Source organism: Enhydra lutris, unplaced genomic scaffold (assembly GCF_002288905.1).
Source record: "Enhydra lutris kenyoni isolate GAN:26980312 unplaced genomic scaffold, ASM228890v2 scaffoldscaffold110, whole genome shotgun sequence".
Lineage (NCBI taxonomy): Eukaryota > Metazoa > Chordata > Mammalia > Carnivora > Mustelidae > Enhydra > Enhydra lutris.
In genome coordinates this window covers 940,515-1,076,602 of record NW_019154194.1, presented here as the reverse complement: position 1 = coordinate 1,076,602, position 136,088 = coordinate 940,515, and the positions used below count along the sequence as shown (strand labels likewise).

Sequence of the window (136,088 nt, the reverse complement as noted above, 5' to 3'; positions counted from 1 at the left end):
CCCTAAACCTGACTCTCAAGACGCCCTTACCAGTCATACGTGGTCAGGGTCCACCTATGGGACACCAAGCAGAAAGACTGCCCTGATTTTTCCCCTTTCCCCTAGCCCCCTCTGCCTCCCTTTACCTCGCCAATGCTGCCTCTCTGTGAGGTTGTTTCACCGGACAGGAGAGGTCGCTCCCACCTAACCCATATCCCTTTCTCCTCTTCTGACATCTATAACTGGAAGGCCCAACACAAATCCTTTTCTGTCCACCCTCAGGATTTAACTGGTCTCTTGGAGACTGTCTTTCTTACCCACCAGCCCACCTGGGTGGATATTCAACAACTCCATATGGCTCTCTTTAACGCTGAAGAGAGGGATCACATCATTCAACAGACCCATAAGGAGATAATTGAGAAACTTGGTGGGGACCTCGATCCCCAGCGGATGGAGGACTACTACCCAAGGGAACCCCCTGACTGGGGACCAAAGTCCAATGAAGGCAAGGAGAGCCTACACTTCTACCACCAGGCCCTACTAGGAGGTCTCTGTGCAGCTGCAAGGAGACCCATAAATTTATCTAAAATTAGTACGGTGACTCAAGGTAAGAATGAGTCTCCAGGAGCTTTCCTAGAAAGGCTTATTGAAGCCTATAAAATGTATAGACCGACCGATCCCAAGGTACCCAAAAATCAGAGGGCAGTGAATCTTGCTTTTGCCAGTCAGTCAGTCCCATATATAAGGAGGAAGCTTCAGAAAATTGAAGGATTTGAAGGTAAGAATCTGACTGAGTTAGTGGGAATAGCAGAAAAGGTGTTTAACAACAGGGATGCGCAAGAGAATGAAAAACAGACCAAAAAACTGGTTAAGGTTTTGGCATTACATGAGGCGGGAATGAGACAGGGGGAAAGAGGTCAATGGAAAAGGGAAAGGCAGGTAGGGGGCGATAAATGGAAGGAAAAGCCCAAGTACAGAGGAGGCAGGCTGGAAGACTTAGATTCAGATCAGTGCTCTTACTGTAAGGAAAAAGGACATTGGGCCAGGGAGTGCCCCGAAAGGAAGATGGCCATGCTAGCTACCAAAGACTGAAGGGGCCGTGGTTCGGAGCCCCTCCCCAAACCTCAGGTAAAAATTAAAGTGGAGGGGAAATCAATTCATTTTTTGGTGGACACAGGAGCCCAATTTTCATCATTACTTAAACCTATGGGAAAACTATCTGGAGAGGAAGTCTGGGTACAAGGAGCAAATGGCACAGAGAGACATAAATGGACAACAGAGAGGACTTTAGATTTGGCCTCGGGAGTGGTTAAACACTGATTTCTGGTCCTCCCTAATGCCCTGTATAACTTGATGGGAAGAGATCTCCACAAGTTACAGGCTGGCATTCGGTTCCCAGAAGGAAACATGACTGTAACCTTAGGACAACCCACCAGTGCAGGTGCTTATGGCAGCAGTAGATGAATACCTCCTTTACGAGCCAGTCTCAAAACCAGAGGAGACAAGGTGGGGGGAGCCTTCTCCAAACCCTACAGGTAGAGTTTCCTGAAGTCTGGGCATAACGGAAGCCCCCTGGCTTGGCCAAGGGACAGCCTCCAGTGGTGGTACAATTAAAAGTGATGGCTACGGCTGTCATGTCCAGCAGTACTCCATCCCTCAGGAAGCAAAGGAAGGGATCAGAAAACACATTAACCACCTCCGAGGAGACGGGATCCTAGTTCCTTGCAAATCTCCATGGAACACACCTTGGCTGCCCATCAAAAAGGCCGAGACTGGGGAGTGCCGACCCGTTCAGGACTTGTGGGAAGTTAATAAATGGGTTGAAGATATCCACCCAATGGTGTCTAAACCCTATACTCTACTCTCCCTCCTGGGACCCAGAAGAATTGTGTATACCATCATAGATCTCAAGAATGCATTTTTCTGCATATCCTTAGCAAAGGAATCTCAGCCTCTTTTTGCTTTGAGTGGTCTGACCCACAGGAAGTATTCCAAGGCCAGCTCACCTGGACAAGACTTGCCCAAGGATTCAAGAATTCACCCACTATCTTTGACGAGACCCTACACGAGGATTTGTGTGAGTACAGAACCTCCAGTACAGGATTCACTCTGTTACAGTATGTTGATGACTTGCTGATAGCCGCAGAGGACCATGATTCATGCTTGCGGGGGACAAGAGCTCTCTTACAGACTCTGCAGGAAAAAGGGTATTGGGTGTCAGCAAGGAAAGCACAGCTCTGTCAGAGCCACACCACTTATCTAGGCTTTGATCTCCACAAGGGAGTGCGTTCACTGAGTCCAGGAAACAGGTGATCACCCAATACTCCCGCCCCACCACGTCCCGACAAGTGAGGGAGATTCTTGGGACGGTGGGCTACCGTAGGCTGTGGATACCTCGGTTTGCGGAGATTGCCCAACCTCTCTACGAACTGGCAAAAGGGGGGCTCACTGTGACAGAGTGGACAGCTGAGGCAGAAGGAGCATTTTGGGAATTACAAACAGCCTTACTGAGTGCCCCAACATTGGCCATCCCAGATGTTACAAGCCCTTCCACTTGTATGTGGATAAAAAAGAAGGGGTGGCAAAAGGAGTTTTGACTCAGACTCTGGGGCCTTGGCAAAGGCCAGTAGACTAACTTAGCAAGAAACTAGATCCAGTAGTGGCCGGGTTCCCCCTTGCCTTCACATAATTGCTGCCACGGCCCTCCTGGTAAAGGATGCAAGTAAACTGACTTTGGGTCAAAATCTCATCTTGACCACCACCCACACTATCGAGGGCCTTCTCCGGACTCCACCAGACCAATGGATGACGAACGCCCAAGTGACAGGGTATCAGGCCCTCCTCAACGAGCCAAGAGTGACCTCCCGGCCCCCGGTGGTGCTAAATCCAGACATGCTGCTGCCAGAGGAGCTGGCTGACCATCCACACGATTGTGGGGAGGTCCTAACCCAAGTCACAGGAGTAAGGTCGGACCTCAGAGATATTCCCCTTCTGGATGCAGAGATGAATCTGTTCACAGACAGGAGTAGCTACAAGGTCGATGAAAAGAGGTATGTGGGGGCTGCGGTGCTTTCCCCTGAGCAGGAACTCTGGACGGCAGCCCTGCCACATGGAACATCGGTGCAAAAAACAGAGCTGATTGCACTCACCAAGGCACTGCAGAGAGCCAAAGGTAAAACCGCCAACATCTATATGGACAGCAGGTATGCCTTTGCTACTCTCCATATACATGGGGCTATTTATAAAGAAAGGGGCTTATTAACAGCAGAAGGAAAAGGAATTAAAAACAGAGGAGAAATATTGGCTCTCCTCCAGGCTATTTGGGACCCGAAAGAGGTGGCCGTTATGCATTGCCAGGACACCAGAAGGGGACTGATCTGATTTCAAAAGGAAACCAATTAGCAGATCGAGCCACAAAGCAAGCAGCCCGAGAAACAGCGCAAGAGCTGGTTACACTCCTGGCTCCAGCCCCACCAGAAAAACCGAACTATTCCAAAGAAGATTTAAAGTATTTACAAAAATGGGTTAAATTGGACTATGAAGGGGACTGGGCTAAGACTAAAACAGGAAAGTTAATTCTTCCTCGAAGATTAGGTAAGAAGTTAGTAGACCAGATACATCAGGGTACTCATTTGGGGACAGGCAAACTCAAGGAACTTATAGGCAAACAGGTCCAGGTTTCTAAATTAGGGTGTATGGTTCAGGATATAGTTGATAGATGTGCTCAATGCCAGGCAGTTAATGTGGGAGGAACTAGAATGGGAAGAGAGAAAAGAGAAAGAGGTAAGGAACCAGGAGTTTATTGGGAAATAGATTTTACAGAAATGAAACCCGGAAAATAAGGGCACAAATATATGTTAGTTTTTTTAGATACCTTTTCAGGCTGGGTAGAGGCTTTTCCCGCCAAACATGAGACAGCAGGAGTGGTAGCCAAAAAGCTATTAGAAGAAATAATTCCTAGGTTTGGGCTGCCTCTTGTGATCAGGTCAGACAACGGCCCTGCATATGTGAGTTCAGTCGCACAGGCATTGGCCAAGGTCATGGCCACTAATTTGAAACTACATTGTGCCTACCGGCCCCAGAGTTCCAGGCAAGTAGAGAGAATGAACTGGACTCTTAAAGAGACCTTGACAAAGCTAATTCTGGAGACTGGTGGTGGGTGGGTGTATCTCCTTCCTTTCACCCTCCTCAGGGCGCAATGTACACCCTACTTAAACAAGGTGATTCCATTTGAAATAATGTTCAGGAGACAAACCCCGCTCTGCCCTCAGCTACAAGAGGTGGCCCTAGCAGAAATGACTGATCAGTCTGTATTCCAGTCACTGAAGGCATTACAGTCTGTCTTAAAAAGAACCCTCACAGGGATCCAAACTGCCCACACTGAGACAGAGGCGGAGGTGGAACCACATCCTTACCAACCTGGGGACTTGGTTTGGATACATCACCACCAAGTGGGAAACTTTGGAGCCTCGCTGGAAGGGACCGTTTACTGTCATCCTGACTACCCCCACGACTATAAAAGAAGAAGGCATCAGGGCCTGGATTCATGTGGGTCATGTCAAACGAGCTGAGGACAAAGATGTCCCCCAAAGATGGCAGCCACAGCCAATGGACCCTGCTGACCATGGACTAAAGTTAAGACTCAAAAGACTATGAGTTTATTGTTGCTCCTATTGTTACCTGATAGTGTATTATTGCTCCTACCGTTACCTGTTTATATAAAGTATAGGTGGGAAATTAGATGAACAAAATTAGGAAAAATGGAAAAGTTTATACAAAACGGTAAATGGCTAACTCATCAGCCAACTGTGCACTAGTGTCATATGTACAAAAGAACACTAGAGCGATAAAATGTTAGACTTACATGCTCAATATAACCCCTTACAACAGAAGAACATAGAACTGGCTGAAAAGTCAAGGATTTGACTGATCTCCAAAGAAAAGGGGGAATGTAAGGGACTGGTTGGCCAGAGGGAGTCATTTTGTGTTTATATAGTGAACTTAGATTGACCCCACCCCTCCCAGAGGGACTTAATTGCAAAGCCTAGACACAAGGGCGGGTCAGGCCAGGTGAAGACATCTAATCAGTGGGGCGCACAAATATCTACTAGGGTAAAATGAAATTCAATTGGCCACCCGTGTGTTACCTAGCAGTTCTTTCTGTGTGTGGCAGACCTAGCATGACTGTGCAGTTTTCTCTGTGTATTGCAATCTCATTGGCCACCTGTGTATAGGCCAGCTAAACTACCTCTATAAAAGTTAGTCTATGAGGCTGGGAGGGGTCGCCTCTTTCCAACAGACAGCCCTGACCGGTCAGTTTGATTCTCGATGTTTGGCACGAAAAAGCTTTGCTTGACCTTCGCTTTTTATCACTCTCAATCCTTTGATTATGGACCCGAACATTAATTATCTGACTCTTGGTTGCAGCCGAGGTCATGATTTCATGGATGGTGGGATGGAACGTCCTTGTCCTGCTGTGTGCTCTGTGGGGAGTCTCCACGAAGATTCTCTCACTCTGCCCCTCCCCCAAGTCGTGCGCACCCCCCAACCCTGTCTTTCCAACGAACCAACAAAGTTCAGAATGGAAGCACTAGCCGTGTCTCCCAACGAGTTGACTTTCTCAGGACTAAGACACAAGTCTGGATTCAGGCGACGGGAAATCCCCACTGGCTACACCAGAGAGTTGGTCAGCCAGACGCTTCCATTCATCATTTAGAAAGAAGAGGAAACCCTTCTGGCCTTAGATATTTCTCCGCCCTTCAAGCCAGTGACCAGAGATAGCAGTCGTTCAGGGGAAGCATTTGTGGATGACTCTCAGTGGAAGCTCCTGTGTTTGCAACTGGGCCTTCGGTCACTATTCCCCGAATATGTTCTGAAAAAGGCCTCACCAGGACCTGCAGAATACTCTGCCCACCATCGCCACCTGGTCTTCAGAACGGCGGCATCAGAGGGAGGCAAAGAATAGAGCCCGCTGACCACCCATTCCAGTCCTTCCTCCATGCAGCCAAGCAGCATGGTGTCCCAAGCAGGAGCCCCAGATTCCTTGGCAATACCTGACCCTGACTGCTCTCGCTGAGCACAGGACCACAAGGGAAACTTGCCACCGACCAAGGAGTGCTGGCTGTGTGAATGACAGCTCCATATCCCAGGAATGGAAGCCACTGGAAGGTTCGAAATTCAGCAAGCTTGGGAGAAGAGCTACAGGAGGGCCCATGTGGTCCATTCCAATGGGAATGAAATCAATCTGACAATTGTATTAACTCTTTCCCTTTTCTATGGAAATGTGACCAGGTGTCTCTGAGAACTTCCAGCCCAGCATCTACTGCCATATGACAATCCGCTATCCCTCCCCATGTCCATGTCTTTCTGAGACTAGATTGTAGCGGATCCTGGGGCCCAACCTCATGTACAGGCCAGAGGTCTCGGCCAGACTCCCAGGTTGACTGAGACACAGGATTCGAATGGCCTCAGGCCTGAAGCTAGTATGGAATGAAAAGCCATGCATGGAAGTGGATACCGAGGGACAGATTTCTTCAGTACAAAGGAGCATGTGATGATGTCGAAAAGGAAGGGACTAGCAAGCACACTTTCCCAGTGAGCTCCCCATATCAGGAATAAGAATCAGCTGTGGGCTTGGGCAAAGGGAACCTCCAGAGGCTACACCTGGGAGCCCTGTCAGCAAGCAGCCTGGATCCTTTCTGCCAAAAGACAACGAATGCTTCTGGCCCTGGCTCCTTTTCCTGTCCCTCCCATACTGACTACCGTTAGGAGTGGCTAAGGGAGAGCTGGGGTGCTTTGGGGGGCAACTCTCAAGTGTTTGGAACTGGGACTCAGTGCACTCTACTAGGCAAGGGCTCTTTCAGAGCACGCCCTGCCATGCAGCATTCTGGGCAGGTGTGAACAATCTCTTCTTCCTCCCTGAAGGCACGTCAGTCAGCCTGGGGAAGGAGACAGCCTGGCTATGCATAAGCAGCCACCCAAGAAGGAAGCAGAACTCTGTGTGTGTGTGTGTGTTGGGTGTTGTTTCAACATGGTTTGAATCTGACAGGTGTTCTGACTCTTGAGGTGGTTGTGTGTTTTCCATAGGTGTGTTTCATAAGTGAGTGTATCTGTGTTAGAGGTGTGTTGAGTGCATGCAGTTCACGAGTCTGATGGATATGGTGTGTCTCTTGTGTGTTTTACATGGCGTTGGTGTGTGATGGAGATGTGTTTCATATGGTGGATGTTTGATGTTTCTCCAATGCCTATGGGTGGGGGGTAGGTGGTGTATATTTATGATATCCATGCACTGTGTTAGTGGGGTATGTGTTGTGTGTGGGTTGTTTGTGTTCTTTTCTTCTGGTGTGTGTGCGGTGTAGATTAGGGTGGACTAGGTGGGCTGAGTTTGGGGTATCTATGGTGTGTGCATGGTGTGCGTGTGGGGGGTGCCCATTAATGTGGTCTCTGTGTGGTATGCTTGTGGGAGATGCCTGGTGTGCATGGTGAATCGCGGTGTGTGTATTGTGCTTGTGTGTTGTGGGCATGGCGTGCTTCTGGTATAGAAGTGGTGTGTGTTGTGATGTGACCACTGCATATGGAATGTATGCACGTAATTTATGCTGTCTGTGCAGTGTGCATTGATCCATGTAACAGATGGCTGTGTGTGTTGGTTTTGGAATGGGTTCACTGTGTGTGTTTGGCATATGTCTGGGGTGTGTGTGATGAATATAAGGAATTCCTATGGTCCATGTGTAGTGATGTGAGGTGTGGGTGAGGGGTAGAGTTGTGGTATGTAGGCAGTGGATGTGCTGATCGTGGGTGCTGCAAGTGCCATGATTCCTTGGTTGCCTGTGGAGTATGGGTGAGGGGAGTAGGTGACTTGATTGCCCATAGTGGAGTGGAGTGTCTTGGTGGTGCGGTGGTGCGTTTGTGTTTTGTATGGGTGGTGTGTGCAGGAGATATGTGTTCTGGGTGGAATAGGTGTAGTGATTGTGGAGCATAGGGTCGTGTGTGTGGTCTCAATGATGTGGGTTTGTGTGTGTGTGTTCTCTATGATGTCTGTGTCATGTGTATCTGGTTTGTGATGGACATGCGCAAGATGGGACAAGGACGAGTGGTATGAACCGGTTGGGTGTGTGTTAAACAAGTGATATCAGTGTGGGGTGTGTGGGGGTGTTTTTGCTGGGCACAGTTTGGATGGCATGAGGTGTGTGTTGGCGCTGTAGGGATGCCGTTTGCTGGAGGTGTCATGTGCCAGTGAGGGAGGTGTTGCCTATGTCTGCTATCCTTCTGGTGTGTGTGTGTGTGTGTGTGTGTGTGTGTGTGTGTGTGTGTGTGTCCTCTGAGTGCTCTGTGTGGTGTTCATGGGTTTTCACGGTCTATGTGTGGGTGTGGTATATGGGTGGATCCTGTCCCTGGGGGCCTTACCCCTGTTGGTGTTGTAGGTATATTGTGACTCTTCTGGGTATTGTGTGTTCCATTTCCGGAATTTCTTGGTGGTATGCATGTTTGGTGTCGTGGGATGTTTTCGGTGTCCTGTGTGTGTCCTGCCTATGTAGCTGTGTGGTGCATGGGTGATGTCTGCCTGTGTGCATGTGGTGTATTTCATTTTTGTGGAGTGCACGCCTGTAGGCTTTGGGTGGGTGTTTGGCCCTGTGTCCATTTGACATATGTGCTGTGTGTGTGAGGTGTACGTGTGATGTGTTTGTGAGGTCCAGGTGAGGGGAGTGTGTCGTCCATGAGGTAGGAGTGTGGTATCTGTTGTGTGTGTGAGTTTTGGTAGGATATGGACTGTGTGTGCCTTCGATGAGTTTGCGTGTAACATCGCCATTCCATGCAGGTGATCTATATGTGTAGATCATAGGGGGTGTTTTTGGGGTGACTCTGTTGCATTGGAGGTCGATGAAATGGGTGTGAATGGTGTATGTCTGCAGTGCATGGTTTTGGATGGGTGTGTGGCGTGCATTGTGTGTTTTGCACACATTGTATGTGCGCGCGCGCGTGCGTGTGTGCGTGTGTGCTTGTGAGTGTCGTGAACTTGGGGTTTGTTTTCTATGTTTCCCTGCTAGGCTTGTGCTCCGTTTGTCCTGCGAGAGTCTTGGTTGTGGCCCCTAGGCCCTAATATTAACCCTAGGTTGGGTTTTCAGGCTTCCATCCCCTGAGACCTGGCCCTCAGGCCTTCCAGGTTAGGGACCCTGAGTCACACCCAGGACTCTGACTCCCCCCTAGGAGGATACCAAGCCTTTTGGACCTGCGAAAAACCTTCAGAGTGAGAGAAACTTGCATTCCTCCCTGAGGACATCCCCAGGATTGGCTGCCCTCATGGTCACAAACCCTGAACCTAATGCAGCAGCAGTGTGCTGCCCTAAACTCAGCCCCCAGGACAGCCTGTCTCAGTGCCAGCGGATTAGTCCTGCCTTGACCCTAGGCCCTAATCCTAATCCTAGGTTGGCTTTTCAGGCTTCCATCCACAGCAACTGGGCCCCCAAGTGCTCCAGATTGGGGACTCGAGAGTCACACTCAAGGATTCCGCCTGCTACCCAGGAGAAAAGAGTGCTGTTTGGAGCAGAGCAATACCTTCAGAGCAGGAGATTCCTGCATATGGCCTTAGGACACCCTTACCTGCCTCCCTGGCCACAGTCCCAGAGCCTGACAGGCCTCTGGAACATTGCCCTCAACTTGGCCCTCAGGGAGACCACCTCAGCGCCTGCAGATTGGGCCTGCCATGCCCTGAGGCACTAACCCTAACCCTATGTTGGGTTTCCGGGCTTCCATCCCCAGAGGCCTGGTCCCAAGCCCTCCAGATTCAGAACCCCTGAGCCACACCTCAGGATGGCAGCTGCCACCCAGGAGCAAACCATGCCGTTTGGAGCTGCACAGAGCTATTGAAGGGGAGAAACATGCATGCCTTCCTGAGGACACTGACTTTTGGTGGTGCCCCTATCCACAAACCCAGAGCCTGATGTGCCATCTGACACCCGCCCTCAATTTTTCCACCTGGAGAGACCGCCATAGTGCAGGAAGATCAGAGCTATCATGCCCCTTGTCCCTAACCCTAACCCTAGTTTGCATTTTCAGGCTTCTGTCCTCAAAGGTCTCACCTCCAAGTCCTCCAGATTTTGGACCCCTGAGCCACACTCCAAGACTCTGCTTCCTACCCAGGTAGAAACAGTGGTGCTTGGAATTGCACAAAACTCTCAGAGCGAGAGAAATCTTCATGGACAACTGAGGCCACCCCCACATATGGCGCCCCTTGGGCCTGAAATGCCCCCTGACTCACAGCCAACTAAGCCATTGGGGGTCCCTGCCTCAATGCCAACTGATTGGGCTATCCATGTCCCTAGGCCATAACCATAAAATAAATCAGGTTATGATATTCAGTCCCCTGAGTCCTGGCTAACAAGGTCTCCAGATTTGGGTCCTCTGAGCCATACCCTAGGACACCACCTGCTACACATGTAGAAACTGTTCTATTTGCAGCTGTCCAGAATCCACAGAGTGGGAGAAACCTGCATACACCCCTGAGGCCACTCCCACCTTCTGCGGCCCTCCAGACCACAAAGTTGGAGGATGACGGTCACCAGAACATCGCCCTCAACTCGGCCCTCAGGGAAGCCCGCCTCAGCAAGAGTAGATCAGGCCTGCCATGCCCAGAGACACTTATCCGAACCCTAGGTTGGGTTTTCAGGCTTCTGTCTCCAGACGCGTGGACCCTAGGCCTTCCCAGCCAGGAACCCTGAGCCGCACCCCAAGACTCCGACTGCCACCCAGGAGGAAACTGAGCCATTTGGACATGTGAAGAACCTTCAGCACCGGAGAAACCTGCTTGCCCACCTGAGGACAATCCCAGCATCAGCAGCCTCCGTGGCCACAAACCTGGAGCCTAAAGCGCCACCAGAGTCCCACCCTAAACTCAGCCCCCAGGGCAGCCCATCTTAGTACCAGCAAGTTGGACCAGCTATGCCCATAGAAACTAATCCTAACACTAGTTTGGCTTTTCAGACTTCCATCCCCAGAGGCTGGGGCCCCAAGCCCTCCAGCTTGAGGACCACAGAGCCATACCCCAGGATTCCTCCTGCAACCCAGGAGCAAAGTGTGCCATTTGGAGTGGCACAGCACCCTCAGAGCGGGAGATACCTTCATTCCCCCTTAGGACATCCTCAACTTCAGTGCCCTTCTGGCCACTACGCCTTAGCCTGACAGGCTGCTGGAAATTTGCCCTCAACTTTGCCCTCAAAGGAGCCTGCCTCAGTGCTGGAAGTTCCGGCATCCCATACCCTGAGGCTCTAACCCTAACCTTAGGTTGGGTTTTTGGGTTCTGTTCCCACAGGCCTGGCCCCCAAGCCCTGCAGATTGAGAACCCCTGAGCCACCAGAGGGAAATCACCCTGTTTGTAGCTGCACAGAACCCTCCATGTGGGAGAAACCTGCATAACCCCCTGAGGTCACCCGACCTTCAGCAGTGCCCCAGCCACGAACCTGGAGCCTGATATGCCACCTGACACCACGTTGAAGTTATCCCACTGTGGAGCCCACCGCAGTGCAGGCAGATTGGGTCTGGCACGCCCCTGGGCCCTAACTTTAACCTACATTGTGTTTTCTAGCTTCTGTCCCCAGAGGCCTAACCCCAAGCCCTCTAGATTTGGGACCCCTCAGCCACACCTCAAGACTCCACTTCCTACCCAGGAGTAATCTGTAGCATTTGGAGCTGTGCAAAACCCTCAGAGTGAGAGAAATCTGCATGGACACCTGAGGCCACCCCACATTCGGCACCCTCTTGGGGGACAAACCCGGGACCTGACGTGCCTCTTGACCCCACCCCCAACTCAGCCATTGAGGGTGCCCACCACAGCACTGGCTGATCAGGCCTTCTATGTCCCTAGACCCTAACCCTAAACATACATTGTGTTATGATGTTCAATCCCCAGAGGACTGGCCATCAAAGCCTCCAGATAGGCGACCCCTGAGCCATACCCTAGGACTCCACCTGACATGCATGTTGAAAGTGTCATGTTTGGAGCTATGCAGAACCCTTAGAGCTGGGGGAAACTGGCATACAACCTGAGGCCACTCCCACCTTCAGTGACACCCCTCACCACAAACCCGGAGCCTCACGGCCACCAGCACATCGCCCTTACCTCGGCCCTTGGGGAGACTGCCTCAGCTCCAGCAGTTTGGGCTTGCCATGCCCAGAGACCCTAACCCTAAGCCTAGGTTGGGTTTTCAGGCCTCCGTCCCCAGAGGCCTGGCCCCCAGGCCTTCCTGGTCAGGAAACCTGATCTGGACCCCAGGACTTTGCCACCCAGGAAGAATTAGAGCCATTTGGACATGTGAAGAACATATAAATGGGAGATACAGCCATGCATCCCCTGAGGACAACACCAGCATCGGTGGTCTCCCTAGCCACAAACCTGGAAAGTAACACGTCGCCTGAGCCCCGACCTAAATTCAGCTTCCGGGGCAGTCTGCTTCAGTGTTGTCAGATTGGGCCTCCATGCCCCTAGGCCCTTGTCCTAACCCTAGGTTTGCTTTTCAGGCTTCCATCCCCAGAGGCCAGACCCCTAAGCCCTCCAGACTAGGCATGCCAGAGCCACTCTCCAGGATTCTGCCTGCCACCCAGGAGAAAACTGTGAGGTTTGGAGTGGCAAAGCACCCTCAGAGCATGAGATACCCTCATACCCCCTTAGGACACCTTCATCTTCGGTGCCTCCCTGGCCATAATCCCAGAGCCTGATGGACTGCTGGAACATTGCCCTCAACTTGGTGCTCAGGGGAGACTGCCTCAGCGCCTGCAGATTGGGCCTGCCATGCCCCTGGTCCCTAACCCTAACCCTAGGCAGCATTTTCAGGCTTCTGTCCCCAGAGGCCTCACCTCCAAGCCCTCCAGATTTGGGGTCCCTTTGTCGCACTCCATTTATCTGCTTCCTACTCAGGCCCTATTGGCCTCCAGAACATTCCCTTCAACTTAGCACTCAAGTTAGTCCACCTCAGTGCCAGCAGATTGGGCCTAACATGCCAGGAGGCCCTACCCCTATCTCTAGGGTGGGTTTTCAAACTTCTGTCCCCAGAGGCCTGGCCTTCATCCACTACAGGTTGGGGAACTCTGAGCTACACCCCAGGACTCCTAACTGCCATCATGAGGAAACTGAACCTTTTGGACCTGTGAGGAACCCTCAGAGAGGGTGAAACCTGCATTCTCCCGAGTACACCCTCAGCATCACTGGCCCTCCTGGCCACAAACATGGAGCCCACTGTGCCACCTGAGCCTGCTAAACTCAGCCCCCAGGTCAACCCACTTTAGCGCTGGCAAATTGGGCCTGCCATGCCCCTACGTCCTAACCCTAATCCTGGGTTTATCAGGCTTGTCTCCAGGGGCCTGGCCTCCAAGCCCTCCAGATTGGGGACCCTGGAGCCATACTCCAATATTCCAACTGTCACCCAGCAAAAAACATGGCTATTGGAGCAGTGCAGTACCCTCAGAGCGGGAGATACCTGCATACCCCCTTAGGGCACCTTCACCTTTGGCACTCCTGTGGCCATAATCCTAGACCTAATGGGCCACTGGTACATCACTCTCAACTTGGCACTCAAGAGAAACTGCCTCAGCGCCAGCAGATCAGGCCTGACATGCCTCAAGACCCTAATCCTAACCCTAGGTTGGGTTTTTAAGCTTCTTTCCCCACAGGCCTGACCCCCAAGCCCTTCAAATTGAGAACCTCTGAGCCACACCTCAGGACTACAGCTGCCTCCCAGAAGGGAACCATGCCATTTGGATCTCACAGAACCCTCCAATTGTGGGAAACCTGCATGCCCACTGAGGTCAGCCCAACCTTTAGCTGCACCCTGGCCACAAACTCCGAGCATGATGTGCAGCCTGACACCTGCCCTCAATTTATCCCCCTGGGGAGAATGTTGCAGTGCAGAAAGATCAGGCTCGCCATGGCCCTGGACCCTAACCTTAACCCAAGCTGGGTTTTCAGGTTTCAGTCCCCAGAGGCCTCACCACCAAGCTGTCTAGATTTGGGAACCCTCAGCCACACCTTAAGACTCTGCTTCCTATACAGGAAGAAACTGTGGTGTTTGGGGCTGTGTAAAAGCCTCAGAGTGAGAGAAATCTGCAAGCTTCCCTGAGGCCACCCCCATATTGGGCGCCCCTTGGGACATAACCCCGGAGCTGGATGTGCCCCTTAACCCGCACCCACCTTAGCCATTGGGGTGCCCAGTTCAGTGCTGACTTATTGGGTCTTCCATGCTTCTAGGCCATAACCATAAAAAAAATGTTTGGTTTATGATATTAAGTCCCCAGAGTCCTGGCTAACAAGGCCTCCAGATTTGGGTTCTCTGAGCCATAACCTAGGAATCCATCTGCCACTCATGTCAAAACCATGCCATTTGGAGCTGTGCAGGACCCACAGAGCGAGAGAAACCTAAATACACCCTTGAGGACACTCCCACCTTCAGTGACCAAACTGACCACAAAATCGGAGCCTGATGGCTGTCAGAACATTGCCCTCAACTTTGCCCTCAGGACAGCCCACCTCAGTGCCAGCAAATTGGGCCTGCCATACCCGGAGGCCCTAACCCTAACCCTAGAATGGGTTTTCAGGCTTCCGTCTGCAGAGGCCTGGCCCTGAGGCCTTCCAGGTTGGGAACACTGAGCTGCACTCCCACACTCTGACTGCCACCCAGGAGGAATCTGAGCCATTTGTACATACAAAGGACCTTTTCAGCAGGAGAAACCTGCATGACCCCGAGGATAACCCCAGCATCAGTGGCCCCCCTGGCCACAAACCTGAAGATTATCGCAACCACCTGATCCCTGCCCTAAACTCAGCCCCCAGTCAGCCCACATCAGCATCAGCAAATTGGGCCTGCCATGCCCCATGGCCCCAATCTTAACCTTAGGTTGGCATTTAAGGCTTCCATCTCCAGAGGCCTGGCTTCCACACCCTCCAGATTGGGGACCCCACTACCATGCTCCAGGATTCTGCCTGCCACCCAGGAGGAAACCATGCCATTAAGATTGGCGAAGTACCCTCAGAGCGGGAGATACCTACATACACCTTTAGGGCACCCTCACCTTTAGTGCAACTCTGGCCACAATCTAGGAGCCTGGTGGGCCACCAGAACATCACCCTCAACTCGGCCTTCAAGGAAGCCTGCCTTAGTACCAGATGTTCCGCCATCCCATACCCCAAGGCCCTAACCCTAACCCTAGGTTGGGTTTTCAGGCTTCTGTCCCCACAGGCCTGGCCCTCAAGCCCTCCAGATTGAGAATCCCTGAGCCACACCTCAGAACTACTGCTGCCACCCAGGAGGGAACCCTGCCATTTGGAGCTTCACGGAACCCTCCAATTGGGAGGAACCTGCATGCCCCCCTTACGCCACCCTGAACTTCGGCGGCACCCCTGCTACAAACCCAGAGCCTGAGGTCTGCCTGACAGTTGCCCTGAAATTATCCCACTGGGGAGCCGATCACAGTGCAGGCTGTTCGGGCCTGCCATGCCCCTGGTCCCTAAACCTAACCCTAGGCTACATTTTCAGTCTTCTCTCCCCAGAGGCCTCACCCCCAAGCCCTCCATACTGGGGATATCTCAGCCACTCCCCAAGACTCTGCTTCCTACCCAGGAGGAAACCGTGGCATTTGGAGCTGTGCAAAACCCTCAGAGTGAATGAAATCTGCATACTCCCCTTAGGGGACCCACACATTTGGCGCCCCTTGGACAATAAAACTGGGATCTGACATGAGGGTACCTGTCTCAGTGCCAACTAATCCGGCCTTCCTTGCCCCCAATTCACCCCCCAACTCAGCCATTGAGGGTACCTGTCTCAGTGCCAACTAATCCGGCCTTCCTTGCCCCCAGGCCCCACCGCCTGCGACTTGCTTCCCAGAGTTCTCCCCGTAGCCGATTCTCTCGGTCTTTGGACCCAGTTTCTCTGAATGCCATACCAAACCTACCCCACAGTCCCTCACGGCCACATCCCATGATCCCCTCCTGGCACCTGTCTTTCACAGACATGATCGCACTCATGGGTGTGTGTGCGCATGCGTGTGCAAGCATGGACACGCACTGATTGTCTCCCCCAAGAACCGAAGCCCCACAAGGTCAGGGAACTGGTCTCTGTTTCTGTTCTGCCCAGCGCCTTCAACAGCGTAGAGTAAATATTCAATAAATAATTGTTGAATGCAGAACGTCAAATGCCCTGTCTGGGGAGCCCCAGAGGAAGGGAGCTGGAGGTCTTTGAGGACATGGTGTCTGGGGGCCCCCAGAGGAGCCCCAAGTCCAGGGAGGCGTTATCAGGGCACCCAGCTGCCACGGCTGAGGACCCCACTGTGGGTCAGAGGGACATGCTGGTGAGATTGTCCTGGCTCAACAGTCCCTTCCGGCCTGCGCCACCCCCATGCCCACTGCCCCCGGCGCCACCGCCACCCCCACAGTACTCGTGCAGCCTGTGTCGCAGCGTGACGAGGGCTGAGCCCAGGCAGGCACCATTGGGCGCCTGGGGTCCCCCAGGCAGCTGGAGCAGCAATGTGGCCACACCAGCCATGCCATCTTCAGTGGGCTCAAGGGTGATGGGCCCAGCTCGCAGGCCAGCGGTCGTGGCGGGGATGGCTGGAAGGCAGCAGCCTCCTCCCACGGGTCCCCAGGGCCCACCGGCCCCAGTCAGCAGCAGGGGTGCCAAGAAGGGTTCGGAACGGCGGAAGGTGGGTGGCGGGAGCCCAGCAGGCTTCCAGGCAGGGGCTGGGGCAGTGGGGTCGGGTGGGAAGCAGACAGTGACCTTGGCAAAAGGGCGGCTGGCCATCTTGGTCATCTCTTGCAGATGCCGGCGCTGTTCCTGCCGCTGGTCCAGGGCCTGTTTGGCCTTCCAGAGGAGCACACAGAGTGAAAGGAAAAGGAAAAAGCAGGAGAAGAAGACAGAGAAGAAGACAAACAGGTCGATGTGGGCCTGGTCCTGCCGGAAGAAGAGCAGCCCTTGCGAGTCGGCCGAGCCATTGGCACCAGGCCCACTCGGGTCCCCCACGCCCAGCAGGAGCAGGTAGAAGCGGCTGGACTTGAGAGCGTGGTGCTCATGTGGGTAGGTGATGACCAGCCGGTCCCGCACACCACGAACCACGAGCACAGCCGATGGCTCCGTCACAGTCACGTAGGTGATCAGGCCCCGTGGCCACACTTCCCGCACCCGTGGCTCGGCCGGAGTGCCTGGCCCGCTCCCGGCCCCCGGTCCCCCTGGGTCCCCAGCCCCCCGGGTTCCGCCATCAGCAGGGGGTGGGGGAGGCGGTGGGGGCGGGGGTGGCTGGATATGCACGGTGTGGACGCCTGTGTCGGGGGCCACGCGGACCACGAAGGTGTCATAGGAGGTGGAGACATAGAGATCCACGGCACCGAAGGTCACATCCAGTGTCAGGCGGATGTCCACATTGGTAAACTTGGGCTGCACGCCAAAGAGGACGGTGCGGCCGGGGCCCAGAGCCCGGCGCTTGGGTTCGTGGAAGCAGTTGGTCTGGGATGTGGGGTCGAGGCAGCACTCCTGCTCCACAGAGATGAGGCGGTAGCACTGCTGGCCACCCAGCGGGCTCCCATGGAATGATTCCCGGCACTTAGCGCACTGCGGGCACGGGGGTGGTCGGGTGGTGATCAGGGATGAGCTCAGCACCCGGCCACCCTCCAAGTCCTGATGTTCTGTACCAATTGGGGAGCAGCCACTGCCCCAGGCTCAGTCCCCAGCAGCTTTCTTGTGACTGTACCTCCCCTGGGGCCTCACTGACACAGTATGGAGGCCACCAGAATCCTAGGCTCCACGCTGCTATCCCTGCCGTCAGCCCCAGTGACCACAGCACCCTCATGTGGAGGCCTCTGGAACTCTCAGGAGTAGCGATGAAGGGCTCTGTTGAACCTGCCTCTACTCCTCACTACCTGTGTGGCCTCAGACTAGTGACTTAACCTCGCTGAACTTGGATCCTTCCTCTATACCCAGGCAGTAAACAGGGCTTGCGCATGGGACTGCAGAAAGCCCAAGCACAGCACAGGATGGGCTGGCCTCACCTACCAGCCTGAGATACATCCCACCACAGGGCCTTTGCACTGGCTGATCATCTTGCCCAGATTACTCTCTGCTCGCCCACAACCCCCACGGCTGCTTGTCTGGTATACTGACTTCTATCAGGTCTTTTCTCAAGTGTCACTTTCTCACCAAGGCCTTCCCTGGGTCATCGTATCTTCCATCCCCACTCCACAATGCTGGCCCTCCTTGCTCCTTACTGCTCATCACTAACATACTCTGCATTTGACTTACTTGTTCGTTTGTTGCTAGACTCTTCCATGGGAATGTAACTTTCCCAAGGACAGTAGGCCCTGCCCATTTTGGTCCCTACTGCATTTCCCAGTGCCTCCCACACAGCCGGCACATAGTAGGTGCTCAGCAAATGTATGTTGGATAAATGAGAGGGCCTCTCGGGGTGTGGGGCCCTTGGCCTGGGACTCACTTCTCCAGCCTTACCTGGTACTTGTAGCAGTCCCGACGGTCGCTGGGGGAACTGCCCTGGCACGTGCCCGTCTCTGTATTGTTCTGACATGGGCAGCCTGTCCCGTCTTGCTCATTACATGTATCTGCATGGCCATTACACTGGCATCTGAGGAAGGTGGAGAAGATGGGGGTCACAGAGCTCCCCTGGCCCACAGGGCTCCAGCCTGGACACTGCATAGGTGAACTTGAATCCAGGCTCTAAGCCAGAAGAGGTAACTGAGGTTCCCGGGGGCGGGGTTTTGTCAAGCCATTTGCCCAAGGCTGTGGAGCCAGTCAGCAGCAAGGTCAGGATTTGAAACTGGGTTGGAATGACTCCGGTCGACTGAGCATTCGGAAGGAAGGCCTGGGGTGGGAGGCCGCCCCAAGGCCTTGCCCCTTGGCAGCTCTCTCTCTACCCCCGACATCCACGGGGGTGCTCGGTAGCCTGCATGTCAGCACCGGCCTCTGAGCAAGGGGGTCTCCCACCTGAGTCTGGCTCAGGGCCCCTAACTCAGCCTCAGCCTGGGGCCTCCCTGGGGATATTGTCCGCTTCTGCCCAAGGGCAAAGAACTGGGGAGGGGGGTGTGGCTCCCGGAGTTATTCCCCGTAGGCAGGGCAAGGGTCCCCGGGCCCCCTCCTTCTTACTTGGTACACTTCCCATCCAGGAGGAAGTAGCCGTGTAGGCAGCTCTCGCATTTGTCCCCGTAGCTGTTATTCTGACAGTTCACACACACGGCCTCATCTTCACTGGGCCCCTCGGTCACCCAGTTGTCAATCTGGCCAAGGAAAGACAGGGTGATCGCAAAGAGGCGTGGGCCAGTCCCTTCCTCCCCGAGACCCAGGGGTCCTGGACCATGGCTTTTTCTACCTCCTCTGGATCCAGTGAGTACTTCTCAGGCTCCCTCCTGGCCATTTCGAGCTCTTTCCTGGAGACGCAGACGTGGCTATTGCCACGACAAAAGGCATGGCAGGGCCGGCAGGTCCCACCCCCAACAGCTGAACCCACGAACAGGGGGAGGCACTGCTCACAGTGGCTGCCCTGGAAACCAGGGAAGGGGTGGTCAGAGCAGGTGGTGAATGGTGGCGGTGGGGGATACTGGGGAGTGGACAAGCGGCCTCAGGGAGCACCACGGGAGTGCAACAGGGACTCAGGCTCAGGGTTTCAGGCCTGAACCCCACCTGGGTGCAAGTTAGCCCTCCGCCCTCACGTGCCAGTGACTTGAGGCGTAGGGAAGGGGATGGTGTTCATGCCCATTCAGCCCAAAGCGTTGAGCTCAGAAAGCTCTTCCCTACACCACCCTGTGTCCTCACCCCACGGGCCCAGCCTCCCTAGTTCAGCACCGACTCTGTCCACTATTCCAGGGTGGCCCCTCTCTGACACGATTTCACACAGTGTCCCCCAAGTCTCCCCATGTCCTCCCTGGGCCTGGCTCCGCAGGGCTCAGAGTAAGGCTCACGACTCTAGCGCGTGGGCGAAAAGCTCCCCAGGCCCTGTCCCGGGGCGCGCCTGAGGCCCGGGGCAGCCCACCTTGGTGTGGTTGCGGCAGAGCAGGCAGTGGTCGCGGGCCCCCACCCCTGCACACTCGCTGTGGCGGTTGCAGCGACACTCTGTGGAGCAGTTGCGACCCACGAAGCCAAAGTGGCAACGGCAGTGGTCGGGTTCCACACACGAGCCATTCACACAGCCCTGCGCGCACACGGGGCGGCAAAGTCCAGTCACACTGCAGGGGTGGGGGGTGGAGGGTCAGGGCCCAGTATGGGTCCTCAAGCCTCCGGCCAGCCCGCCACCCACTAGATGGCCCTCATCCCTGGGCTGTTCCACGCTCCCCCTCCGGGGTCACCTCCATCTCCCTCAGGGGCTAGCCTGCCACCCTCTCTCTCTCTTCCCAGCGAGCCATGTTCAGCTCACCAATGTGGCCCCTCCACGCATTGGCCCTTTACCCCTTCCGGTGTGAATCCCATGCCTTGCGCCTTCCCGCTCCCACAGGGCCCCCTGCCCCAGAGTCACCTAGGCCCCGCCCCCGCCACCTCACTTGTCCATGGTGTAGCCCGCCTTGCAGCTGCACTCATAGCCGTGCGGCCGGTCATGGCAGTTCTGCGTCTCATTGCAGTCGTGGTGCCCGTTTGCACACTCATCCTCAGGAGGGCAGGACAGGAAGGCCCAGGAGGCCCCAGGCCGCCCACAGGTCAGCCCTGGCACAGGGACGCAGAGCTCTGCCTGAGTGCCTCTGCGGCAATGCCCGCCCAGCCTCCTGGGGCTTTGCTCCACCTTCCCCTGACCCCCCCCTCCGAGACAGCCCCCAGCACCCCCCAGGTTCTCCATGCCAGACCCCAGCCCAAGGGCAGTCCCTCTCACCAGACCCCCAGCGCAGCTCACCATCACGAGGACCGCTGAGTCCACCCTCCAGGCAGCGGCCGCCCCCATCCTGGCCCCCCCAGGCACACCAGCCACAGTGGGGGCGCCGCAGGCACAGGGCACACTGGGTTGCCTGAGCACAGCCCAGGGAACAGCTCTCGGGTCCACGGAGCAGGCGGCCACAGCCTCCAGCCATACATCGCAGGGGCAGGTAGGAGGGGCTCAGACACTGTACAGGGGAGGGGAGATGAGAAGGGGGCAGGGCAAGAAAGAGGGAGAGAAAGAGGATCAAAGACATCCTCGGTGTCTTCCCGGACCACAGCCCCTCCTAGGAGCTCTCACCCCTCTCTGGCCACACTGATGGGCAGGAGTGGACACCACTTTGTCAAGCATTTGTGTCAAGCATTTGTAACTGGGAGTCCACAAGGGGAGTCAGGCTGGTGGCATCCTTGAAACTGGAGGTGAGGCCTAGAGGTGCTGATTGAATGAGTAAATCACAGCAAATGAAAAGAAGGGGGCAGGAAAAGAGCAGATCCAGAAGGAAGAATTGAGAGGACCACACACCCCAAGCCGGCGGTAGGGCGGGGGGGGTGGGGGGCAGCTTTCCAGGCTCCGTCTCCAGTCCCTTGTCAGGCCTGGCTGCTAACAGGTACCACTGTGTTGGTGTGACTGGGGGTGTCAGTCTCCCCACCTGGCTTAGGACTCATGGCTGTTTCTCACAACCAAAGGGAGGCAACCACCCCAGTAGAGACAGAAACTAGCGACAGGAGCGGGGTTGCAAGCCACCGCCACTTAGGAAAAACATGGAGCTGGCTGTTGGGGCCCAGGGTCCTCCCGCGCTAAGCTGGGAAGCGGAGTCTGCGGTCAGGGGCTGCCCAGCAGCTCATGCGCCATCACTTAGCACGTCCTGGAGCCCAGACAAGGTGCACGGTCAGGGTCAGACTCTTGGGAACTTACCACAGGGTGTCAGAGCATTTTATTTAATGGTCAGGCCGGAAGTATAAGAAGATGGGCATTAGTCCCGGCTGTCCGACAGCACTCAGCAACCACACGATCCTCAAATAGACAGCCCTGCCACTGCGGCCGGAGCTCGCAGCCCACGGATGCTGACGGCCAGCAGTGAGCTGAGCTTTGCCCAACCACCAGAGCTAGGCTTCCAGATCTAAATTTAGGGCACCCCTTAGCAGGCGGTGGGGTTATCTGGAGGGGAGGGACCGGGGGAGCGCAAGTCCCCAGTCTGTACAGCGTTTCCTGCTGTGACCTCCCTAGTGGCCACAGGCGATGCTGTCCAACACGTAAATTGCATTCCCTGTGCTTCCGGGAGGATGCAGGAGCGTTAAGTCCTGGGAGCGGGGTTCTGGCTCGTCCCAACGGGTGCCTGCAACCTGGCGAAGCACCTGGCACAGGGAAGGGGCTCGGTCAAGAACTTGGTGAAGGGGCGCGTGGGTGGCTCAGTGGGTTAAAGCCTCTGCCTTCGGCTCAGGTCATGATCCCAGAGTCCTGGGATCAAGCCCCATGTCCGGCTCTCTGCTCAGCAGGGAGCCTGCTTCCTCCTCTCTCTCTCTCTGCCTGCCTCTCTGCCTACTTGTGATCTTTGTCTGTCAAATAAATAAATAAAATCTTTAAAAAAAAAAAAAAAGAACTTGGTGAAGAGGGCACCTGGGTGACTTGGATGGTTGAGCATCTGCCTTTGCTCAGGTCATGGTCCTAGGGTCCTGGGATTGAGTCTCACATCAGGCTCCCTGCTCAGTGGGGAGCCTGCTTCTCCCTCTACCTTTCTCTCTCTCTCTCTCTATCTCTCATGAATAAATAAATAAAATCTTTTTAAAAAAAAAAAAGAAAAGAACTTGGTGAAAAGAAGCCAGGGAAGGGAGCACTCTATTGCCCATCCCAGGCTCTGAAGCCAAAGTCATTCAAAAGAACGACTGCTGGGGGTTAAAGTAACAGCAGCCCTTGAGTCCATGCCTCTCGGGGCTGCTCTGTGCATCTGTTTTGTCCAATCTGTGCTCTCGGGGTTGTGAGAAGCCGAGCCAACACTCCAGAGCTGGCAGAAGGCATGGAAGTCCAAAGCCCTGACAGAAGTGACCTCCCTGCCACGTGTAGCGCCAGCGCAGCCCTGGAGGCTCCTGCCTCGCTGACGGGCTGGGTGGGCAGGATGTACCAGCCAGCAGGCTCCCTGGCATCGAATTCTGGGCCCGGGAGTGCCCACAGAGATGGATGACGGGCATCCTGATGCTATTTGGGGAGAACCCGTATCACCACAAGGACCCCAGACTTGGGGATGAGGCCTCAATGGGTTAGAGACCCACACTGGAGGGGTCACACAGAGAACCTCCAGGGGGAGCACTGCCCGCCTGGCCCTGGTGACCTGCTGGGTGTGTCCCACAGCGTGGAGGCTGGGATCCTCCCACTGGGCAGAACTTGGGGGCAGAAAGCGGACAATGGAGAACGGCTGAGATTAGAGACCCCAGGGCTCCAGAAGGTCAGAGCTGCAGGACTTCCTCCCCCAATTCTGTGTAATAAAACTGAGGGGGTCTCTGTTTCTTACAACCCAAAGTTCCAAAAGCAGAGAAAGGGACAGAGGAGGCAAGCGTGGAGGTTGGGGAGGGAGAGGCGAGACGGCATTAGTGGTCACAGGAAGGATGGAGGGGACCATGAACCCAGCTGCAGGGTCCGGAAGGAGGTGGTGTCTGAGCAGATACGACAGGGAGACTCAAGAGGCCAGGAGGGAAGGAGGAGGTGCTGGTGGGAGAGGAGAGGCAAGGAAGGAGGAGGACAGAGGAAGCACCACAGAGGGACCACAGCCAGGGAGGCAGAGAAGGAAGCAGGGCAGAGGCACAGGGGGACAGGCAGGGCTACCTGCTGCAGGCTGCTGCTCCACACGCAGTGCTGCCAGCCCCCATCCGCACCCTTGGAGTCCAGGCAGGATGTGCAGTTGGGCAGGAGATGACAGGGGGTGGGGCAGGGAAGCGGGGGCGACGACTCCACCGGCATTGGGGACACGTTCAGCAGGGAGTGGCTAAAGCACGTCCAGTCGTATGTGGGCTGCACTGAGAGGATGCGGCGAGTCTCCCCTGGGGTTGAGGGCACAGGAGTCAGAGCCCGGTTCAGGCCACCGGCCTCTCTCCCCGGCTCTGCCCTTCCTTGGGCCCCCAAAGGCTAGGACCCCAGCCTGTCCTCGTGGGGAGTTAGCCAGCCTTACCTGTCCTCTTGAACTGCCTCGTCCACATGCACTTGCCCTCTCGGGTGCACTGCTCACAGTCTGCCGCCCCGCACACCGCCTCCGAGCAGTTCCCGGCCCAGAACACCTCTCGCTGGTTGATCCGACAGTCATTCTCCGAGGTGCAGGACCCGTTCCGGCCGATGCAGGCGCCCTCCGGGCAGTTGGTACACCACTTACAGCGGGGGGCGGATGCCTGGAGGGGGGCAACATGGGCTCACTGGGGCCCTCAGGGTCCCTGGCACCCCTTCTGACCCGGCTCTTCCCACCCAACCCCATCTGAAATCCCTGAGACCACCCCCCTTCACCTCTCCATCTCCAGGCTGAAGGGTCCGGGGATGGCGGGCCAGGCACTCACTACAGGTCCGGAGACGTCGACATTCCTCGGGGGAGCGAGGCATGGGGGAGCATGGGGGGCCCCCACAACCCAGCCTGGGGAGGCATGAGGCCTGGCTCAGCACACCCAACCAGACCCCATCCCTCCTCCACCTAACCTCGCCTCTTCCCGGTGCCTCCTGGACATCGTCCCACAGGGCGCCCCCACATGTATCCTGGACTGGTCTTAGCCCAGGCCTCCCCAACCTGCTCTCCCCCACCCCACTTGGCGGTGGTCTTCCATCCCCCTGCCACTCTGGCCAGAGATACCAGACAATATCCTACACTCCCCTGCCCCTCCAGCCACCAAGGTGTCCCCCACTCACCACTCCTGCAGCCCCTTGCCCAGTTCAGGCCTCTTCTCCAGCCTCCTCCTCCTCCTCATCTCTCGCCTCCCAGGTCTCCACAGCCTCCCCTCACCACTGGCTCCCTCCCAACAGCCCGGGGGCTTTCTGCCCAGGCCTGCCCCTGCCCTCCCCTGCTCAAACCTTTCCTGGCTCCCCATCACCCACAGTGGAGGTTCATAATCCCTTACCCCAAATCCCTGAAGGCACACATTTCAGAACTTTCCAGATTTTAGAAAAGCAGTGGGTGTATCCACTGTTACATAACACTCCTAGTGGAATCTGGGGGAGCACCTCATAAATCAAAGCCTTTAATAATTCAGAAGCAAAAACAGTGACACATTTAATGGGACAAGCCAAGGCCATTAGTGGCTTCATACCGGTTCAGGATAATCACGTAGCCGAAAGAGTTTATGCTGAACCAAGGTCAGCCCTTTCAGCTTCCTGAGATGTCTGGCTTCCCAAACAACAGAAGCCCAGCACCATAGCCAGGCTCCGGGAGCCCTTTCTGAGCTGCCCCCACGCACTGCTCTAGTCTCATGTTCCCCCAGCATAGATGGTCCCTAAAATACACCGGGCATAGCCCCGCTTCCAAACCTTTGCTGGTCTAAACTCTAGTGAGTCATTCAGGACCCAGTTCGGTCCCAGCTCCTCCAGGAAACATTCTGGATGATACCCCAGCCCACAAGCAGGGTTTCTCACTGAAGGGTCCCCCAGCCTGACCCTGCCTGTGATGTGGTTGTCCATTCTCCCATGTGAGCTAGTGTCCTGCCTGGACAGTACACTCCTGAGCACCCCCGCACACAGCAAGCCTGGCCTAGCACAGAACCCCCTTCGGGGGGGCACGGGTACTGCCCACCATGTGCTGTTTGGTCACCACAGTTACCTATGAGCCTGGTCCCCAGACAAGCAGGCCCCGTGGCACCAGGTGCAGGCCTCAGACTGGTTACAAGCTTCGGGTGAGGGCAGCAGGCGGCAAGGGTCAGGGGGCAAGGTCAGGGCCAGCAGGCGGCCCAAGGCCACGCCCCCAAAGCCCCCTGAGAGGTACAGACGGCCCCCTACCGCCGCCACAGCATGGGCCACGGACTCCTCCATTGGGGCCCCCACGGAGGCTGGGCCTGGGAAAAGACAGACTGTTCAGAGACTTAGGGAAGAGAGCCCCACGAGCCGGTCAGAGAGGAACACCGAGCAGGGCAATGGACTGAGGACTGCAGAGATGGACAGACGGAGAAGATACATAAGGCCAGACAGGGCAAGAGAACACAGATGGCAAGACAAGAGAGTGAGAGACAAACAGGAAAAGGAAGTGTAAAGAATGGAATAAGGAAAGGGAGCAAGCTTTTGGAACCCAACAGAGGAGGTTGCACGTGGGGAAGGCGCCAAATGCCACTGCATCATCAATTTCACAACTGTTCCTTTTCTTATGTGAATTTCACCTCAAGTCTGTAAAATCCTCCAGAAAAGGGGGTGTCTTGGTGGCTCAGTGGGTTAAGCCTCTGCCTTCACTCAGGTCATGATCCCAGGGTCCTGGGATCAAGCCCCGCATCGGGCTCCCCGCTCAGTGGGGAGCCTGCCTCTCCCTTTGGTGCTCCCCCTAGTTTCTTTCTCACTCTTTCTCAAAAAAATAAATGAAATCTTCTTAAAAATTTTTAAAAAAAATTTATTTCTTTATTCTCCCCTGGAGCATTTTTTATTTTTTTTTTAATTTTAAGAAGACTTCATTTATTTTTTTTAGAGAGAGTGCTTTCTCACGCTCTCTCAAAAAAAATAAATGAAATCTTCTTAAAAATTAAACAAAAATTTTTAAAATGCTCCAGGGGAAAATAAAGAAAGAAAAAGTCACAGAGCATTTAACAAGATAGATTAAGGGCAAAAGGGAATTAGAGACCGAGGGCCAGAGAGAGAACCAAAACAGAAAAGGCCCAGAGGCGTACACAGTCACGCTGGGAAGCAAAAAAGACAAGGTCCAAGCCCCTTTCTGGCCTCTCAACAACAGACTGGAAAGAAACACCCCCACGTATAACAGGGGTGTCTCCAGAAAGTGGGATCATGAGGATTTTTTCCTTTTTATTTCACCAATTATATACAATGACTGTTATTACTTTTTTTTTTTTAAGATTTTATTTATTTATTTGACAGAGAAGGAACACAAGCAGGGGGAGCAGTAGAGGGAGAAGCAGACTCCCCACTGAGCAGGGAGCCGATCAGGGCTCTGATGCAGGGTTCGATCCCAGGACCCTGGGGTCATAACCTGAGACGAAGGCAGATGCTTAACCGACTGAGCCACCCAGATGCCCCTATTACTACTTTTATAATCAAAACAATAAATAAACTTCCCAAGAAAAGAAAAGGAAGGCAGGCATCTCTGTGGGTATTTAGGTAACAGAGAGTTAAGCAGCTTTGCTGGGGGGTCTAACGGGGCCAGAGGGACTCCGGATGAGTGGGGTCCTAGGACAGGGCCAGGGCTCCTTCGGGACGTCCCTGGGGCCCGCTGGGGGGGGGCACTGGACTTACGGGTCAGGTCAGGCAGGAGCCAGGCATTGCAGTTGACCTGGTAGAGCAGAATGTCGCTGCTGAACTCATCGGGTTCTGAGCGCCCCCCAAGGACCACCATGGTGTCCCCCAGCAGGGCTGAGGCATGGAAAAGTCGGGGGCGGGGCTGTTGGGGAGACACCAGCAAAATGGCCGGTCAGAGCCCACACTCCTCTACTCACCAATCAGCCCACCCACCACCCTCCCACACCTCAGCCCCCATCAGCCCTACCCAACCCAACCTCCCTCAAATCTCAGCTCCTTCCTCCAGAAGACCTCCTTCACTCTTCAGAGCAGCCCCCAGGGCCAGCTCCCTGCCTCAAACTCCTGGAACCCCCATGCCCTGTGCTGTTCCCCCAGGAACCTGACCCAGGCTGCTTGAGATGAATCCCACATTTCTCATGTGACCTGGCCAGCTGGGCTGAGGACATCCAGGGAGTAAGGCTCAGGCCTCCCTTATAGTCCAGTCCCCAAAAGGCCTTAGAAATATGTTCGCAGATGGAACACTCAATCATCTCTAACCAGCACATCCGGGGACCATGTACTCCCACCCACTATCTCCTCTGGCCTTGAAGGCGGCCCCCACAAGAAGCGTCAGTCCCAGGTTTTACAGAAGGGGAGGCTGGGAAGTGGAGGGCCACACCAACAGTGGGGCAGAGCTGGGACAGAAGCAAGGCCTCTGACCTCCTGCTCTAGGATGCTTCCCTCCAAGTAAGTGATGGAAGAAGGGGAGATGTGGTGGGGGCACAGTTGAGTCTAGGGGACTGTAAAGGAGGGGACTAGCAGTCCAGGGTTGAGCCAGTCCCTGGGGCACTGGTTGCGGAAGGTGGCCCTTCCTGCCCTCTCGATCAAGCTGTGTATGCCTCTTTTCCTGACCTTTGCCCCCTGGGAAGGGGCCAGCAGGCTCCAGGTGCGATCGGGACAGTGCAGGGAGGAGAGCTCAGGGGACGGGGCAGCCAGCTCCACGTGGAAGCGGAAACCCCCAAACACATAGAGGGAGTCAGTGGCCTCGTGGTACACCGCAGAATGACCATAGAGACCTGAGGAGCACAAGTGAGCAGACAGTGGGGGGAGGGCTGGTAATTAGGATTGCCCTCCCACTTTCCTAGGTTCCCCTTCTTCCTAGGCTCCCACACCAGGCAGGAGCTGCTTCGGTTCAAAAGGACCAGCACTTGCGATTCCCGGCAAGAGAAGAGGGAGAGATGGGGTGACCTGCATGTCCTGGGGGGGGACAGTGAGCAAAGAAGGGAGAAGGGGAATGCCTGAGGGGCAGGGATCTAGGACCTAAGAGAGGAACGCAGAGACCCACTGTCACTGGGCAGGCGGTGGGCCGCCTCTTGTGGGAAACTGAACTTCCCAAGAGTGGGTCTGAGAACCTGGATGGGTGTGGGGGAAGGACGGGGACATAACAAGGTCTAAGGGGCAGGGACCACAGGGTATGGCAGTGGACAGAGAGCCTCCACAAAGCCCCGGATGGCCTGGCATTCAAGGTGCTATCCCCTCCTTGTCCCCAGCCTTACCCGTAGGGGGTGTCCCGCTCTGGGCTCCGGACACCCAGGTGCCAGTCACCAGCTGGTACTCAAACAGCTGCTGGTTGAAGCCATTTTCGGGGGAGTACCCACCCACCAGGAGCAGAGACAGGCCTCGGCGGGCAGTGAGGGTGTGACCAGCCACCGCCGGCAGCTCCACGGTCTGGGGCACCTGGAGGATAAAGGGCAGAGGTCACCAAGGAGCTGGAGGTTAGGGCTCAGCTTCCAGGCGGAAACAAGGAGGTAGCGAGCTGCCCGAAGCTGTCAGACCCCAAGTTTCTAACTCGCCATGGTCCCAGCAGGGGTGCGGTAGGCCCCCTTGCCTTTTCTGCCTGCTCAATGTCACCGATATAGGGAGAGGGAGCCCGGTGTTCCTTTGGGAAGCCCTGGCTCTTCTGCTGTCACTGGCCGCATGGGGCTGACTATACCCCCCCACCACAGCGCATGCATCCCAGCTGAGCAGACAACACTATCCCATCCACTTGGCCAAGGCTGGCTTGGAACTACAGGGTGACCCAGGACAGCCAACGAGATTCAACTCTTGGACTCACACTGGAGACCCGGTGCAGGGGGGACTGGGGGCAGGGGGGATGGGCAGACAGGAGGGTGGAGGGGGAAGCTGCATCCCCTGGGGTTGAGATGGGCAGGAGTGCTCTGGTGGGCCCTGCTAGAGATGGCTTGCTGGGGGGGGGGGGGACACGCTTGGGGAAGGGAGAGGGGCTCACCTTCTCCTGCCGCCACTGCAGGGTGGTGAGATTGAGCACCCAGAAGTCGCGAGTGACACCCCCAGCTGTGAGTCCCCCCAGAAGGTACATGGCACCGCGCCCAGCAGACACGTAGGCAGCCGCGTGGAAGGAGCGGGGTGAGGGGCCCGGGCCCCCATCCTCGGCTCCCGCCAACATCTGTGTCCACCGCCGCTCGCTCACTGAGTACCTGGCACCAAGGGGAGGAAAAGGAAGCTCACCATACAGTCATCCCAGCATGACCTGGGGTCACCTCCCCCCAGACATATCCCCAAATCCCCTAGGGTGCCCCTCCTTTGACAACCACCTTACATCCCTCCCCTGGGGTGGCAACCGCCCAAATAAGGGTGAGCCTCCTATGACAGGCGTCCCAACATCTTCTGGGTGTCTTTCACCTGTAGAGGATTTTGTTTTTGTTGCAGTTTTAATATTTTATCTACTTATTTGAGGAAAAGCGCATGACAGAGAGAGTGCACACACGAGCAGTGCGGGGGCAGAGGGAGAAGCAAACTCCTCACTGAACAGGGAGCCCCATTTGGGGCTTGATCCTAAGACCCTGGGATCATGACCTGAGCCAAAAGCAGATGCCCAACGAACTGAGACACCTGGCGCCCCTAGAGGTTTTTGTTAACACCAGTTTTTTTTGGTTTTGTTTTTGTTTTTTACCCCTGAGGGAACTCTTATGTGACACACATGTCAGCATCTCCCGAGGTGACCTCCTCTCATTCAGGCATCCCCCCACCCCCTCCGGAGGCTGTCCTCACCTGTACAGGTTTCCCAGCAGCCCCTGGGGCAGGCCGAGGCCCCCAAACATCCACAAGGTGGCCTCAGGTCCCTCAACCATGGTGTGCCCCAGGCGGTGTAGGAATCGGCTGGCAGTGTCCTGGGGGCGGTGGTGGGGGACACGTGGGATCAGGCTGGGAGTCAGGGCTGAGGGGTGGTCCCAGGGATGGAGGGAAGGGGAGAACCATCCAGGAGGCGGGCAGCATGGCACCTCCATGCAGTGGCACCCATGACTCACAGCTGAGAGGCGGCTGTCCATGAGAGTCTCCCAGACCAGCTGCCCACCGTCCAGCTTTGTGCCACAGTCGGGGCCCCCAAAGCCCTCGGCACAGATGCACACACCGAGACTCTGGGGAACAGCAGAAGGAGGCTCAGGGGAGCCGGCGTACCACCCCCGCCCCCTGTGGCTTGCCCATTCCCCCCCATACCTGGTTACAAGTCCCTGCCCCACTGTGGGCATTACAGTTCTCAGGACACAAAGCCATGCGGCAGTGGGGGCCAGCCCAGCCCTGGGGACATCGGCAGAGTCCGGCACCAGCAGCTCCGTCCTGGGGCACACACTCCTGGGGGACCGGGCAGCTCCCAGGGCCCCCCGACCCGCAGCGGGCAGAGCCCACGGAAGCGTTGAAGCCCCACGATGAGGAGCCATTGGCCTCCCAGTGCAGCACCAGCAACCCTGTGCAGGGAGAGGGGCCAGAGGCTTGTGGCCGGGCCGGGCTCCAGAACGCGACTCTATCCCCGGGGTTAGAGAGAATCTGGTGTCACCAGGCAGGGCAGCAAGGCACTCCTTATCATTTAGGATCAGTGCCATGCTTCACTGCTCCCCCACACGCTGCACACCCTCTCCCTCACCCAACCCATCAAATTCTGATCCCAATCCCATTGCTGGCAGCTCGAACCAAGCTGGAAACCCTGCACAGCTCCCTACAGCTCAGACATAAAACTGGGTCTCCCTACAAAGAGATTAGCAGTGGGGAAGAGGGCAGGAATTAGATAGAGCATATGCATATACGACCTCATTAAAATGATGTTGGAAGGGGGCTGTAGGCCCTCTGACCTCAAGGCCTCCCACTGTCCCAGCCCTAAGCACTCCAGCACAGCAGGCCCCCTTCCAGCCTCTCAGGGCCTGGGCACCCACTGCTCTTCTGGCCTGGAGAAGTCACCCCCCCACCCCCCGGCACACAAGGACCCCTTTAGACCTCCAGGAAAATATCCCTCTGCGAAAAAGCCCTCCCCAACTCCCCAGACCGGCCAGGTGGCTGCTCCTTCCCACTTCCTCTGTCCCTTAGCAGAGGTGTCCCTGTTCTGACTGTAATTTGTTCAGTGCTGTCTGTCCCCCACTGCACCCCACCCCTGCCGTGGGTCCCTGAAGGCAGGGCCTGCGTCCCCTTGTTCCCTGCTGAACCCCCCGGCACCCAGCTCAGGCGTGCCTCACTGGGGGTACTCCCAACGGCTGAATGACATGAAATCGAGGGCCCCTCGGTCCTAGCTGCTCCCTGGGGAGGGGGCTGGGGTGGCACGCGATCCCAAGCCGGCCAACTACCTGCCCCAGCCTTGGAGATCTCGCTCAACTACGAGGCGAACAGAAACATTTCCAAACCTGAGTGCCTCAACTGCCCCAGGTAATGAATCATTTCTATAGCAATTCGCTCAGCCGGAGCCAGTTTCCCAAACCCTCAGCGCTGCCGACGCCAAGAGGCCTGGTGAGTCTCAGCTGTGGTGTGTCTGGGGCACTGCGGAGTGCAGAGCAGCACCTCTGGCCCCTGCCCATGACATGGCAGGAGCACTCAGGACAGAGCCAAAGGGCCCAAGGGGCAAAATCCCTCCTGGCTGAGAACCACCAGGCTGAGGAGGGGGCAAGGGCTTTCACACACTACATTCTGTGTCCCCCAGAGACTTGTCCCGCTCAGCCCTTCTCCCCAGACAGGCAGCCCAGCCAGGGCAATCCTCTCTGCCACCCAGATGTGACAAGGGCCGGCATCAGCCAGCGAGTCAGGGGCAGAGTCAGGCTGGGCCTTGAGCCCACCTTGGGGGACAGTGTAAGGGGCAAGGGCTACGCAGCCTCGGACAGGGTCCCACTTTCCCCAGACCCCGTACCCGACAGGGCCTGCACAGTGAGGGGCCTGTCCCGCCTCTGGCCGCAGAAGGCAGCGATGAGGCTGCGGTCCGATTGCACGATGCCAGTGTCCAGGAAGCGCGGAAATCCATCAAAGGCCAGGACGTAGCTCAGCTGGAGGTGGAAGGCACAGAATGAAGGTTCAGGGGACGGTAAGGGTGAGGAAGAGGGACGTGTGGGGTCCAGGAGGAGGAGGAAGAGGAGGAGGAGGAGCTCAAGAGGGGAAGACACTCTGAGCCCAGGAAAATGGGCCGCCTAAAACTTCCGAACAGAGAGTCACACTGCGGCCACCATCCCCCTCCTGTGTTCACAGCAGACACGGCTCAGGGATCAAGCACTCTCGCACAGAGCCTCTCTCTCAACACATAGCTCCTGGCAGCCACGACCTACCGGTCGGAGTTGACCCACACAGTGCAAATACCAACCACGCCTGGACTGGGGCGTGGGAGGCCCACGAAACAGGTGATCTGGGGAACGGGAGGGTCTGGGGGCTCCGGAACGAAGGTCTTTGATCCGAAGAAGACAGCTTAAGGTTTGGAGTATAAAGGAACAGGGATGCGGGGTCAGGGTCTGTCTGCGGATTCGGACTGGGCAGGGGAGACATGGGCCTGAACCCTGGTGCCCTCGGTACTCACTGTGCAGGGGGTGCTGCTGTCGGGGGAGAAGGTGAGGGTAAGTGGAGGACACAGGGTCCCAGGGGCACAGGGCTGCAGCAACTCGGTGGCCGAGACAACCCACACACAGTAGGACAGGCCCGGCCCGGCTCTCGCTGCCCCGCCCCCCTGGAGGCAGCAGCCCCCCAACCCGGCGTGAGCCCAGTGCCACTGAGGACACGTTGGTGAGGAGGGCACGACCCCCACACTCCCGGAAACAGGAGCCACCAGCCCTGGGTAGATGGAGGAGAGAGCAAGAGCGTCAGACTGGTCCCGCCCTGTCCCATCCTGTCCCTAACCCTCCCCTGGCCCTCCTGGCGGGCCCCTGGCTCACCGGGGGTCCCCGTAGTAGCCAGGGGAGCAGAGCTGGCAGTGGGCACCTTCCGTGTGGTCCTGGCAGAAGCAGAGCCCGCTGAGGTTGTCACAGTGGCCACGGCGCGGGTCTCCATGCCCATTGCACTGGCACGGCCGGCAGCCGCCCGAGCCCGTGGCATTGCCAAAGCTGCCGGGCCGGCACCGCTCACAGCGCTCCCCCCACGTCCAGTCTGTGGAGGCCCCGGGTAGGTAGGACACGGAGTCAGGCCAAGGGCAGGAGGAGCCATACAATGCTCAGCCGATCCCTGACCCCGCACAGCTGCTCCAGACCACGGTGACCAGGGGAACCCAGACTGGGGAGGTATTGCACACCTCCAGAGGGGAGACCAAGCCCCCACCAAAGACATGGGTGGCACTGAAACCGTGTGGGGTCTGGAGCAGACCATGGGGCAGGGGGAGCGCTAGCTGGGTTGGGGGACCCAGACGCCCAGGCAGAGGAAGGACACTAGAGCCCTGAGGAGGGTCCCTGAGGCCAGCCCCGGGAGTCGGGGAGGAGGCCGCTCACCCTGGCACTCATCACAGAAGCCAGGCCCCCGCCTGCGGCAGTGGCTGTGGAAGTTGCAGCCACAGTCCCGGGAGCAGCGGGGCGCAGGCGGTCCCGGGGCAGGTGTGGGCGGGGGCAGGTCCGACGTCCAGCCCAGGTCACACACGCAAGTGAAGTTGGGGGGACCGCTACACACACCATGGCCACAGTCTTCCAGGCACCTGAGGGCATGGCGGGGGAAGGCAAGGCTAGCTGGGGCCGGAGTACCCAAGGCACACCCACCTCCCACCCCAGTCCGCCACCTCCTCTCCACAGCAATGCCAACCCAGGCCATCGCCTGTTCTCCCCGCTGCCACCCGTCCCGGACTCTGTGGGTGTCCCACGTGGTAACTCCTGTCTCTATGGTAACCACATATCCCGTCTCTATGGTAACCACATATGGTAACCACCAGGGATCTGCTCTCTGTGAAAACCCCTTTCAACTCGGTCCTCCTCCATCTCCATGGCAACGCAGAAGACTATGGCCCGCAGTCCAGGGGTGACCCATCTCCACAGTAACTAGTGTTGCACTGGGGACCCTGTCACTCTAATGAGGGCCTAACCCACAAGGTAAAGCCCCCTGGCTCACGGGGATGCTGGTTCCCCAGGGAGGCACCCCAGCACCGCAATGGCTTCCTCCCTCCATCTACACGTGCCCCAGCCCCAGGGCGACATCTCCATGGAAACCCCTCCCCGCTCACGTGCGGTTGCAGTAGGTGACACCATCACCCTGGTAGCCTCGCTGGCAGTGACACTCGTAGCTGAGGGGTGTATTCAGGCAGCTTGCCCGCAGGTGGCACCGCGCCAGGCCCAGGCGACACTCATCCACGTCGGGACAGCGGGCATACGCCCAGCGGGCAGGGAGGGCCACCGACAGCCCCAGGCCCTCCCCCACCCACAGGGAGCAGTTTCCCCCACCCAGTGGCCCTGAGAAGTCTCCCTGGAGGCAGCTGGGGGGGTGGGGAGGGGTGGGGACGGAGGAGAGGGTGGGAATGGGGAGATGATAAAGAATCGAGAGAGAGATCGAGACAGACAGAAAGGGACCAATTAGAGAGAAACAGACATATGAATATGGACAGAAAGACATAGCAAAAATGAAGGAGAGAGGGAAACCCAGAGGAGTCAGACAGGAGGAATTGTAACAAGCAAACAGGGGATGGGAGAGACACACAGGAAAATGGTTAATGGGAGAGAGAAGGAAAGACAGAAACAGAAAGACAAGGAGGAAAGATGAGAAGAAACCAGTCACAGAGACAGGGAGAGGGTGGAGATGGAGAAGAGAGAGGGAAAGGGAAGAAACAGACAATCGGCCGTTAGAATCAGAGCAGGAGAGAGCCCCACACCCTGCCCACACACCAGCCCTCCGGCCTTGTGGTCCCGGCCTCACCGGCCCAGCGTGGGGTTGTCCTCGTTGCCACACCAGCCACACTCGTGGCTCTGCAGACACTCGTGGCAGGTCAGGAAGCGGTCACAGCTCCGGCACCGAGGCTCCGAGTGCACACTGTGGGGCGACAGGTGTGGGTGGGGGTGTCCACATCCTACCCCCCGCGCCCTGCCCTTCTCTCTGTGAGCCTCACCCCCCTGCCCAGACCACACCTGTCATCCCAGCCGCGGCAGCCCCCATGCGGGTAGCGGGCCAGGTAGGCTGCGAACAAGAAACAGGTGTGCGTGGACTGGCACCAGGCGCACTGGCTGGAGTTGGCAAGACAATCGTCACAGGTCAGGCGCCTGGGGGTGGGGAGCAGGGGCAGGGTCAAACTGTGCACCAGCTCCCCCAAGCTCCCTACATCCCCACTCCCTGGGCCCAGGTGGCTCACTGGCTGCAGAGCGGGGAACACTCCTCTGGGCTCTTCAGGGCACCCCGACTCCGGCCCCGCCGGGTGCACGCGGCATCCCCTTTGCGGCTGGTGCTCTGATGCCACTCGCAGAAGGGGTCCTGGGGAATTAAAGAAGGAGTTAGAGCCCAGCTTAACCATCTACCTTGGGATCCATAAGCAGCTGCTTCCCTCACCTGCCCCACCCCACAAACCACCCCTCCAAGCCCCCTTCCCTCCCCCGCTGTCTGTCTCTCCAGACTTCCTCCTTCAGCCAATGGCATCCATGGGATCTGCCTTCCCAGCACCCACCCCCTTTTGGGGCAACAGAACCCCTGTGTCTGGTCCAGTTGCAGCTGATGGATCCTGAAGCCCCAGAGGTAGGCAAAGGGCCACACTCCCACCCCCCACCCTAGTCTCCCAGATGGTTCTGAGAACTGGCACAAGACCCAACCAGAGCCAACAAAAACCTGCTTCTGGGACTTCTGCTGAGCTGGGGGCAAGAGGGGGATGGGGACAGAAAGGTGCTCTCTCTTACTTGGGACTTGGGGGGGGGGGCGCTAAGGAGGGGGATGAAAGTCTGGGGCCCTTGTGGTTCCCTTGCCTCTCCCAAGAAGTGAACCTCCAAGGGAAGTGAGGATATAGGATGGAGAAGGTGGATGCCGAAGACGCTGTCTGAACTACACACCTAAAGACCTATCTCTGGGCTCTGGGGCCCGAGCCCATAAAGGCCCCTCCGGTAAAGAGGTGCTAACTGGGGTTTTCTCACCCTTACAACTGGGAGAGTCCTGACTGCCAGGAGCCCACTCTCTAGCCCCTCTCCTCTGCTCCCCACCTGGCTCTCACCTGCAGATCAAAGACAACGGCCCACCTGTCTCCCCCCACTGTACCCAAGGGACCCCTTGGATGCCGGTGCCAACTCCAGGGGGCTCACCCCCGCCCCCACCCCTGGTCACCTAATTCGGCTGCCTTGATCCTGAGACCTCCCCTCCATAGCCTGGCAGGCACCTGAGTGCAGGCATGACAGTCTCGGTGCTCCTCGCAGAGCGGGCAGAGGGCAGGCACCAGCACCAGCAGGGACCCGCCGGCCCCGTCGTCCCCGCAGTGGGCCCCACTCTGGCGTAGGTGGCAGGTGGCGCTGCTCAGGCACCAGCCACAGCCCTGGTCCGCCAAGCAGCCCAGGCAGGAGGAGTAGGAGGAACAGGCTGAAGAGCGGTAGGGCTCCAGGAAGAAGAAGGAGATCTCCTGGGGGAAGGGCTCACATGAGGGCCGGGGGTCCACCCAGGGCGGGAGCTGAGGACCGGGGTAGGGGTCAGGGTTGAGCACTGAACACTTAAGTGTTTGGAGACAAGGTCAAGAACTCAAGCATATGGAAAGTCAGGATTTAGGAGGAGCAGACAAAAGGGGATCGGGGTTTGAGAGCATCCAGATGAGGGAGTGGAGCACAGAGGGCAGAAGTCAGAGCAAGAGGAGTAAGAGATATGGGCAGGGGGTCAGAATGTGAGATCAGGTCGGAGTCTGAAGGTCAGAGGTTGGTGTCTGGAGGGCTCCAGGTGAGGCCCAGAGGTCAAGAGTCAGGGAGTAGGAGGTTAGCTCAGGAGAGTTAGAATTTGCAGCCTGCGGTTCAGAAAGCTCCGGGGGTCTGAGGCCCGGGCAGAAGTACTCACACTGCCACCTGGCACGCCAGTCCGGTCCCACAGCAGAGTGAGTTCGCTGTGCCCAGGGCCCGCTGAGCCATTAAGCTGGCCCCGGATCTCCACTGCATACTTGTGGCCCCGGGCAGGCAGCGGGAAGAGGCGAGCAGACCCTGGGCGCTGCAGCCGCCTCGTCTCCTTCTCCTGCTGAGCCACCCAGCGCCCCACCTCCTCCTGGGTACAGGTGAGGGACAGATACGGGGGTCAGAACGTTCCAGCTGACCCAACCCCTGAAACCTCCAAGAGCCCCAAACCCACCTCACCTCCATCCTGGGAAGAGGAAGAGGGCTTCAGAGTTCCTTAGACCCCAAGAACCTCTGAGAACCCTCAACTAACCCCACCACCATCACCCATGACCTCCTTGGGGGGCGTTTGACTTGGTAACTCAGACCTTCCCCACCTTCTTCAAAATTCCTTCCCAATTCCATTCATAACTGAAAGCCCCAGGGCTCTCCCTCCACTAAGGATATGTCCCATGCCTCTGATTTCTCCCCAGTCCCTCCCTGCACCATACACCCCACCCCCCCATATTTGCAACTAACAGCCCCCCAAATGGTCAGGCACCCTCACCATGTTCTCCGTGTCAGGGCCCCGGGCCATCCGAGCCACAACGTGCAGACGCTGGGCCCGGGCCCACACAGCTACATCCTCAGCCCCCGCCCCTCCGGGCCCTCCGGGCAGCAGGGGGTGGATGAAGCCACGGTAGACCAGGGACACGTCGGTCTCTGGGCTGGGCGTCAGGGTGATGGTCGTACTGCGGACGATCAAGACCTGGGCCCGCCGGGGAGGAAGATATGCGTGAGTGCCTCTCCGAGTGGCCCCGTTGTGGCCATGCCCCTCAGGCAAACATCAGAACCAGAAAAAATCAGGCACCCCAACTTCCTTCCCTCTTGCATCAAACAAGAGACCGAGGCCAGGGGCACTCGGAGTCAGGACTCCAACTTGGACAACAGATAGCACGGTGCCGGCCCCCCGCTCATCACCTCCTTCATCAAACTCCGGGACCCCAGACCTTTCAAGAGCTTCTTCCCCAACAGTCCACCTTTCCACTTTCTACCAAAGCCCTTAAGAGTCCACGCTATTTTAAAAAGTCCTTGAACTACAGGGTTCAGAGAAATTTCCAAGTTGGTGAACACAGCCCATGCCAGCCCATGCCAGCAGGAGGGTCACACCCTAGCTCCTGTGAACTCCCAGACCCTAGCTCTATATGGGGACAGAGCTCCTTTGCTCACGAACCTTCCAGACCTCACCCTATGTAACATGTTCTTGGTTATATAATAATAAACCAGCACACGAGTTTTTTAAAAAACAAAAAAAGGGAATCCAGATCCAACATTCAAAGTGACAGACATACTACATGATTTATTGGCATGCATTTTATAATCATTTTATAATTGCAAAAGAATGGAATAAGCCAAGTATTCGTCAACTACTTAAGGAAACTATAGCACTACAGCTTTAGAATCTAAATGGAGTATTACAAAACTGTAAAAAAAAAAAAAAAAAAAAAAAAATTGAGGGTGTTTCCTAAGTCCTAAGAAGCTTGCCAGGACATGTTAAAAAATAGAAGTGGCAGTGTAGTGCAACTGGACTATTACTTTTTGGGGAAGAAAAATAATAATAATTAGGGGTGCCTGGGAGGCTCAGTCGTTAAGTGTCTGCCTTCAGCTCAGGTCTGATCCCAGGGTCCCAGGATCGAGCCCCACATCGGGCTCCCTGCTTGGCGGAAAGCTTGCTTCTCCCTCTCCCATTCCCCCGCGTGTGCTCCCTCTCTCGCTCTCTCTGTCAAATAAATAAATAAAATATTTTTTTAAAAAAAGAATTAGGGGAGCCTGGGTGGCTCAGTGGATTAAAGCCTCTGCCTTCGGCTCAGGTCATGATCCCAGGATTCTGGGATCGAGCCCCACACCGGGCTTTCTGCTCAGCGGGGGGCCTGCTTCCTCCTCTCTCTCTGCCTGCCTCTCTGCCTACTTGCGATCTCTATCTGTCAAATAAGTAAATAAAATCTTTAAAAAAAAAAAAAGAAAAAAAAAGAATTAAATGTCACACGTGCATGTATCTGAATAAGTAGACCTACAAGGATATAAAAGAAATCCCAGATGATCTTCTGGAGAGACTCAGGGTGACATCGAGTTGGGGGGATGCTGGGGACAGCTACACGACATACAAGAGTTGGCAAATCCAGAGTTAGCGGATTGCCAACGACAAATCACTAAAAGGTTAGCAGTTGCCAGGGGCCGGGGGAGAGAGGGAACAGAGAGGGATTACTTAATGGATCTGGAGTTTCTTTATGGGGTAACAAACATGTTCTGGAACTAGGTGATGATCGCACAATACTGTGAACATGCTTCATGTTGCTGATGGTAAATTTTATGTGATGTGTGTTTTAGCACAATTAAAAAAACTCTTATGATGGGGCGCCTGGGTGGCTCAGTGGGTTAGGTTAAGCCTCTGCCTTCGGCTCAGGTCATGATCCCAGGGTCCTGGGATCCAGCCCTGCATCCGGCTCTCTGCTCAGCAAGGAGCCTGCTTCCTCCTCTCTCTCTCTCTGCCTCTCTGCCTACTTGTGATCTCTGTCAAATAAATAAAATCTTAAAAAAAAAAACTCTTATGAGGTCAATAAGGAAGATCAAACCCTTGAATGTAAAGGCTTATTAGGCAACCACAAGATTGGTATAGAACCATTTGAAAAATGAAAACCCCAGGACCACACACTGGGCCCCATCCCCCGGCTCCCCACCTTGTCAGGCTGGGAGGCATTGGGCGGCTGCTGGAAAGTGAGCAGATGCAGGCCAGGCAGGAAGCTCTGGGTGACACAGGCCTCCAGGGATGTGACGAAGACAGGCACAGGCCCCCACCAGCCCACAGTGCCCGAGATCTGCTCCCCTCGGCAGCGGGCCTGCTCTGTGAGGACAGGAGGGGGGCGGCAATGGCGGTCAGTGTGGGGTGCTGCACCGCCCCCTCCCACACCGCCCTTGCATACTCACCAGGCCGGGGGAGGCAGCTTTCATTATGCACACACCAGCCCAGGGCGCCGGGCCCCCGGGGAGGAGCTGTGGGGCTGCTGAAGGCCAGGCAGGCCTGGCAGTCACCCAGAAGGCGGCCCAGGCCCAGGCAGCTGGCAGCTGGACACTGCAGGGAAGGGAGGGGACAGGGGTTACTGTCCACGGGGGCTTCACGGGGACCTGGGAAGTGCTGCAGGTTCAGGAGTCACGGGGTAGAAAGCGGCAGGCAATCAGAGAAAGGAACTGAAAATGAACTGGAATGAGAAAGATCAAGAGGACAGGACCTAGGGGCTCTGCGGGCAGGGTCGTAAGTTCAAAAGGATCAGGAGGGGCCAGAGGTTCAGGGGTCAGAGGTCAGGAGTACCAAGCTTCCCGTGAAAACAAGCCTCCCAAATGGAAGAAAGTCCTTCTCTACTGGGTTTCGACAGAGGGAGACACTGAGGGTCGAGTCTCCGTGTGAGGAGAAAGAGCACTGGGATGGTCACTCACAGCCCCAGAGGGAGTCCCAGGAGGTGGTGCGGCTTGGCAGGCCCCCTGACACCAGCTGCACTCAGGGTCTCGGGAGCAGACGCTGTGGTCCGTGTACATGGAGCAATAGTCTAAGTGGTACTGCAGAGACACGGGGGGGGGGGGGGGGCTCCTCAGATGGGAGCCTGCTCCCTCATGCCCACCTTGATGATCCCAGGGAACCCCAACTGCTTGACACCTTAAGGACCCCTATCCACTCTGTCCTCAGCCCCAGGGACCCCCAGTCCTTCTCCCAGGCACCCACCCCAACTTGCTCCCTCCTCCCTGGGAACCATGCCTCCTCCCCGTGCCCCCCCCCCCCAACCAGCCACCCTCTCCCTATCACCCCAGTGCTCACGTCCGGAGCAGGCGCCTGGAACACAAAGGGAGGCACCTTGTAGGCCATCAAGTCCCCACGGGGCCGGCCACTGTACCCCCCAGCCACCAACAGGACGCTGCCACCAAGCACAGCTGCTACATGTGAGTACCGCCCACTGGGAGGCGCTGCTCGGCCTAGAATACAGACACCCCCCCCCCCCAACCCAAGGACATGAGACTCCAGCCAGTCTCCCAAGCTCATGGCTCCCTTGCCCGGAGGACTGTCCGGACTTTCTCATGCCCCAGTCCAGCCCCCGACTTCCTGCTTCAACTGAACGTGTCCCCACACCACTGCCCGGGACACCTTTTAATGACAGGGCCTGATCTTCATTGTCAGAAAAACCTGGCTTCCATTCCTAGGTCTACCACTTACTTGGGTTCAAATCACGGGTCCAACTAGCTGTGTGGCACTGAGCAAGAGATGCAACTTCTCTTTATCTTGGTTTCCTCCTCTAGACATGGACCATCTTTCTGCCCTCGGGGAGCCATGAGGCAAGGCCACCAGACTCTTACCTGGTTTTGTCTGGCACCAGCCTCCCATCCTGGGACAGCCTTTGATCATCCTCTGGAAAACCACCCTCTCCCATCACAGTCCACAGGTCGAGTTGAGCTAACCCAGCCTCTAGCAGCACTGGGGTGTAGCCCAGGCCCGTCATGTCAGGGACTCATTCAGGAATAGGACCCGATTCCTACGATTTTGGGGGAAAAGGCATGTGCTTCCTCCCTCTGGGCCTTTTAAAGGGGTAGTATATAGGCCCAGGGCTGCTGGTGACCATTTGCAAAAGACAAACCTGCCACAGACTGAAGCGAACTTGAATGAGAACCAGCTGATGCCAACCTGTGAGCTCCCAGACCCAGGCCAGACTGAAGCCAGCTGTCACTCAAGTGAGCTAAGAAACTTGGTTTTGCTCAAGCTGGTTGGGTTGGAGCCTGTCACTCAGAACTAAGAGTCCTGAGTGATGGGTAAGTGGTCGGTGACCAACAGAAGAGCCTTGGATTCGAGGCCTTGAATGCCAGGCCAAGGCTTTATTCCTGATGGTCAAACAGGGTTCCATGGGGAACCCTTCGCTCAGCCTATCCCTTAAATGTCAATGCCCCTTCCTTATGACTTTCTCTGTCCTTGCTCTTCTGTCCAGTGGAGGAGGGAGAGGAGATGGGTCTCCTAGAAGTCCACAGCGCCCTGAAATGATATGCCCGGTTTGTGTGTACAAGTGTCTTTCCGAGCTCAGGACCTGTGGCTTCCTTCTGATTCTCTAAGCAGTCTGATTTAATGGGTTTGAAAGGTTCTTCCACACCCGCTTCTTGGCAAGCCCTCGGGCCCTGGGGCAGGATTCTGACACCTTCATAACATCAACATACTGAGCCCTTGGCTAGGCAGTCTTCCTTCTTCGTGCCATCTCAACTGCTCTCACGACAGCCCAGTGGTTTAAGTGCTACTGTCATTCCCGTTTTACAGATGGGCAAGTTGAGGCACAGAACGATTAAATGATATTTTTGTACAGATGGTTGCTTGGGGCCAGCCATCCTGGTTCTGCCACTTGCCCACTCTATGACCTTGAAAAGGTCAAACACAGGCGGTTCCCTGGGGCAGCTGGAAACCGACAAAAGCTGGCTGGAGCCTAGACCAATGCTCTGGGGCCGGCTTCCCGTCTCCATGGCAACAGAGGCCCCACGTTGCCCCCAGCACGGGCTGGCCTCCGGAGCCCAGCTCCAACAGGACATCTGGCTCACCCTACAAGCACCAACATGGTTCCTGCCCAAAGCCCAGATTCACTGTCAGAGAGGTGTGACTCTCAGGAAAACAGAGGGGGCCGCTCACCCTCAGGGGTTCCTGGGGGGGGCAAGCTCGGCCCCCGACACCCACTGATGACAGCCAAGGTGGTAGAAGAAGAGGCCATCTTCATAGCACTTCTCCTCCTGGTAATGGGTGTGCACGTTGCCCCCTGGGAAAGGAGGAAAGAGGCACAGCTGGCAAGCCTGGCAAAGATGGGGACCCCCAGGCAGGGAGCCTCAGCTCAGTGTGGGCGTGGGGCCCTGACAGGCAGGCAGGCAGGCAGGCAGGACCAGGGAGCCTCCTCACCATAGACCACCATGTAGTTCCCCAGGACACTGGCTGTGTGGAAGGCTCTCTCCCGCGGGCCCTGAAGCCCATCCCGGCCCTTCAGGGTGGTCCACACACGCCGATCCACATGAAAGAGCTCAGTGGAGTTCACCCGCACAGAGAACCTATCGGGAGGGGCAGAGGAGGGCCTAAGGGCAGGAAGGGCTTCTCTCCCTTCTCCAGGCTCTCAAGAGCCCCGTGATTGGTCAGGGTGAAACTGGCGTGATGGGGTTTATGTCCCCACCCGCCTCCCAGTGGACAGGACCCAGGTCTGGTCATCTCTGGGTTCTGCACATCATTTAGCCAGGGCTGGCCTTGACCCAGCAGGGTGTAGATGAGCGGACAGATGGGTGGAAGAATGCGGGAAGTAAGTGGCTAAGAGACTGAATGAAGGGTTAGAGAGTCAGTGAGCAGATGAGCAAATAAAAGAACGAGTGAACTTGGGAATGACCTAAGGAAGGGAGGCCTGGATGATTGCGAAAGTCCATCAATGGGCAAAGACCACTAAAGACTGGAGACCCAGGTGACCAGGCCAGGCTTGGCCCTGCAGAGCAGGTCACTCACCGGGCAGTGGAGGGCCGGTGTCCACCGTGAACCAGCAGGGTGCGTGAGGGCGCGTGGAACACCATGGAGTGGCCAGTGGCAGCAGGGGGCCGCCCGCCGGCCGGAATCACCTGCTCCCAGTACCCTCTGCTGGTGCCATCGAGGCGGAAACGGAAGAGGCCAGAGGAGAAGAGGTCGTGCTGCGTGCGGCCACCGGACACATAGAGCCAGACATCGTCCACCAGGGCAGCTGCATGACCTGCCAGGCCTGGTGGCCCTGAGGAACCCAAGGCAGGTGGTGCAAGGAGCTCCCAGTGGCCCCCGCCCAGCGGGCTAAAGGCCCACACGTCACTGGTGAGGGAGCCATCAGCCAGCTCGCCGCCCATGAGCACCAGGGAGCCGGCCCAGGCCACAGCCACGTGGGAGTGCCGGGCAGCCTGTGGGCAAGAGACCGGGAGACAGGATGGTGACACAGAGTGACAAGAAAGCCAGCCAGAGAGAGAGAGGTAGAGACAGAGACACAGAGAAAAACAGAGATACACAAAGAGAGAAAGGAAGACAGACCCAGCAAGATAGACACAAGCAAAGAAGAACAAATTAAAAAAAAAAAAAAAAAAAAAAGAAGGCTGGGGGGTAGGGATAGGGGATAGGGATAGGGGAGATGACAGAGAAAAGCAGAGGGAGAGACAGACTGATAGACAGCCCAGCAGAGACACAGAGACCAAGAGAGAACAGAAGACCAACGGGCAGAAACAAAAATGGAGAGAGAAACCAAGAGAAAGAGACAGGAGATTCACAGAAGAGTAAGATGCAAAAAAGGAGATACAGGAAGCAAAAAGAAAGCCAAACGTAGAAAAGCGGCACTGGGAAGACGATGTGGGCCTGTATCAAGCAGCAAGGCTGAAGGCGTATGGGGTGGTGGGGTCTCTCTAGGGGGCCCTAGCTGGGGCTGCCGGAGTGGACAGGCGCTTCTGAGTGGGGTGGGGGGTCAGGCAGCCTGGGTGTTGGGGGGCAGCGGGGATTCATACCGGGGCAGGACTCAGGTCCCAGCGCTCCCAGGTGTTGGCAGAGAAGTTGTATAGGACCAGGTCCCCCAGGGCACTATTGAGGTCCTGGCCTGTTGAGGGACAGACTGGCTCAGGCCCTGGCCACAGGCTGCCAGGCCGCCAGACCCCAGATGCGTGCCCCATCAGCTCACCTCCAAAAACGGCCAGCAGCCCCGGTGGGGACAGGAAGGCACCGGCCGCCCCGATCCGGGCTGAGAAGGCGGGGTCCTCGGCACTCACGTTGTGCCACCAGCCAGCCCCCTGGTTCTCCCATAGGTGCAGGTCACAGGCGCGTCCCAGGAAGCCAGGCTCACAGCGGCATGGTCCCAGGGGCTGGAGGGGGATGGGCACACAAAGGCAGGGATGGAGAGAGAAAGAGAGAAAGGGGGAGGAGAGACGAAGCCAGGGGGAGACACGGGACCAAAAGGGAGAAGGAAAAAGGTGGACAGGAAAGGAGAAATGGAGTAACAGCCAGGAAGGAGACAGGCCAACAGACAGAGGAAGAAAGGGACATAGAGACGCAACCAGAGAGAAGCAGAGAGGTAGGAAAAAGCAGACAGACCATCAAGAAAAGGGAATGGGAAAGACAGAAGGCCCTGGAGAGGAAAATGAGGACAGACAGCAAGAGAGACTGGAGGAGAAGGCAGCGGTGAGGGCAAGGTCAGCCTAGGCTGGACGACCTCAGTCTGGGGAGGTGAAGGCATGAGGGCTCAAGATATGATCCAGTCCCGAGGCTGGGTGTGCACGGCTGAGGCACAAGGTCAGTGGTCAGCAGGCAGAAGTCAGGGCTGCGGGCCCAAGGCCAGAAAAAGTGACTGGGTGGGATGATGGAGTCCAGCGGGCAAGGGGAAGGCAGGTGGGTTCACCAGCGAAAGGTAGGTTACAGGCAGGAAGGGTGGACGCAGGCACAGGAGGGGTCCCAGATGAAGGCGGTGGGGCTGGAGGGCAGATGGGAGTGGGGTCTGGGAGGAGAGGGGAGTCCTGTGGGTGACAGCAGGGTCCTAAGCGGGGATGGCTGTCCTGGAAGGGGCCAGGGAGTTTCAGGCAGGGGCACATAGAGCAGTAGGTGTGGTCACCTGGGGGCGGGGGACACACAGCTGGGGACAGGCTCACCGAGGCGCAGGTGCCATGGCCGCCGCAGTAGGCTGAACACTCCTGCAGGCTGCAGTCAGGGCCCCCCCAGCCGGGCTCGCAGGCGCATACCCCAGGGGCCCGGCACTGCCCTCGGCCGCTGCAGCCCCCAGGGCACAGGGAGAAGCGGAAGGAGGCATTGAAGCCCAGAAGGTTGTAGTTGGCATCGCTGAAGAGATGCAGCAGCATCTGCAGGCACAAGGTGGTCACGGCTGCAGGGGCTCCGGGGACTGGACTGGGAGGGTGGGCTGCTCCCATCCCCACCCCACCGGGCGCGTCCCCGCCTCCTTTCTTGGTCTCTCTCCACCCTTCTTTGCTGCCAACTCTCTCTTGCTGGGTCTCTGCCCCTCCCCCTCTTTTGTTTTCTTCTGTGTATCGACCCCTCTTCCTCCAAACTCCACCCAGACCTCCAGCCAGAGACCCCCACCAACCAGCCCCACCAACCTTGCCTGAGGAGGCCTCGATGGGTGGAGGCTGAGTGCTCCCACTCAGACTGGCAAGCAGGGGCCCTCGGGGAGAGTCCCCGTCATACACGAACAGATAGTCGTAAGTGCATTCCGTGTCCAGGAAAAGGAAGTCCAGCAGGATCCGGTGCTGGGTGCTTGGGGCTGGGCAGGGAGAGTAGGGGGTGCTGGGCTCAGATGTGGACCCTCTTCCCATGCCTCCATGTACCCAACCCCAAAATACCAAGGCCTGCCTGGTGATGTTGAAGGCCTGAAGATAGGTCAGACCTGAGCTCTGCCTTCGAGGGGCCCCCTGGTCTCAACAGCCCGGGGAGATCAGAGCAGTGACAGCCAGAGAGATGGGGGCCAGAGAAGGAATTACAGCCCCAGAAAGGACTCCTGAGACCAGGCTGAACACCTCCCACCACTCCGGCAGCCAAGCTGAAGGGCCCCAGAAAGAACCCCCCCGGGGATCACACAGAGCTCTGAGCCTCTGACACTAAGCCTGAGGGTCAGGGAAGAGGCCAGTTTCTTCCCCCTGGATGGACCAAACCTTGGAGTACCACAGCTCCTCTCCCCTCCTCCCCAGGTCTCCACTTGGTTTCTTGTAGTAGCTAAAGGCACAGACTTGAGCCAGCCTGCCTGGGCTCACATCCTGGCTCTGCCACTTACTACTACTAGCTGTGTGGCCTCGGGCAAGTCTCCTAACCTCTCTGGATCTGTTTCTTCATCTGGAAAGTGGAGTTATAACAGTCCTAAGGCTGACTGAAACTTCTTGGCCTCTCCCATCAAGAGGGGAGGGGCTGATTCCTCGCCCCTTGTACCTTGGGAAGACCCTCCAAAAGACTAGCGTGACTGACACAGAGCAGCAAAGAGGACATTCTGGCCCTTGCACAGCTGGATCAGAGAAGCCTCGCAGCTTCTACCTGGACATCCTAGAATGCTCCTTCTCAGAACACAGCTGTCAAACTCCGAAAAGCCAAAGCCACATGGGGTGGGGGGAGGGGCGCGTGCTGGCATCCCACCTGACAACCCCAGCTGAGCCTCCAGGTGATGGCCAGCAACCACCAGCCCCTCAAGGGAGCTTTCATGGACGTCTGGCCCAGATGAGTGTTCAGATGACCGCAGTCCCAGTGGACATCCAGCTATGACCACGGGAGAGGCCTAGCCCTCTGTAACCCCCATCCCACATCTCACACTGGGGCCTCGGGAAACTAGACCTGGGTTCCTGCTCGGCTCCTGACCTGCTGGGGGACCCTGCGCCAGCCCCTTCCCTGATGTCCCTCAGCACACTCCCCTGCGTACTAGAGATGCTCACACACCACTCACTAGCCGGTTCTTGGGCTGGTTCCACAGGCTCTCTGAGCCTTGGTTTCCTTTACGTAAAATGGAGATACTCCCCCCACCCACCGAGGCTGATGGGAAGATTCAAGATGGCGACTCCCAGGCCTCGCTGTCTCTTCCCAGGCTCACTGATTCAGCCTCCTCCCTGGCCTCCCGTCTTGCCCTGACAAGGCTCCCTGAGAGATTGTCCCCACTTGGCATCTGGCCCTGGCCCTACCCTGTTCAAAAGCCCTCCATGGCTGGGGCACCTGGGTGGCTTAGTTGTTAGGTGTCTGACTCTTCATTTCAGCTCAGGTCACGACCTCAGCTAAGCATGGAGCCTGCTTAAAGAGTCTCTCTCTCTCTGGGGCGCCTGGGTGGCTCAGTGGGTTAAAGCCTCTGCCTTCGGCTCGGGTCATGATCTCAGAATCCTGGGATCGAGCCCTACATCGGGCTCTCTGCTCAGCAGGGAGCCTGCTTCTCCCTCTCTCTCTCTCTCTGCCTACTTGTGATCTCTGTCTGTCAAATAATTAAATAAAATCTTAAAAAAAAAAAAAAGATTTTCTCTCTCTGGTTCTGCTCTTGGTTTTGGCACCAAAAAAAAAAAAAAAAGGATTCTCTCTCCCTCTGCCCCTCCTTCTCCCGCACTTGCTCACATGCTCTCTTAAAAAATAAATAAATAAAATAAAGCCCTCCATGGCTCCCCACCATCCCCAGAACAAAGCCCAGCTCCCTAACCTGAAGTCTGAAGTCTCATTTGTCTCATGTCAGCCTACTCCTTGTAACTCCATCAGGAGTTTTGCCTTTGCACAAGCCTCTCTCTCTGGAGCACCTACTCCCTTGGTAAGAGCAAACTCCTCCAGGAAGCCTTCCCTGATGCCCCCCCCCCCATTGCTAGGTTAGGTGCCTATCTTGGGGGCTCTCACTTTCCATTATAACCTTCATTTCTCTGAGCCAGGACCACCTATGTCTGCGTCTGTCTCCTCTGCAGCCAAGGAGGTCCATGGGGCAGGGCCTAGGCCTAACTCATCTTGGGGTCCCTCCCTGACATTAACCGGCACAGTGCCTGCCACTGAGTGAGGGCTCAGGAAATGCTGGATAAAGGACTGAAGAACCACACAAAAGAAAGAATACTGAAAAGCACCTGGGTGGCTCTGTTGGTTAAGCCACTGCCTTCGGCTCAGGTCATGATCCCAGAGTCCTGGGATTGAGTCCCATAACGGGCTTCCCCTGCTCTGCAGGGAGCCTACTTCTTCCTCTCCCTCAGCCACTCCCCCTGCTTGTGCTCTCTGTCAAATAAATAAAATCTAAAAAAAAAGAAAGAAAGAAAGAAAGCTGGCTAAAGTTGGCAGCTCTCCCTACAGAATCCCCAAAAACATCACACAGACCCAAACCATGGTCTGGGGAATGAAGAAGAACCATTTCACCAGACCAGGCAACCACACCTCCCAGAATCTTGCCACCCTCAACCAAAATATAAAGCTCAGTTCCCAGAATCACAACAAGTACATCTTTGTCAAGGGCATGCCGGAAGCCACCTCACTATCTGCTTTCCCCAAGGTCCTCCCTAAGTTCAAGATCTCCTGCTTCCACCCAACACACACTCCACCCCATGTTCCCCTAGACAGAGGTTCAACCCCAAAACTCCCTGCTTTTCATTTTCTTTTTAGATTTATTTATTAGAGAGAGAGAACATGTGCGCACGGGGGTGGGGAGAATGCAGGGGGGAGGGGCAGAGGGAGAGGGAGAGAGAAACCCAAAGTAGATGCCACGCTGAGCTAAGTGAGGAGCCTGACTCGAGGCTCGATCTCACAACCCTGAGATCACAACCTGAGCTGAAACCAAGAGCTGGACGGTTAACCAGCTGCACTACCCAGGCACCCCAACCCCCTGCTTTTCAAAAGCAGAACGCCTCTTTATTCATGAGGATATTATGAGGACTGCCTACGATAAAGTGTGGATGTGGTACAAAAGGAAGTGGGTCAGCTGCTTATTTTTTAAAAGATGGGGCAACATGCTGGTTCTCAAAGGTGACAGGCACTGGGAAGCATGGGAGATCAAGGAGGATCTGGAAGTGGCCTGGACTCCCTATTCCAACGTCCAGCCAGGTGGTCCCCAGATCTCACTAGTGAAACTTCCCAAATACCTCTCTGTGCTCTCAGCCCCTCTCCACCTCCTCCCCTCTTGCAGGATGAGCATACCAAGTCTCTAGGCCAGCCCCCACCAGGCAGGTGGCTCTAAATCCTGCTCAAGATCCTTCTGTGGCTCCCCACCAATGCCAAGAGAAAAAGCCAAGTTGCTCAGCATGACATTCAAGGCCTTCCTTCCCCTGCTTGGGGCGTCCTCCATACCTCTCAGCCAGCAGTCCGATCAGACCAGAAAAACCTAGACATGGCTCCTGAGACACATCAGCCTCTCTTTTGTCTTCGCAGAAGCTGTTCCTTTTCCTCACCCAGCAAACTCCTATGTATGCCTCAGAACCCTATCCAAGGGCTCCTCTTCTGTGACCCCCCAGAAGAATACTCTCATCCCCCTAGACCCATCTACCCAACCCCTCTACCTCCTTCTGTCTCAAGCCCTGAGCGTACTGTAAGAATAACATCTGCAGCCAGCCTTACCGTCCCCAACAAGGCTGGGGCTCCTTAAGGCCAAAGAATGATGTGTACATCAAACACATACCATACTTCCTATCCTGTGCCCCCCCACACCCCCAGACAGGAATGGACCCCACGCTGGGGACAGACACACTCATCCTCAAGAAACTGGCTTCATCCATATTCCATACAACGGCCATGGGGACCTAAAGCATAAATCAGATCATGCCCTTCCCTGTTCAAAACCCTCCCACAACTTCCCAGTGTCCCCGGATAAAGACCAAGGTCTGCAGCCTGTAAAGGGAGACCGTGCGTGATCTGGGACATCGCTCCTCTGGCTTTTGCCCAGAACCTTCTCTGGGGTACTCTTACCACTCCTTGGATGCCAGCTCCTACATCCGCTGCCGAGAAGCCTTCCTGGACTTCTCCAGCCACTGCCTCTGGACTTCTCATGACACCTCCCTAGTGCCCTCAGGATAGAGCTCAAAATCAGTCCTCCACCCTCTGGTTCACGGTTTGTCTTCCTATATTTGTGTCCTAGCACAGATATGTATTCTGTGTCATAGCACAGATTTCTAGGTCCTCAAAAACATCAGCCCTCCTGCTACCAGGCCTTTGCATGGGCTATACTCCTGGCCTAGGGGGGCCTTCTGTTCCCTCTTTCATATGCTTTTGGTCTTAGCTACAGGCCAAGCTAAATCAAACATTCTCTGGGGTTCCCACTCCTTGGGGGTGGGTCTGCTTCCCCCACTGGACCAGGAGCCCATAAGGGTAAGGATGGGGCCTTTGCATAGGCTGTTCCCTCTGGAATGTTCTTCCATCCTCCTGGGTGATTCCTGTTGGTCCTTTGGCTCTCAGCTCAGACATCTTCTCCCCCAGGAAGCCCTCTCTCTTCTCCCAGCCCCCAGGCCAGCTACTTCCTCTGGCTCCCAAAGGCCCCTGGGGTTCCTCCATCACAGTTCCAACCACTTTAGGTTTTTACTGTCTATTCATGTGTTTGTCTTCCCCACTGGATTTTAAGCCCCAAGTCATCACAGATTGTTAGAGTTGCCTTGGTCTGCTATGTCCCAGTAGCAAATATAATGTCTGGCATGTGAATGGGAAAAAAAAAAAAAAAAATGCCTTTACTGGACTACTTTAAAAATAACAGTATTACCCTAATACCATTTACTGTGTACTTACCATGTGCCAGGCACGTTAAGTAATGATCTCATTGAATTCCAACAACCCTATGAAGTCAGTACTAGTATGAATGCTACCTGGGAGGAGGGGAAGCTGGACCTCACAGAAAGGAAGCTGCAGTGGAACCCAAATTTGAAGCAGGTGGTTGGGCTAAGAGCCCAAGTTGCTAACAATTATTCAGAATATCTCTCACTGATGCTCTTGGCTTGTAACTGTCCATCTGGGCCTGTGTGCAACTCCCCCACCAGGCTTCCAGGCCTCCCAGGATAGGGCCCACGTTGGCTGCGCTTCAGAGCAAAGGGCCCGGACCAGAACAGGGATGTGGGAATGCGGTGAGTGGGATTAATGAGTGCACAAATGAATGAATTAGCGAATGGGTGGGTGTGTGACCCACGCGGCCCCACTCACCCTCGATGAGCCACTCGCAATTGCCATTGACGCTGTAGTTGCCCGCACCATCCGTCACGAAGCCGGGCGCCTCCCGCAGCACTTGCCGCTGCCCCTTACAGTCCCCTGCCTGGGCCCCAGGGAACAGCTGCCCCAGCAGGGCCAAAGATAGAGCCAGAGCCACTGCCGGAGCCTTGTCCGGGGCCATTGCCGCTTCCCGCACTGACTCTGACAGACTAGGACAGGCCTTATTAAAGACCGGGAGAGGACCCTCCCTGCGGCGTGAGGCCCTGCAAATGTGACCTCTATAGACGGGACATGGTCCTGTAGACCACGGAGGTCCAGGAGTCTCAGACCCCACGAAGGGAACCGCCGCTGTAGATGGGCTCTGGAAGCCACGGGGAAGGCCCTACAGACCCATGGAAGGACCTGTAAATGGGGTCGTTATGGACGGGGCCGACCCCTAGGGACCGTGGGAGTCCCTTATAATCACGGGTCCCCATAGGCTATCTGACCCCATAAACGGTGTCCGGCAGTTATAAACGCGGGCCGCTGCAGGCCGAAACGGACCTTATATACGGGTCGGTCCCCAGGGAGCGAAGGGCTCTACAGCCCCGCGGGGTCCTCCATAGAGGGTGCGGGTCGTGCCGGGCCAGGCCCGGAAGGTCCGAGAGAAACCCCTAGAGCCGGGGGCGGGGCGCGAGCGGGTGTCGGGGGCGGGGCCCGTCTTCAGGGGCTCGGGCCTGGACCCCATAGACGAACTCCCTTGCTCACCCACCCGCGCCTCCCTCCGGAGCCGGATGGACCAGATCAGAGAGACGAGGGGTTGTTCGGGCCAGAGCGGCCTGGGAAGACCCGCTGGGAGGATGAGGGGGCGGGGGCCGAGCGGCCGCTGTGGGAGGAAAGATGGAGAGGAGGCGAGAAGTCGCGGAGACGCTGGTCAGAGCGGCCCTGGGAGGACTGCGGAGCACCCAACCCCACCCCTCCACAGAGGGCCACTTCCGGAAACTTCCCCGCCCATTTGTTCCCAGACGCGTGCGCAGCAGTGATCGCCTTGGCCTGCGAAGAGAGAATTACACATGCGCAGTGCTGAAACCGCGACCCAGCCTCGGGGTACAGGTGGTTGAGGAAAGTTTGTGCCACTGGAGGGCGCCTCTAGCTCTGACTGGAGAAGGAACGGTAAAAATAGAGGAGCCGCGCAGTAGGAGAGTTCTGTTAGATGCTTCAGATATTCAGTGCTCCCAGATTCGGGGCCCGTATCAAGGCCAGGTTATTCAGGCCCTCCTAAAGTGCCATTTCACGGGTGGACACACTGAGGCCCAGACCCTGGAATGGTTCATGCTCCGCCCCGCCTCTGAGAACCATCAAGATGTAAAGAGTCCATCTTATAGATAAAAACTCAACGAATCCGCTTTATTTTGGCAAGAAGGGAAAAAGTCTTTTTGCCGGGGACCTAAGGGAGGGCCCCCGGATGGAGACAGGGGTGGGCAGAGTTCGGGTCCGAGGTCACAGAGATCCAAGGGAAGGTTTCAGAGTCGAGACCAGATTCACAATATCCGTCCCAGGAGCAATGGCTGGGGGTCGCGGAGTCCTGGAGAGTCACGGGCAGGGTCCCGGCGATCGTCACTGGTGTTCCGGGGTCCGGCGGGATCAGAGGTCTCGGAGGGGGCCAGGGGGCCGTAGGTCTCGAAACAGCGGGAGCCCAGAATCCGGCGCCGCTCGGGGCAGGGGCTGAGGGAGGGGACGGGGAGAGCGGCTCCCGCGGGACCGTTTGGCACAAAAGTCGGGGGAAGGGGCGGGGAGGAGCGGGACAGTACGCACCCCTACCTGGGCGCGCGGGGTGGGGAGGGTCGGGAAGGCCTGGGATGGCAGAGCCCTGGGGCCGGGATAGAGCGGGGATCCGGAGCCCGGCTGGGGCCCGGCACGCGGACCATGGGGTGGGGGTGGGCAAGGGTGCTCAGACCGGGGGTGCGGTGCCCCCGGCCCTGTGCATGCTGAAGTATTCGGTGAAGCCGGTGTGCGGCGCCGCCGTCTGGGGCACGAGCGGCTGGTAGGGCGGCGTCGGGCCATCCCAGCTCGGGTCTGCCGCCTTGGGGAACCGAGCGGGAAGGGGCGGGGAGGCCGCGCCCGGCTCGGCCATGGTCACCACGCGGCCCCTCGGGGCCACCGCCGCCGCCACCGCCGTCTCCTCCACCTGCTTCCCGGCCTGGGAGGGGGGTCAGGGTCAGAGGCCGTCCAGGACCCACGGGGGGCAGATGCGGCCCCGAAGTCCCGACCCCCTCCCCGCAAAGGAGCCCCCCCCCTCCCGAGGTGCGGGCGCAAGTGTCAATCAGGGAAGGAGCGGGTGACCGGGCGCCTGGGCAGTGGGGCCAGGTACTCAAGGGGCGGCGTCGGAGCACGCGGGGCGAACTCCGGCGGCGGCGGGAGAGTTGGGGGAGAGCCGCGGAAGGCCGGTGGCGGGGGCACGGCGCGTGGCGTCTGCGGGGGCGTGCGCAACAGCGCCAGGACCCAGTCGGGCAAGGTGGGCGCGGGCGCCGGGGTGCGATCGCGGCGCGGTGTTGGGGCTCGGGGCGTGCGAAAGGCTGGGGGTGGGCTGAGGCGTCTGGGAGAGGGGGGCGGCGGCGGGGCCGGGAGCGGGGTCAGGTACTCCAGGGGCGGCGCCAGCAGCTCCTCGTGCGCCGGGAGCGCGGGGCTTACGGAGGAGGCGGGCGGGGGGATGGAGAAGAGCTCCGTGAAGTTGGGCACCGAGTCGCTGATGAACGTCACGTTCCCATAGACGTGCTGCGGAAAGGCCTTGTCGGTGGATTGGCTCCCTCCGGGCCCCGGGGCCCCGGCTGAGGCGATCTGCGACGTGCGCACGTGGTACGGGAAGTTCTTGTTGGCCGCAGATGGGCGGGTCATGATCTGGGGCGAGAGGCCAAGTGCTGGTTGGAGAAACACTGTCCAGGCCTCAGGCCGGCTCCGTATACATGGGGTCCTAAGGATTTCCCCTCACTTGACATCCCACAGGATTCCCTGCGGCCCCTCAGCCTGGATTAGGCACCTACTCTGGGCTTGCACCTTCTTCCTCCATCCACCGCCCTGTGATGCTTCCTCCATCGGGGCCCTGATCACTGATTTATTGCTGGTCAGTTAAGTGTCAGCGTCCTTCACTGTGCGGTATGACAGCCACTGGCTGTATGGAGCTATTTACGTTTAAATTAATTAAAAGGAAACAACGAATATTTTTGTCTTCACACTAGCTACATTTAAGTGCTTAGTAACCACATGTGGATAGTAGCTACTGCATTGAACAGCACAGAGTACAGAATATTTTCATAATCAGAAAGATCAATTGGGACAATACCAGGTAGATTCTAGAATGCTAGCACCATGAAGGCAGGAATTTGTTCAGTTCCCTGCTGAATCCCCAATACCTTCTAGAACAGTACCGGGCTCATAAGCGCTCAGTAAATATTGGTTGGATGTAGAGATGTGTCTAGTCTAGTAGGTCACGAGGGCAGGGACTGGGTGTGACTCTAGCACTGCACATGGGAGCCCAGTATGACTTCCCAACCCCCCCCCCCAAGGCTGTGCTCAGTAAGGACAAGGAATGCGGGAGGTGGACCTGTGCTCAACTGAGCATTTTTTAGGAAAAAAACTGGCTGAAGGTGAAATATAGCTAAAAGGGCGCTGCATTTCCATGTTCATTGTCCCACAGCTCATTGAGTATGGGATCTGGGGCACATTGATAAAACTACCTGATCCTCGCTGGGGAAAAGGGACTGCAGTGCCTACTTGGAAAGATGAGGAGACGGCAGAAACGCAAACCCCTGATGCAGAGCTCAGCAAGTGATGGTTCCCAGCATTTCCCTTTCTGTCCCTTTCTGACTTCCTGCAGAGTTTCCAGAAGGGCTGTGCTGGGAAGGTGAATCTTTAACTTAAGTCAGACTGTGGGTTGGAAGATGGGAGACGGGGCCTGTGACTGAGTACATTCCCCACCCAGAGCACATTATGGACACCTGGGGTCAGGCAGGCTCCAGGGCCCTCATCAATGTCTGTATTCCTGTCTGGCTCCCCCTGCTGGAGAAGGATTGGGCTCAAAGTCCCTGCCCTAATACCAAAGGCCATGGAGCCCTCTCAGGTCACCTCCCCTGTTTGGGCCTTAGTTCCTTCCCCTTTCTGTAGAGTGGATTCCACAACCATTACCCATCCTGTCCTGAGGCTGGTCTGACAATTAAACAAGATGTATGAACATAAAGACACATGAACTGTCTCCCAGAAGGCCAGATAGGATATAAACCAGGGCAAAGAAGAGGTTTGGTGCTGATATCTTCTTGATATCACTCAGATCTAGGCCCCTGGGACCCCAGCCTGGCCCACCCTACCTGCTTCTTCCTGAACAATGGCCTATAATGGCAGATGGGAGAAGGTGACAGGGAAGGGAGGAGTAGTGACGAAGGGGTTTGGGAAAGGCAGGATACAGAAGGGAAATGTGAGAGTCTGGGGACACAGGTCCGGAATGGGAATGGGAGGGGGTCAAAGAAAGAGGGTGGGGTTGTTGGAGTTGTTGGGCGCCCGACTGGCTCAGTTGGTACAGCATGTAGCTTCTTCATCACAGGGTCATGAGTTCAAGCCTCATGTTGAGTGTAGAGTTTATTTAAGAAAAAAACACGGGACAGGGGGGTGGATAGGGTTGGGGAAGAGGCCAGATGGGAGCAAGGAATAGAAGAGGGTGGACTTTGGGGGGATCACAGGAGAGCAGCCTGCAGGAACCCAGCAGACTCTCAATGTCTGTTGGGTGACTAAAGGGATGAAATGAAGGATGGAGAGCTAAGAACAGAAGGTTCAGTCTCACGCAACCTCCGCCCATTAGGCTCCCACCCGGACCTGGATGCCCTTCCTCACCAGGAACACGCCATGGGCATACAAATGGATCCCCAGCTGGATTCCATTGACAATCTTCTCCCGGGCCCACTTGGGGATCCCAAAGTTGGCGATCAGGGCCATCACAGGAACTGCAAAGAACCTGAAGTGGAGGCACTGGGTCAGCAGAGACACTGCCCCTGCCCTCGTCCCCACCCCAGGGCCCCAGCTCCCCTGCCACACACACACACACATAGGGCCCAGGTGGGTCCCAAACTGGAGAAAAGCCAGTGTGACCTTCAGAAGCCAGCGGTTAAAAGGGGGCAGGAATCCCACTGGCCTGGGAGATTCTGGAAGGCAAAGACTAGGTTGAATTTAACTCAGTTCCACCCCGCCCCAAATCCCCAGTGCCTTAGAGGAAACAGATGTTTGGTGAATGAATTAACAAAGGAGCATAACAATTAAGGACTCACTGTGTATCACATATATAAATTCATTAAGTCTCACAATGATGCTATGAGGCAAGTACAATTTTCATTCCCATTAAACAGGTAAGGAAACTGAGGCCAACAGAACTTCCTTGATTTGCGTGAGGTCCCACAGCTTACAAGCTTTAGAACTGGGACCTGAACACAGGCAGTCAGGCTTAGAATCTGCCTACTGTACTGCTATGTCATGTTGAATGATAGAAAATCACAACTAGCTTTTATTGAACACTTAACTATGTGCCAGATACAAGGCCCTTACATATTGCCTGACGCATGCTCAAGAAAATGCTTTCTTTATGAGTAGGCAACCTGAAGCTCTTTTTTTTTTTTCTTAATTTGGGAAAGTGATTTTTTTCCAGGTCACAAAATGAGTCAGTGGCAGACTCTGGGACAGCTGCCTCACTGAACAGGGCCTGAGAAATGGACAGCGGTTTCCAGGAAGCCCCAGGACCAGGAGACAGGGACGGGTTGAGGGCCCAGCATGTCTCACCAGAGGGTGTAGGCAGCAAAGAAGGGCACATAGAAGGGCTGCTTCTCCGGGAAGTGGCGCAAGGAGATGAACACGGCGTAGGAGAACCACACGTAAGCTGCCACCTGCAGCCCAATGAGCCCATAGCCTGCCGGCGACTCATACGTGTATAGTACCTGGCCCGGGTCAAAGAACTGGACCCAAAGAAGAGGGTTCATCATAGCCCTGACCCCCTGCCCTCCTACACAGGGACCCCCAGACCCCACCCCTAGGCACTCAGGGGGCAGAGGTACTTGGTCAGGACAGAAGCAGCAGGAGAGCACAAAATGGAAACAGAAGCACATAGAGGAAGAGAATACATTAGCTACCAGGGGCCCAACAAGGGGTGAGGCACCTGCCATGCGTGAGAGTTTCATTTGCATCAACTCAGTGAGTCAGGTTTTATTATCACCCCACTTCACAGAGGGGGAAACTGAGGCTAAGAGGGACACATTTGGGCCAAAGTCAAAGCCAAGGTGATATAAAGTTTTAGAGGAGCCCCCCAGGGATAGGTAAGATCTTCCTACTTTTCCAGAAGAGGAAACAGGTTTAGAGGGGGCAAGAATCATCCAAGGTCAGCTAGCTGGGGAGTGGGAGAGCCAGTGTGCGGGACTCCTGAACTCTCAGGCATGACATTGAGCATAAATGTGGCAGACAGTGAGAGACGGAGGGAGGAGGAAGAAGGCTCCACAGAGATGGTGAAGAGGGGAGGCAGGCACTCAGAGAGACAGATGGGCAGGCAGAAATCGCAGAGTGGGAGAGAGCGAGCCAGCAAGAGTGCGATGTGGGGAAGGGCTGGCAGACCAGTGGAGGAGGTGGCCAAAAGTCTTGGGTGGGGTGTGTGGTGGGGAGGCAAGGCCTGGGCAGTGGCGGGAGGCACTCACCTCAGCCTCATAGATGAGCAGCACCACGTGGGTAAGGGTGTACAGGGTCATGTAGACAGACAACTTCACGGAACCCGAATGGCTGATGCGGCCCCTGGCGGCCGGCCATGAGGGGAGACAGCAGGGGTGGGGGCTGTCAGGGAGAAGCGAGCAGCCACCCCCCAGATCCACCCGTGTGCCCTGTTCCCTAGCCCAGCCACACCTCCCCCCAGCACTCCCTCCCGCCCCAGCCTGGGCACCGTGTCACCGTGAATCCCTTCCCCAGAAGGATGAGCATCAGCAGGAAGATGAGGAAGCTGGAGGAGAAGAGCAGCTTGGCTGGGAGGAGGGAGGAGAGGGTGTGTCAGACACAGGGCTCAGAGAGAGCCCGGGCACCCTTCCCCAGCCCACTTCATTCTCACCCAAGATCTTCAGACTCTCATTGCCAATGCCATCGGTGGCATACTGGCCCCAGTAGATGCAGAAAAACAGGAGGCTCAGGACTGAGGGGAGAATGGGCAGAGGGAGGAAAGAACAAAAACTGGCATTGGGGCATCGCTGTTCCCTAGTTCTATGATCTAGACGGGCAGAATCCCTCCTTCGTCCCCATCAGGATTCTAGACCATTCCTTCCCACTGATGTCCTAGGAGACTCTGGAGTCCAGGGCCCAGCCCCTTGTCACCAGGACCCAGATGTTCAGGCCCATAGCCACCTCCTCCTCCAGATCCAGGAGTCCAGGGCCCCAGCCCTCTCCTCCCTCAGACCCAGGGGTCCAAGCCCCCAAACCCTCTTCCTTCAGACCTAGGAGTCCAGGCCCCAGCCCCTCTTCCCTCAAACCCAGGATCCAGGCCCCCAGTCCCTCCTCTCTCAGACCCAGGTATCTGGACCCTAGGTCCCTCCTCTGACAGCACTCAAAGCTGGGCTACTCTAAACCTCACCCTCCACTCCGGCTGCCGCCATGAACATTTTATAAGTTGTATGGAGCAACTGACGACCCTTCAGCAAATCTAGAAAAGGTAGGGGAAGGGGGTTCACAGACAGGAAAGGAGAGTAGCCCACCTCCCCCAACCCTTCCCCCCCCATAACTCCCAACCTCCCACCACTCCCACCAAGTGCTGGACTCACATCCAAAGTAACAGGAGAGGAAGAAGATGAGGATGAAGATGAGAAGGAAAGTCACATCTGTCTCCAGGATCCCTGCCGATTTGGTAGAAGGAGGAAAGGGTTCAGTCAGACTGGGTGTCAGCAGGCACCCCACTCTAGAGTCCCACAAAGATCCTGGCTTCCTGGTCCCCATATGCTCACCAAACTCATCGGCCGAGAAATGCCGTGTCCAGAAGGACTTGCCATTGGTGAGGACCATCTCATACTCCAGCTGCAGCCCATCTCCCTGTGGAGAGTGTGGAGGCCTGAGCAGGTAGGGGGGCCTGGGCAGCCAGGGGGCCAACAGCAAGTCAAGGAGGAGGCGGCCCAGGTGGCCATCCCGGCCCCTTACCCCACACTTGCTGAGTGCGATGTACCACCACCTTTCGCGCACGGAGCGGAAGCTTCGGCCGCTGGAGCAGCTCAGGTAACGGGTTCCCTCCTCTGACACTACCTGAGGAAGGGAAAGAAGGGTGAAGCCTCTCTGTGCAGCCCCCAAGCCCTCGGCCTTCAGCACCTGCCCACTCCCCCAGACTGGGCCTATACCTGACAGCCTGACCAGGCGTACTGAGTGGTGAGGTTGATGACCTGGTTGTTCTCGGGCCTGATCACAGACTCCTTGGCCAGGCAGTCCTGGAGAAGGCAAGGACATGGTCACCTCCTAACCAGCCTCAACCTTCCCTCCTCCCCCCCCATATGCCCTCACGGCCTTCACCTTGTCCCCTGCCTTGTACACAGCTGGCCACTGGGATGGGTCATCGAAATAGAGGAGGATGTTCTGACAGCACTTGGCCTGCAGACCCAGAGATTTACAAGTTTGGGGGAGTCCGGGGAGCTGGGATGGACCTTGCCTTGGGAGACAGAGGGAGTCTCCAGCCTCAGCAAGGAGACTAGTCAGGGAAGGCTCACCTCAGGGTATCGGAAGCGGAAGTCCAGTCGGCCGTAATCCGAAAGAAAGCAAAATCTTGTCAGGAAGAGCCAGTCCTGGAAAAGGGGCCCAGTCCTGCTGAGTCCTCTGAGAACTCTCCTTCACTCCACGGGCCCCCAACTTTCCTTCCCTACCCTTGGGTACCTGATTTCCCAAGAAGCATTAACGGGACCAGGTTACCTCCCAAATTCTTCTGTGATCCCTTTGCCTTTTGTGTCCAGGATTCTTGCCTCAGGTGCCTCCCCACCCCAAGTTATTTTGTCCCCTCAAAACACTTCTCCTATTTTCCCAGTGCCCTGAGAAAGACCCTGGGGGGCAAGATACCCACCCCAGCCACGTTCAGTCCCAGACACCATCTGACTGCCATCCCCCCCTCCGGGAGTTATGCACACACATGTCCCCCCCCTCACGGGGGTCCCAGAGACCATCTTGTCCTGGGGAATATTCCAAACGGCCCTCTCCAGACCCTGAGCAGAAGTGTGAACTCAAGGCTCTCCGCCGAGTGAAAAGTGCTGTCCCTTCAGCACCACCTCGGCGTTCCCCCCCCACCCCAAACTCTGACTCTCCCAACCCGTCCCTCCTCCCCGCCCAGCTCTGACCTCAATGTCCCTCCTATAACCCCTAAGTCTCTTCTCGACCCCACAGCCCCTCTCAGCCTCATCACTGACCCAGTCCTCCCCCCCCCCCCCCAACACCAGCCCCATTCCCCCGGGGGCTCCCAGGGACTGCCGGGGACGGGCGGCAGGGGGCGGACGGCACCCTCCTCCCTCCCTTCCCTCCAGTCCCCGGGGGCCCGGCGGATGGCATGGGAGGGCCCAGCGCGCTCACCTCCTTGGAACTGAGGTTGCCCCGCACGTACTTGGCCCGGGCGCGGGGGGGCAATGGCAGCAGCAGGAGCAGCAGCGGCGGCAGCAGGCGGCGCATAGCGGGCGCGCGCGGGGGCTCCATTCCGCCCGCTACGGGCCCCGGCACCGGCCCCAGCTCCGCTCCGGCTCCCGCTCCGCTCCGCTCCGGGCCGGCGACGGCGGCGAGAGCGCGCGGACCGGCCAGCGCGCGCCCCCGATTAAAGGGGCCGCCGGGCGCCACGCTCCCCGCCCCCTACGCCGGGGTGCCCTGGTCTGGCGCCTTCTCAATCGGTGTTAGAGAGGGCGCTCCTTTCCTAGCCTCTCAACCCCGCCCCAGCCTCCCCTCTGGGAGTGTCCCTGACACCTCTGGCTCCCCGTGTCCTACACTGAACTCCCATTCCCCCAAGCCCTTCCTCCTCCTCTAGACTGCCATCTTGGGATGACCCCCAACCCACAGACCCCAACTCTGTCCTGACCTCCCCCGAATTTAGTCCCCAAACGCCTCTTTGCTCATCCCCGCTGGCATGACAGCCATCCCCATCTGTGTCCTCCCAAGATCCCATGGGCTCCGTGAAGTGCCCAAAGAGACATAAGAGGCGGGAGAGGGCAAACCACTTGTTCTGGGTCACAAAAGACAGAGATGGCACAACCCTGGGCCACAACCACTACACTCCATTGCCTGACCCTGTCCAGTCACAGCTCATCAGGGTGTGAAACCTGCTCACTGCCTCTCAGAAGAGGTGGTGTTGTGAGAAGCCCAGAGAGGACTGAAATCAACTGCCTGAGTTCAAAACCCAACATTGCCACTTTCTCATTAGACCTCAGCCAAGTCCTGTAATCTCCCAGTTCAGTCTCCTACCAGCTGGTTCCAACCTTATGGTTTCCCAGTGGGCAATGGGATCCCTGGAAAGGCTTTACAGAGTAGCATCCAAGTCCCTCAGCTTCCTTTTCCTGATCAGATTCCAGCAAACATTTCTAGCTTCGTTCCTCCCCCTCCTCTGCAAAAAATGTGCTGCTCCTCAAAATATCATTTTATGAAACTTTCTAAGCCAGGGGCCAGGCAGGAAACATAAGGGCATGAAACACTTCGGTGTAAGCCCCATGAACAGGCGGCCTCGGCTCCTCGGTTTGAGCCAGTTGTTGCCAGAAGGGATAGTAGATCTGCTGCCAGAGCTTTTCTTTCTTTTTTTCCTTTTTTTTTTTTTTTTTTTACCCCAGTGAAGCCAGAAATGTGTTGGGCTTTTTTGGTTTTGCTTTTGTTTTAAAGCAAACTGGTTTGTAATAGTAGGCAATTAATTAAAAAATGTAAAATGTATCTTGGGCCAAAGTAAAAAGTCTGGGGGGCAGGTTCAGGCCTCTTCTCCCTCTCCTGTCATGATCCTGCAAACACAGTCCCTGTGCCTGCCGGACCAGGAGCCCATCAACAGCAGGGCCTGGACGTGACTCACTCTAGGTCCCAGGACAGCCTAGGAATATGGACTACATGCACATACTGTCCCACAGAACAGCGTTCCTAGTATTGCCTGAAATGTTCTTTTCCTCCACTACTAGTAAGTTTTTACTCATCTTAAGACTTGTAAAGGTCTAGGTCTGCTCCCTTCTGAACAATTCCCTCATCACCGGGGCAGAATCATCACTCCTTCCTTACACTCCTGGCATACAGTTGGCTTCGCTGGGTGAATGTGTGGAACTGACTAAAGCCCCAGGTTTCCCCAGCTCTCTGGCCCCTCAAACCCTAGGAAGGTGATAAGTGATGGCATCTTCCCCTCCATCTTGGACCCAGAACTCAGAGCAAAGCAAAACTGCTATCCTTGGTCAGCTACTCACTGAAAATCAAGAGGACCATGTAGAAGGTACTTTATTAAGATGATTAGGAGTACCCCTGGCCCAGCCTCAGCCCCATCAGTACAGTCTCATGGGTGGAAAGGACCAGGCCTCTGGGCTGCTCTGGGCCACTACCCAGGAGAGGCTGGGCAGTGGGGCAGGAGGGCTGGGGCTCCAGTCCAGGGCAGAGGTTCCAGGCAACAAGGGTGATGGTGGCTGAAGCAGGGGTTGTTGCGGCCCGACCCCCCAGGGCCGGGGAGGGGGCGGTGTGGCTACGAGCCAGATGCTTTTCAGCAGGTCAAAGGCTGTTGGGGGGCCCCAGGCTGCCCCGGATGGTGAAGGCAACAAGGGCAAGGGTGGTGGCCAGGGACCTTTCGGCGGTGCCAGGCTCACCCTGTGCACCATGGGAGTGCTGGAGGTGTGAGAAATAGCAAAGGTAAGCTCCTTTGTCCTCCGTTGCCTCCTCTGCCTCCCCTCCCTTAGGGCCTGCTCAGGGCTGCTGATCCAGGAGGGTGTCATCCTTTGGCTTTCAGGGCCTCCAAGCTTGGTCCCTGGCACAAAGGGAAAAAGCATGGGGGATAGCTGAGCTAGAGCAGACAGGGGAAGGGGAATACAGGGAGCAGGAGGTAGGCTCACCTGGTAAGGATGGCCGGAAGTCATGGAGCACCAGGGTGAGGTCAGGCACACAGCCATGGCAGGACTGTAAGGTGCCCACGATGGCATCCCTGGCTTCTTGCACTAGGTTCCTCCTGGGGAAGGCCTGTGGCAGAATCAGCTGGCACTGCAGCTCCTCCAGCAGCTGTCCCAAGCCAGGGATCTCTGGGGGACTGGGTGGGCCTGGGCCCGAGCCTCTAGGAACCTGGTTCTCCTTGCCCCTTGACTGCAGGGCCGGTTCTTGGGCCCGGCTTGGGCTTGGGGAGGGTTTGGTGGGGAATGAAGGGGTGCCTGGCTCCAGGGATTCACAGCTAAGCAGCCGTGCCACGTCCAGAGATTTCACTTCATGGTTGAAGAGACCCCGGTGCTCCCGGCTCAGCCGGCCCTGGGTTATGACCACAAGCTTGGGAGCGGTAGGGGCCACAGAGAGATCCTGACTGGCCACAGGAGGATCCTGACGGGTCAATGGCCGGCGGTTGCCCATCAGGGCCTCATTGCGCTGCCGCCTGGTCTTCCGACGGCGCACACGACCAGGTTTCTCAGGCCGCTGGAAAGGCTGGGGGGCTGGCCCCCGGGGGTCCATTGTGTCCTGGAAGAAAAAGCTAGGATGGTCATCGGTATACAGGTAATCAGGAACTAAAAGTGAATGGTGAGAAGAAGAGATGGTTTGGGGTGAGGTGGAAATACTACTTACAGAGATGAGATGGGAGTAAGGTAGTGGGGAGGGAGCGACTGGCAAAGGTTTGGTCAGGGAAGGAGTCAGAGAGGTCGGGTGGGGTCAAGGGAGTCGCGGTGAATGGGAAGATCCTTGGCTATGGATGTCAGGGAATAGAGAGGGTTACAGAGTGCCGGGACATAACGAAATAGCTAAAAGATGGGGGGGTGGGGATGGGATCATGAGACCACAGGTATCTGCTGAACCAGTAAGGGATTGTGGACAGAGGAAAAATCCAAGGATAGAGAAGGTACTGGAGAATGCAGAAAGAGATGGCAGAGGGAGAAAGGCAGAAGAGATAAATAGCAGAAAAGAAGCTGAGAGGCTGAGAAGACATGGGGAAAGCAGAAAGGGCAACGGCGGAGCTACCAGGACATGGGGCCTAGTCACAGGGCCAGCGAGGTGGCCTAGGGTAGGAGACGAGGCAAGGGTGGGCAGTTGAGGTTAGGGAGGGAGGGTACGGTTGGTGGGGGCAGGGCGTGGAGCATCTCACCTTCTCCTGGACCAACGAACCCTGCCCCCCACCTACTCCACGTGGCTGTGGGGTGCAGTGGCTTCTTTTCCGCGGTAACCCTAGCTCACGACGTACTGGGGTCTCTTCGGAGCCTCACGCTGGGCCGCCTGTGTACAACACGCATGCGTGTGCCCTCCCACTCCCTCTGGCTTCCTGCTCCCAGGACTTCCGGCTCCTGCCAGGCACGAGGCACCGGTGCCGGTTATAGTCCCACCCATTCCAGCCTTACTGTCAGAAACATCTCTCATTTGTCCTTAGACACCTCCCATCCACCAATTGGCTGTGAGGCCCACTGGGGCCCACCCCCTTCCTGAGTGCTGATTGGTTTAGATGTCTATTAGCGGACTTTCTCTCTGGAAAGTGCGATGAGGCGAGGCAGAAGGGGAAAAGGGGGCATCGTAGTCTTTATGTGCAGCCGGTCACCAGGTAGTCACGGAATTCTTCCCCAATCTTTGTGGAGTCATTCAGAACTTGGATCTGCAGTTAGACTACCCAGCTTCAAATGCCCAAGCTGGCATGTTTGAGTTGTGTGACATGGAAAACTGTGTAACTGCCGAGACCCTCAGTGTCCTAATTTGTAAAATGGAGTTGGGAGGAGTACCTCCTTCTTCATGTGGTGGCTGTATGAAATGAGCGAATATACCTAACTTGAAACAGTTCTCGATTTGAATGAAATGAATGCCTCAAAGCTGTTTATTGCTAAGCTTTGCTTCCAGAAGCCCTTCTCTACCTTTCCAATTCATCTATCTACACTTGCTCCCTCAGACTTTTTTTTTTTTTTTTTTTTTTTTTAAAGATGTATTTATCATGGGGCATCTGGGTGGCTCAGTTGGTTGAGTGTCTGCCTTCGGCTCAGGTCATGATCTCAGGGTCCTGGAATTGAGATCCACATTGGGCTCCCTGCTCAGTGGAGAGCTTGCTTGTCCCTCTCCCTCTGCCCTTACCCCAGCTCATGCTCTCAAATTAATTAATTAATTAATCTTTTTTTTTTAAGTTGTATTTATCTACTTAAGAGAGAGGGAGCTTGAACAACGGGAGGGGCAGAAGGAGAGGGAGAGAGAATCCTCAAGCAGGCTCCCTGCTGAGCGCAGAGCAGGATGCTCAGGACCCTGATATCATGACCTGAACTGAAATCAAGAGTTGGCAGCCACCCAGGTGCCACCCCCGCCCCCCCACACACCCCCAAGCCTTTAAAATCAAGCTATGGCCAAAGTATTTCCCATGCCCTAATAAGCCTTATTACCCATGTAATACTGCTTACCCAGTCTTCTTGACTTTTCAAGGCCTAACTCAAATACAACTAGGAAACCTCTCACCCTCAGAGTCCTTCTCTTCCTCCTCCTCCTTCTCTACTTCTCTTAATCACAACCTTGATCCTTCTCCCAGCTGTGTGTCATCTCTCTTCCCCAAAACACTGGGACGAGGCCAGGATCTGACCCATTTATTTAATATTCATTCAAGTTCTTGGTACTATGAGTCAGACCCTGTTCAGGCTAGTGGATGGAGGCAAAACATTAACATGGTAAATAGGACTATCTCAGTATCAACCTACCTAGAAAGAATCAACAAATGGAAAGGTTCCATCTGGGAGTAGAGCTACAGGAATATAACCTGGAAGTTTAGGGGGGTTGGGGACCCCCCCCAACCTGGTCCCTGAGAACAGGAAGAGCTGGGAAGACTTGAGATTAATATGGGGTGTGGGGGGGGGCGGCTTTAGGTGGCTTTGGCTATGGATGTAGGTTTCAGAGCCCAGACACACCTGTGGGTTTAGGGAGGGGAACCGAGGCCACGAATCTGCAAGATGAGCTGGGCGGGAGGGGCGCCAGGCTGGACCTGGGCCTTGTGGCATCTCTAGTTTCCTTTCTCTTTCTGCAGCTTCTGCTACCCTCTTTGCAGCACCTGTGGTGTATGTAATGCAAAGATACATAGTTTAGATTTTATGCCACAAAACTGGTGCTTTTGAGAGGGGGTCTGGGATGGGGCCACGAACATATAAGCTCACTAAAACCGTGGTGGTGCCTTAGCCTTACAAGTGAGGCTCTGTTTTTCACATTTTGCCATCTTCCTTTTTTCTCCCCACATCAGAGAAAATGGGAGCGTCCCCTCCTAGCCAGGTGCGTACGAGTCACTCCCTCAAGGGATCCAGGAATGGACTCGTCCACTCACTCCCCTCCCCCCACCACCACGTGAATGAGACACACAGAGCTGTGATCTCTCACACACACACACAGCTGGTGGTGATCTCTCTCTCTTTCTCTCTCACACACAGCTGGTGATCCCTTCCGCACATTTCTCGCCCTATAGCAAACGGTTTCTCCCCTCAAGGAAAGAGTCTAGATTCCACCACCCCCCCCCCCCCGCCAATTCTCGGCCTTTCAGGTAGCTCGCCCCTCCCCCTGACGCAGGTGTGGTGGTTTCTCCCTTCCCCCACGGGTGCTGCCTGGTCTCGCCACTGTCCCCAGGCGCCCGGGTGCTCTAGCGGCCGCCGCCCGAGAAAGAGTGGCCTGGGCGGGAAGCGCTGGACGAGTCCACTGCACGGCCGCCGCGGGGGAAGCATGGGCTCCCGATTCTACCTCCCCTTCTAAGTGAAGGTTTCCGCTCCTGCAGAGGAGGCGGCGCCCGGGATCCGCCGTTGTCCTCGCTGGACTGCGGGCGTCGGGACCGTCCATTGTTGCCGGGAAGGGAGGGGTGGGCGTGGCAGAGCTCCTCGGCCAACTCTCCCGGGTCGGCTCCGCTCGCCCATCCTGCAGGAGCTGCGGCGCCAAGATGAGCGGAGAGGAGAACCCAGCCAGCAAGCCCACGCCGGTGCAGGACGTTCAGGGCGACGGACGCTGGATGTCCCTGGTGAGCGACCCGGCCCGCGTACTCAGGAGTCCGGGAGGGGCCTCGGGAGAGCAGCTGTTTGGCGCCGCTCTCTGTACGTGATTAGGAAACCGGGCAATCCGGGTGGTGCTGCCTAAGGAAGTGGAGCGAGGCGGGCCCAGAAGCGCGCGTGTCACTGACTCTCCCTTGTACCTCCCCATAGCACCATCGGTTCGTGGCCGACAGCAAAGATAAGGAACCCGAAGTCGTCTTTATCGGGGACTCGTTGGTCCAGCTAATGCACCAGTGCGAGGTGAGACTCGTCCCGGTCCCTCTGCCCCACCCCGGCCTGTGCGCTCACAGACACACCTGGATCAGAGGCGGGGCCAGAAGGAGTATGAGGTACCCAAAATAGCCTCAGGCAGCATCCCACACCCAAAATCTTGTTGTAAGGTGCAACATTGTACCGACAAGGAACTGTGTCAGTTGGAGGCTTTCTTGCAAGATTGCCTGAGGTGAGACTCTATTGTTTGCTTAAGAGAGTGCACAGCCCTAATGGATATTCACAAAGAATGGTTATCCTCAAAGCCCTAGTGTTTCTGCGAAATGAAAGTCGACTGGAATAGCTCTCCACAAAGGGGGCTCAGTTGTGTTACCTTTCCACTAAGTGAGGTCAAACTGTAATGGTTTTCATCGGCTGTAAGGCTAGTAGTTCAGTGCATGACTCAAGCTGAATGGGTTTCCATAAAGCGAGTCTTGCTTCTATGAGTCTCCAGGAAAGGGAGACTAGACTAAGTTTGCATCAGGTGAGGTTTTGACCAAACTGCTTCCATAAGGCAGGGCCGGCTCTTCCTTGCTGAATGAAATTTGGTGCACACTCGGACAGAGGGCGGTGGTCTCTGCTGCTGTCGCCCCTGTGCCCACACCACTTCTTGCCCACAGATCTGGCGGGAACTCTTTTCTCCTCTGCACGCACTGAACTTTGGCATTGGCAGTGATAGCACGCAACATGTGCTTTGGCGGCTGGAGAATGGGGAGCTGGAACACATCCGACCTAAGGTGAGCAGAGCTTGGGTGGGCAGCGAAAGCCCCCTATAAGCCTCCCCCTTTACCTCTGCTTCCTGCCTCTCTTTCCACAGATTGTGGTGGTCTGGGTGGGTACCAACAACCATGGGCACACAGCAGAGCAAGTGACTGGTGGCATCAAGGCCATTGTGGAACTGGTGAACCAGCGGCAGCCCCAGGCCCGCGTCGTGGTGCTGGTGAGAGGTTGGGGGGGGCTGGTGTCAGGGAAGAGAGAATGGCAGTGGCCCGGGACGCCCTCAGGTGCAACCGAAGCTGGTTCTGGGGAGCAGGGCGGCAGAGCAGTGACTTTCATGCAGAAGCTCACATCAAAGCTTGCTAGAGACCCAGCAGCTGCAGTTAAGGTCACGTTCAGGGACCAGTTAGCCTCTTTTGTTCAAGAAACTGCTGAAGGTTCTGGGGGTGTTGCCAAACCGAAAACAATTAGCCAGAAGTTGTCAGACATTCCCAGGGCAAATCCAGGCTCCATCACTTCTAGCCGAACCTTTCCTCCTCAGAAAGAGGGACTGACCCTTTGCCACGCTGTTGATATTTTTAGGATTGATACTTGGAAAAGATACAAACACCCAAAAGGTTCTTGCTGAATTGGGGTCTCAGACGCAATATTGGGAATCATCCCGCCAATCCCCCACTTTCCCGTCACTAGTGTATTGCACAGCTGGGGACTCCGTGGTGAGGGTGAACTGTTTGGCCCAGAGCACAGATGCCAGTAGGATGTCTCCTTACGACTCTTGGTGCCCTTCCTCAGGGCCTGCTTCCGAGGGGCCAGCACCCTAACCCACTTCGTGAGAAAAACCGACGGGTGAACGAGCTGGTCCGAGCAGCACTGGCTGGCCACCCACGGGCCCACTTCCTGGATGCCGACCCCGGCTTTGTGCACTCAGACGGTACCATAAGTCACCATGACATGTACGATTACCTGCACCTGAGCCGCCTGGGCTACACACCTGTCTGTCGATCCCTGCACTCCCTGCTTCTGCGTCTGCTGGCCCAAGACCAGGGCCAGGGGGTTCCCCTGCCAGAGGCCGCACCCTAAGCATTCTCCCTCCCCGATATTAAATTTTCGTTCCTTAGTCTCCCGTTTCTTGCTTTATGGGACAGCCTTTCTAGGTCCCTCCACCTCGACCTCTGTGACCCTGGAGCTCCGGAGGGTGTTCTGTTTCCGCCCAAAGCAGGGATCGGCGGATCCATCCAGGCCCTCTGGTTCTTGTGGAATCTGGCAGGTTTCTACCACCAGCAACACTAAACGCAGGCCCCACCCATCAGTAACACACTGGGTGAAGTCAGTTTGCCCACTCTACCCTATACGGTCAAGGTTAAGTAAGAATTCTGGAAACCTAGTGACCCAGCAAAGCCCAGCCAAAGCTGTCCTCCCCTCTTTACAGCAGATCTCCCCCAGGCTGGAACTTCTGATGCTCTGGTCTTAGCTTAGATGCCACTTCCTGCAGAAGTTTTCTGACCTCCCCCATCGCAGGTATCCCTCCCTCCACAAAGGGCATGGGCATTCATCTCTCCAGGGAGGCACAGTCCACAGGCTGGACCTGCAGGGTATAGCCCCAGAGAGGCTCCTGCTGCCTGGCTGCAGTGCTGGCTCGGGCCATGTGGGGGCAGCAAGAGGCACTGAGAACAGCACTGTACCCTGCCCCAGGTCCAGCTGCGGCTTCCAGGGTGAACTGCCCACCTTGTAGAGCTTCATCTCACACCTCCAGACCCCCTCCTGTCAGATGTCTGCGTAAGACGCAGAGTAGCCACAGTGACCCCCAAGCACCAGGGCCAGAGAGGCTGCTCAGTCCACAGTGAGCCGGGGTCCTCGGCCCACAGGGTACGACCTGGCATTGCTCCCTGCGGTGAGGGGTGTGTTGGGGGAGCAGAGAGCTAGTGTATAGCTTCTTGCCCATCTGGAGGCAGGACCAGCACGACCCACACCCCTTCTCCCTGTAGAGTGGGCAGCCACACAGGTGTGTTAAACAGCTTTAATTTCGGTCATTTCGGCTTCTCGGCACAGTAAGAAATATTGCACATGATCAACATGTTTTGTTCTGGGGATAGGGACAAGGGTAGGGGGAATCACCTTCTTAGAAAGTACAACCCAAGTTGGGAGGGCAGAGGGGGTGGGGAGAGAACCCTCCCCATGCCTGTGGCAAAGTGCAGGAGCCCCCACCCCAAACTAACCTGAGTCCAGCCCCTCTGGGGAAAAAAGGGGTGCATGAACTCCCCCTACTCCACAGGCACCTCCCTGTGGCCCAAGGCCCACACTACCCACCAGCTTGTAGCCCTCACATGAGCCATTTTGCATAAAGTACAAGTGAAAAGGTCTGAAGGTAACACACTCCAGGTTATATACAGGGGCTCGGTGGAGGGAGACTGTGCCCCTGCTTCCCCTCAGCTGCCCCCCATCACAGGGAGAAAGCTGTGGGGGGAGGGGGATAGACAAGAGGAGCAGGCCTCATTCCGCCCAAAACTAAAAAGGACGAAATGGCTTTATTGGGGAGGAGGGAACCATCCTGCCCTCCCCCACCCCGGATTCCTGCCACCTACATACTGTCCATGTCCTGAGGGGCGTACTGTGGGTCCTGGGGTCTTCTCGGAGCCCTCACCTGCCTGTGGCAGCTGTGGAGGGGCCAGGGGGCGGGGGGGACGGCTGGGGGGGGCCCTCCCAGCCAGGCTGTCCGGGACCTGGCTCCGGAGGCGGAGGCAGTGGCGGGGCAGCTGGAGCTGTGCCAGAGTCCGAGCCAGGTGAGGTGGGGTCAGGGCCCCCAGCAGGGCTGGGAGTGGGGACAGGGGCAGCAGCAGTGCCAGTGGGGGGCGGTCCAGGAAGGGGGGCCTCAGCTCCAGGGGGCTGCTCCGTGGGAGTGGCCGCCTGCATGATCTTCTGGCGCACCTCACGGATCTTCAACTGCAGGCACACCTTGGAGGGGAAGATGTCTGCGTAGCGGGCCTGGAAAGCTGCCGTGGCCTGGGCTGGGGACAGAAGGACAGTGGGGGGTGGGGAGGCCAGGGTGAGAGGAGCAGGCAGGACCGCTGCAAGTGCCCGCCAAGACTCAGAGCCACGCTCACCTGATGGGAAGAAGCCATGGTCCTGGAAGAGCTGCATGACCAGGGCCCGACGCTGGTCCAGGGTACGCCGCAGGGAAGAGTATGGCACCTTCTCGTATTCCAGCTCCCCGAGCACATCCTCCGCTTCCGTACCTGGGAGTGGAGCAAGCAGCAGGGTCTTGGGGACTGCGGCAGCAGGCCCCTGCCCCCGCCCGAAGTGTCCACCCAGCCCTCACCAAATTCTATTCCACAGCAGAGTTCAGAGAGGGCACCTGCCTCTGGACCCTATCAGACTCCAGAACCCCCCCAATCCATCCTGGACCCGCCATCCTTCCTCTAAGCGACACCCACCCCACCTCTCCTCTGTAACCTCATCTCCAAGACCCCACCCTTCCTGCAGGTGCTGGGTCACCCACAGCTCCGCCTGCCTCGGTGCCGGCACCTGTACGGTCGAAGGTGAAGATGTCCCCCTCACACTTGGCACTCTTGGGGGTGTTGGGCTCTGAGCTGCAGCTGGAGCGTCTCCTCATCTTGCGCTTGGGCGAGGTGGGGTCCTCGGGGGCCGAGTCCAGGTCTGGTCCAACAGAAGCAGGCTCAGCGGAGGTGGCCCCCATCTGTCCCCCGCCTTCCCCTGGTGGCCCACACTCGCCTACCGGTGGAGTTCTTCCTCTTCTTGCGGTAGGAGCCCAGGATGGCCCGGGGCGAGGTGGCCAGAGACTGCAGGGTGGGCGAAGGCAGCACCTCCTCAGGCCGGAACTCAGGCAGCTCAGCAAAGCGCTCTTCGAAGTCCACCTCTGACAGGACCCTGCTGGAGAGCCAGCAGGGTCACCTCCACCGTCCCAGGCTGCAGCTGCCCCCCTCTCTTGCCAGCCCCACACACGCTGCCACAGACCCCAGCCCATGCTCACTTGTCCACAGAGTCAAAGGTCTTCTTCAGGGGCGGGGGCCGCACCTTCACCTTCTTGCCGGTACCAGCGGCCTCCTTGCGCTCAGGGGTGTCCCCGGCTGCCCTCCCACTGCTGCCCTCGCTGCTGCTGCTGCCACTGCCGCTGGGGGCTGAGACCGGAGCTGGCGCTGGGCTGGGAGGGGTGGGAGGCTCCCCACGGCTCTCCAGACCCAGCCCGGGGACTCGCCAGTCTGAAGATGAAGAGCTGGGGAATTTGCTGGCCTGGGGTAGGGATAGCAGAGAGATGGAGAATACTGGATTCAGACTCAGTGATGCAAAACTCAGAACAACAAAGAGGTGGGATGCTGACTGACCCAGACGTAGAGTCTTGGAGAAGACTCAGTCATACAGATAAGCAAAAGGAACATAAGAGGCCCAGCTCCACTGCACCCCCCACCCCCAGCCCCAGGGGAAACAAGAACATGGGTCATACAGGTGTGCAGGGAACGGAAATGGAGTAGAAAAGCAGATGATGGACTGACACGCAGAGCCAGGCAGCAACAGGAGCCCCTGGGGCCTGCTGAGCGCTCACCACAGTCTCAGGGCCCTTGCTGCTTGTCCGCTCCTCAGCAGGTGGGGGAGGCGGGGGGCTGCTCCGGGCCATGGGAGCCCAGGTCTCTGGGGGTGGTGGAGGGGCCGGTGTCGCAGGCTGCCCCTCAAGCTCAGACTCAGGGGTAGGGAGCTCCCGGGCTGGGCCAGGCTCCAAGGGCTGCCGGGCTGCAGGGCCTGACCGCCCAGGACCACCTGCCTCGAAGGAACCCACGGGAATGCTGGCAATGGCCGCCTTCACTTTCTGGGGGGCCTTGGGGGTGGGCCGCTGGGCCTTGGGGGCCACTAAGCTGTAGGTCATGGAGCCTGTTGGTGGGGAGAAAAGCATTTGCTGAGCCAGGCCTGTCTGGAGTCCTTCTCCTGAGTCCCCCAACCCACCCCACCCTGGGCTGGCCCAACACCCACCTGCAGCATTAGGGAAAGGGCTGGTAGGGGCCGGGGTGGCAGTGGCAGGGGCTGGTGGGCCCTTTGGCAGGATGGTGGCAGCAGGTGGGGTGGTGCTAGTGGCCACGGTGTAGACCAGACCCGAGGGAGCCTGGGATGGCTGGGCTAGGGGTGCTGAGGAGGTGGGTGCAGGGCTGCCGGGGTAAAATGCAGTGATGACGGGACCTCCGGGGGCTGTGCAGGCTGGCGGCAGCTGGGGGCTGGGCACTGGCGACACGCCCACCTGGCCAGGAGCCAGCAACGGAGCTTGGCCTGCAAGGACGGAGACACAGGAGAGGCAGGAGCCCCAGTTAGGGCCTGGGCCGCCTCTGCACCACCCTGGGTCCCCAGCTCTGCCTGCCACACTGCCCCTCACCTGAAAGCAGGGGCTGCACAAAGGCGGGTCCACTGGGCCCCAGCGAGGTGAAGCCTAGGGCTACCGAGCTCGTGGGCCCATACGAGGTGACTGTTCCAGCCTGGCTGGACGTAGGGCTGGTGCCCAGGGGCAAGGCATGCCCACCCGCCGACTGCACGTAGGTGATTCTGCCGCAAGGAGAGGAAGGGGGAGGAGTGAGGTGAGCTGCCCACCCCCACCAGACCCTTCTCTGGCCTGGCCTCCAGGTGAGGGCTCAGCTGCCATTACCTGGTAGAGGAGGGCAGCAGGACCTTCTGAGGCTGGGAGGTGGGTCCGGAGAGTGTGGCTGGGCTGAGGGGCGGCACCAGGCCACTGGGTGTGCTCACGGGCACCGGAGTCAGCTGGATGATCTGTGGGCAAGGGCACCCACAGGCTGGGGTGAGCTGGGGACTTGGGAATGGGGTGGGGGGGTGACCCAGACCTAGAAAGGTGGGTCTCAACAAAGACAGAGAACACAAATTTTAGAAGTAAGACAGAAAGGAACAAAGAAAACAGCAAGGCATGTGAAACACAAAGGAACAAGGTGCAGACACTGAGAGCAGAATTGAGATGCACACAGACATCGAAGGACGCATAAAAACGCACTCACGGTCCTAGAGACAGTTCAAGAAAGAAAAAAAGAAAAAAAGAAAAAAAGAAAGAAAGGAAAAAAGCACGAGAGATCAAAGGAAAGACACAGACACCATGGCACAGAAACCAACACGCAGGAGGGGAGGGGACAGGAACAGGAGGAGCCAGGATGCCCTTACCTTGCTGGGTGGCTGGGCCCCGTTCTGCACAGGTACTGAGAAAGGCGGGCTCACCAGGGGCAGTGGCTGGCCAGCCCCTCCAGCCCGCACGGACATGCTAGGGGCCGCCAGGGGCACCAGTACCTTCCCGGGCAGAAGCTGGGCTGAGCCACCCGGGGGCGGAGCCTGTACAGGAGACACCGACTGGGCTGCAAAGGGAGAGAGAAGTTGCCAGAGAGCTACACAGGCCTGGGGCCCCTCTCCTTCCCCACTCAGCCCAAGCCTCACCTTTGGGGGGTGGGGCAGAGGGTACGGACTGCAGGATGGGGATGCCAGGGGTGGGTGCGGTGGCTGCCAGAACTTTGCCGTTGGTGGAGGTGCCCGGGGGGAGGGTGAAACGGATGCTGGTGGTTGGTGCGGGGCCGCCAGGAGCTGCTGCCTTGGTCCCAGGGGCTGGTGTCGGGGCAGGCGCCACCTGAAGCTGCTGGGGCAGCGTGGGCAGGATGTACTGCACCTGGGTGATTCCCCCAGCCTTGCCCAAGGTGCCTGGCTGCAAGATGCCCAGGGGCACTGGCCCATTGGGGCCACTCCCAGCACCTGCTCCAGAGCCTGTGGTGGCTCCACTGCCAGGGGCCCCCTGGGCTATGAACTGAACAGCAGGGGGCGCTGGGGCCCCATAACCCGGTGTGCCCACCAGCAGGTTGGTGACTGTGGCAGGGGCCTTTCCCACGGTACCGAGGAGGGGCCCAGCCACCAGATGCGGGGCCGGCGAAGAGGCTGCCGACTTCTTGTCCGAGTACACTAAGCTTACACCCAGCGGGGAGCTCCCTGGCGCCCGGGACCCCGTGACCAGCTCAGTCCTGGCACCAATGGTGTCATTTGGAGATGCCTCAGCCCGGCCAGAGGTGGGGAAGGGCTTAGAGGCGATGGGCACAGGAGTGCTACTGACAGGCCGCACCACATTGGTGACCATGGTAGCAGCTGGGCGGGACAAGGGGGCTGCCGGAGCCCCATAGGCCAGTGACGGGGCTGGGGCCGAGGGCATGCGGGTTCCGCTGCCTTCCCGTTCCTCCTTATTTGGGGGCAGGACCAGCGTCTGCAGGACACTTCCTCCCCCGCCAGGAGGTGCTGCAATGACCGAGGGGCCTGGTGGCTCCAGGCCTCCCACACTTTCAGGTCTCTTGCGCCGGAAGGCGGCAGGATCCGATGGGAGGAACCGGGTGGCCTTGGAAGGTGTCCCTGGGCCCCCAGCCCCAGGAGGTGGGGGTCGTAGTGGGCCTGCTGTGCTGCCCTGACCTGACTCCTGGGCCTTGAAGGTCCCTGAGCCCAGTGGGAAGGAGGTGGCGGCTGAGGCTGAGGAGGAGGCAGGTGAGGACGAGGACGACGACGGGGTGGGCCCATAGCCTTTGCCAAAGGCTGGAGGTGATGGATCCGGGGGCCCTGGGGGCTCAGGGTCCAAAGGTGGGCGGCAGTGGGTAAAGGAGGAACGAATCACAGGCGAGAACACCTTCCGGCCAAAACCCTAGGTGGAAGGAGGGGACACGACCACATCAAGGGAGCCCCGACAGGCACAACCTGACCAACCCTCTCCCGCCTGACATCGAGGCCAGCTGAAGGCCTCAGTAGTTCACCCAGTCTGTGACCCAATTCACCATGGGGTGAGGAGCTTGCCCTCTTTGGGCCTTAATCTCTCTGTAGTGATGCACACAAGAGCACACATCTCCCCTTCCTAGGACCATGACAAGATAGTGCCAATTCCCCAGCTCTCACCTTGCTGCCCTCTGGGTCCTCCCCAGAGCTGTCTCCGCTCTCGCTGTCAGTCACCCGCTCCTTGCACTTGAGGTCAATGTCAGTGGCGCCGAAGCCGTCATCAGCTGAGGGAGAGAAGAGTATTGGCAGAAGGGCTGGGTGTAAGACTGTCCAGGAGGGACAGCAGGGAGCCCAGGCCCTGGCCTCAACCCCTTTTGCCAGCAGTAACTATTGTCCAAGAACGCTGTTCCTCCGCCTAGGGTGTGCCCACCTGCCCACCGGGGGAGCCTAAGAGCATGCAGGTACCACCACCTAACACTGTGCCCCATGGCCTGACCATCCACGCCCCTGTCCTCCTGGTTTCCTGCCTGGCCAGGAGCTTCCCAAGGGCAGGGCTGGGCCTGAGCTGAACATGCCTGCAGTCATAAACAAACACGCAAGACAAGAAAGAAGAAGAGCCTGAGACCTAGATCAACTCTTTGCCCACTCCCCAAACCTTAGCCTGTTGTTCTCTGGGCAGGATTCTAGGCCCTGCAACTGCTCACCAATGACATCATCGTCTCCCTCCTCCTCACAGATGACCATGCGTTCCTCGTCACTGGTCATGTCCTCACTGGCTGCACGCTGGGAACGGGAGGCCCGGGTGGGCAGCAGCGGGGGTCGCCCGCCAGCCGCCAGGGCACCTCCCTCACCAGAGGCTGAGAAGGGGCCTGGAGCCCCATACTGGGTGGAAGGCTTTGGACCAGAATAGGATGCGGGGCCGGACACCATCTGCAGGGCGGGCACCAGGAGAGTTCAGTGGGGGCCATCACCTGGGGGCAGCCCTCCCTGCCCAGCTCCCCTGCCCCCAGACCTGAGTCAGTTCCTGTAGTGCCTGGCTATCTACTTCCCCACCATCCAGGCTGTGGACCCCACTGTGGGAGAAGGCTCGGGGCCGGGCCGAGCCAGGTCCCCCCACTGTGTGCAGACGCTCTGTCCCACAGGAACCACTCCCTGGAGCCTTGGTATCCGAGCTCAGGAGTGTCTGGGCTGCGACGGAGAGAAGCTCCGAGGACACTGCACAACATAAGGAGAGAGGTGTCACAGAGTCAAGAAGTCTTTTAGCGGCACCCAAGCTGTCCACAGATATCTCTAGGTCCTGAGCAAAAGAAGTTTGAAAATCCTGGGCTACCTGGGAGCCACCAGCCTGGCATTTTCTAATGGATTGCTCCTCAGGAAGCAGGCCTTCTCTGAAGGCAGTGTGATGCTCGCTTGCTAATAACCATGGACCTGAGTCTCCATCCCCATATCTCAGAGAGGAAGCAACCCCACCTTCAGAGAACTGCAGGCCCGAACCCACAGGTCACTCCAAAAACGTGCCTCAGAATAGTGCTATGCAAGCGAGACACTCTGTCAGCAAAAGCATCCAACAAGGGGCTTCCAACTATGGTTCTGGAAACCTACCAAACTGGGGTTTAAGCTTTGGCTCTACCATTTACTAGTCTTCTACAAATTCCAACAAGTAACTCTGCCTAAGTCTCACTTTCTTTCTTTCTTTTTTTTTTTTAAGACTTTATCTGTCAGAGACAACACAAGCAGGACGAGCCGCAGGCACACAGGGAGGGAGATGCAGGCTCCCCACTGAGGACGGAGCCCAATGTGGGGCTCCATCCCAGGACCCTGGGATCATGACCTGAGCCGAAGGCAGCTGCTTAACTGAGCCCCCCAGGCACCCTGAGTCCGTCTTCTCATCTGGAAAACGAGGGTATGACTTTCAGAAATAGAGCTTATACTCCCCTTGGTGCCTGGCATGTAATAAATGCTCAATAAATGACAACTGATAACGAAATGACTGTCTGGAAACTCTATCTGTCTGAACCTCCCTGACTCTTTTATATGAGAAAACTACCAGTTCCCTTATGGGTAAGGGTCTTCAAATGAAATGACAGCACATAGGGTTCTGGTGCAGGGGCTGAGCTAACAAGGGGGTAGCTGGCACCTCTCACGGAGGGAGGGGGCAGGGCAAGTCAACCAAGGAGCCAACCAACCTCCAGGGGCAGCGGCAGTCCCCGTCTCAGACATGCTCCGCTCCCGAGTCTCCTTGTGTCCTCCTGCTAGCCCCAGGCTCGCAGGCTTGGCCTCTGAGCTGGACTTCTTCCGGTCCTTGTTGCACCACTTCCAGTCTGGGTGAGCCTTAAAGTGGGCCTCTTTCACCTGGCAGGAGAGAGAGGAGGGATCCTCCACTCACTTACCCCACCAGAGGAAGCTGGGGAGGAACCAAGAGGAAGAGGCATTACCTGGAAGGCCAGGTCATGGTACTTCTGCTTCTCCTTGGGCCCCAGGGCATACCACCACTCGCCCAGAATCTTGCTGACGGTCCGGTTGTCCTGGTTGGGGTGACGCTGGTGGACCAGGGCCCGGTGCCGCTTGCTGAAGATCATGAAGGCGTTCATGGGCCGCCGAATATGGTCCTTCTCCCGCTGCAGCACACAGAGGCCCAAGTGGGATGTTAGAACCACGAAACAGGCTTGGGCAGCCAGAGGGCAAGCTGGGGACAGGTACAGAGGTGAGGCACCTTGTTGGGGCTGCGTCCATCCTTCTCCGAAGAGGAGTCTCGTTCCTTTGGCAGGGCACTGAGGGACTGGGTCCGGCGTTTCCCGGGTGGCAGGGGCAACTGGATCTCGGGAGACATGATGGAGAGGAAGCTGTGGCGGGAGTGGCAGGGACAGTGAGGGCCCCATCTCTGGTCACCATCCCCTCCCACTTCCCAAGCCTCGTGGCACTCACGCATCATCATGGTCACTCTCCGTCTCACTGTCCAGCCGGGGCTCTCCTGGAGGGCCAGGGGCCTCCTCCTCAGTGGTGGGAGGGGGACCCTTTCCAGGTTCCACCACCCCCAAAGTGTGCGGGGGTCCGGGCCCTGGGCTCTCAGGGCAGGTGGCTCCAGGGGGCCGCCCAGGATCAGCATTCCCTGTCCCACCTGGTGGCTGCTCATGAGCGACAGCCGCCGACTCAGCAGGTTCTGGGGGCAGAGAGGCAAGTCAGAGGGCTCTTGAGCTCCCTGGATGCTATTCCCATGTGTTCTGCAGCCCCCCACTCCTCACCTTTGCTCTGGGTGGAGGCCACTGGGTGGCTGGCAGGCTGCTGGGCCTCACTTGGCTGCACAGAGGGGTCGGGCTGGCTGGGGGCCAGAAAAGGGACTAAGGAGTGCCAGGGGAACACGGCAACAGAGCGAGGCTCCACATTTGTCCACACTGTGGGAAGAAGCCAGCTAAGCTGTGCAGCAGGAAACCTTGGCCTTGAACCCCAACTCAAGCTCTTTTCCACCCTGGATGAGGTGGCTCCACGCCTCCTTCACACCCCCTTCCACTATCCCAGAGCCTCGTGGGCTCGTGCGTGCAACATCACTCAGGAAAAACTCCTCCCTGTACGATTCCGAGGTTTACACGAAAGAAAACAGAAGCTAGGAAGGGAAATAGGCCTCACGCCCCATTCCCTCCCCCACCTCCACCAGCCCTGCCACCAGGGACCAGGCCAGAGGAATGACTGGCTCCTGTCACAAACCAGGCCATGTTCAACTGCCATCTCATACTCCCAAGGCCCCAAAACCTGAGCAGGGCTAGGAACTCTCCCCAGTCATGCCACATTCCCAGCACCCTAACTGACATAGCCCCTCATCTTCACCTCCTACTCCCTTTATCTCTCTTGAGGAGACCATGCTTCGTTTCCCCTTCTCTTCCCTCTCCATCACCCACAAGGTGTGGAGTCTTAAGTCTTTCTCCTTGCCTCCCTCCCCATACCACAAACCCCAAGGAGCCAGACCTGCCTTTCCCGGGCTGAGCACAGGTGGCTCCAGTGTCTCCCCCGTCCCTTAACAGAATCTACTGCCCACAAAGAGGTCTCCCAGCCCCCCTCCCTCTCAAGCTCTGAGCTTATCCTGGGTGCAGCATCCAGCCTCTTTGCCCAAAAAGGGGAGGGTGTGGTAAACCCCTCGGAAAAAAAGGCACAGACAATGAGGCAGGCAAGAGAACTGTTACAAGTCTGTGCCCAAAGAAGACAAAAGTGCCAGGTGTTTTCTTGAGAATATTCACAGGAAACCACTTCCCTCCCAGAAGGCCAATTCCAGGGGTCCCACCTTCTGCCCCAGGAGCTGGGTGGTAGCAGGGTTAAGCCCTGGGCTGGGACCCATCCCTGGCAGGACTCCTGGAGCAGGCCTAGGTTAGGAGTGGGCTGCCCTCTCACTGCTGGCTCCCTGGGGGAAGTGGAACCAGCTGAGGAGGCCCCTGCGAGGGAAGACGATGAAGAGAGAAGGGAAACGCCCTAGCCTTGGTCTCCATCATTCCAGGCCTCCCCCTGATCCGGATCAATCTGACCTGGGATGACCCCTCTATGCCTTCAAAAGCCTGGACTAAGAGAGCTCTATAGGAGACGCTAGCCGTAAGACCTCATTCTGCAATGGGCTGACAAAAGAAAAAGTAGACGTCAAGTCAACAGAAGAAGGATAAGGAAGCCAACACTGGAGGGGGTCTCAAGACGCTCTAAGAACCCTGTCCCCAATCCCTGGGGCACTGGGGACCACAAAAGCCTGCTCGGCCCTCCAACCCCAAGGACCTTGACCTGTCCCTCTCTTCACCAAGATCTTTCTCATTGGGCCTCCTCATCTGCTAGGTGGGGAAGAAGGGGACCAGCAGACAATGGAGGAAGAGTCCTTTAGTCCTGCCCCTCAAGTCCTCTTCAGTGTACTGTGGTCCAGGTTCTTGGGTCCCTCCTTCTGCCTCTGCAAAGCACACCACACACACTCCAGCCCATCACTCTGCTCTAAGCAAGCAGTGTCTCACTCACTTCCCAAACCCTGTTCTTAGCCCCACTACTCCATCACATTCCCTTCCCCCTCTCTTCCACACCTAAGACCAGCAGGTCTCATGCTGCCCCTATCCTGATCCACGCTCCCAACCCAGTTACTCTGCACCCCTCACCTCCAATGACAACGGACCGTTCCACCCCATTACCCAAACACCACAGCTGTCCCCAGCTACTCCCCTCGCCTCACTCCCATCACTCTCGCTACACTCCCACCTGCCAACACTAACCGCTTGGCCCAGCTGAGCTCTGTAACTTTCCCGTCACCCCTGTACTCCGCCTCTATGACTCTCGTACTATATACCCCTATCACCATTACGCCGCACTTAGCACCCCGACACCCTGACCCCTGCAGTCCCAGGGCCCAGGCTCTACTGACCGAACATGCCGAGGCCACGGGAGGCCGCGCCGGACGCGGGCACCAGGGGCCTGTGGGCTGAGTACATGGTCCGGCGCGGGGGGGCCCGGCCGGGGCTCGCGCCTCCTCAGCGGCCGCCGCCACTCCGCCCGCCGCCGGCTCCTCGGCCGTCGCCGCTCGGGCCCGGGGGGAGCTGGAGGCCGTCGCCGCATGCCCCCCCCGCCGCCCCCCTCCGGCCGCCCCACTCGGGGGGGGGGGTCTCTGCCGGGCGCGCCTGCGCACAGCGCCGCCTGCCTCCCGCCGCCCGGGGGGCGGGGGAGGTCAGAGCGCGCCGGCCCCGCCCCGCCCCCCGGCGCGCGCGGGGGCCGTCACGGGGCGCGCGGCACAGGGGCCATCGGCGCCGCCCCCTCCCTCTCCCTCCTCCCGCTTGGTGCCCGGCGGGCGGGGCAGGCGGGGCGGGGCGCGGCGCGCGTGCGCGGGGGTGGCCCCCTCCCTTCTCCTCTCGCTGGCTCGCTCCCTCCCTCCCTCGCAGCTCCGGCGGGTAACGGCTCTGGCCCCGAGCGCTCCGGCTGCCGGTGCTGCCGCCCCGCCTTTCCGGGCTCCGGGCCCGCGGCTCAGCGCCGGGTCGACCTTCGGCTCCGAGGGGCCAGACGGACCAGCGTGCGTGCGTCCGTGCGCTCCAAGCGAGCCCCGCGCAGAGCCACCGCCGCCTCCCCGCCCCGCCACTACTACGCGCTCCCCTCCCCCCGCCGCACCTCCTCCCGCCCCTTCCCCGCTTCCCCCGCGGCCTTCCGCGCAAGCCCGGCCCCCCCGCGCGTGAGCCCATTGGCTGCCGCCGCCGCGCGCGGGTCAGGCCCCGCCGCGCCCGCCCCCATTGGCCGCCCCGGGGGAACGTCAGTCATATGCAAATAAGGAAAGGGCGGGGCGGGATCCGGTTGGCCCCAAGCCGGCCCGGGGCGGGACCGCGGGAGGAGGGTGGCAGGGAGGGCGCACTGCAGTAAAGGCAGCGAGCCAGGGGGGGCGGTTCGCGGCACCGCGCTGCGGAGGCTCCGGGGTTGTGTGTGGTGCTACGTGTGTCCAGTCCACGCGAAGAACACGTTCACGCGCGGCTTGGCCCCCCCCCTCCCTCACGCCCGCCTGAGCGCGCACGGCTCCGCAGGGCAGAAGAACTGCGCGGTAGGCACGCGAGCCACGGGGAGCCCTTACCAACTCAACACCAGCAGACTCTTCCCCCACCACACACACACACACACACAAACACACACACACACACCCTTTCATAGACAGTTTTCCTGCCACACCCATTATTTCATACACATCCCACGGTAACATGTACCCTTGGCCTTACACTCAAACTGTCACACACGAAGTCACATACCTTGAACACCTGCTCACATGTCATACGACCTCCCACACTCCTGGTCCATCACTCCCCACCCATCATCATACACTCGTTCTCACCCATCCTCCATATCACCCATTTCATACACGCCTTGTCATACGTGCTTCACCAACGCATATTCTCATTGCCAGCCCACATGAATCATCATACAAACATATCAAACAGGCAGCATTATCTCACACATCTCATCACAAGTGCTGCTTGTCCATCTCACACACACACACACACACACACACACACACACACACACACACCCCACATCCCTCCCACACAACCACACACACTCTTCCATCTTCACACACCCTCATGTGGCCTTCCTGGCAACTCCCGTCCCCAATACAGGCTAACTCTCACAGATGCCATTGTACTGACCCCCACACGCTACCTAAACTTAGCCCAGTAAGCACTACTTCAGTACCCTGGCCCCCCAGGGATACAGAGCACCATGGTCACTCACTGGCCTGACACTTAGCAGCCATCTGGGACCCTCCACCTCACAGTAAGGCAGTGGGAGGCAAGAGGGGTGGGGGCACAGAGCACCACCATGGGCTGGCCCTACCACTCTAGGCTGGGAGCTACCCCTTCCAGAAAGGGGCCAGGAGAAAGAAAGGAAATGAACACTGGGGCTTCAGTGTGCTAGGAGCTTGAATGTATTATACTGCTTGTTGAATCCTCACATCCACTAGGGAGGTACACTTTATTATGCCCATTGTTCAGACAAGAAAATGAGGCTCAGAGAAACTGAATAAATTGTGCAAGATCATCCCTCCAGAACCTAACAGCCCAGTGCTCCAACTCAGCTGCTCTTTCCACTACTGAAAATTGAACCTTGGGGTGGACCCAGGCAGACACTCCCAGACCTCCAGGAATATGGTCAGACAAGGATACAAAGAGAACTACAGAAAAGCCAGAGAGTACCCACAGAGACATATGCAAGAGTCTGGAGTCCACCAGGGAGAGAGGCAGAGGCTCTGGATCACTCAAGATGGGCCCTAGGGTCACATCCAGTACAGGCAGAGGCCTGGGGTCACACCCGGGCAGCTTTTAAAAGTTGCACAACCTCTGATGGACAAAGAGTGGGCTCCTACACAGGTGGAGTCAGCGACAAGCACAAACAAATCCCTTTCCCAGCCTGTTCCATCCACTGATAGAGCCGAAGGCATGGAAAGGGTACAGAAACCAGTAATCTGGGCCCAGAGGGGAAGGGAACGTCCATAGCCCTCTGACCTCCAGAGACTGCAGGGCCAGACACTTGGCTGTGAGCCTGGAGGGGGCCACTGGAGGGACTATTAGGTGACTGCCCCCTCCTCCCTATGCAGCCCCAGACTCAGACCCTCCATTACCTCACTGCCCCAGGGACTGCAATGTGAGGCAGAAATCAAGGCTGAAATCAATGTGGCCCACTATCTCCCCACTGCTGCCCCCTCCTCTTCCCACCGGTGAGTCACCTACTGAAAATTAACCCCTTCCCTACTGTAATGCAGCCCAGGACAGAGCTCAGAGAAACATTGCCCCCAGTTCCCCCACTTCTGTAGGGTGTGAAAAAGAGCAAGGCCTGGCATAGCAGGGAAAGAGGGCCCCACACATCTGCGAGGGTTGCACATCTGGTAGAAGACACAGTGCCCACATAGGAGGGATGGGAAGAGGCCCCTTACAGGGTAGGGTACAGCCAAGTGGGGACCCAGCCTGTTAGGGAGGGGCCGGAATCCGGGCGGGAAGGGCCCCCCTGCCCTGGGCACTGGGCCAGCCCTATACTTAGCTTCCATTGTTCAGAGTGGAGGAACCCTGGGTGGGGGTGATTAGAAGTGGAGAGGAGGGAGCAGGTCCTAACCCCAGACAGCTCCATCTCTCGAGCCATCCTCAACCCTAACTGGGGCCTCCCTAATTGGGAAAGGCTGAGGGGGTTTCCCAAACCAGGGCCCCAGCCCCATCTGAGAGGAGGTGCAACACCATCCTTCACTCAAGGCAGGTACCCCCTACACCACCCACCACCAATTCCACAAAAGGTTTGGCGCCAAACATCCCCCGCAGCACTACCCCGCCCAGTAGCCCAGGGACAGGGAGCCCAGACAGAGACACCAACTGCCACCCAGGGTGGCACAGGCTGAGGCCTGCCCAGAGGCCTGGGGCTTACAGCCAGGGATGCTGACAGACTGAGGGACAAGCAAACACACTCTGAACTCACGGGCCCATTTATTGAGCCCCAGAGGCACCGCGCCCCTGTCCCCCGCGGCTCCCCACCCTGCTCTACAGGCCTGGGTCCCCGCCTTGACTCACCACCCCGGTGTCCCCAGCTCCCCTCACCCGCTCTCCACATACACACCCACCCACCCACCCACCCCGGGCGGCGTCGGCGACGGCCAGGGTTGCCTGGGGAACGAGCCCAGGATTGGGCTGGTGCCGCTCCGGAGGGATGGGGGCCTAAAAATAGCGCCGGGGTGAGTCAGTGTGAGTGGGGCTGGGGTAGGCAGGGGGACTAGGAGGGAAAGAGGCAGGCAAGAGGTGTGGGGGAGGGTCCCCAGGGATTGGGAGACGACGGACTGGGATAGGACCGAGGGGCGCATGTGGGTTTGGGGGTGGAAAGGGGCGGGGGTGTGGGGGAGTGTACAGGCACCCAGGCTTGAGAGGGCTGGTCGGCGCGGACTGAGGGAGGCACCCCAACCCGGGCGGAGGAGGGGGCGCCGCCCTGTGTTCTCCTCTCCTCCCCGCGCTCACGAGATTTTCCACTCGCCGCCTGGCCCCCAGCCAGTCCCCGGCGGGCCCCACAAAGCCGCTTTGTGCTGGGAGGGCGGGCGGGCGCCCGGCCGGCCTGACACCCACGCGGGCCGCGGCGGGCACGGGCCAGCTGGCACCCGAGCAGTCTGCCCGGGGGCCCCCCCATCCACCCCGAGGGCGCGGCCGCTTAAGGGTTAATGGCGCAACGGCGGGGGGTGGTTTCGGCCAATCAGCGTCGGCAGACGCGTAGGCAGCCAATGGAAAAGACGGAGGCCCGACGCCCGGGGCCTACCCCTGGGGCGCGGGAATCCGCGCCCCTCGGTGCGGACAGGGCCGGGGCGCGGCCCTCAGGGTACGGGTCCGGATCTGCAAAGTCCGGGTGCACCCTGTTCCCCGGCTGCTTCGCAAGAAAAAGGTTCAAAGGAGTTTAGGATCTTGCAGTCAGGAGGTGGCACGGTCGGGATTTGAACCTAGGTGTGCCTCAATCAGCTTTGCTGCGGAAACAGGGAGACAAGGGTTCCCTGGCCCAGGCCCCCGTGAGGAGCGGGAACAGGGGACGGGGTGCGGGCGGAGGAGGCGGCGCGGCGGGCTAAGGTCCAGCCGCCTGTGGTGCAGCCGCTGCCGCCGGTGGTAATGGGAGCCAGACGCCGTCGCCGCCGCTAATGCGCCTCCCTCCCGGCCACTAATGGAGCCATTAATGCCCGGGCGCCGGGGGCTCCGGGCCGCCCCCCCCCTCCCGCGCATGCGCGCGCCGGCAACCGCCGCCGCCGCCGCCAGGAGGCAGCCTGATCCCTTACAGCTCCCGGTGCTGGGGTCTCTTTAGGGAAGTCTCTAAGATTGACTCCGCTACCTCAAAAACGCCCCTTCTCTTCTCTCTTGGCAGGTCATCCTCTTCTTCCCAGCCTAGGCCTCCTTCCTCTCCAGGGCAGTCTCCAGGGATCTCTGACATCCAAATCTAACCTTTTCCCTCTCCGGTCTAAACTTTTGCCTCTTCACCGACCTACCAGCATTCAAGCTGGCTTGGCTAGACCTGTGCTCCTTGGCACCCTTCTGCCAATCCTGGGCTCTAGTGTCAGCTCCAGCTTCCACTAGACACAGAGAGGTCATGCACTTTCACCCCTCCTGGCCTTTGTTCCTATGGCTGCCTCTGCCAGGAACACGCCTTTCACTCTCCTGAAATCCACTCATTCCTCAAGCTTTAGTTCAAATGTCACTTCCACTGAGGACACCCGTACCTCCCTCATCACCCTGCATCAAGTCACCGAGTTGTCTCTGTCCTCTGGCTTCCCCAGACTCTATACCTCCCTCCGCTCATCCTTGCCTCTGCCTGCTTCCATGTCTGCCTTCCCCACCCACATCCCCCAGGGCTGCTCAGCCTGGGCCTGGGAGAGATAAGGGACTTCTGGTCGGAGAGAAGGGGTTCCCTGTTTGAGACAAAACATAAACTCTGCTGGGCAGAATCTGGATTTGGGGAGTCAAGAGAACCTAAGCCCCTCTGGGCCTTATTTTCCCTACCTGGCCAAGCATAGTGTCTGAGGTCCTACTACATGTGGGACTCCGTTAAATGGAGCTGGCACCAAATGTGTCTCCTGCAAGGCATTGAGGGGGCGGTCGGGGTGATCTGGGTCATACCCTCTAGCAGGTGGGTGGGCACAGGAGCTGCTTTCCTGTTGTTCCCCTACAGCCGGATCTCCTAGCTTGGCCCATGCAGCCCCCGCCTTCCTGCCTGTCTTGGGAACAGGTGCTTGGATGTAGATGGCTCCTGACACCTCTCACCACGTTTCAGGGACAGTGGTGGGCCATTAATTTGTCAAGGAACAGGAAGTGGCTCCCAGGCCGGTACAACCTCCCACCACTCCCTAAGAAGGGAGTGAGGGACCTAGTGCTTAGCAACTGTCCACAGACTCAAAGGGGTGGAGCGCCTGATGGGCACAGGGTGGAGGTGAAGGGCTGGGAGAGGGGCAACCAAGTCTGTCTGAGGAGGGGGAGGAGGGTCAGGGGAGGGTGGCCCAGAGACACAGGATCCCAAGACAGGGACCCAAAACAGAAGAAAGGTGGGATGAAAGAAAGCTCAGAAAAGGACTGATGTCTAGGAAGGACAAACCAAAAAAGACACAGAGAGGCAGAGAGAAAGAGAGACAGACAGAAGACCAGAGAGAGAAACTCAAACCCAGGAATAGAGACCCAGACAGACAGATGTAGGGACCCAAGGGAGAAAGAGAGAGACACACAGTGGCTCAAAGGCAGGCAGACAGAGGCCCAGGAGAGGGGGCACTGCCTGTCAGTACAGGGAAGCCAGGCGGAAGCTGGGAGCTGGAAAGGAGGCCATGCCAGGAATGGGGCTGAGACATCTGGCCTCCTGGGCTGGGGCTGCAGGCCCTGGGGTGGCTTCCTCTCCTGGGGAGCAGGCAGGAAGAGTCAGAGGGAGGTGGCAATGGCAGCTGGCTGGCCCGGCCACACACAGAATGTGGAGAATGCCAGCCGCCTGCCCCGGCACATCCCCCAGCGGAAGCAAATGCCTGGCGGGGGACAGGAGCAGGCAAGCTGTCCCAGACCGCCCCCTCACACCTGCTGCCCTGGGTGAGGGTCAGGCCTTGGCATGAGCAGGCAGAAAGGGACAGGACTACGGCCTCATTATGCCACCGGGCATAGTCTGCCCCACCTGGGCCTCAGAGGCAGAAGGCCCCAGGGTGCCTGCCTCCCAAGGGCTTGGGGAGGCCTCTGGGAAGAACAAGAGGACCTACTGGCTGGGAACCTTAGGGCAGCCTGGATACCTCAGCATGGGTGTTGTTAGAGAGGCGCTGCTCAGAACTGCCAGGACAGGCCCTGGACAGGTTCTGACGACCAGACAGCCCGCAGCCTCCCTTCCCTGAACCTCAGTCCCCACCCCTAAACCGGGCTGGTAATCCCTCCTGCACAGCATCAGGCAGATTTGATGAGATGGCCTGGGGCTGGGCGCGTGGTAAATGTTTAATGAAAGGCTGGTTACTATTACTGTTATCATTGTTAGTGGCAGGACTCAAGGGCCTGGGGCTAGACAGCCTGGGTTCAAATCCTGCCTATCCTTCTTCCTAGCGGGGTGACTTTGGGCAAGTCACTTAACCGCTTGAGATGTGGTTTCTTCAACACTGGAAGTACTAATGGTGCTGGCATCCTGGGGTGTTGTGAGGATTCGGTGAGTAAACGCTTAGGCGGTACTCAGAGAGCCGAGTACCGCGCACACACGCACATGGGTGGTGCTCAAGAAATTATGACCGCTGTAGCTTCTGGCAGTGAGCATCCTATGATCTGGAGATTGGGAGACCCGGTTCAAGGCCCAGTCCTGACCTTCCCTGGCCGGGTGACCTCAATCAGGACTCTTCTTCTGTCACTTTTCCTCATCTGGAAAATGGTGGCAGGTACCCCTGTTGGGTCTGCCTTGGTGAGCCTCGGGTCCCCTGCATCAGTGCCATCCCCCTCCAAATGCCAGCAGTGAGGGTCACGTGATACAATGCTATGAAGGCAATGTCAGGGGCTATGGGCATGTGGGCGGGGGGGGGGGGAGAGGAGGATAGTTCTAGATGGAGTCCTTCTGCTTCACTTTCTTCATCTGGCTAAAGACAGAAATCCCTGCTGTGCCCATTTCTGTGGAAATGGGCTCCTATCAACTACACTAACAAATGTAAAAAATGCTGGGGGCAGGGGAAAAAAACACAACTCACAACCTCAGCATATAAGTCTGAAGGGCAAGCACGGCGCCTGTGTCCCTGTGCTCTGGGTCTGGGCTGGAGCTCTGTGAGGTCAGGGCCTGGGATCCCAGTCGCATCAGCCTCTCTGCCCCAGTCCCAGCTCCCACCCAGATCCCCACCGCAGCCCCCTTTCTCCCTGCTCTCCTTCTCTCTGCTCTCAGGCCCTGGAACTCGCCCTCCACGGTACAGGTGTGGTCAGATGATCAGCTCAAAGACTATCTTGGCTCCCCAATGCCACCGAGATAAAGTTCCCAAGTCTCCTGAGGGCCCTCGGGGAACTGACCCTTGCTCGTGGACAGAGCCGTGCATTCCCGCATTCACCATCCTCTAGAGCCTTTGATTTTGCAGATTCCACTTCCTTTAAATACTTACTTTGGCCTCGAGGCCTGGGCCCAAACTCTTCCCTCTGCCTCATGGTCCTCCTGCCGGCCTTGCCAGACTCACTTCTGCACACCCTGCATATCTCACTTTAGACCCCCTGGCCCCTTCTCCAAGAAGCCCTCCTGACTTCCCACGGCCTCCTGGGCTTCCCCCATCCCAGCTCTGACCGCTCAGGCTGCTCACTGTCTGGTGACAGATCTGTCTGTTTCAGGACTGTGTGCCCTGTAAGGGCAGGGCTGTGTCCTCAGTACCGACTACCACACGACCAGGGTACTCCAGTCAACAGTGGATTAAGAAATAAATAAAAAAAGAAGATGCTAGGGAAGGGGCTGGTGACTGGGCACCCTCCCTGACGGTTGCTCTGACAAGGCCCAACCTAGCCTGGCCACTGGCTCTCCCGGCCTCCAGCCTCAGCCCTCTGGCCACAGTGGCTTTGCTTGCCTATGCTCCTTCTGGTCTCCTAAGAGGCTCTTCCAGCCCACGGTTGCTCATCCTTCAACTCTTGGCTTACACGCCCTTTCCTGAGGGCAGCCAGACTGGATTTCACACCTGGAGGCCTGCCTAGCACACCCCCAGCTCCGATCATGGCACTGACTGCACCTGTGATATTTCCTGGGCACAGGCATGAGGTGAGCACTCCAGTCCTGATCCTGCCACCCCGAGGCAGAAGACACCTTGGAACCTCCATCTTCCCATCTATAACCTGGCACTGTGGCCCAGCAGGGACCAGCCAGCTGGCCTGCCTGGTTTTGCAGGCTGGGTCCAGGACTTACTAACCGTGGGATCCAGGGCAAGGAAATAACCTGGTCTCAGTTGCCTCTAAATGAGCCTAATCCTACTCCCCCCACCCCCACTGCCTGTTAGGCTCATGAAGACAAAATGAGCGAATATTTCCAAAGGGCTGAAAACAGTCCCGGGTACAGTACGGGGTGTGTCTGAGGGTTTGGCAAGATAACTCACAGGCAATGCTTATTATCATGATGATGTCCCCACCAGTCCTCCAGACATGGCAACTGTCATCACGATTATCAACTCTGTTCCTCTGTTACCCCATGAGGATTGTGGGGGCCTGGCTCCCAAAAGCTCTGGAAAGGTTTGTTGACTGCTTGAGCCCTTGGGAGTGCATTCCTAACAGGAGGCCTCCAGAAACAGTGTCCTGAGCCTTCCAAGTCCAGTCCCTTGCCTGGCACGTGAATTCCTGCAGAGTTATCTGCAGAGAGGAGGCTAATCTCCCCTTGAGCCCTTCCCCAGGTGGGGAGCTCACCTCTCGAGAACCAGTTTGCGAGTAGCCCCGTCCCCTTAAGCCCTCACCCAGCCATTGCACTGGCATCTCTTACCTGTCCCAGGTCGGCCCATGATGACTTCCTTTTTGGGGGCAGGATGGCTGGTGTAGCTGCTGGGGACCAGGACGGGCAATAGGGCAGCAGGTGAGGGGTGGAAGGCCACCGGCTGGAAGGGTGAAGAAGCCAGGCCAAAGGTGGGCATCGGCTGGGCCACGGCAGTCGGCGCGGCTGGAGGCACGGTGATGGGCACAGGGGCTGGCAGAGGTGGGGGCAGGCCAGGCTTCCCACTGGCTACCCCAGGGGGCACTGGGGTCTCTCGGCAGCCCCGCCCAGGTCCCGCTGCCCGCGCCTCACCAGCAGTGCTCACCTCCCCAGGGAATTTGGAGGGCAGCGGCACATCAGGGTTTCGAACAATGACAGGGGAGTCCCGCTGCACAGCAGGAACCCTGCGCACAGAGGGCCCAGGATCCGAGGTCAGGCCAGCAGGTGGGGGCAACAGCAGCAACGGCGAGGGCTGGCGGGAACGGGAGAAGGGCACAGCAGGCGACACAGCCCGGAAGCCAGCCGGCGTGGAGGGTGTAGGTGTGTGGGACACCGAGTCCACACCAGAGTCTAGGCTGTCACTCTTGGGGAAGTCCGGGGTGGCTCCTCCACCCCCTGCGCCAGGGGCCCCCAGAGCCCCCGGATGGGGGAGCAGCTCTGTCTTCCTCCGCCCAGGGCTGATGGGCACGGTGAAGGTCAGGTTGGTCTGGAAGGTGGGTAGGATGCCAGAAGAATGGCGCTCTCTGGGGGCAGGTGGCGGCGGGTGGGGACCCAGGTCTGGTGGGGTCAGCACACCTCCCTTTGGGGTGCTGGCGCTCAGGTGGCGGCTGCGGACGGCAGTGCGCTGGATGACTGGTGAGGCGTTGATGGGGCTGAAGTTGGCTGGGCGGAAGCCAAAGAGCGGCGATGGGGAGGGCGATGGGGCAGGTGAGAAGGGCGACTGCGTAGACACAGGAGAGAAGGAGGGTGTGCCAGAGCGAGAGCTGCCCAGCGACACCAGCATCACGGCCGCCTCACACTCATCAAACTCAAAGCGGGACAGATCAGCAGGAGCCACCAGGCGTGGGCGCGAGTCCCCGCGGGCTGCCACACTGCTGGCCTCGCTGTCCCGCGATGTTTCGTCACCCCAGTCAAACTCAGTGCTGCCCTCCCGTGCCGCCACGCCTGCCGGCCGCCCAGCCCCAGCTGGGCCGCTGTCCGCCAGGCCCTCCATCTCCTTGGTTCGCATGGACAGGTGGCGAGAGCAGTAGCCCCGCCGCTGCGACTCCTTCATGCAGCCATCTCGGGAGCACAGCCGGCGCCACTGCTTGCCGTTGAACTTCTTGCGGATTCCGTTGGGCGTGCAGACCACATCACCCTTCTTATACTTCTGCTGCGCGGCTGTCAGCGGTGTGCGTGCCCGGGCGGCTGGCGCTGCCCCCTTCTCCAGGGAGGCCACGCTGCTGCTCCGGCTGCCACCCTGGCTCCCCTCCTGGCAGGGTGACGGCTGCTCCCCAGGGCGGCCCGGGCCCACAAAAGCTGGGGACTTTGGTGGCGGTGACAGGAGCTGGGGTGGAGGCAGCGGGAGCAGGGCCGGGGTGCCCAGGGCTGGCGGGTGCTTCTCCTCACCCTCCTCGCAAGTCCCCAGGTTGCCACCAAAGCTGATCTTAGACACCTCGGCATCCTCAGGCTGCTTGGAGTCCAGGGCAGCAGGGCAGGGGGGCAGGGCGCCCCCCGGCTCAGCCTGCTCCTCCTCAGGGCCCGAGGGGGGCTTCCTAGGCAGGGCCTCAGGCTCCCAGGGGGGCCGCAGCAGGCGCAAGCTGGAACGGGCCACCCACACGGCCTCCTCAGGTTCATGGTGTGGCAGCTGTGGGGGCTGTGGGACAGCGGCCAGCGGGCCAGGCTGGGAGCTGGGGCCAGGACTGAGGCGGACCTTGTAGGCGGCAGGCTTGGTGGCCACCTCCACCACCACACCCTCACGGTAGGCAGCCACGCCGGGCTCCACGCAGGTACAGACGGCTGTGCCCACCGCGAGGGCACCTGGCGGCGGCGTGGCATCCAAAACCACATCGATACCACCGCCGGGTGCCCCCTCGTAGAAGGTCAGTGCCCGATCCCCAGGGAACTGAACGCCCAGGTCCTGGCTTCGGCGCACCTGGCGCACCACGGCCGGCAAGAAGAGGCCGTCTCCACGCCGAGCCAGCACCCGCTGGGACCTCAGCTGCCGCAGGTCGTATCCGCTGCTGGTGCCACTTGGGGGCCAGGGGCCTGGCCCACAGGCTTCGGCGGGCTCATCTTCCAGGTCAGCTGAGTGCTCGCTGGCTGTGTCGGTGGAAGAGGAACGGGTAGAGGTGGGTGGCCGTGGAGGGACACCCAGGGCACTGGCCTCCTCAGGGGTTCGTGCCCGCTCTTCAGGGGCCCCGGCCGGCCCACTGCTACCACTGCCGGCTCCATGCTCCTCCACATACTTCTTCTTGGGCGCTCGAGACTTGAACGTGGCCGTCTTACGGCTGAGGGAGGGCTCCCAGCGACTTGCCTCCCCCTCTACCTTGGGGTCCTCAGCAGGGCCTGGGGCCGCTGGGTCGTCAGGGTGTGGCTCCGGGGTCAGCCCCTCAGCCCCAGGGCCCCTCTCGGACTCCTCCTCCTCACCCTCCTCAGCCTCTTCTGGCCCCGGAGGCTGCTGGGGCTGCTGCTGCTGTACCTCTTCATCTTCCTCCTCTGGCTTTTCGCCCTCCCCAGCCCCTCGCCGTCTCAGGGCCTTGGCCCGGGTGGCCGGTGGGGACTTGCCGCCACTGCCAGAACCTGGGAGACTGACACATGCCTTCTTCATTGGCTTCATCTTTTGTCCACCTGCAGGTGGGAGGGCAGACAGGGATCATCGGGAGCAACTCAGGAACCTCCCAGAGCCAGTGTCCCCCAAGACTTCCCACTTGCTGAGGCCATAGTCAGGTCCGTCATACCTGAAGGCTTTCTCTTGGCTGTCTTCCACTCATGGGGGCCCCTGACTGGCACCTGGACACAGACTGGCACCCATGTCCCCTGAGTTATGTACTCTTGGCTCGTTGGGGACACTGACATATATCTGTTCCCTCTACACAGGCCACAGCAGGTATGTGCAACTGCCTGACGGGGCACAAAAAGGCAGTAATGGTTCATGCCTGTAGAGCACTTGCTTTGTGCCAAGCCGTGGGCCGAACTTGATTTTATTAACCCATTTCATCCTGACAATATCCCTAAGAGGCAGGTGTTACCAACAGCCCTACGTGAAGAAACTGAGGCACAGAGAACACAAGCAACTTGTTCAAATTCATCCAGCTAGGAAATGGCAGAGCTAGGGTCTGAACCCAGGCAATCTGGCTGCTTCAGAAGTCTGTGCTCCTAACCATTTCAGTGTGCCGCCTGTCACTTGATCCAGAGGACACGCTTCCTTGCACTGTCACTGTCCAGACAGCACACACACTCATACACATACACACACATGCACAGGAACACAGTCACAGAAAAGAAGGTGACTGGGCTGTGATGTGAGCCTCTCTCCACCCCCACCCCCACCCCTCTGGGCTGCCTGGCATGGCCAGCCATCGTGGGAAGGAGTGGGCAGCTGAAAGTCCTGAGGGACAGCTGCCCACTCTTCTCTGCACCCAGGCCTGCCAGGTATAGCCATCTCCCCAGATCCTGGCAGGGAGCAGGCAGGGGCACGTCTGGGGCAAGAGCTTATACCCAGTGCTGCCACGGGGCCGTGCATGAGCACACGCACGCGCACAAAAACACACACAGAGGCACACACGTCATCACACAGTGGGACACGGAGCTACACCCCAGGGTTTCGCTGTCCCACTGGATGGGAGCCTGCTCCTCCCCCCCATAGCACCCAGTGTGAGACCAGCAAGCCCAGCCCCCCTTCTGGCCTGCACGCGTGCCCCCCCCCCACCACCACTGGGCTGCCTCTGACAGGGTGGCTGAGCTGGCCGGGGCCAGGGGTCCCCCAAATATGCCCTCTGACTCCAGGTGGGGGTAAGTGGGAGAAGGTCAAAGAAAGCAGGGCAAGCCCAGCAGGCCAACCTCACCCACTTCCTGAACAGTCATTACTGCCCGCCCCCTTTCAAGCTGCCCTGAGAAAAGAAAAGGGAAAAAACTTTACTCTGAAGTGACTAAGAGAAGCTGAGAGGCCAAAAGGGGGCCTCTGGGAGGGTGGGGGTGCCCAGGGCCCTAACCCAAACGCAATCAGAGATACCCCTGACTCAGTCTGCCAGCTCTCCCAGGACCCCTGATCTTGTGTTCTCCTACTCGAGGCCTGCTCCTCCTGTGGACCCTACAATCCCAGGCTGCTCCTTCTCTGGGCCAATCCTGGGGTCCTCACGGGCAGAGCTATAGGGCCCGGGGCTTCTCACACTGGGGCAGGGATCCAAGTGTCCAGGAGTTGGGCAGCTGCCACCACCTTCTCCCCACTGACCCGCTGGGCCACCGTCCTAGGGACCGAGATCCGGCCCCAGTCCTGCCCAAACACAAACCTTTGCATAACCCCCCCAGGGCCTACAACCATATTGCCTGGCACCCCTGGACCCTGCCTCCTGGTCCTGCCTCTTCACCCCAAAAGCCAAGCCTTTTTTTTTTTCCCCTGGGCCTACTCTCTTCCTGTCCACCCCACTTTGGATAACTCCCACCCAAGGCCCTGTGGGCCCTCACCTCCTTCAGAATCTAAGCAGGAACTCCTGAAGCCCAGGCCAGCCCAGGCCCTGGTTCTTCAGGGTCTCATCCCCTCTGCTCCCATCAGCCCTCCTGGCACCAGCTTCTCTGCCACTCTCTCTCCCGTCCTGTCACCACCTCTACCTCTGCCTCTCTCCTCACAGGCCCTAGGCCCCCCCTCCTCAGCCACCCCATCCTTGTCACCCTCATCTATCTCTGTCACCCCTTCCTCCAAGTCACTCTCCTGTCAGCCATCTCTGGACCTGTCACCTTTTCTCTCCATCACCTCTCCTTGTCACCCCTCCAACTCTGTCCCCTCCCTCTCCCTGTCACCCTGATCTAGTCCTGTCACCCCTCCATTCCTGTTACCCATTCTCTGCCCACCATCCCCTCTCCGTCACCCCTTTTCTGTCACTGTTCCTCCCCACCACTTCATCCACTCTATCCTCCTTTCCCACCATCCAACCCACCTTTTTTCCCCTGTACCCCCTCCCCGTCCCTGCCACCTGTCCCCTCTCGGCCCCCCGCACCCCCAATCCCCCCCCCCCCCGTCCGCCCCCGCCCCCCCCCCCCCCCCCGGGCCCGGCAGGGTTTCGGGGCGGGGGGCCTTGGCCCCAGCTCGGTCCGGTCCGGTCCCTCCCCGCCCCCCCTCCGGCTCTCCCTCTCGATTCTCCCTTTTTTTTTTACTCCAACACACAAAATGGTGAATGGACCTGCAACAGCTGGAGCAGCCAGCCAATCACCGGCCACAACCCCGCTGACCGGCGCCGTCCTAAACCAATAGATATCCGCAGCCTGGTCGGCTCCGCCTCTCCACGACGAGCGACATTCGCCATGACCAATTCCGCCCACCCGGCAGCGCCAGGGGGCGGGGCCAAAGTCCAAGACCGTCCTCCCTCTGGGACCGACACCAACCTGAGCCTACGACCGCCTGATCTGCCTAGGGCCCTGCCCCACAACAAGTGATGGGCATCAGCCCTGACCAATCGCAAGCCGTCTTAGTGCAGAATGACGAATACAGTACCCAGTCGCCCTGCACTCTAGGCCGGAACCCAGCCTCTGGGAGGGACAGTAACCAATGAAGTGCAAGAAGGAAGGGCTAAGGGATAGGCTGTCCAATAAGCAGGCTAAGGAGGCGTGGCCTGGGCGTTTGTTGACCGGCTAGTCGCAATTCCTGCTGGGAATGGTAGTCTTCTTACGTCTCCGGCCCATAGTCAATAGTACAAAGCAGACTACAACTCCCATGTGACAGAGTGCCGTAGCACCAAAGAACCCGGGAGAGGAGAAAAAGTCGGACAGGGCAGTTCCTCTAAGTCTCCCTGCACACCGGGAGCATCTTAGACCCAGGGCCCCGACTCACCCGGATTCCCGACTCTGTCGTCGCTAGTGGCTCCTCTCAGTGGCGGCGGTAGCGGCACGAGGGGGAGGTGCGAGTAGCAGCCAACCGCCACCCGCAAGCCCCGCAGCCAATCAGCGGCGGCCGGGGCGGTGCAATGACCTCACCGGGTTCTACTCTGTTACCCCTCCCCCACGTGGTTGTTGCTGTCGGTAGCCGGGAGTAGGGAAGTTTGGGGTGGGGGGGAGGGGAGGCGAACGAGTGATGTCATCTTTCTCCCGCTTGATTGGCTGTAGGGTGGCCGGGACTATGACCAATCAACAGCTTCAGAAAGTCCGGCGCGGCCCCGCGGAAAGCCCTGTTGCCACCGGGAGGGGAGAGAACGTGCGCGTGTGGGGAGGCGCGCGTTGCAGTGGAGTAGTGAACGCGCACGGCCCGGGGCTTTGGGACCCGGGGGGACAAGTCTTGTCTTCCAAGACTTTGGCAATTAGGGCGGTGCAGTTTTCTGGCAGCTCGGGGCACGGGTTGGGAAAATGCGGCGCTTCGTGGGGCTTCACACCAGATTCCCTTCACACTACGTTCTGTGGAGAGGTGCTTTGTGGGTGTTCGCACTTGGCGGGAGCGAGACTTTTCTAAGGTCTCGGGGTGGGGGGCGCGTTCACACGAGGTGGGGAGGAGAGGGATATGCCCCATCGGTTGTAGATTCCCGCAGCCCAGACACAGAGTTTACACCAGGTGTGAAGCTGTCTGCAGTGCACACATACTCTCCCGTTGCATTTGCCAGAGATAGACGGTAATGGGGAGCAGTGAACGTGGGCCTCAGCCGAGGCTTCCGCTGCCTGTGATGGGTTCCCCGTATGCACACGGGATTCACACCAGTTGTGAAGAAAACCCACCCAGCCGCTTGCAGGCGCCATGCTCTGCAACATTCCCGCGACCAGTGACATATGGCCAGTTCACCGCGGGGCTGGGAAGAAGTATCAATTGTCCAATGGGGTTCCTTGAGTTTGAAGGAGATTGGCTGGGAGATCTGCTTTGAGAGAGGGGGAAATTCCACTGTCTGCAAGTTCACACTGAGAAGGATTCTTACACAATCTCTTACACTGTTTTATATTATGACTTGCATGTACTATTTTATAACCATGGTATTTTATACTATTTAAATAACATTCTAGAAGAGTGTGCACTTAAACATTGAGCAGGCTTTGTGGGAACTTTTACAGGGCAGTTGAGACTGGGTCCGTGGAGTAGGTGCTGGGTCTGAGGGAAGTTTATACTCATCAGAAGGTTCCCATTGCCTACTTATGTAGACCTACCTTGGAGAACGGTTCACCCTGTCACAAAAGGGGCTCGTAGTACATGCAATATTCCCTGTTCTTCTTCACTTTGTCGTGGATAGGAGACATCATACTGTCCTCGGGGAGACACACCTGGGTGGGAGTTCGCATTGCCCATGGGAGACTCTGCTGGGTTAGAGGGAGACTTCCATTGATGGGGATGGTGTTTCACGGTCCACAGTCAGTTCACATCAGGTTCGAGGGAGAATCCCACTGTCCGTGGGGATGTCTGTCTTGTCCACGAAGGAACTCATCCTGCCTAGGAAGTACTCGGCTGTGGTGAAAAGGGCCTCTGCTGTCCCATTCAGGATTGTCTTGGCTGTGGCGAGTTTACAATGTCCACAAAGGAGGGGCACCCAGGTGGCTCAGTCGATTAAGCGTCCTACCCTTGGCTCAGGTCGCGATCACAGGGTCATGGCATTGAACCCCACATCAGGCTCCATGCTCTGTGCGGATGGAGCCTGCTTGTCCCTCTCCCTCCGCTCCTCTCTCCCTTTCTCTCTCATAAATAAATAAAATCTAACACACAAACAAAACAAAAACAAAAGCCAGAGTCCACAGAGGAATCCTCAGTGCTTACTGGAGTTAATAAGCATGCACAAAGGAGAGAGACCTGTCCACGGGAATTCATGCTGCCTAAGGCCTATTTTCCCTGTCATCGGGGAAAGGTGTGCACAGTGAGCTGTACCCTTGCCCCTGGGAGAATTACATAAACTGTAGTTAACTTAGCTCTACAGTTCACTGCAATTACACTGTCCTGCGAAAGGGAGGGTGATGTTACAGGAAGCAGGATAATATGGGCTTAGCCAGGCTGCTGGGGTCAAACCAAGCTGGGCTTCTTTCCCAGCTGTGTGACTTTGGGCGAGTCATTTCAGCCCTCTGTGCCACCATTTCTACATCCGTACAGGGATAATCATAAAAACAAAAAACAGGGGCACCTGGGTGGCTCAGTGGGTTGGGCCTCTGCCTTCAGCTTGGGTCATGATCTCAGGGTGCTGGGATCGAGTCCCAAATCCGGCTCTCTGCTCGGCGGGGAGCCTGCTTCCTCCTCTCTCTCTGCCTGCCTCTCTGCCTACTTGTGATCTCTCTCTGTCAAATAAAAAAATAAAATCTTTAAAACAAACAAACAAACAAAAAACCCAAAAAACAACATCTTGGCATGTTGTAATGAGTTAACACGTGCAAAGCATTTAGGATAGTGTCTCCAGCAGAGCAGATCCTAAAAAAATCTTAGCTATTAGTGTAATTGTCAATATTCAGGAGGTTATTACTACCTGAAGAGTTTACGCTGTTTCAGTCTCACTGGTCACCTTGTCCTCACAGTTTGTCTGTGTGCTGCTGGTGGTGTTGGTGGCAGGGCTTTGGGGAAGGAGTTCAGGGTTCAGCATATCTTTGGGGCATTTGCCAATCTATCGGGAGGCATTCCTGTCCAGTACTTGATGCCCCAGCTGTCACCATGGTTAGCTGTGTTGTCTTGGGCTTGAAATCTAAGTCTCACTCTCCTCATCTGAAAAATGGGTATCATTGGAGTCCCTGCCTGATAAAGGTGAAGTGACAGTGAAAGCAGATGTTGAGGGGCGCCTGGGTGGCTCAGTGGGTTAAAGCCTCTGCCTTCGGCTCAGGTCATGATTCCCAGGGTCCTGGGATCGAGCCCCACATTGGGTTCTCTGCTCCGCAGGGAGCCTGCTTCCCCCTCTCTCTCTGTCTGCCTCTCTGCCTCCTTGTGATCTCTGTCTGTCAAATAAATAAATAAAATCTTAAAAAAAAAAAAGAAAGCAGATGTTGAAACCAGGGCCTTGCATGTAGTACATGCTCAGTAAAAAGAAGTGCTTTTTATGTGCCCTGTCCTGTGTTGGGACCTGGGAAATCCCTGCCATTCACAAATTCACCATTTTGTGGTCTTTCTTTGGGGCCTCATTGTCTGTGACAGGTTACACCATCCTTCAGGGAGTTCTACTGTCTTTTTTTTTTTTAAAGATTTTATTTATTTATTTGAGAGAGAGAGAGTGAGAGAGAGCATGAGCAAGGAGAAGGTCAGAGAGAGAAGCAGACTCCCCGCGGAGCCGGGAGCCTGATGCGGGACTCGATCCCGGGACTCCAGGATCATGACCTGAGCCGAAGGCAGTCGTCCAACCAACTGAGCCACCCAGGCATCCCTTTTTTTTTTTTTTTTTAAAGATTTTATTTATTTAGTTCTACTGTCTTAATACATGTGCGTGTTGAGGGGCATTTTGGTAAATTTTAATGGGAGAATTAGGATTTTGGGGAGGGAGGGTGGATAATATAATTTTATGAAGGTTACAAAGGCCCAGGAGGCTTAAATGGAACATGGGGTTTTTCCCTGTTTATGGAAAAGGGCTACATTATCAACGACTTAATAAAACTGACGTAGTGACATTGAGGTTTATTGCAACCATTGGATTTTTTTTTAAAGATTTTATTTATTTATTTGACAGAGAGAGAGGGATCACAAGTAGGCATGCAGGGGGTTGAGGAAGGGGGTGGAGGAAGCAGGCTCCCCGCTGAGCAGAGAGCCCGATGAGGGGCTTGATCCCAAGACCCTGAGATCATGACCTGAGCCAAAGGCAGAGGCCCAACCCACTGAGCCACCCAGGCGCCCCAACCATTGCATGTTTTAAAAGATTTTATTTGACACAGAGAGAGAGAGAGACACCCAACAGAAGCAGGGGGAGGGGCAGAGAAAGAGAGGGAGAAGCATATTCCCCACTGAGCACAGACCCTGATGTGGGGCTTGACCCCAGGATCCTGAGATCATGACCTCACCTGAAGTCAGATGCTTAACCGACTGAACCCCCCAGGCGTCCCTACTGCAATTGTTGTGAAATCTATGCTGTATACTGAGTGGTCCACTGAGGCAGACGGCACTGTCCACACAAGGGTACAGTGTCCATGGGTTATATTGCATGAGGCCATAGGACTATGGGGCTATACTATTCACATGAAAAGGCCCACCAGTGGGACGCCTGGGTGGCTCAGTGGGTTGGGGCCTCTGCCTTCGGCTTGGGTCGTGATCCCAGGGTCCTGGGATCAAGCCCCATGTCGGGCTCTCTGCTCGGTGGGGAGCCTGCTTCCCCCTCTCTCTCTCTGCCTGCCTCTCTGCCTACTTGTGATCTCTGTCTGTCAAATAAATAAATAAAATCTTTAAAAAAAAAAAAGGCCCACCAGTTACAGAAATGACCCTACTTATACGTTCATCTTCGCTGTGCATGTGGGTTTACCTAGGTTGTATGAGTTGACCCTGTGGCTAGAGGAATTCACACAAAGTTCAACAAGCCACGCTGACTCTTTGGCAGAGCACAGTAATGAGAGCTATTTTAGGGGGACCCGCATGGTTTATTTGCTGTCCCACCATGTATATGGGGCTTGCACTGTTCATGAGCGTTATGCTGGCAATATGAGGTTTACACCATTTATGTGGGGTGCCCTTTTTTACGAGGCTCACAAAGTTTATGAAGGCTGTGCTGTTTGAATGGGGCTCATCATTTATGAGGGTTACCCTATCTGCATGAGGTTTATGGGGGTCGTGCTGCCTGTCCTGGGGTTCACGCCATTTTTGAGCATTGTACTATTTGGGTTTCCACCGTCCATACGAGAGCCACCCCGCAAATGGGAGTTTCAATCGGTTATGGGCTTTGTTCTGTCTGTATGGTGGGTTCTCACAGTGGGGTTATGCCCGCTGTACATGGACTCAGTTCATTTCAGCAGGTATGTATCACCAGACTGTTCTACGACACCCCACCACCACCACCGGTGTAGGCACCAGTGATAGAGCAAGGCTAGAGGAGGGATTCAGATGACGAATAGAATTCTAACATTCTCACAATGTTAGAAACACTGTAGTTTCTAAGGGAACTACAATGACACAGAAATATATGTCACTTGAGAAAAAGTGCCATGGAGAAAAACAGTGCCTCAAAGGGACGCAGGGGCCTAGGACGGGAGCTCCAATTTAAAATGGCGTGATCGGGGCGCCTGGGTGGCTCAGTGGGTTAAGGCCTCTGCCTTCGGCTCAGGTCGTGATCCCAGGGTCCTGGGATCGAGCCCCGCATCGGGCTCTCTGCTCAGCAGAGAGTCTGCTTCCTCCTATCTCTCTCTGCCTGCTTCTCTGCCTACTTGTGATCTCTGTCAAATAAATAAATAAAATCTTAAAATAAATAAATAAATAAAATGGCGTGATCATGGGGCGCCTGGGTGGCTACGTGGGTTAAAGCCTCTGCCTTCGAATTCGGCTCAAGTCATGATCCCAGGGTCCTGGGATCAAGCCCAGCATCGGGCTCTCTGCTCAGCAGGGAGCTTGCTTCCTCCTCTCTCTCTGCCTGCTTCTCTGCCTACTTGTGATCTCTGTCTGTCAAATAAATAAATAAAATCTTAAAATAAAATAAAATGGCGTGATCAGCCTGAAGGAGATGAAGGGCAGAGCTATGTAGACTTCTGGTGGCTTGGGCGGGGAGGGGAGACTTCCAAGCAAATGGAACGGCACTGGCAAAATCCCTGAGGCAGGCATCTGCCCGGCCTGTTCAAGGAATCTCAGCTGGGAGTGCAGCTGGCACAGAAATGGAGGGGAAAGGTGGGAGGCAAAGTCGGGGAGGAAGGGCCCTGCTGGTCACTACTGGGAGCTGGCTTTTACTCCCAGGGAACAGAGGATTTGGGACAGCACAGGGAAGTCATGTGATTTACTAGAACCCCTCTGGTTGTGGGTGCACGCAAACTGTAGGGGCTGGTGGCAGCCAGGAGAGCATGAAGAGTCCCCAGACCAGGGGTGTGGTGGTGGCGGTGGTGACGAGGAGCTAGATTCTGAAACAGCTGAAAGTCCACCCCATGGGAGTTCCTTTCCGATCGGATGAGGGAGGAGAGAGAGTCAAGGAAGACCCCAAGAATTCGAATTCAGCCTGAGCAGTTTGCAAAATGGCACAGCGGGTGCCCAAGATGGGGAAGTTTGGGGGAGCAGACGGAAGCCATTTTGACTTGGCAAGCTTGAGAAATCCAAAGGGAGACACCGGTGAGGCAGTTGGGTGTGTGAGATTGGAGACCAGGGGTGAGTCCTATGCTGGAGAGAGAAATTCGGGTGGAACCAGCATCGAGAGGGCATGTGAAAACATGGTGCTGGTGGAGATCACGAAAGGAACGAACAACAGGTGGAGGAGAAAGAAGGACCCAGGTCTGAACCCAGGGGCCCTTCAGCATTTCAATACTCTCTAATGGGATCACATTTTGTGTTTGAGGGCGTTCACCCTGTTGAGGTGGCGGCACTCTCTCTATGGGGTGATTCATGTTATTTCTAAGGGATCTACAATGTTCACACTGTAGAAACGGCTCACTCTTGCTCATTATAGGTGATGGGTAGGTTGTGACTATGATTTTCATCATCCATACAGTTTCCTTTCCAGAAGTGAGGTCCGTGGAGTGTTGGGACTTCTTTGGGGACAAGTTCTGTCCATGCCTTAGCCTGACAGCAACAGGATAAATGTTATCTGTGTCAGGATAGTAAACTGGAACAGGGAGTGCTAGGTCCGTGGGAGCCGAGGGCGCCTTCACTGTCTAGACAGAGTTCTTTTCTCCCCAGAGCGTGTCTTAGGTCTTAGTGAGAGGCTGCACTTTTCACAAGCCCCAGGAGGGATCTGTGGAGGTTCTTCCAAGGGGGCGGGGAGGGGAGTGTCCCCTTGTTCATTGGAATTGATATGGCGCGTCTTTAAGGAACGACCCGTGGTGATGGGTCCACTTTCCTTGAGGATGGCTCTCAGCGTTCATGAGGCAAGTGAATTATCCAAAAAGATCCACACTTCTGTGGTAGAGTCTCATCAATCCCTGAGGGGTTACAGTATCGGTGGATAGGTTTTCACAAACCACCAGAGGTCACACTACCCAAGGGACATTTTCACCAGGAATGCCCATTCTCTGTGATGGCCCAGACTCTATCACGAGGCGTGCCCACCCTCCATGATTGTATGTCATAGAAACAGTAAGATTGAGTTACCTGACTGGGTCAGGGTGGGACTTATGCCATCAAGAGGCCTTTTCTCACGGTTCAGTACCCTGTGTTTCTTGTCTATGGTTGGGGGTCTATACGGTGAGGGGTGCCTACATTATCTACTGGGTATACAGTTCGTTCTGCTACAAATTATTCCCAGTATTTTCTGCATGCCCACTTCACATCTCCGATTTCTTTTTTTTTTTTTTAAAGATTTTATTTATTTATTTGAGAGAGAGGCAGTGAGAGAGAGCATGAGCGAGGAGAGGGTCAGAGGGAGAAGCAGACTCCCCATGGAGCTGGGAGTCCGATGTGGGACTCGATCCCGGGACTCCGGGATCATGACCCGAGCCGAAGGCAGTCGTCCAACCAACTGAGCCACCCAGGCGTCCCCACATCTCCGATTTCTTAAAACAACCTGGTCACGTAGGATCTAATAATATCCCCATTTTACAGATGAGGAAGTTGAGGCTTAAAGAGGCAAATTTCCTTGCTCTATGTCACAGACAGGAAATAGCAAAGTTAGGGTTGCAACCCAGGTCTCTCTTGTTGATGGGAGCGTGGGATCCCTGAAGTTGTTACAGACCTATTAGCTTTGAAACTCTTCATGGTCTTTTTCTGGCGGGGATGGGGGGACGGGCAGTAAAGGCATTCCTAAAGCTGAGTGGTGAAGGGTGGTGGTTTCGAACGGAATAGGTTGGGTTAGAGTCCTGACTCCTAACACTTCCTGGCGGTAGAAATTTGGCAGACTGATTTCCCCTCTGAGCCTCACCTTCTTAATCTGTAAATGGGGATAACAATAGTAACTTCCCTCCTTGGGATTTTGTGAACATCAAATGACAAGATGCCCCAGACAATGCTTGGCCCAGTGCCTGGCACATCATGAGCACTAGGAATTCGGGAGCTGTTATAATAACAATGATGGCGATTATTATTGCTGGACCACACAGCTCCCAGAGGGTTACAATATCCGTGGGGGAGTTGCACTGGCTGTAGGCAAGGTTACATAATTCCCCAAGGAGGTGATGCTTCCCTGGAGGCGTTGGTCTCCACGGAGGAAGAGGCTAGAGACTTCTTTGGCGATGGTGACAGACAGCTCTAATGCATCTAGGAACGCACTGTAGGTTGAAGACCTAAGAAGTCAGAGTCTGACCCTCCTGACTTGTTTGTCTTTCCCTGCCCATCTTCTCAGTTTCAGTTTCTCTGAGCATCACCCCCCAGCCCCTGCATTATTCTCCTCCTTTGGTACCTCCGAGTCTTCTTTGAAACTCACTCCAGGCTCTGTCTGTGGGTATTGCTTGCTTCTATTTGCCCTCTTCCTACCCTGCTGCCGGCTCCAACTAGCCATCTGATCGCGCTGATTTCCTGTTTCCTGAAGCCTCAGGCTCCATCCATCCCTCCCTGCTGCGGAGAACAGACTTAACACTGCCCTACGCACTGGCCTTCATCCTTAAGCCCTACCTTCCTCTCTCCTGGCGACCCCCCAGTGCCCCCTGGGATCACATTTGTTCAGACTTTGGTCGCCCCCTCGCATCCTGGCCCCACCTCCGGAACCCCCGCGCTGGTGGTGGAGGTGGGGGGTACTTCAGACACAAGCGGCATCCTTAGGACAGCTGCAGCCTGGGGATAGAGTTGGGGGGATGCTCCTGAATGCATTCTCTCTGGTCACTTCCTCCCCAGCTGGGGTTGGGGATATCTGGAAGACCCCATCCCCGGAGGAGCGGAGGGCACAGCCGCCTCCCCATTTCCGATGCTGGGAAATGCCTCCCACCCATTCCACCCTACCCCTGGACAGCTGCCCCCATTCAGGGTCAGGGCTGGGGGGAGGTGGGGGAAGAAGGGTAAAGCCAGGGTGGGAAATGTTGTGGTCTTGATTACCCTCCAAGGTCTTGACCCCGCCCCCTGCAGTGAAGATTCTGGCCCCTCCCGAAAGGTCCAGGCCTTTCAAAAGTTTCTGACACCCCCTCGATGACCACCTCCCCCCCACCCCCCCCTCCCCCGCCCTCTTACAAGCTCCCAAAAGAAACTCTGGATTCTGCAGCGGGCAGGAGAGGAGGAGGGGCGGCAAGTCGCGAGTGCCGGGGACTTAAGTTATCTGCAGACTTGGAGCCTCTGAAAAGGGTCATGACCCCCAGGACCCCATCCCACCCCCGCCCCCTCCTTCCTTCCTCCCCCGCCGCGCGGCCCCTTTAAGCCCAGAGCCGGCCGGTCCTCAGTGGCTGCGCGCCGGAGAGTGTGTGTGTGAGTGCGCGGGGAGGGGGCGGGCGCAGTGTCTCCATGGCGACGCGGCGGTGACGTCGCCGGCCGGGGGGGCGTGGGCGTCCCGGCCCCGGAGTGCGATATTAACCCGGGAGGCGGCGGCGGGGAGGGGAGAGGCTCTGAGAGGCGAGGCCGGGTGAAACGCCGAGGGCGGCCCGACGGGCGCGGGACGGGACGGGGCAGCGCGGGCGCCGGGAGCTGCGGCCCGGAGTCGGGGCGCCTCGCCCCGGGCCCCCCAGCATGAAGACCCCGGCGGACACAGGTGGGGGCGGGGGCAGCACGTGTGGGGGAGACTTGTTGCCCCGGGAAACCAGGCGGAGAAACTTTGGGGGGGCTGGAGGGTTCCGGGGTAGCCCGAGTGATCCCTAGTTCTGGGGGGACCCCCGAGCACTCGAGACCTGTTGCTTCTTGTGGCACAAGCGAGGGGTGCTGCATGGGACCCCCCCCAATTTCTGGGTCTGGGCGGAGTGGTGTGGGTGCTGCGAGTCCTGGTCCTCTCCCTGCTGAACCCCGAAAGCTGGGTTCTCGCCCACTCTCGGGATCACGGGGGTGGCGGGGTCCTTCCCCGCCGCTCTGTCACGTTGCACTCTGGGGGCCGGGACGTGTGCGGGGCGTTGTGGGGGGGGGGCTGTCCACGGGGCCCGCTATTCCCGGTTCCGCGCTGCGTGGTCCGGCCCATGACCTTCACCGCGGCGCGTGCCCCGCACCGGCTTACCGGGGCATACGGGATGGCTTCTAGGAGGAGGGCGTGATTGGGGAGCCCAGGACTCGGGGTCCGGTCTGCGCCGCCCCTCCCCCGCCCGTCTCCTCCGGCTCCTCGCTCCCCCGCCCGCGCCGAGTCGCAAAGTTCCAAAGCGCAGCCCGAACGTTCGAAAAAGGAACTTTTTGTTTCCGACCTTAGAACGCGCGGCTTTAAGGTGGCTCCGGGGAGACCTGGGTACCCTCCTCCCGTCGCCGGGCCCCGGGGTTGAGGAGGGTGGGGAAGGTGGGGGGAGCCGCGGAGGCTCCCCCTTCGCCCCCCCTCCCTCATCCAGCGCTTCTCTTTCAACCGGCCGTCTTTTCCCTCCGCCCCCCTCTTCCCCGCCAACTTGCTCCTCCTTAAGGGGCCAAGGTTCCCCTCCCCCCGCCTCCGTCGGCGGGCGGGGGGGCAGCGGGATTAACCCCCCTCCCACTCGGACTTTCCCCCCTCCCCTCCCCCGCCGCCCCCGGGCTCCCGCGGGCTGGACTTTGCACCCGAGCGCGCTGGGGGGAGGGGTCCCAGCCGCCCCCTACCCGTCTACCCCGTCGGAATCCGGCCCGGGGCGGGGACGGGGGAGGGGGAAGGGGGCCGGGCGCCGCTGTTCAAACTTGTTTCCTTCCCCCGGCGGCGGCAGCGGCTAGGGCTCCCGTGTGCGGGTGTGTGCCCCGACCGGCCCACCCACCCCGCCCCCCCCCCTCGCACGGCGGGTGGGGGCGGCTCTTAAAGGGCTCCGAGCGGGGCTCCGGCGCCTGGGGATTGGAGCCGAGGAGGGGGGCAGGGGGGGTGGGGCAGGGGTGCGGAGTGCTGTAGGGTCAGTCACGTGCGTCCCACATACTCTCTGGCTCCCACAAGCTGTAGGGCCGCTGGGCCTTGGGGGCAGCAGGAGCCTCTCCTCGCCCGAGGAGGGGGCCTAGGCGCCCAGACAACCCCGCCTCGTCTTCCCTCCCTGCTTCGGGCCTTCTCCTGGTGGGACCGGCTGGGCCGCTCCCCTAAGTCTGTCTTGGGGCCGAGCCGCGTGTGGGTTCTCCGGCTGGGGGAAGGGGCGGGGGCCTGGAATGGCTTCCCGATCGGTCCATCGGTGCGTCTGTCCGTCTGCACACCCCTCCATCCTATCCTCCATCCCGGCCTCTCTCCTCTCTGCCGCGGCTGTTTCCCACTTCCTGTTTTCTTCCCGGCTCTGGCGCCACCGAGGGCTGCCTGGAGTGGGGGAGGTGGTAGGGCCCCCCAGGAGGTCGGCGTGTTCTTCCTCTACCACCACCCCTCCCTTCCGACCCCCATAGTCCCTTTAAAAAAAGTTTGGCCAGTCATGTGAATTTGGGGGGTGCCCAGGAGTTCGCCTCCCCCCCCCCTCCTTGGTTTCCAGTCTATCTGGGAGAATCCCTACCCCGCCTCTGTGGGACCCAGGTGTGCCTTCTGGGACCCTGCCATCCCAACCCTTCCTGTCTGTCTGCTGCCACCTCTCCACCCTGTCTCAAAATGTCCTGAGCACCTCTCTCAGTGTCAGCTGCCTGCTCCCTGTTTCAGCAGCCCCCATGCTCCAGAGGTCCTGCTTCCCGGAGCTTTCTCCGTGCAGGCCCGGTGGTTCCCTGTTGAAGCACGTGGACCCATACACAACACACACTCACACATGCTCCCCTTGCCCGTGCCTGGCTCCTGGCTCCAAGGCCTGGGGAACAGAGCCCCATTGAGACACCCTGACGTCACCCCCGCTCTTCTCCCCCCCAAAGCCAGGAACAGGCTCTCATGTATGCTATGTCCGATGAGGAAAGCCGGGTTGGGGTGGACCTGGGAGTGGGGAGGGTCCCTGCCTGGAGTGGGATCCAGGGTTCTAACCACAGAGGGGGGCTTGGTCAGGGAGGGGGGTGCGGTTAAAAAGGTGGCCTGGGACAGTCCCCGGAATGCAGCTTGAGGCCTTTCCAGAGCCCCCCACCTCCCTTCCGAGTTCCCTTTGTGTTGCATGTAGTCTCTCTCACTCCTTCTCTTCTGCAAAGTTTATTTTTAGCCTCCTGCTCCCCCGCTCCCAGGACTGTCGCTGCACACACGTTGCCTGGTTACCGGGACAAGGAGGCTGGGGCGGGTGGGCTGGGAAGGGTGGCTTTAATTTTGGGGGGGTGAGGATGGAAGTCAGTATACCCCCCCAATTCCAGACTGCTGTCTCAGGGGCTCCCCCCCCCACCCCCAACACACACACTCCTGGGTCTGAGAGCCAGATTGAGGCTTAGGTGGGAGAAGCACAGAGCTTGGTGCCCGGAGTCGGGGAGGGGGTGTAGGAGCTTTTGGGAGGACTCAGAGGGTACGAGGAGCTAGTGACTTGGTAACTTGGGTTCCCAAGGGCCTTGGGGCCCTGAGGAAGACCCTGGGACCTGGATTCTCAAACGGGGTGAGGATAACGGGATGAACACCTGGATTCCTATGAGAGTGATGGGGTTATGGATGCTGGGATCTATGGAAGGCATTGTTGGGGGGCTGTCACTTCTAAATGGAGCAGGGCTGCTGGTGTAGGACTCCGGGTGTGTGACCAGCTGGAGGGCTGGAGGTCGTATCCTTGGAGCCCTGAGGGGCTAGTTTGAGGCTGGGATTTCTGAATGGGGCAGGGACTGCCTGGGGAATGCTGGCCATCCCATTCTCCCCAAGGCCAGGGCTCAGGAAGCTGGGTCACTGTAGGGAACAGAGTCAGTTCTGGATTTAGAAGGGGTGGTCCCTGTGGGAGTAGGAACTGTTGAACCTCCATGTCCCCAAGGGGAAGGATCCCCTGTTGGAGTCCAGACCACGGTGGAGTCTGAGGGAGGTTCACCATTGGCTCAGGCCCGGTTGGTACCTGCTTGAGCTGGGGCTTGATCCGGGGCCCTGGGCCAGAGGCTCACAGGGGCAGTCTGACTGGGACTTGAGACCCCGCCCATCCTTAGCTGTCCACACCTTGGTCTTCTCCCTCTGGTGGCACCAGAGCCCCTGCCTTGCCTCCCCCTCCTTCTCTTCCTCCCCTTCCCTCCTCCCACCCCTCCATTACCGGCTGCCTAGTGCTGAATTATTGATGGCCCCTGATTACCCGGGGGTTTGGGAAATGACAACCGCAGCCCCCCCCACAACCCCCCCCAGGCTGCCCACCCCCTCCAGGGACCAGCCAGCCCACCACCAACCTCTACCCAAGGTTAATGCTGGGGGCGGGTAGGCAGGTGGGCAGGGAAGAAGCTGAGGATGAGAAGGCGGAAGGGGGAACTGGCTGCAGCGTTGTCTGCTCAGCCTCCCAGCCTGGGCTGGGGCCTTCCAGCCAGGTTGTGTCCATGTGCCTGGGTCCCGGGAGGGCAGCGCAGCACAGAGGGGCTGGGGCTTGTGGGGGGGCCTCTCTCAGACAGTCTGGGTTTCACTCTCCAGGGAAGACAGAAGCCTCTGTGTGAACAAGCGCTGACCTCATCGTCAACCAGCCACCCCACCCCTCCTGGTCCTTTTAAGAAAAAAAAAAAAAAAAAAAATCATCGGGTCCTGGGGTGGGAGTAAGGCTCTGGCAGGTTTTGGGAGGGAGACAGTGTTATGTTCTCAGGAGGGGACTGGAGCTATGGGGTAAGTTGGGGGAGGGGTATAACTGTTCCTGAATGGGAGTTGGGGTTGGGGGGGGCTCGCCCCAACCCGCTGGCCACGTGTGCCCCTTCCTGCCCCTCCCCCCACTGGCAGCCCTGCCCGCCGGCCTGGCTTGGTGCCTGGCCCCCTGGCACTGGCCCCGGGACCCGCCGCCGACGGTTTCCTGTTTCTCCCCGTGTCGCTGGAGCAGGCTCCAGCTTCCCTCCCACCGCCCCCCCCACAAGCTCCCATCTAGCCCCCTCACACACAGACACACACTGTCTCCCTCTAACTCGGGTCCTGACTTGGCGGAGGGGAGACAGATTTCCCCATGTGGAGGGTGGGGTAGGAGGGTGGACCCTGGGAGGGGACCCAGAGCCTTGGACTTGGCGTCCTGATCCGGGGCCACTCCCCTGCCTCCCGTCCCCAGGGTTTGCCTTCCCGGACTGGGCCTACAAGCCGGAGTCGTCCCCTGGTTCGAGGCAGATCCAGCTGTGGCACTTTATCCTGGAGCTGCTGCGGAAGGAGGAGTATCAGGGGGTCATCGCCTGGCAGGGGGACTACGGGGAATTCGTCATCAAGGACCCCGATGAAGTGGCTCGGCTCTGGGGTGTCCGCAAGTGCAAACCTCAGATGAATTACGACAAGCTGAGCCGGGCCCTGCGGTGAGGAGGGGCAGAAGCCCCTGGGCAGATGTGGCTAGCCCCCACTGTTTGGGGAGCCTGTAGCCCATGGGAATAGGCTTTGGGTTTGATCCTCTGCCAAATCGTAGCTCTGTGACCACGGATGGGCAAGTCCCAAGCCTGCTCTGAACGCCTCTGTCCCATAGAGGGGAGAGACTGCAGTCCTGGGTGTGGCCTCTAGTCTGTCTCTAGACCTGAGGGGAGAGCTAGTTCCATTCCTCCTGCTGCTTGGTTTCTCTCAGGTGGACCAGGGTTCTTAGTCCCTCTTGGTGAACTGCACTGGACTCCCCGGTCAAGGAACAGGGTCTAGACTGGGGTCCTGTGTCACCAATGATCCCATGTGTTTCTGTGCCCACAGCTATTACTACAACAAACGCATACTGCACAAGACCAAGGGGAAAAGGTTCACCTACAAGTTCAATTTCAACAAACTGGTGCTGGTTAATTACCCTTTCATCGATGTGGGGTTGGCTGGTGAGTTACTGTGGCTGGTGGGCGGGGCCTCAGATGGAGGAAGTGGGGAATCTACCTCTGTGTCCAGCCTGGGCCAGGGGGCTTGACATGGGCATTGACATGACATCTTCCCTCTTCTGCAGGGGGTGCAGTGCCCCAGAGTGCCCCGCCAGTGCCATCAGGTGGCAGCCATTTCCGCTTCCCTCCCTCAACGCCCTCCGAGGTGCTGTCCCCCACCGAGGACCCCCGCTCACCACCGGCCTGCTCTTCATCCTCATCCTCCCTCTTCTCAGCTGTGGTGGCCCGACGCCTGGGTCGAGGCTCAGTCAGTGACTGTAGCGATGGCACGTCAGAGCTGGAAGAGCCGCTGGGAGAGGACCCCCGGGCCCGACCGCCAGGCCCTCCAGAGCTGGGGGCTTTCCGTGGGCCCCCATTGGCACGCCTGCCCCATGACCCTGGCGTCTTCCGTGTCTATCCCCGTCCCCGGGGTGGCCCTGAGCCCCTGAGCCCCTTTCCTGTGTCACCTCTGGCTGGTCCTGGCTCCCTGCTACCCCCTCAGCTCTCGCCGGCTCTGCCCATGACACCCACTCACCTGGCCTACACTCCCTCACCCACGCTGAGCCCGATGTACCCCAGTGGTGGGGGGGGCCCCAGCGGCTCAGGGGGAGGCTCCCACTTCTCCTTTAGCCCCGAGGACATGAAACGGTACCTGCAGGCCCACACCCAAAGCGTCTACAACTACCACCTCAGTCCCCGCGCCTTCCTGCACTACCCCGGGCTGGTGGTGCCCCAGCCCCAGCGCCCTGACAAGTGCCCGCTACCGCCCATGGCGCCCGAGACCCCACCAGTCCCCTCCTCAGCCTCGTCCTCCTCTTCCTCCTCTTCCTCCCCATTCAAGTTTAAGCTCCAGCCGCCCCCACTGGGACGCCGGCAGCGGGCTGCTGGGGAGAAGGCTCCGGCGGGTGCTGACAAGAGCAGTGGCATTGGCATTGGCGGGGTCAGCAGCGCAGGCGGGCTGGCGGAGGGCGCCGGGGCACTGGCCCCACCCCCGCCACCACTGCCACCTCAGATCAAGGTGGAGCCCATCTCGGAAGGCGAGTCGGAGGAAGTGGAGGTGACTGACATCAGCGATGAGGATGAGGAAGACGGGGAGGTGTTCAAGACCCCTCGCGCCCCACCTGCACCCCCCAAGCCGGAGCCCGGTGAAGCACCCGGGGCAGCCCAGTGCATGCCTCTCAAGCTGCGCTTTAAGCGACGCTGGAGTGAAGACTGTCGCTTGGAGGGGGGTGGGGGCCCCGCTGGGGGCCTGGAGGATGAGGGTGAGGACAAGAAGGTGCGTGGGGAGGGGCCCGGGGAGGCCAGGGGACCCCTCACCCCAAGGCGCGTGAGCTCTGACCTCCAGCACGCTACAGCCCAGCTCTCTCTGGAGCATCGAGATTCCTGAGGGCTGTGGGCAGGGGGCCCCAGTCCCCCCACCTCCCATGCTTCTTTTGCTGCCTTAACCGCCCCCAAGTCCTGGAGGTGAGGACAGCTCTCCGGTGTCTTCCTGCCTCCTCCCTTTTCCTGCCCCACGTTTTGTATAAAACTTTTAATTTCTTTTTTTTTTTTAATGGTGAGGGTGGGTGGGTTCCCAGGCTGGGGGCTTCCCCTATCTGTGGGTTTCTAAACTCCAGGCAAAGTGGTGGGGGGGGGGTAGGGAGGGAGGAGTTGAGGGGGCCACCTCCATTCTGGGAAATTTATATTTGAACTGATGCGCTGGCCTCAATGCCCAGAAACATTTTTTATTACAATCGCTTAGGAAGTAAAAGCCTTGTCTCCCTCCCTATTCTCTGCCTCCTGTCCCTGTCCTTTTCCACTCCCGGCCATCCTCAGCCCCTATCCTGCCTTCCCTGCCCCTCCAGGGGCCCTGAGTGCCTGGGTTTCTATACCCCACAGGGTTGCAGCAGGGGAGGGAGGGACATTTTATGATGAACCAAAAATTCCATGTTGGGGGGTGGGGGGCAGAGGAGGGGGAGGGGTGCCGCCCATAGGCCACAAATCTCTACAAGTGCCTGCTATCCCTCTCCCATTCCCTACCCCAGCACTGGTCCAACCCCTTCACCCCCAGCTGCTCCTAGGACTAGCCCATAGGCAGGTGGGTGGGGGGGTGGGAAGGGGGTGCCCTGAAACCAAACTGGAAGCCCCCTCTGCCTCCTAGCTGGGGCCCCTGGGGTGGGGGTCTGTGGTCAAGCCTTATTCTGTATTGGGGATGGAGGGTCGGGGGGAGGGAAGTTGGGGGGCTGCTGGAGAATGTATTCAAAACAATAAAACTTTGGACCTTTGGATGCGGTGATTTGTCCTGGGTGTTGGGAAAACCACCAGGAGGTTGCAGCCTTTGATTGGGAAAGACAGGAACCTAGACTGCTTCTCCAGTGGCTTTATGGCCAAAGGGTCTAATCCCCCTCTGAATGGGTCCAATCTAGGCCTGGGAAATGATCGGACCCTCAGGGGGACGATAACCCCCAGGGCCTGATGGTAAAGGTCTCAGGCATCTGCTGGCCCTGTGATAGCTCCCCTGTTCTGGTGGGGATCCGCCAGTTCTTGGAACCATGCTATTGCCTCTGCTCTTCGGATCACCAGAACTGCGTTGCCTTTCTGCTGCTTTGTGTTCCTGTCCGTGTTCCTGTGACCTGGGACTTTGGCAACAGCCCTGCAGGGTATCTTGAAATGTAGGCCTTCCAGGGTTCCTTATTGGTCCTGTCAAACCAGGGGAACTGTCCACCAGCAAGTTGAGAAGGGATAGGCTTAATTCTGGTTGTTCTTGGTTGGCTTGCTGGGGACCCAGTACCTGATGCCAGGTCAGCTGCAGCGCCATATCTCCCACAACCATCAAGGTAGGGGCCGGTGGCTCAGCTAAAGGACTTGCTCAAGGCCCTAAGCCCAGGCAGGACACGAAATGAGGTCCGTTTCTGAATTGCATGTTCTTTTGACAACACCTTTTCCTCCTAAGGCCAGGATGGCTGGCTGTAGACAAGGTCTCCAAACCATAGGCTCTGAAAGGTGAGCTTATAAAGCCAGTAGCTCAAGCTGGAGAGCTTGATTCAGGGATGAAAGAAACGGGAGGAATTCTAGCTGAAAGCTGTCATTAGGAACAGCCCAACCCCTTCAAGTATAGTTGAGGTGCAGGAGGTTCAGAGAGGGGAAGGAGTTTCCCTAAGGCCACACAGCTAAGAAATGGAGTGGGAATTGAGGACTCAGGCCTGTTGGACTGGCTTCACAGAGAAACTCCACCCTGCACAGTTCTGAGGGGGAAGGAACTGGCAGCTCCTATCTACTCAGGCTTCACCCTCATTTCCTGCCAGCCCAGGGTGGGTGGTCCCAGATGATGTCGATTGGCAGTAAAGAGGATCCAGGGCTGGGGTACTGGCAGGAAACCGAGGCTCCCTTGGCAGCCTGTGGGCAACTGCTCCCTCTCCTGGGTGATGTAAGTCACTCCCTGGGGTGGGGGCCACTGGGCTATTTCTGGAAGTTGGGATGAGGCATGTCTCCTGGCAACAGAGATGCAACGGATTTGGTGGTGGTGGTGTGATGGAGAAAGGGGGATGTTATCACTGGGGGAAGGAGGGAGGACCCGGACTAGTAGTCTTAGCCTGATTCCGGTGCCTTCAGAACACCTCCAACCAGGTCTAATATGGATTAAAAACTGCTCAGCTCCAGAACTGCTTTCCAGGTCAGACCAGAGCAGAGCCAGGCTTGTTGCCCCATTCTGATCCAGTGCGATGTCACAGGTGGCATCCCGTCTTGAAAATTCCAGCTTGTCCTCCAATCTTTAATGACTCACCTAAGCCTATTCGGTTTCTGCAAGACCACACCCTTGCTCCCTTCTACACCCCAGGATCGCGGATTCCAAATAGGGAGCCCTTTATAGAGCTCACAACACTTCATCAATTAATTCAAACTTTCAGAGACTCTCTTCACGCCTATAACCCCCAGCATTGTCCTCCTCCAGCCCCCCAGTCCCCTGAAGCTCCTTCCTGATGGTTCTTAAACATTGCTCACCCCTTTGGGTCCCTCAGAGATCCCACAGACCTTTTAAAAACGCTCCAAATCCCCTGTGACTTCTCCACTGGTCCCCAGTAAGATCCCTTGACCTCTCCACGGACTCCCCTGAAAACCTCCAGACCCCCACAGGCCCCTCATAGACACTTACAATCTGCCCTAGCACCCCTCAACAAACGTTCTCACCCTTGCAAACATTCTGGTAAGATTCCCTCAGGCGGTCGCCCTCAGACTCCCATGGACCCCAGTCCCCTCGTGGCGGTTGCCCACGAGCCGTACACTGCGCGCGTCCCGTGAGTTTTGTCCGTTAAGTAACCGCCCCATCCCGCCCCCCGCTCTGCTGTCCTTTTGGGCCTTGTTGGTCCGGGGTATGATTTCCCAGTCTTGGGGATTGACTCAGATTTTTGCTTTTCATCTCTGAGCTGCCGTCAGAGGGCAGCAACCACCATTTGGCTAAAAAACTACAACTCCCCGAAACACCCGCTCTCGACTGTTCCTAATGCACCCGCGTTCATTGAAAAGGGAGCGGAAGTATGTCCGCGATTTGCCTTTTGGTTATTGTAGTGCGAGAAAGCTTTCGCCTTCTAGGCGAGACTGTCTGCAGGCCCCAGCGGGGGCGGGGGAGGGTATCTTGTGGGTCCGCTGGGAATTGCAGTCAGACCCAGTGGACGAGACTTTCTTCAGGCTTCAGAAAGGGTAGGACAGTTAGTATGAACAGAGATTCAGATTAAAATTAAGTCTAGAGACTCCATTTCCCATTATTCTACAAGGTGGGAGGGGCTGAAGATGATTTCATTCTAGTTCCAAGTATTTCCGGGAGACAGAGAGAGAGAGAGAGAGAGAGAGAGAGAGACACACACACACACACACACACACACACACACACACACTCCGTTTCCCAGCGTCCTTTGCGGATAGTGTCTTACCCGGTATTAATCGATAAATAGGGCGACCTAGTCCGTGCACAAAACCCGAGGCTACTCTCAACAGCCGGCTTCCTTGTTTTGGGCCCTCCTGGATCCTGTAAACTTAGGAAGCGGAGGACGCAAAAGACTGAAAGGGGATTCAAAACAGAAAATCTGTCTTCGCCTTTTTAATGCTCGTCTCAGCCTCTTGGTGCAGCCCAGGTTGGCAGAAAAAGCTAGAATGTATTTGAAGACTATTGTTCTGTGAGACCACCGGAAACTTTGTTCTCCAAATTGTTTGTGGGAGACATTTCCTTCCTGATTTGGGAAACTTGGAACTTGGAATGTTTGGACACCATTTTCTTGCGGCTCCTGATCAATTATAGCTCTTTCTTGGGGCCTGGGGAGGGGAAGGAAGCGTTGAACACTCTGCAGTCTCCCCCAAGGGATTGATGTCTTTCACCTTTGGCTAAACGCTTTCCCAAAAGTACCGACTGAACTTCACTTCCCAGCAAGCCTCTGCAGCCTCGTCTCAGAAAGAAAGGGTCAGGGTGCGGGCTGGACTATTACCCAACATGCTCCGGGCTCCTGGTAGATTTCCTCCCCGTCAAATGGAGAGGCTGCCTTGAACTCCATTTCCCAGAAGACACAAAGGCTCACTGTAGCAACTACTCTGAAGCCTTGGTGTTGACTACATTTCCCGGCAGGGACTGCGGCCTAGCATAGGAGGGCGGATGAACGCTGTACTTCCCTACTCTATTTCTTAGCCTATCTCCGTAATTGCAGTGTCCTCTTGGGGCTTGGGGAGCACATGGGACTCCATTTCCCGGCATGCTTTGGAAGTCGCGTTACACCTGCAATGCGGTGAGGGCGTGGCGACGACTCCATTTCCCGACTCGCCTCGCGGCCCGATAGCGGCGAATGCACCGGCGCCGACTCAATTTCCCACAGTGCACCTAGCTCCGATCGGCATACACAGCCAATAGACTAAATGAGCGTCTGGACTATGTTTCCCGGCGTGCATCAGGTCTACAAAGCTCACCGAAAGAGTGGCAGCGACTACATTTTTGAAACACAACTAGGGCTCGCAGCTGCTGGAGTGGAGTGAGTGTGTGACTCTGACTCCACTTCCCAAAGTGCTTCAGAGTCCGCCGTCGACACATTCCGGGACTTATTGCCCAGGACTCTATTTCCTGACGTGCAACGCGACCCGTCATCCCCCGCGGTCGACTCCGCGGCCTCTGCAGACTCCATTTCCCGGCGTGCCACGCGGTTCTCTGTGCGGACAGAGGGCGGCGACCGCGGCGCCTAGGGCAGGCGGACTGCATCTCCCGGCGTGCCCCGCGGCGGGCGCTGGGCCGGAGCCGGAGCCCGAGCGGCGCGGCCTGGAGGAGGCCAGAGCCCGGGGGAGGCGGCGGCAGCGGCGGCGGCGGGGGCAGCCCGGGCAGCCCGAGCCCCGCGGCCTGGGCCTGCGCTCGGCGCCATGAGCGGCGGCGCGCCTTCAGGGGGCGGCCCTGGGGGCTCGGGCCGGGCGCGGACCAGCTCGTTCGCGGAGCCAGGCGGCGGAGGCGGCGGCGGCGGTGGCGGCCCCGGGGGCTCGGCCTCCGGCCCGGGCGGCAGCGGCGGTGGGAAGGCGTCAGTCGGAGCTATGGGTGGGGGCGTGGGGGCCTCGAGCTCCGGGGGTGGCCCCAGCGGCAGCGGCGGAGGAGGCAGCGGCGGCCCCGGTGCGGGCACTAGCTTCCCGCCGCCCGGAGTGAAGCTGGGCCGTGAGTATTAGCGGCGTCCGTGGGGGTGGAGATAGGGTTCCTGAAGCCCTTCAGACGTCGATCTGGTTCTTCTATATGCCCAGATAGAAGCATCAGTTCACTGTGCTTCCCAAAGATGGGATCTGAGCTCTCCCCCGCCCAGAGAAAGGGATTTGAGGGGTTTCCATCAATTGGGAGTTTAGGATTAGAATTAGTAATCCTCACAAAAACAGGGGTCACAGATTCCTGTTCTTCCAGTACCGAGGTCTTGGATCCTTGAACCTCAAAAACAGGAATCTGATGTTGCCATCCATTAGACAACAGCATCAGGAGTCATCGTCGCTTGCAAATGGGGCTAGAGAGTTATTGTTCCCAAAAAGAATAAGATCACTATCACCCCAAAAGGGGGGGATCTGAATTTGCTCCCCCTTAGAAGATGGGGATTTGGAGTGAATATCACACAGAAACGGATTTGCGCTTCCTCTGTCTCGGAAAGATAGGGTCAAGGCTTCCCAAACCTGGTACCCAGGTAGTCTTTGATTTTAAAGCACAAGACCTGTTACTATCACCCATCTGTAACAGGTAGAACTGTATTCTCCAATGGTAGAAATTAATGGTTGCTGTTTCTTACAAAAAAGGACAAACTGGGAATCAGTGCATCCTGCAGATCAAGTCCATAGTCACTTTTCCAAATGTTTGGCTTGGGGTGCCTGGCCAGTCCAGTCAGTAGAGTATACAACTCTTGATCTTGGGATCATGAGTTCAAGGCCCATGTTGGGGGTAGAATTTATTAAAAACAAACAAACAAACAAACAAACAAAAAAAAAACAAAAAAACTTGTCATGGTGGGTCTTTTTCCACAAAAATGGAACAGAGTCAAGGAGGATCATAGTTCCCCATAGACTATGGATCTGAGGTTAAACCCCTTTCGTTATTCTGAGGTATGGTGTCATTGGTTCTGGACGAATACCTATGTAGGATAATCTCCTTCTAAAAGAAGGTGTCATTGGCCCCTCAAAACGAATTTGATTTCAAATGAACTGATGAAAGGTTCCCCAAAGAAAAGGGATCACTCTTCCCTAAGAATGCCATAAAAGTTTGCTGCTGTCTAGAGAATGGAACTAGGAATTGCAACTTTCCTTCCAAGGACTGAGGCCTGGATAGCTCCTTCTTTTTTTTTCTTTTGTTTTTTTTAATTTTTATTTTTTTTTTAAAGATTTTATTTATTTATTTGACAGAGAGAGAGCACAAGCAGGCAGAGAGGCAGGTAGAGAGAGAGGAGGAAGCAGGCTCCCCGCTGAGCAGAGAGCCCGATGCAGGGCTCGATCCCAGGACCCTGAGATCATGACCTGAGCCGAAGGCAGCGGCTTAACCCACTGAGCCACCCAGGCGCCCCTGGATAGCTCCTTCTTAACAGAGGTCAGGTTCACCATTCCCATCACTTAGGACTTTTCCGTTGGGGACCACCCAAATATATGAAGGGTTCTAGGGCTCTGGACACAGATGAACACCAGTTGAAGAGGTCAGGTTAGCACCTTTTCTAGCCCTGAAATATTTGGGGAAGGGCTAACTGTCCTCAAAAAGTGAGAGTCCTGGCGCTAGCACTCCTGCCTGGAGGGGTCCTTTCTGCCACCAAAACCCAGTGGCAGTTACTAGGTCTACCAAGGAAGACTTAGATGTCACTATCCCCAGGCTGTTAGAAGGGCTAGTGCTTTCCTTTAGCAAAAGTACCTCAGGGTTACTGCTCCGGTAAGTGGAAGAGATTGGGTCAGGCTTTCCCCAGTCAGGAGGGGCCCCAGCAGGCAATAAGCTCAGAGTGGACAGAGTCAACATCTAGGAGTGTGAGGGTGCCCTCAAACCAAAAGGAACCAGTGATTTACTGCTTACTAGAGGTAGAAATTACCGTTTATCAACACTTGAAGAGCAAGAGGTTTAGTTGTCCATGGCCTCCCACCTGAGAAGAGGCAGGATTTAGGGTTCCCTGAAGGGAAGAGGAGAAAGGGCGCCTAGAGGCGTCCAACACCCACCTTTGCTCAAAGACAAGGAAGGGATAAGGAGGCCCACAGTGAGCATCCTGTAGTGATTTCCCCTCCCTCCCACAGCCCTGTGATTGGGCGGTGGCAAGAAAGGGAAGGTCAGTGGATCATGTATCCCCTTTGTTTCCCAGGTGACAGCGGGAAGGTGACCACAGTGGTAGCCACTCTAGGCCAAGGCCCAGAGCGCTCCCAGGAGGTGGCTTACACAGACATCAAAGTGATTGGCAATGGCTCGTTTGGGGTCGTGTACCAGGCACGGCTGGCTGAGACCAGGGAACTGGTGGCCATCAAGAAGGTTCTCCAGGACAAGAGGTTCAAGGTAGCTTGGGGCAAATGGGGACAAGGAAGTGTGACCAGGCATGATGGGCGAGAGGGCCCTAGTGAGAGTGCTAAACTTGGGTTTCCACAGGGATCTGAACATGGGCCAGCAGAAGGGCATGAATTGTGTGGAAGATGGGAGTGTGGGTTTAGAGAGAGCCCAGAGCTGATGTTTATTGGGCTCTGGGTTGGTGTGAATTGCTTTGTAGGCAAGTTCTTCTTTAATTCACGTGAAGATTCTTTGAGGGTAGGTATTGGTGTGTTATTAAGACTGAGAGTCGGATAAGAGAATTGACTTGCGGGCAAGACTAAACTCTGGCTTGTCTGATTCTAAAGCCTCCCACCTTATGCATTAAGTTACCCTTCTCCAGAGTGTGGCTCAGAATTTGATTAGTGTTGAGGCCCGGAAGTGAGAGGGATCTGAGGGCAGGTGTCCCAGGGGCAGAACTCAGGGGAACGGAGAACAGCGAAGAGATCAAGACTCTGTCTCGGAGAAGAGGCTGAGGCCAGACCCTTTTGGAAGATGAAAGTCTGGAGCCTGGGACTCAGGATCCAAGTCAGGGTATAAGGATCCGGATGTCTCTAGGGAAAGCAGTAGAGAGGAGTGGAGACTGGGGTGAATTGCGCGGGGCGTACTCATCTTTTGTCAATTGGGTCTTGTGTGGCCACATCATTTGATTATTCAAGATAAGCTGGAAAACTGAATTTATAGGTGAAGCCATTTGATTTTCAAAGGTCAGCAATAAATTGGAGATTTTTGGATGGTGGGCTGAAAAAAACTCACCTGTAGGTTGGGTTTAGCCCATAGGCCTCCAGCCTGTGTGTGGGGAGAATGGGATGGGGTGAGGAATTAGGGGGTGCCCCTGAGGGGCCCTGGAGCTGGGATGCAAGGAGTCGGTGCCTGGCTCTGTTGGCAGGGGTGGAGGAGCGGGGCTGTGGTGAGGGGCGCCAGAGGTGGGGAGGCAGGGAGAGTCGGCTGTTGTCTGAGGCACTTTCCCTTTGCCCCCAAGAACCGAGAGCTGCAGATTATGCGTAAGCTGGACCACTGCAATATCGTGAGGCTGAGATACTTCTTCTACTCCAGTGGGGAGAAGGTGAGACCTTGGCTGTGCGGGGGCGTCCTCCACCCCTGCTCCTGCCTGCCTTTCCTGCGACTGCCAGTCCTTCCCCCGTTATCCCCCACGAGCCTTCCCTCCCCCTTCCCCGCCCGTTCCTCGCAGTGCCTCACACCTCTCCTTTGCTCTCTGCAGAAAGACGAGCTTTATCTAAATCTGGTGCTGGAATACGTGCCCGAGACGGTGTACCGGGTGGCCCGCCATTTCACCAAGGCCAAGTTGACCATCCCTATCATCTATGTCAAGGTGGGCAGGCAGGCAGGCAGGCAGACTTTTGGGACCGGGGCTTACAGAGCCAAGGGCCCTGGATCCTCCTGTCTTCTGTGGCTTCCCTCCTCCTCCAAATTGATGATGCTTTCTGGAGCTCTTGAGTTCCCTGCCCTTGTCTCCATAACTGTCATAGACAGAGCTTGCCCAAGGTGGGGCAGGCCCCGCTGGGGCCTGACCACATCAGGGAGGCAGGCTGACTGGGGTCTGGCGAGACTGCAGGGTACCTGGTTGGGTCCCCGCTGGGAGCCCAGGGGCACCAGTGGTGTTGATGGAGTTAGCGCAGAGCCTGACAGTGCCAAGGGAGAGACACTGAGGTCAAGTCCTGGCCTTTGGACCCTTGGCAGAGGGGGTGTGAGAAGGAGGCAGGGCTGGAGGAAAGCCTGCGTCTTCATCATTGTGCAGGCTCATTCCCCAGGGCCTGGTGCTGGGTCCTGGGTGTTACAATCAATCCCTCAGCAGGTGTTTGAATGAATGGATGAGTGAATCAGTGAGGGCTGATATGGAGAGCAGCGGCTGCAGCAGCCTTCTGCACAGGGAGGAGGCCGGTGGGTTCAAGTTTGATGAAGGTTGTTCCTCCTGCCGGCTTTAAGAACCCTGACCCCATATGGGCCACAGAGCCCTACTGGCTGTGGTGTTGGGAGACCGTGCCTCCTGGGAGGGGAGCCCTCTGGTTTGGTGAGTCTGTGCTGTAGCTGCCTGTGTGCTGGATCCAGCACTGAGCAATTCCAGAAGGCCAGTTGACGGAGACCCAGGCTTTGCTCTGGAAGAGCTCTCAGTTTAGCCCGAGTGGACAGCTGTTGTCACAAAGAACTGTAAATGACTAGCAACTGCCATACTAGAAGGAGCACAGGGAATTCTGGAAACAGGCCCCCAGGCCTGCCTGCTTTGGGGGTAAGAAGGATCAAGGAAGGCTTCTGGGAGCCTGTGAGGGGCAGGGTGAAGAGCTGGCATCTCTAGCCAAGGGCAGCGGGAATAGGAGGGGGGCCCAGGAAGCTGGCCTGTGCAGTTACTCCATGCCAGGCACTGGTCTAGGCCCTGGGAGACGCGGCGGTGATGAACACCTCAAGATCCCTGCTCTCTTGGCACTTACGTTCTAATCAGTGGGAGGCAGAGTGGCAGGAAAATCCAGCTGGAGAGAGGCTAGTCTGTGGGTGGTTTGACTGGCAGGCGGAGGAAGCTGAGCCCTTCCTATAGCCAGTGGTTTTGGAGCTGAGCGACTGGCTCCCACAAGGCCTTCCCGACCTCTGTGTCTCTTTATCAGGCTTCTGAGGTGTGCGGCTGAGGCGGTATTCTCAAAGTGGTGGCAGCGGCAGCAGCCTGCAAGGGCCTGTCGCAAATGCCCCACCCCGAACTTTCAGAATCAGACACTCTGGGAGTGGGACTCAGGGGTCCCTATTTAAACAAGTCCTCCAAGTGATTCATACTAAAGCTTGAAGACCTGGGGTAACACGCGTGGGGCGGGGTGTGTGTTTGTGTGTGTGTGTGTGTGTGTGGCCCGGCTGCAGCTGCCCTGTCCCCTCCCCCCACCAGGTGTACATGTACCAGCTCTTCCGGAGCTTGGCCTACATCCACTCCCAGGGGGTGTGTCACCGTGACATCAAGCCCCAGAACCTGCTGGTGGACCCCGACACTGCTGTCCTCAAGCTCTGCGATTTTGGCAGGTGGGCCTGACCTGGGGTGCTCTGAGTGGCCGAAGGGGCAATGGGATGCCAACCCTCACCTTCTGTTTACTCCTGGTCCTCTCTTCCTACAGTGCAAAGCAGTTGGTGCGGGGGGAGCCCAACGTCTCCTACATCTGCTCTCGCTACTACCGGGCCCCGGAGCTGATCTTCGGAGCCACTGATTACACCTCGTCCATTGGTCAGCTTTGCGGGGTTGGGGGAGCAGGGAGCGGCTTGCCTTCTTTCTCTGGGCTGTCTGCTGCCCTCTGTGATACAAGCTTAACCTGTGTTCTTTTATCCAGTCCTCACAAACTTTGGAGGGCAGTGTTGGCGTCTGCTCGTTGCACAGATGAGCAGTCTGAGGCTGAGAGTGGGGAGGCCACCTGCCTGCTTTCGCACTGCTGGGGTTGGGCACGGCTGGGCAGGGCTGGGCTTTGAAAGCTGACCTGACTCCAGAGTCCACTCCGGCTCTGGAACCTCTCAGTCAGCCTTCCCTTCTTGGCCTGGGCGGGGAGGGGCTGGTGGGGGAGGAGCAGCCTGTGACCTTGGAGGCCAGGCTTATCAACTGGAGGGTGTGACTTGCCCACCGGGGGCCTCCGGGACCTTCCCCATTGGTGGGGATGATAGTGCTACCTTTCCAGGCTCAAGGAGAGGGGGTGAAAGGGTTGGGAGAGAACATCCCTCAGCAATGTGAAGAAACTGTGTGGTCCTTAGGGGTGAACTTGTGCCTTGGGGGCCAAGGTACATACCAGGGAGGGGGGCGAGACTGCCTGCCTGTAGCTGTTCCCGTGGGCAGGATGGAGCCTAGGCCTAGGACTTGAGCTTCTGGAGGCCCCAAGAACACAGAAGCCTGTTCTAGGTACGTTGGGCTGCCCAGAGGCTAGAGGCAGAGCAGGGGCTTCCTGGGGTTCCTGTGGGGAGAGAGACAGTGAAGGCGGCAAGCGCAGGTCGCAGAGTGTGGCGTGGCCAAGTGGACCTGGAGGTTCAGCAGCAAGCTCCCATGTCCCTAAACTGTGTAGGACCTTGAGCAGGGCGCTTCCTCTTGGGGCCGAGAAAATGGGGCTCCCTCCTGGCACCCTCAGGATGACTGTGGGGGAGAGAAGCCTTTGTGAGGAGATGGGTGGGCAGCCCTGACCCTCCCTGCATTCCCCTCCAGATGTGTGGTCAGCTGGCTGCGTTCTGGCCGAGCTCCTCCTGGGCCAGCCCATCTTTCCTGGGGACAGTGGGGTAGACCAGCTGGTGGAGATCATCAAGGTAAGAGTGCAGTGGGGTGGGCAGGGATTGGGGCTGAGGGATAGGGGCTTTGGCTCAGAGCCCTCCCTCCCTCTGCAGGTGCTGGGAACACCAACCCGGGAACAGATCCGAGAGATGAACCCCAACTACACGGAGTTCAAGTTTCCCCAGATTAAAGCTCATCCCTGGACAAAGGTGGGGCAGGGCTGGGGGCTCAGGCAGCATGGCTGAGGTCCCCTTTGGAGGCCAGCTGGTCTGGGGACCTGGCTGTAGAGTCAGGGCTTGGGAGTGGGTCCGTAACTCATCAGATTTCAAAGTTCACGGCATCTTCCATCCTCCGGAAGTTGAGGGTCCACGGTGAGTTTGAGAGTGCCATTTCTCTGCTGGTGAAACAGGCTCTCTGCAGGGCCTGTCCAATGACGGGATCCATGTGAGCTGCTCACCCGAAGGAATGTGGCTTCCCCTCAGTAGCTGTGCCTTGTTTGGAAAGTGGGGGTGCAGGAGTCCACAGGGCCTGGGTGGCTCACCCTCCTGACCACCGTCCCCTCCCCTTAAGGTGTTCAAATCTCGAACGCCGCCGGAGGCCATTGCACTCTGCTCTAGCCTGCTGGAGTACACACCGTCCTCAAGGCTCTCCCCTCTGGAAGCCTGCGCCCACAGCTTCTTTGATGAACTGCGATGTCACGGAACCCAGCTCCCCAACAACCGCCCGCTTCCCCCCCTCTTCAACTTTAGTCCTGGAGGTGAGGGCACAGCTTGGGATGCGGGGAGCCAGAAGGGCAGGCAAAGGTTGTGGAAGAGGGCTTGGTGTTAAAGATAGGAGTGGGATGCTGGGGTTGGGGGGGCTTGGGAGATGCCCCCAATACAGGAGACCTGAAGTGGCTTCACCTGTGCTGGGCCCCTTCCAGTTTGTCACTGAAAGTGTTCAGTGGTTACACATGCCAGTTGTCCTTGCCAAGAGCGGGGTCCCTACCTGGGGTGGCCCTTTTCAACCTCGACCTGGTCTCCCAACACCCTGCGTCCTGACTGGGCATGTCCATTCCTGTTTCTAGAACTCTCCATCCAACCATCTCTCAACGCCATTCTCATCCCTCCTCACTTGAGGTCCCCAGCGGGCACTGCCACCCTCACTCCATCCTCACAAGGTAAGTCAGAGGCCCTCTGTTGCAGATGAAGGCCTTCCTCAGCCTGGGAGGCTGGCGTGTTGCCACAGCCCCCGAGTTCCCTGCATGGGTATGGGAATTGTTGACGTTTGAGAGCACATGTGCAGACAGCCACCTTTATGGGGCCGGATTGCCCGTATTTGTGTTGAAGTGCTAACTGGAAAACCAAAGATGTATGCTTGGCTTGCACAAACAAGAAGTTAAATTTGTTGCCCACATTTAAAAATTGAGGCCATTGCATGTACAAACTTAGATTTCCTGTGTCTCTTGGGAAAGAAAATCCAACTGGGCAGCAGTGGGCCTGCCTTTCCTCAGGGCAGTGCTGTGAGTTGGGGCCAAGTTCTAAGTGCCCTCTTTTCTGTGAGGCCCAGCTCTCTGGTGAGTCATTCAGTGACCAGCCTGGCCCTTGGGCATTTGAGTATGTGGAGCTGGACCTAAAGCGGCAGCTGTCCGTTTCTGATGTAGCTTCTCCCACCAGGGTCCTACTCTTGGGTGGGAGGTTTGAGAGGCCAAGGGTAACTGTCTTTTTCCTCCCCCTCAGCTTTAAGTGAGGCTCAGACCGGCTCGGACTGGCAGACACCCGACGCCACAGCTCCCCTCACTAACTCTTCCTGAGGGCCCCACCAACTACCCTTCCATCGGGGAGCCCCCAGTGGGGCTGGGAAGGGGGGCCATAGCCCATCAAGCTCCTGACCTGGCTGGGCCCATAGACTAGAGGGCAGAGGTAAATGAGTCCCTGTCCCTGCCTCCAGTCCCTCCCTCACCAGCCTCACCCTGTGGTGGGCTTTTTAAGAGGATTTTAACTGGTTGTGGGGAGGGAAGAGAAGGAAGGAGAGGGGGTTGGAGGCATGAGGACCTCCTACCCCCTCGGCCCCTCCCCTCCTCCCAGGCCTACACTCCTCCAATCCCTCCTCCCCTCCTGTGTCCCTTGTAAATAGAACCAGACCAGCCCGTCTATTCCTCTTCCTTCCCTGGTCCCCCCGGGTGTAAATAGATTGTTATAATTTTTTTCTTAAAGAAAACGTCGATTCACACCGTCCAACCTGGCCCGTCCCCCTTCTACAGCTGTGTTCCCCTTCCTGTCCTCTGCCCCTAAGGTCTCCTCCCTCCTCTCCCCACCCTGGAGGGCTGAGGGGGTGGGGGTTGGGGAGCTCCTGATGTCTTAGTTTCCACAGTAAGGTTTGCCTGTGTACAGACCTCCGTTCAATAAATTATTGGCATGAAAACCTGCTTCCTGTCTGGCTACCTTGTTTCCACAGAGGTGAGGGAGGTGCCTGAGGAGCTGTGCTGGGACAGGAGCTCTCAGGCAGGGGAACTGTGGAGACTGAAGTCAGGCTGGGCTGCCGGAGGCCTGAGTCCCGAGTCCCAAGTCCCAGCCTGGGCTCACGAGCCCTGCCTCCCCTGGCCTCAGCTCTCCTTCACACGTGTGGGGATGACCAGTCTGGCTCACCTACTGCAGAGCCCTTGGGGAAGCCGGCCTCATGGACCCCGCCATCATCCTCTTCTGCCTCAGGAGGGAGGCAGGCACTGTCCTCCCCAGGTGATAGCTGAGAAAACTGGGGATCCAGGGTCAAGGCCACAGGGTAGAGGTGGGGAGAGTTCAGACTTGATAGATGGCTCTGTGTCCCATAGCACGGACCATCTGCTGCTTTGCAGGACACCGGATGCGTGGCCACTCAGGCCAAAACAGCCTGGATGTAAACTCTTAGTGGGCACGGACAGGGGCAGAGGTGCGGTCCCTAAACGCTAACAGCTCTCCTAGCTTCCAAACAGGGCACACACCTGGCTCCCATCTGGGGATGCTGGAAGTGACAAGCCTGGGAAGGTTGGTGCAGAGAACCTGGCTGCTTCCACTTGCTTCAAAAGCATGATGGGCCAGACGGGGCCACGGGCAGAAGGCAATGGCAGCTCCTCCATGTGGTGCCAATGGGGTATGTGAGGGCAGGAGGTCCCACAAGTGAAGGGGGGGTCCTAGGGAGGAGCAACTGGTATGTCCTCCACTGGACTTGGATTGCGAACAAGAAGGAGTTTGTTGCTTTAAGTAAACTCTGTGTCCTTTGGGGGTGGGGTGGCTTGAACTCGAGACTCTGAGATCAAGAGTTGCATGCTCTACTGACTGAGCCAGCCAGGGCCCCAGAAAGAGAAATTTGAACATGTCCCAAGAGGTCAGGGACTGTTGCTGTGGCATCTGGACTCCAGTCTGCTTAGGCCAGCCACAGGGGCATCTGTATATTGCCCAGAACAATCCCTGCTCAACACCCTCTGGGTATCACCTTGTCTGTAAGATGAATATGTAGAGCAAGCAGGCCAGAGGGGAGCAGGGCTGGTCCCCCACCTCCCTGCTGCTCATATCTGTTCAGCCGCAAGGTCACTGAGGGGGTCCCGTCCTTTCCCTTTTAGACCAACTTCCACCTCCCCCTTGTTCCACCCTCATGCCAGGGAGCCAGAAGCCCCACTTTTGACCCCCCCAACCCTACTGGGGCATGCCTTCCTGGCTTTCCCAGGTCTGGGCCTGCCTCCCTCCCAACCTTCAGCCACAGCCCCCCACTGCCTGAACGACTCAGTCTGCAGAGGCTGACGGGAACCTGCCAAAGGGACCTGCTTTAACTCCTCTACTTCCATTTAAAGAAAGGACTGCCACCTTAGGGAACTTTTGAAAAGGCTGGGGATCCCTTCCTGTTCCTAAGACCTTTGATCTTTCGAGGCCCCAACAAACCACCTGCTCTGTGACACCAGCTCACTTTTCCTCCAGGTGTAGCAAATCCTCCTCTGAGTACAGCCCTGCACCCCCCCACCCCCCCCACCTGTCTCAGGTCAAACTCCCTCAATGGTACTGGTTACAGAGATGGGCTGAATAGTCCCCCTGGATTCAAATCTCCGAGATATTGCTGCCTCATGTGAGACCTTGGGTGAGTCTCTGCCGGTTTTTTTGTACAACAGGGCTAGTGCGGAGATCACCTCACGGGCCCTCGGGGTCATAATCCTCGTACAGGGTTAGCTGCAGTGCCTGCCACGGCTAGGCAGTCATGTTTGCTGTCACTGTAGCTGTGAATAACTGGACAGTCTCCAAGTATACCAAGAACTCACCCTCTTTGCAGTGCTGTCTGCCTGCTACATTCTCTTCCTCTTTTGTTAGCAGATTCCTAATTTTTCCTCAAGGACTACCTCCTCTTGGCAGGGGGGCGGGGGGGTTCTTCCCTGCTCCGGGATCCCACCTTCCCTGCACATTCCCTTCACAGCCCTGAGGATCCCGGAGCTGAGATCTGCCTGCTCCCCAGGGGCAGGGCAGAGACCTGACTCCTCTCCCACCCCAGCCTTGCCCAGCACATGTGAGGGAGGCCTGAGGACTCCTGGGCTGAATGAATCAATGAGACACACTCAAGAGAGCAAGGCCATCTGTACTTGGGTGTTCCTCCTACCCCACTGTGCACCACCTGGGGTAGAGCCTGGCTCCAAGTCATTGCTGGGGCTCCGGCATCACCTGGCCTGTAGCAGAGTACCTGGGTGCGTAGAGATTTCCTGCCACACTGTCAAAAGTGAGCTTAAGGAAGCCCAAAGAAGCCAAGTACCTTTCTCCACCAGGCAGAGCCAAGACTGGGGAGCCCAGGGTCCAGGGGAGGGGAGGGGAGGGCCTGGGGACAAGTGAGAGCCTGAAGAGGTATATGACAGTGCCCAACACCGAAGTGGCATGTACTCGGGGCTCAGGAAAGTTAACCTGACATTGCTGGGCACCAGGGTGAGGGAAGCAGAGCACAGAGCCCTGGTGAGCCCCGTGATGGGTTGCGGGTGGGGTGCCCTGAGCCGGATCACATCAGGCCTCAGAACTTCAGTTTCCCCATAGGCAGAGAAAAGTGGTAAGACACACCTGGGCAGGGCTCTTATGAGGAGTCAGTGGCTAAGAGGCCAGGGTGGATGCTGGCACCCTTGTAGGGTGGGGGTGTCCCCGTGCTCCCCAGAGAGGCCCACAAATGCCATGGCAACCCAGCTTTTCCCCTGTGGCTCCTCAGCTGTGGCCCACAAAGGCCGTGTCCAGCTGTAAGAGCCCGCTGGCCTCCCCGGCCCCCAGTGCGGCCTGGCACAGCTGCAGTGTGTCCTCAAGCGCCAGCGGCTGGGATGTCTCGATGATGGCAATGGTCTCCCCGAGCTCGGTGCACATGATAGTCTGCTGAGGCTCAGGGGGTGGGGGCGGGGTGGGCGGCGGGGCGGGCGGTGGCGGCAGAGGGGGGCTAGGCCGGGCACGGGCGTGGACCCGCTGGTGCAGCCGCAGGCCAGCCAGGGCATGGAACCAGCGGCCGCAGGTGCCGCAGTAGTAGGGACTCTTGTTGTACAGGCCGGTGATGGGCAGGCGGGGTGCGCGGGCGAAGGCCACAGGCCGCAGGTGTAGCCGCCGGTGCTGCTGCAGGTTGGAGCTCTGCGTGAAGCGCTTGCCGCAGTCCAGGCACTGGTAGGGCCGCACACCTGTGTGGGTCAGCTGGTGGCGGCTTAGGTTGGCCAGGGAGGCGAAGGTCTTGCCGCATGAATGGCACTGGAAGGGCCTCTCGCCCGTGTGTGTCCGCAGGTGGTTGCGCACGTGGACCAGCTTCTTGAAGCCCTTGCCACAGACACCACAGCGGTGCCGCCGCTCGGGTGGCCCATGCACAGCGCGCCGGTGCCGGGAGAGCCGGGAGGCCGAGGCGAAGGACTTGGAGCACTGTGGGCAGGGCAGCTGGGCGGGCGGCGCGGGCGGCGGGGGCGGCGGCGCGGGCTCGGCGGGTGCTGGGGAGGCTGCTGCCGTGGCTGCCACCGATGGGGGTGCCCCGCTCTTGCCTGAATGTGTGCGCCGGTGGTAGAGGAACTTGGTCATGTTGCTGAACGTCTTGCCACAGCGGCAGCGATGCAAGGGGTTGGCGGTGTGGGCCCGCCGGTGTGCCACCAGCGTGAGCTCCGTGCCGAAGCCGCGGCCGCAGTCCACACAGAGGTAGCGTGCTTCGCCGCGGTGCAGCCGCAGGTGCTGCTCCAGGGAGGCGGCTTTCTTGAAGACCTTGGAGCAGGTGGTACACTCGTGCGTGCCCCCGACGTGGGCCCGCCCGTGAGCCAGCAGCCGGTTGGCCGAGCTGAAGCTGCGCTGGCACTGGCCGCAGTGGAAGGGCTGGGCCCCTGGTGCCGGGCCGCGGGAGGCCCGCCGATGTCGCCGGCGCACCTCAGCGGAGGCCCAGCGTTGGGGACAATCCTCACAGCCCTGGGCCTGGCCAGCTGGGGACCTGTCACCTCCCACAGCATCATCACTGACCTCTGCCACCACTTCCTCTTCCTCCTCAGTGTCTTCCTCGTCGTCTTCCTCGTCATCTTCCTCCTCCTCTAGCCCATTACGCTCTTCCTTCTCTAGGGAGTCAAAGTGGGTGCCCTGATGCTCCAAGAACTCCTCGGGAGTGGCACAGAGGGTAGAGCACTCGGGACACTCGTAGGGCTCCATCTTAACTTCGGGTGGAGCTGGGGGTGGAGGGGGTGGTGTTGGCGGGGACAGCAGGGGCGGCACTGGCGGCTCGCCAGCCGCAGCAGAAAGGTGCTGGGCCTTGCGATGGGCCACCCACAGCTCAGGTGAGGGGAAGAGCTCCTGGCAGTCCCCACACTGGTACTGGATCTGGCTTGCAGACTCCCGGAGGTGGGCGTCCTGGTGGGCCAGGAGCTCGCCGGGGGACAGGATGAGCTGGCTGCATTCCCCACACTGGAAAGGCCCATCCTCGGTCCCTGCCATGAGCTCCGGATCCAGGCCAGGATCCTGGGTGGCCAAGGCCTCGTCTTCAGCGATGGTGGGCACGTGCTGCTCCTGGTGTGAGAGAACTTCCTCTAGCGTGTTGTAGAGGCTGCCACACTCAGAGCACATAAACTGGTGATGTTGGAAGAAAAGGGATGAGGCCAGGGCCTCCCCTGGTGTCATCTCGGTCACCTCTGCTGATATCCCCGACATCTCCGTCATCTCCCTAAGCATTGGTGTTGACATCTCCACTGCCCCTGGAGACATCTGTGCGGGTAGCTCAGCAACCTCAGCCACCTCGGCCACCACCTCCGCCATGCTGGGGAGGACAGTGCCCGGAGAAAGATGGCAGAGCTGGTGAGATGTCAGGAACCGAGGAGGATGGGGGCGCAGCTTGGGAGCTTCCCGGCTCGTCCCCTCACTCACCAGCCTTTATCACTCAGCAAGCCTAGATCCAGTGCTGGTGCCTTAGTTTTCAATGAACATGAGACTCAGAAGTGCACATGAGCCCCATGGTGCCAGACACCTGTAAGACAGTGAAAGGTCCCCTTCAGTCGGGCCTCTGATGTTATTGTCTCTCCTTTCCCAGAGGGCCACTTGCATCCTTTCTAAGAACACATGTCTCATTATGCCTCTTGACCTTTGCCTGGTTGGTTTCCTCATTGGTCACCCCCTTTCCTACTACTGTAAGGACACACAGAGATACAGCAAAGAGTTCAAGAGCACAGGCTTCTGGACCAGATTGTCCTTGGCTTGAATCTGAGTTCCAGCTCTTACTTCCTCTCTCTGAAGCTATTTTGTCACCAAGGATGACCAGGAAGGCCCTGGTACCTGAGGAAGGTCAGACAGAACCATGACTCATAGTTCTCCAGAAATGTTCCTGAACCCAAAGTCTTCCCTGTTGCTATTCCTTCTGCCAAGAAAATTCTCTCCTTTTCTGATCTAGTAAAACCCTACCCAGCATTTCCTTTGTAAAGCCTTTTCTGACAATATCTCTACATCCTCAGAGGGATGTCCACTCCTGCCTCCTTGGGAGTTCCTATGGTAATCTGTGCCACCTCTATCAAAGCCAATGTCACCCGCCTGGTCTCTCCAGACTGAGCACGTAGGCACAGCAGGGCTGATTTACTGTAGGGGCTGATGTCACCAAAAAAACCACGGAGCTGGGATGGGCATTTTTAACTTCTGAACTTCGCTCTACATGCCCCCATCTCCCTTTCTACATGTGTGGGGTCAACACAACCCTGGCCTCTGAGCAGGGGCTCAGAGGCACTTCAGCAAATGGCAGCACCCCTCACAGCTGAGTTTCTGAATCCAACCGCCACTGTCTCCATCTCTTGTTTAACTCATCTGTTAGTGCCAGAGGGCAGGCAAAGTTCCTCATATTAAACTCCCAGAGAGTAGGGAAGTTAGTTTCTTCATAACTGATGTATTTCCAGCACCAGGAACAATGATTAGCCCACAACAGGTACTCAGTAGATATTCTGTGAATGAATGATACTCGCTCCAGGAAGTCAGGCCACGAGGTCTAACTCTCCCTGTGCCCATTCCACTTCCCGCAACAGACCAATGTTCCCAATGGACCGTGTACTCCCACAGTAACACAGCCCAGCACATGACCCTGTTTTTTAGCAGATGCCCAGTAAATGCTCCTCGAATAAATGATTCACTAAAAGCCCAGGAGTTACTTTTTCTTAACTACCTATTCCAACTCCCTCACCAATATTTGAGTTGCCGGGGTCCTGCACACAACAGCCACCCAATAAAGGATCTTCCTGGAAGGAGTCAGCCCGGAGCCCTAGAGTTCCGTTTTTCCTTGTTTACAGCCACACTCCAAACAGAACTCCCATGGGGTGAGGCCCAAGGCCTGGTGTAAAGCTTACGCAAAGTAGGCACCCAGTAAATGTCCCTCTGGAAGGAGGCCCGAGCAATCTAAAATTTGGACTTTTAGTCTACATTCCTCCTTTCTCAATTGCAGGACGGTGTAGTATTGGTGGGGAGGAGATAGGAGCTTTTTACACAGTAGATCAGTAAGTCCTTCCAGGAAAGAACCCACCAGGAGCCTGGAAGTTCAACTTTTCCGCTACACGTCCCTGTTCATCGACCAGACTTATCAGCTCCGCTGCAGGAGAGCACCCTGCAAGGGGTGGGGGCGTTGGGTTCCAGAGTAGGGTCCTGCACGCCGCACGAGCGGACTCAATGCTCTAGGGCACATAGGAAGGAGCGCTCTCCTTCCATTCCACGCCGCTCCCGCCCTAGCGCAGGCCCCAAGGCTCTTCGTCCCCCTCGGTGTCCCCTTCGTTCTCCCTCCGCCCTCTCCGCACGCCCAGCTCTCCCGTCCCCCGCCCGCCCCGCGGCGCCCTCACCCGTCTCTCCAGCCTCCTGCATCCTCCGCCGCTCTTGACACAGACCCTCTCTGCTCCGGGCGTGCGGGACCCCTCACTATCCACGCCTCCCATTGGGCGGTGCCCTTACCCGTGGCAGCCAATTAGAGGCAGCAGCGAAGGGCACGCGCCCTTGCGCCTGCGTATTGACGTTCAGGCGGGGCTCGGCGAGTTTCTCCACGCACACAACTGTGCCCTGTGGGCGGAGTTGGGGGGGGCGGCTCAGAAAAGCGCCTGCGCAGTTCTCTTGGGCTAGTCTGCCAAAAATCAGAGTTTAAGCGGTGAGAAGTGGGCATCATTGGAAAGAGAGGGACTATGGAGTGAACTGGATCTCGGGAGACCTTGACAGAGGTATTATTTCGTAGCTGAAGAGGCTGAGCATCCCTGAGAGCATAGATTTGACGCCAGACACACTTGGGGTAACTCTCTCAGGGCCTCACTTTTACTTCTGTGTAAAATGGGCTTGAATCACATCCACCTCAAAGGCTGTTGAGGGGATTGAATGA

The 136,088-nt window shown here is 57.7% G+C and overlaps 8 protein-coding genes across 12 annotated transcripts; 3 read left to right on the top strand and 5 right to left on the bottom strand.

Annotated features, from left to right (window-relative positions):
* Positions 1-16,062: 16,062 nt before the first annotated feature.
* LOC111139506 (multiple EGF like domains 8) lies at positions 16,063-52,817 on the bottom strand. Its single transcript, XM_022491786.1, is given in 43 exon segments — positions 16,063-17,564; positions 18,456-18,588; positions 19,107-19,237; positions 19,330-19,500; positions 19,990-20,182; positions 20,495-20,654; positions 20,839-21,046; positions 23,677-23,891; positions 24,020-24,233; positions 24,346-24,469; positions 25,643-25,874; positions 27,271-27,445; positions 28,165-28,328; positions 28,809-28,989; positions 29,543-29,750; positions 30,325-30,443; positions 30,582-30,692; positions 30,772-31,019; positions 32,441-32,573; positions 33,095-33,241; positions 33,243-33,345; positions 33,447-33,657; positions 33,993-34,192; positions 34,712-34,960; positions 35,398-35,511; positions 35,607-35,738; positions 35,828-35,946; positions 36,833-37,069; positions 37,492-37,692; positions 38,089-38,289; positions 40,259-40,422; positions 40,506-40,650; positions 41,013-41,132; positions 41,389-41,543; positions 43,228-43,246; positions 43,248-43,351; positions 43,489-43,634; positions 44,074-44,489; positions 45,081-45,169; positions 45,251-45,431; positions 46,212-46,418; positions 46,674-46,837; positions 52,180-52,817. Coding segments are annotated over 43 exon segments (8,400 nt in total). The 5' UTR covers positions 52,367-52,817; the 3' UTR covers positions 16,063-16,295.
* Positions 52,818-53,191: 374 nt separating this feature from the next.
* LOC111139500 (platelet activating factor acetylhydrolase 1b catalytic subunit 3) lies at positions 53,192-70,445 on the top strand. Its single transcript, XM_022491781.1, has 6 exons — positions 53,192-53,255; positions 68,236-68,329; positions 68,511-68,600; positions 69,230-69,346; positions 69,427-69,549; positions 70,119-70,445. Exons 2-6 carry the CDS (start codon positions 68,252-68,254, stop codon positions 70,404-70,406), a joined length of 696 nt encoding a protein of 231 aa, XP_022347489.1. The 5' UTR covers positions 53,192-53,255; positions 68,236-68,251; the 3' UTR covers positions 70,407-70,445.
* On the bottom strand, positions 53,650-61,881 carry LOC111139498 (transmembrane protein 145). The gene is made up of 15 exons (XM_022491779.1): positions 61,762-61,881; positions 60,915-60,989; positions 60,721-60,798; positions 60,552-60,638; positions 60,400-60,459; positions 60,168-60,252; positions 59,988-60,059; positions 59,801-59,869; positions 59,285-59,365; positions 59,123-59,201; positions 58,884-58,977; positions 57,982-58,154; positions 57,046-57,166; positions 54,856-55,062; positions 53,650-53,889 (listed from the first exon to the last, which is right to left on the bottom strand). The coding sequence occupies exons 1-15, from the start codon at positions 61,879-61,881 to the stop codon at positions 53,809-53,811; spliced, it is 1,482 nt and encodes a 493-aa protein (XP_022347487.1). The 3' UTR covers positions 53,650-53,808.
* LOC111139499 (proline rich 19) lies at positions 63,673-64,907 on the bottom strand. Its single transcript, XM_022491780.1, has 2 exons — positions 64,239-64,907; positions 63,673-64,153 (listed from the first exon to the last, which is right to left on the bottom strand). The coding sequence occupies exons 1-2, from the start codon at positions 64,837-64,839 to the stop codon at positions 63,681-63,683; spliced, it is 1,074 nt and encodes a 357-aa protein (XP_022347488.1). The 5' UTR covers positions 64,840-64,907; the 3' UTR covers positions 63,673-63,680.
* An 884-nt stretch (positions 70,446-71,329) lies between the features above and the next one.
* Positions 71,330-94,789, bottom strand: LOC111139491 (capicua transcriptional repressor). 3 transcript variants are annotated; one of them, XM_022491764.1, is made up of 20 exons: positions 91,977-94,789; positions 80,300-80,449; positions 79,983-80,217; positions 79,771-79,900; positions 79,493-79,675; positions 79,244-79,409; positions 78,070-78,272; positions 77,762-77,987; positions 77,238-77,341; positions 75,756-76,989; positions 75,489-75,676; positions 74,968-75,089; positions 74,701-74,867; positions 74,307-74,597; positions 73,885-74,207; positions 73,315-73,574; positions 73,060-73,214; positions 72,849-72,980; positions 72,428-72,559; positions 71,330-72,331 (listed from the first exon to the last, which is right to left on the bottom strand). In XM_022491764.1, exons 1-20 carry the CDS (start codon positions 94,780-94,782, stop codon positions 71,964-71,966), a joined length of 7,575 nt encoding a protein of 2,524 aa, XP_022347472.1. In that variant the 5' UTR covers positions 94,783-94,789; the 3' UTR covers positions 71,330-71,963. The 3 variants fall into 3 exon arrangements, with proteins under 3 accessions (XP_022347472.1, XP_022347473.1, XP_022347474.1); XM_022491765.1 differs by having other exon boundaries at positions 73,060-73,211; XM_022491766.1 differs by lacking the exon at positions 91,977-94,789 and adding an exon at positions 82,435-82,619.
* Positions 94,790-107,734: 12,945 nt separating this feature from the next.
* LOC111139535 (ETS2 repressor factor) lies at positions 107,735-115,246 on the top strand. The gene is made up of 4 exons (XM_022491834.1): positions 107,735-107,812; positions 112,275-112,509; positions 112,886-113,001; positions 113,124-115,246. Exons 1-4 carry the CDS (start codon positions 107,791-107,793, stop codon positions 114,422-114,424), a joined length of 1,674 nt encoding a protein of 557 aa, XP_022347542.1. The 5' UTR covers positions 107,735-107,790; the 3' UTR covers positions 114,425-115,246.
* A 4,047-nt stretch (positions 115,247-119,293) lies between these two features.
* On the top strand, positions 119,294-128,694 carry LOC111139521 (glycogen synthase kinase 3 alpha). 3 transcript variants are annotated; one of them, XR_002640100.1, is made up of 12 exons: positions 119,294-119,689; positions 121,836-122,023; positions 123,033-123,116; positions 123,273-123,383; positions 124,938-125,068; positions 125,161-125,267; positions 126,225-126,322; positions 126,401-126,496; positions 126,858-127,044; positions 127,354-127,446; positions 128,006-128,188; positions 128,483-128,694. XR_002640100.1 is itself a non-coding variant. In XM_022491810.1 (12 exons), exons 1-12 carry the CDS (start codon positions 119,407-119,409, stop codon positions 128,077-128,079), a joined length of 1,395 nt encoding a protein of 464 aa, XP_022347518.1. In that variant the 5' UTR covers positions 119,381-119,406; the 3' UTR covers positions 128,080-128,694. The 3 variants fall into 3 exon arrangements, 2 of the variants coding, with proteins under 2 accessions (XP_022347517.1, XP_022347518.1); XM_022491810.1 differs by having other exon boundaries at positions 119,381-119,689; positions 121,836-121,900; positions 121,958-122,023; positions 128,006-128,694; XM_022491809.1 differs by having other exon boundaries at positions 128,006-128,694.
* A 2,158-nt stretch (positions 128,695-130,852) lies between these two features.
* On the bottom strand, positions 130,853-135,613 carry LOC111139518 (zinc finger protein 526). The gene is made up of 2 exons (XM_022491805.1): positions 135,565-135,613; positions 130,853-133,724 (listed from the first exon to the last, which is right to left on the bottom strand). The coding sequence occupies exon 2, from the start codon at positions 133,514-133,516 to the stop codon at positions 131,468-131,470; it is 2,049 nt and encodes a 682-aa protein (XP_022347513.1). The 5' UTR covers positions 133,517-133,724; positions 135,565-135,613; the 3' UTR covers positions 130,853-131,467.
* Positions 135,614-136,088: the final 475 nt, after the last annotated feature.

Excerpts from the sequence above, each read along its gene's own strand:
- LOC111139498 (XM_022491779.1), bottom strand. The coding sequence starts at position 61,881 with ATGGAGCCCCCGCGCGCGCCCGCTATGCGCCGCCTGCTGCCGCCGCTG. Across the intron at positions 57,167-57,981 it reads TTTGCTGCCTACACCCTCTG|GTTCTTTGCAGTTCCTGTGA; the intron begins GTGAGACATGCT and ends CCTCCACTTCAG. Across the intron at positions 55,063-57,045 it reads ATGCCCATGGCGTGTTCCTG|ATCATGACCCGCCCATCTGC; the intron begins GTGAGGAAGGGC and ends CTCTCGCCCCAG.
- LOC111139499 (XM_022491780.1), bottom strand. The coding sequence starts at position 64,839 with ATGGACCCCCGGGGGCCAGCCCCCCAGCCTTTCCAGCGGCCTGAGAAA. Across the intron at positions 64,154-64,238 it reads CTTCCGGCCATCCTTACCAG|GGACCAAGCTTGGAGGCCCT; the intron begins GTGAGCCTACCT and ends CCTTTGTGCCAG.
- LOC111139500 (XM_022491781.1), top strand. The coding sequence starts at position 68,252 with ATGAGCGGAGAGGAGAACCCAGCCAGCAAGCCCACGCCGGTGCAGGAC. Across the intron at positions 69,347-69,426 it reads TGGAACACATCCGACCTAAG|ATTGTGGTGGTCTGGGTGGG; the intron begins GTGAGCAGAGCT and ends CTCTTTCCACAG. Across the intron at positions 69,550-70,118 it reads AGGCCCGCGTCGTGGTGCTG|GGCCTGCTTCCGAGGGGCCA; the intron begins GTGAGAGGTTGG and ends GCCCTTCCTCAG.
- LOC111139491 (XM_022491764.1), bottom strand. The coding sequence starts at position 94,782 with ATGAAGCCAATGAAGAAGGCATGTGTCAGTCTCCCAGGTTCTGGCAGT. Across the intron at positions 78,273-79,243 it reads GACTGCCGCTGCCCCTGGAG|TGTCCTCGGAGCTTCTCTCC; the intron begins GTTGGTTGGCTC and ends TATGTTGTGCAG. Across the intron at positions 73,575-73,884 it reads GCAAGGGCCCTGAGACTGTG|GCCAGCAAATTCCCCAGCTC; the intron begins GTGAGCGCTCAG and ends TCCCTACCCCAG.
- LOC111139535 (XM_022491834.1), top strand. The coding sequence starts at position 107,791 with ATGAAGACCCCGGCGGACACAG. Across the intron at positions 112,510-112,885 it reads AAGCTGAGCCGGGCCCTGCG|CTATTACTACAACAAACGCA; the intron begins GTGAGGAGGGGC and ends CTGTGCCCACAG. Across the intron at positions 113,002-113,123 it reads CATCGATGTGGGGTTGGCTG|GGGGTGCAGTGCCCCAGAGT; the intron begins GTGAGTTACTGT and ends CCTCTTCTGCAG.
- LOC111139521 (XM_022491809.1), top strand. The coding sequence starts at position 119,407 with ATGAGCGGCGGCGCGCCTTCAGGGGGCGGCCCTGGGGGCTCGGGCCGG. Across the intron at positions 123,384-124,937 it reads TCCCTATCATCTATGTCAAG|GTGTACATGTACCAGCTCTT; the intron begins GTGGGCAGGCAG and ends TCCCCCCACCAG. Across the intron at positions 126,497-126,857 it reads AAGCTCATCCCTGGACAAAG|GTGTTCAAATCTCGAACGCC; the intron begins GTGGGGCAGGGC and ends CCTCCCCTTAAG.
- LOC111139518 (XM_022491805.1), bottom strand. The coding sequence starts at position 133,516 with ATGGCGGAGGTGGTGGCCGAGGTGGCTGAGGTTGCTGAGCTACCCGCA.